This window comes from Oryza sativa, chromosome 3 (genome assembly GCF_034140825.1).
Source record: "Oryza sativa Japonica Group chromosome 3, ASM3414082v1".
NCBI classification, from domain to species: Eukaryota; Viridiplantae; Streptophyta; class Magnoliopsida; order Poales; family Poaceae; genus Oryza; species Oryza sativa.
The window spans coordinates 18,400,402-18,530,167 of NC_089037.1; the positions used below are offsets into that span (position 1 = coordinate 18,400,402).

General features: G+C 42.2%; 7 protein-coding genes and 1 long non-coding RNA gene across 15 annotated transcripts; all 8 read left to right on the forward strand.

Annotated features, from left to right (window-relative positions):
- Positions 1-5,794: 5,794 nt before the first annotated feature.
- On the forward strand, positions 5,795-6,644 carry LOC4333170 (cysteine proteinase inhibitor 8-like). The gene has a single exon (NM_001417852.1). The coding sequence runs from the start codon at positions 5,949-5,951 to the stop codon at positions 6,318-6,320; it is 372 nt and encodes a 123-aa protein (NP_001404781.1). The 5' UTR covers positions 5,795-5,948; the 3' UTR covers positions 6,321-6,644.
- A 35,444-nt stretch (positions 6,645-42,088) lies between these two features.
- On the forward strand, positions 42,089-55,024 carry LOC4333171 (xanthine dehydrogenase-like). Of its 2 annotated transcripts, none has more exons than NM_001417853.1 (14): positions 42,089-42,415; positions 43,543-43,642; positions 44,083-44,228; positions 44,869-46,371; positions 47,212-47,454; positions 47,565-47,879; positions 49,133-49,372; positions 49,709-49,993; positions 50,069-50,290; positions 50,839-51,000; positions 51,145-51,279; positions 53,186-53,422; positions 53,521-53,694; positions 54,426-55,024. In NM_001417853.1, the coding sequence occupies exons 3-14, from the start codon at positions 44,169-44,171 to the stop codon at positions 54,666-54,668; spliced, it is 3,819 nt and encodes a 1,272-aa protein (NP_001404782.1). In that variant the 5' UTR covers positions 42,089-42,415; positions 43,543-43,642; positions 44,083-44,168; the 3' UTR covers positions 54,669-55,024. The 2 variants fall into 2 exon arrangements, with proteins under 2 accessions (NP_001404782.1, NP_001404783.1); NM_001417854.1 differs by having other exon boundaries at positions 44,120-44,228.
- Positions 55,025-57,899: 2,875 nt separating this feature from the next.
- Positions 57,900-68,452, forward strand: LOC9266376 (uncharacterized). Of its 4 annotated transcripts, none has more exons than XR_010740234.1 (15): positions 57,900-58,615; positions 58,749-58,839; positions 58,953-59,104; positions 65,350-65,500; positions 65,592-65,865; positions 65,961-66,039; positions 66,193-66,329; positions 66,414-66,492; positions 66,597-66,717; positions 66,812-66,966; positions 67,053-67,605; positions 67,689-67,772; positions 67,837-67,916; positions 67,995-68,075; positions 68,150-68,452. XR_010740234.1 is itself a non-coding variant. In XM_026023861.2 (15 exons), the coding sequence occupies exons 4-10, from the start codon at positions 65,357-65,359 to the stop codon at positions 66,884-66,886; spliced, it is 909 nt and encodes a 302-aa protein (XP_025879646.1). In that variant the 5' UTR covers positions 57,900-58,648; positions 58,749-58,839; positions 58,953-59,104; positions 65,350-65,356; the 3' UTR covers positions 66,887-66,966; positions 67,053-67,605; positions 67,689-67,772; positions 67,837-67,916; positions 67,995-68,075; positions 68,150-68,452. The 4 variants fall into 4 exon arrangements, 2 of the variants coding, with proteins under 2 accessions (XP_025879646.1, XP_066164972.1); XR_010740235.1 differs by having other exon boundaries at positions 57,900-58,252; XM_026023861.2 differs by having other exon boundaries at positions 57,900-58,648.
- Positions 68,453-72,585: 4,133 nt separating this feature from the next.
- On the forward strand, positions 72,586-77,376 carry LOC4333173 (uncharacterized). Of its 2 annotated transcripts, none has more exons than XM_015772307.3 (10): positions 72,586-72,885; positions 72,964-73,177; positions 73,274-73,434; positions 73,545-73,690; positions 74,782-74,844; positions 74,933-75,025; positions 75,470-75,631; positions 75,732-75,838; positions 76,449-76,591; positions 76,674-77,376. In XM_015772307.3, exons 1-10 carry the CDS (start codon positions 72,783-72,785, stop codon positions 76,940-76,942), a joined length of 1,461 nt encoding a protein of 486 aa, XP_015627793.1. In that variant the 5' UTR covers positions 72,586-72,782; the 3' UTR covers positions 76,943-77,376. The 2 variants fall into 2 exon arrangements, with proteins under 2 accessions (XP_015627793.1, XP_015627794.1); XM_015772308.3 differs by having other exon boundaries at positions 76,449-76,585.
- Positions 77,377-83,265: 5,889 nt separating this feature from the next.
- On the forward strand, positions 83,266-98,127 carry LOC4333174 (lysine-specific demethylase JMJ27). 3 transcript variants are annotated; one of them, XM_015775811.3, is made up of 16 exons: positions 83,266-83,672; positions 84,368-84,544; positions 93,271-93,396; positions 93,490-93,620; positions 93,855-93,954; positions 94,068-94,200; positions 94,279-94,342; positions 94,426-95,203; positions 95,631-95,963; positions 96,161-96,368; positions 96,467-96,813; positions 96,902-96,974; positions 97,077-97,162; positions 97,331-97,450; positions 97,549-97,613; positions 97,708-98,127. In XM_015775811.3, the coding sequence occupies exons 1-16, from the start codon at positions 83,394-83,396 to the stop codon at positions 97,856-97,858; spliced, it is 3,171 nt and encodes a 1,056-aa protein (XP_015631297.1). In that variant the 5' UTR covers positions 83,266-83,393; the 3' UTR covers positions 97,859-98,127. The 3 variants fall into 3 exon arrangements, with proteins under 3 accessions (XP_015631297.1, XP_066164973.1, XP_015631306.1); XM_066308876.1 differs by lacking the exons at positions 83,266-83,672; positions 84,368-84,544 and adding exons at positions 88,276-88,639; positions 88,725-90,385; XM_015775820.2 differs by lacking the exons at positions 83,266-83,672; positions 84,368-84,544 and adding an exon at positions 88,683-90,385.
- On the forward strand, positions 88,555-88,927 carry LOC136355799 (uncharacterized). Its single transcript, XR_010740236.1, has 2 exons — positions 88,555-88,689; positions 88,757-88,927. It is a non-coding gene; the product is annotated as an uncharacterized lncRNA (long non-coding RNA).
- A 4,503-nt stretch (positions 98,128-102,630) lies between the features above and the next one.
- LOC136355647 (uncharacterized) lies at positions 102,631-103,653 on the forward strand (the record flags this gene model as incomplete). The annotated part of the gene is made up of 2 exons (XM_066308475.1): positions 102,631-102,782; positions 102,924-103,653. Coding segments are annotated over exons 1-2 (882 nt in total), but the record flags the coding sequence as incomplete, so codon positions are not given.
- Positions 103,654-109,613: 5,960 nt separating this feature from the next.
- On the forward strand, positions 109,614-112,082 carry LOC4333175 (subtilisin-like protease). The gene has a single exon (XM_015774635.3). The coding sequence runs from the start codon at positions 109,624-109,626 to the stop codon at positions 111,988-111,990; it is 2,367 nt and encodes a 788-aa protein (XP_015630121.1). The 5' UTR covers positions 109,614-109,623; the 3' UTR covers positions 111,991-112,082.
- The last annotated feature ends 17,684 nt before the right edge of the window (positions 112,083-129,766 follow it).

Below are 129,766 nucleotides of genomic sequence, written 5' to 3' on the forward strand. Positions count from 1 at the left end.
GATAAATTTGTCAGTGCAATCATTTGCTCTTTAGCTATCAATATATCCGTACCTTCCTTTTCTTTAAGAGGGAGAATTAGGGGTGGACATAATTAGACCGAACCGAAGAACCGAACCGAAAAGACCGAGACCGAGACCGAAAAATTCGGATAGCTATTCGGTCCCAGCTAGCGAAAGACCGAATTTATTTCGGGCATTTCAGTTATTGGGCTCGGTTAACCGAAATATCCGAGATGACCGAACTGGCCCAATAGTCCTAGGAGGCCCAACAGGCCCAGTAAAGAAAACCCTAGAATACTCCCTCACAGGCGCCGCCTCCTCCACTCACGGTCACAGGCGTCACCTCCTCCCTCACAGCCACAGGTGCCGCACTCCGCTCTCCGCCTCCTCCGCCTCCTGCCTCTACCGCGCTCGCCGCCTCTGCCCTCTACCTCCCCCGCGCCGGCGCCGCCTCCGCCCTCCGCCTCCTGCCTCCACCGCACTGCGCCGGCGCTGCCTCCTGCCTCTACCTGCCCTCCACTTCCTACCTCCACTGCGCTGTTGCCGCCTCCGCCTCCAGCACCGCGCCGGGCGACGGCGCCACCTCCGCCTTCTGCCTCCATGGCTCCACCAGCGTCTCCACCTCCTGTTGGGATACGTGTAGGCTACGATAGCATAAATCAAAATTTTCTATCGCGTAAACCAGGAACCATGCAAGTATTAGATCATAGATCGTTACCACTCGACGTGCTGCGCAGCGGAAGAAGACGCTGAGAAGTCAAAGGAACTCTCGCGAAGTAGCGCGCGTCGATGTAGAGAAAGTAGTCGATTGCACCGGCTCGACTTTCTCCTCCTCGTGCGTTCTCCTCGCCATACTCCCACGCCGATCAGCACCGCAAACCAGCGGCGCCTCTACCGGTATCCACACGTATAGGGACGGAACGCCACACGCAGATGTGCTAGCACCCGCGCGCGGCTAGGGTTTTGCTCGGGGAGGGAAGTGACGGCTAGGGTTTCTCATGCGATGCAATGCCTCTGCCGGTCACACCCCTCACGAATATATAGGATCCATCACTCGGGCCTCCAAGGCCAGTAGGACTCCTATTCGGATCCCTATCCAAATTGAGCTCATATTGGATCTCCATCCAATCCCCTTATTCCGGCCCATTAAGAGTGCGACCCTGTAGATTCATGTATACTCGGCTGTAACCCGAAAACTCCCTTTTGGTCCACGCATCAACAGCGGCCCCTAGCAGAACGTATTGACCCACCGGGCATACATAAAGATCATATCGGCTGAACCTCTAGTGTATATATGTATGAACCCCTTTGCCTCACGATATCGATTAAGCTCAAGGCTAGATATGTGCCATCCTCTAATAGCTCAATCATTCACTCGAACCTGTTGATAAATTATATAACTTGTGATTGACTCCTCAATCACCTTTGGCATGGCCATGCACTTCCATAATCTACAACATCGAGGGGCCCAGAGATATCTCTCCATAGGAGGGGCAAATCCCATCTTGATCATTCATATCCCACTACATGTTTCATAGCATACCCAAAAACTACTTTTATAACTATCCAATTACGGAGTAGCGTTTAGCAGTCCTTAAGTAAGTTACTACACATGTTGGGAACCATGATAATCTCAGGTCTAAGGATTCAACACCAACACTAAATGAGATCACTGATGACACAACACATATGGCTTTTGCAGTGTCTCTTGTTGGGTCTATCCAACAACATGTTCACTAACATGTGTCCACATTATTAATTTGGTATCTCTATACCATGATCCATGAGACATGATCATCAATTAATACATGTGTTGATCATCTAAACATATTTGTTCCACATATGATATTTGATTAGGGATCCTTTAGAAATAGCAACACACAACATAAAGAGTCTCATGAAAGAATCAGATATTCATTAACCAATAATGAGTTTATCTATTTTAAGGAACAAAGTCGGATAAATATGTAAACATAGTGTGTGATACAATCATCTCTATAATTGCCTCTAGGGCATATCACTAACACCTCCATCTCGCCGTGTGCCGCCTCCAACCCGCCCGCCTCCGTCTCCATTGCCGTGCGCCCGTGCGCTAGCATCCAGCCCACCGGCCTCCGCCTGCATCTCCGCGCGCCGCATCTACCGGGCTGGCTATATCCCGTAGGCTGAAGCTGAAGTGGCTGTGCAGTGTGCACCAGTTGTTGTTCGATTTGCCGATTTCTTTTCTAAATCGTGTTTGATTTGCTTCTATTTTTTTTGTCTAAATCGTGCTCGATTTACCGGTGACATCAATTTGAAGTGTGTTATCTATGGCCTAATTGCTTGATTCATCGATCTTGTATCAATTTTTTGCCGATTTAAACTTTTGTTAGTGTTAGTTCGGTCTATGACTGAGACCGAACCGAACTAACCGAAGACCGATTTTCTCGGTCTTGAGTTTTGTTGGGGACCGATCGGTCTTGAGATTCTAAAAACCGAATTTTCAAAAATACCGAGAAACCGAACCGAATTTGAATTTCTAGGTCTAACCAAATACCCACCCCTACGGAGAATGGTTATTGTTTCTAGGTACGAGAATGCAACGATTTTCTAGAAAAAAAATGTGTAGTTTTCTGAAAAAAAAGAAAAAAATATATTCTGAAAAACTAAAGTAAAAATTTTACTTACAGCGACGTGATAAATATTAGATATTCAATTTTTATTCTAATTTTAAGTTTTCATTGTGATTTTCGCCGTATATTTTTTCCGATTCCAGCGTAACAACATGTTACCTTGGGTATCTTTGATTTGACATACAACGAGAGATATTAGGGGCCTGTTTAGCATAGCTCTAATTGGACCTGTAGCTCAGTCAAACAATTTCAGCTCCACAAAAATGAAAGCAGGACTAGGTGGAGCTCTCTCACAAAATAAACTAGAGAGACGGAGCTAGGTTTAGACAGCTCCACGACTATACTCCAGACCCAACTGCTGAAGCTAAATTTAGGAGTTAGTTAGAGCTCTATAAACATGCCCTATCACTACTATTCTATTCCTAATTGACCTTAAACCTACGCCAGCTGGAACCAATAGCTATTTTAATTTGTAGCCAGCTGGAATTACTCCTATATATATCGAATTAAAGTAGCGTAGCATAAGTAGTAGGGATGGAATTTATTGAATCTGACGAAGACTACTTGGCCCATCCTTTACGGCCCAGTATCACTCGCTTTCCCTGGTCACAATCCGGCCGACTTGCTGTTTGTTTGCAACTATCAAATGGTTTTGGATCCTTAGTTCCTTACCCACGGTTCTTCTGCCGACGGTGTGCATATGCATAGGGCATATATCTGCGTCCCATAGACTGATATACCGACGTAGTCACACTATTTTGACCAGTTTTTTTCTTGAAAGGAGCATTCAATATGTACTCCTATATAGTCAAATTTTGATCCTAACGGAAAGTGGCTGGCGTGTGTCAAATTGGGCATAACCAAGATATATAGTACTTGAAAATTTTGCGCTGCTAATGAATAATAAACAAAAAAAATGCATGTGATGCACGCGGCTAATCTGGAACGGAAGATTTCTGTTGGCCACTTGGCCAGCGAGTAGAGAATAAGGAAATTGTCTACAACAATCCAATTACTCCCTCCAACCTAAAATTCAATCACTTTTTTAATGCATTATGGATCATAATATGAGATGTACGTAGCTGGGATTATTATGCTGATATAAGAGAGAAGAAAGGGGAGATAAACACCAAAATGCTATTTCGCAGGCGCCCACACGTCACGTGATCAACTCCTCCTCCTTTTTTTACTGCCTTTTCTTTTTATGACACCATGTGCTTTTCTCTTTTCTTTAAAAGTCTATACACTGAAATATTTGTATACCAAAATTTTATATGCAGATTTGGATTCAAATATTCTTTTTTCTTCTTTAAGCTTATTTTTATTTGTTTTGAAAAAACCATTCGACGGAAAAGTGAAGGGGTCTACAACCACGCATAGAGGTATGGGGGTGGGGGGAGAGGGGCGTAACAGAGCGCGGTGTGTATTATAAACACCCTTCCTCCTCTCCCTATGTATTATTTTACGGTTAACAATCTCTCAATAGTCTTTGTTGTCTCAACTATTGTAAGTGCATAGTTTCAAAATAAAGGGGTAGTATGTAAGATCTCATAACATAACTTGTCTTTGACCATGCTCTTATTGGCCAAATTGAAGTAATTCCAATACTACTTGAATCTGTTTTCTTATTATTAGATCAAGCACTTCTTTATTGACACTTAATATACATATCACAAGTTCGCATATTCTATAGACATAAACGGCCCATACCTAATACCACACAGGTTATCATTTCATAAGATACGATATTTGTATCAAAACATAAGGATTTGAATTGGAGAAGTCTTTTCCCTTAAGAGGATGTTTTCCCTCCTTTTTATTTTACATCATCGAAATAGTTATTATAACTTTTAAACAAACTTGATAAGATATATTAATACATGATATATTACTCCACAAACTTACGAATGAAAATTCTACCCATATAAGTTAATTATTAGAAAACAAATATAACTATAAACAGTTCATTTATTGTATTACTTAAGAGTTTTTTTCTTCTTTTTTTTACAGCTTGTACATTCGAAATTAAACATGTATGCATAATGACGTATTTCAAAAAAATGTTATGACGATTTAGATGTTATAAAAGATAGGAAACACCAGTGTTAGAGTTGTGGGTGCAGCGCACGACCAAAGGTTCAAATCTTGATGACTTATCCACACATGAGTGTGGTTTCTAAGTATAAGATTTTAGTGGGGCCAAGTTTGTGTTGCTGGTCTTTGTTATTTTAGTGTGCATTAGGGGTACACTTACTCACCCGTGTCGAGAGTATGGTTTGCATGCAAGGGGTGGGTGCGGCTGTATGTGTTAAGGGACACAGTTAAGGACATGTGACTGTGAGTATGATATACGTGTATGACTACATGCGTGCTTGGTGAAAAAAAATAGTAGATATCAGAAAAGGCAAGAGGACATTTTTCTTTTTTTTTTAATAATAAGATTAAATCCCGGCCTTTGCTTAAAGAGCTACAGCAAATTATTACACCAGTTCAACCAAACTCTATCTAAACAAAACAAAGACATAAAAACACACTCCTTATAAAACAGCAGCACACACAAATACTAAAAAAAACACACTCCTTTCAAAACAGGAGCACACACAAAAACTTAAAACGCCAACCTAAAATAACGCATGATTATTGATTTCTATTTGTGAATCTCCATCTAAAGTTGGTGAAAAGCTATATAACCGTTGACTCAAGATTACGAAATGCAGTTTTTACTAGCTTAATATCATCATCACACTTTAGTAATAGAAAATAACATATCCATTTATATTAACTACGAACAAATATGCATGTCACGATCGAGTTACTTCACTTACCCCCACTGATAAAAATAAGTTTATTTATGGATTTCCGTGTTCAACGTTTTACCTTCCATAACATTTGAATTATTTTAGTGATTTGTATTTTTATTTTAATGCGTGATTTTTTTATAATTTTTTAAATAAGATAGATGATCAAACGTTGGATAAAAAACTCATAAATAAAATTATTTTGAAACGGAGGATGTACTTGTTAAAGAGGAATAGATGAAGTGCAGGACAACGGGAGACAGCAAATTGGCACATATGCCCGTTTTTCCACGAAAACAAAACCGTTTACTTGTGCTTTGTCCTCTTGTCGCCACGTCCCACGCTACTCCTTTTTAAATGCCCCCATCCTTCACGTGCATCTGCATCTTCATCTTCTCTGCTTGCTCCTCCCACACGCCAAAGCAATTTTAGCCCGTACCCCCCTGCATCCCAAGCGCCCGAAACCGCCTCTCCCCTACACCAATACCACCACCGCTTCCTTTCCGATCCGATCCCTTCCCCTCGATCGACGGCGGCCATGGCGAGAATCCCGCTGCTGCTGGCCCTCCTGCTCGCCGTCTCCGCCGCCGCCGCCGCGCAGGTCGGGGGTAACCGCGGCCATGGCCCGCTGGTGGGCGGGTGGAGCCCGATCACGGACGTGGGCGACCCCCACATCCAGGAGCTCGGCGGGTGGGCGGTGGAGCGGCACGCCTCGCTCTCCAGCGACGGGCTGCGGTTCCGCCGCGTGACGAGCGGCGAGCAGCAGGTGGTCTCCGGGATGAACTACCGCCTCGTCGTCTCCGCGTCAGATCCCGCGGGGGCCACCGCGTCCTACGTCGCCGTCGTGTACGAGCAGTCGTGGACCAACACCCGCCAGCTCACCTCCTTCAAGCCCGCCGCCGCGCACTGATCCATCCCTCCCTCCAGATCTATCTTATCTATGTCTCTTCTGCTCCATCTCGATCAGCTGTTAAATTTTCCCTGCCTAATCTCTCTCTGTTAATCACACATCTCATGTAATTCTCATGTATGATGAGCACAAGCTAAGTACCTGTACTTGTTCGGTCTGAGTTGTGTCCCCGTGTGTGCGGTTCAATCTTTTGCATGTAAGACAGCGAGTCCACACTTGTAATGAATTAGCGAATAAAATGGTGGGATTGGAATAATGGTGCCCATCTTAATTCCGCTGTTGCATTTCCGTCATGGGGGAGAGGAACAGAGGATACTCCAGCTATCTTCCAGTTTTGCTATTTTGTCCATATATATTTGTGCTTATCTTACACTTCATTAACCGCGAAGCCGTGACATCTCGTGGCATCTCGTTTAATTAACTTGTGTATAATAAATAGTTACTGAAGGATATGTACAACATCCTAACGCCCACACATCTACTTATGCAGTATACATGGACGATTCGACAGATTGGCCACCAATATTGCTTATAAGGGTTAATTAGGTTGCGTTATTTTTCAACAATTTTAAACTGTAACTTTCTCATTTTCCATTTTCATGGTTCCTAAATTACTAAACAGTACGTTTTATATGAAAAGTTTTATAAAAATTTCTGAAAAAAATAAATAAATATCTATTTTTAAGGTTGTAAATAATACTTGATTAATTGTACGCCGGTGAGATGTCTTCTACTCCCTCCGTCCCTAAATATTTGATCTCCGTCCCTAAATATTTGATGCCGTTACTTTTTTAAACACGTTTGACCGTTCGTCTTATTCAAAAATTTTGTGAAATATTTAACACTATATGTATACATAAAAGTATATTTAACAATAAATCAAATTGATAGGAAAAGAATTAATAATTACTTAAATTTAAATTTTTTGAATAATACGAACGGACAAACATGTTTAGAAAAGTTAACGGTGTCAAATATTTAGAAACGGAGGGAATATTTTACATTTTGCTGCTAATATACTCTTCCAATATGGATGTTCAAACATATCCTAAATGTCGATGTAGAAGTTCTTTTCATTTTTTATTTAGGAAATAGAAGTTGAACTCATACCTTTGGAAGCTTGCTATGAATTATCCGTATCCTAGCTCGTGAGCTGGTTAGAACGCCCTCTAAGCAAATTAGTGTTTTTTAGCTGGTATTAGTAGTATCTGATGGTAATTCTACACATATCCATGCATTGTCAGATTATCTATCAACGGATAGAAATATGCCGTCAGTGTTTCATTAATTATTTGCAATCCAAAACCATAGAAACAATCAGGATAAAAACGACCGAATAATGGCAAAAATACGTGTAATAGAGTACTTTGCGTTGTAGACACGCTCCATTCTTTCCAGCTTATCAGTTGACCTAGTACGTCATTTCTTATTAACATATCTTATTAACATTTCTTGTAAAAATGGTGTAATTTTTATACATTTTTTAATAAAATCATTAAATTTATTTTTAAAATTTGTAATGAATATTTTCTCAGTCCTAAAATAAACCAATTTATATACTTTAAGCTTTGTCTCAAATAAATCAACTTCTATCATATATTACCTTCCATCGGTCTGCAATTTGAAAAATTTTATTTCTTAAATATCTCTCACCTACCTCTACCAATATAACTTTCATATTAATTAAGAGCATTTTGGTCATTTGCCATATTAGGAAGCTATGATTTGAATTTTTTTTGTCAAAAGTAATACTTAATTAATTATATGCTAATTAATATTTTATCTCGTTTTACATACAATCTAAAAGCTCAAGCTAACATCTCTTTCGAACTAATTAAGGGGCAATTTAGAAGCTATATATACTAAGTTTTTCATTATTTATCATACTTTCATGTTAGATTTGTCTAAGTTATGGCTAGCAAAAAAAAAGTGAACCACATATCAGATATCACTAATAAAACAGAATCGTGTCACACTTTTACGAGGTGATAACATGCCGTATCATAAGAGAGATAAGAGGGAATTTTATCACAGGTATGGCTATGACGAAAAAAAAAGACTAAATTAATTAATTAAACTTATCTAATGTAAGATGTGATAATCTTTGGAAAACTTTTGGATCGAACTGGAACAGCCCGTGAATCTACAAATTTCAGTACGAAGTCATGCATAGACTCGTGCACCAGTCGATGCAGGGTTGCTGCTAGTGAGGATTGACCAAATGACCACTATGTTTGGACTGATTCGGAATTCTTCGCGTCTCTGCTTGGCCGTACTGGTTGGACCCATTCATTCCAAGCCGTGTTGAAATTTTGGCATCCATCACTTCAAAAAATTTTTTTGGCTTCCAATCCTCGTTGCCACCTCGCTGCACTGCGGTGGTGTTGGAATCTCCTAAAGATAAAAGATATAGATAAAGATAAAGATTAAGTATTTCACATAAAACAAAGTGGCAATAACATATGATTAATTGAGTTTTAATTATTACAAACTTGAAAAATAGATTAATCTAATATTTTACAGCAACTTTCATATAGAAAGTTTTCACACGAAACATACAGTTTAATATTTTGAAAAACGTGTCACAAGTATGAAAAATTTTATCATCTAGACTGTGTTCTACGCTAAAATTAAAAGTTTGATTAAAATTGAAAGTTTGAAGAAAAAAATTTGAAGTTTATGTGTGTAGGAAAGTTCTGATGTGATGGAAAAGTTAAAAGTTTTAAGAAAAAGTTAGGAAATAACAAGGTGCTACTTGTAGAGGAAACGAACAGAGTCTGCGTCGTCCGCACGAAGCAGCTCTTGCTGGGCTGTTGCCAAGCAAAGATGCCGCCAAGGCTCTCCCCTGTGCTTGGGTCCCGTTATTTTCTCCAAAAGTTAGATAAAGATTAAGATTTTTGTGGCATATTTTTTAAATTGCTAAATGGTGTGTTTCGAACGAAAATTTTCTATATTAAAGTTGCTTTAAAATAGCATATTAATCTATTTTTCAAGTTTGTAATAATTAAAACTCAATAAATCATACGTTAATACCATCTCGTTTTACGTAAAAAAATTAGTCTTCATCTTCAGGAGAAAAAAACACCACCTTGAATACGAAAATCGATTTGTAGGATTGGTACATACGTATAGATTTGTTTGCGCTGGATGCACTGATAAGATACCTTTGACGTTTTCCTTACTCTTGTTCTCGTTTCCCCTTTCTTTTCAGACAAAATTTGCTACGAGATACTAAAGTTCACGATCTTTGCTGCAAGACATAAAAAAATACATATTTACTGTAGGACACCGCGAAAACATAATAATTAGTTGGTAGACACTGGATATTTTATTTTATTTTATCCAGTGCAAACGAAGAGAGAAACAGCGTGGAATGTACCAATTTACCCCTGTGTACACAGGGTGTAAGGTTATTGGGTCTGGTGCATACCTGACCTAGACCATTTCACTCCCCCCGATCCGGTCCATTGTCACTCCTCTAGTATGGGTCCAGTTCGACTTGGACCTGGTTGGGTTAAAAACAAACATGCCCCACAGACAAACTTGTCTTTTCTTGAAGTTTCTCCTCCATTTGTACCGAATATAATAAACTAATTTGTCCGGTGTCCAACAGCTAATATCTTGGATCAACGGTAATGTTGGTGGCGTTGAGACTTGAGACGTAAGAGCATCTGTAGTGTTGTATTTGGAGGGGTCCTAAGAGGAAAGAGAGAGCACTAGGATCGGTTCTATACACTACACTTATTTTCCTAACGGATCCTAGTACCCAACTTTATATGGAAAAGAAATAAAATGGACCCCTTGTTAGAGCGACAACCCAGATAGCGAGAGGAAAGTTATTAGGCCATTCACAGTGCGCTTATTTGGCGTTCGGCCCCAGCCTGCCACATCGGAGATTCGCTTCACATCTACATCTGCCGCTACCAACATGAAGAACGCGTAGCCAAAGTGTGACACCCGTTCTTCATCTGAGTTTTTCAGGTGTTTGTCAGGGCAGAATGAGGCACGGGTTGGGCGAGGGCGTGGCCTCGTGCGACGCCCCCACACCCCGTGTGAGGCAGCGGCGGTTGCCGGTGAGGCCACCACCCCGAGAAGAGAAGAGTAGAAGATGGCGGCGATGGAGGAAGAGGAGACGACTGATGTAGCTAACCTCGTTGTCATCGCTGTTTCACTGAGCCCGTCGTGCCCAATTCACGCTGCTGCTCGTTGCGGACCCATCGGCAGCACCAGATTCCTAGCCGCACTGCCGTTGCCGCCCAACTCCGTTGATCTCGTTCTTGCCCCCGCCACCATCAGATCCATTGGAGAGAGAGAGAGGAGAAGAGAGGTGCACGTAGCCCTAGAACTTGTCGTGGTGGTAGAGGCGCCCGCCGCCGCTGAGGTCACATCTTCTCCCAAGTCTCAAGCGGCGCCAGTGGAGTGGGGAAGTGTTGACGGTTGTTAGCAATCAGTTTCGACCGTCAATATTACCGAAATAGAGGAGAACTAGTTATGCTTGCAATTCATATCCATGTTAGAATAATAATATTCCACTACTATTTGGTTCACTAACCTTTTGTAGACAATAACCATAAAGTGGAGGAGAATCGACACCAACTCAGACGATAACTCAATCGGACGATGTCGAGAATCAGACTTATGCATGAATGGGCCAAAAACTCAGAATTGACACGATGAACTGCACCAAAAATCACAAGTCTGCGTATGAGAGCAAAGGAGGAGGCCACCTGACGATTTTGGGCCAGGCCGGCCCGACCCATGGTTCGGCCGAACCTCCCGTGGCGCCAATGGATGCAGGGTTTTGATGGACGGCTGGGATTGATCCCCAATGACTGTTGGAGGGTATTACCGACCTTTCCAACCGTTATAACCGTCATTACTTGCCTATAAAAGGAGCTCTCATCATTGAACACGTTGATGAAGCCTAGAGGGGGGGGGGAGTGAATAGGCTGTCCCTGAAAACTTAAAAACAAATCGTAGTGGTAAAATTCAAACAGACCCAAAACTTCCTGGTAAGGAACTCCGGAACTTCCGGTGTTCTAAGACATGAACTTTCGGGTAACAGAACAGAGATGAAATTCAAATTTCGAAACATGAGACTAAGCCAATCTTCACAAGAAGGTGCACAGGTATTCCAAGCAGAGGATAGATCACTGAATCATCCATAGAAACATCACAGAAAAAGACAAGAGCGATTTTTTCCCGAAGTTCGGATCTTGCGATCCTACTCTCCGTTGAGGAGCTCCGAGCTGGGTCTTGATTAACCCCTTGCCTCACTTGTGTAAAAACCCCAGAGGAAATCCACAGCCTTCAACCCTAAACACTCCTAGGCAAATTTCTAGAATTGAGTGACCACCAAGATCCAACTCAACCTACTTCTAGAAATCCGCCACAAGTGTAGGTTGCTCTACTTGGAAAACCTCTAGAATCTCAGCACAAGAACTTCATTAACTTACCTCGTTCCCTTTTGGAGGAGAGGAGATCCTTCACAAACTTACCCAGGACATCCACAATATGCAACGGATTCTCACGGACGACACCTAACCGTCTAGGAGATCATCTCCAAGAGTACTAAGCACCGAGATGGCAACCCACGAGATATTCCAAGTGCTCACCCAAGATCCTAGTCTTCACTCCTCTCCAAATCTTCTTCTGTCCCTCTCAATCTCTCTCTCTCTCACAAGAATTAGGCTCTAGATTGAGTGGAGAAGGCAAGAAACACTTAGGAGAGGCTAGCAACAGCTCTAGGTTTAAAAAGTGAAAGTAGAATAGCCAAGGAACGAGCTGGAAACGAGCTGTATATGTATAACGGCTAGGTGACGTCATCTAGCCGTTACTCACAATTTTGAACTGGAAACTAGACAGGAAGTTCCGGACCTGGAAGACAGGAACTTCTGGACTACACTTAGGAAAATCTTTTTCACAAGACTGGAACTTAAAGACCTGGAAGACGGGAAGTTCCGGACTTGCACTTTTGGACAGATAGAGTATTTGCAAAAATGACTCCTTAGGGAAACTTGACACTTGGTTCACACTAAGAGCACTTGACATATCTCAGAGCATCACCTGGAACCCCTCTTAATAGTACGGTTTTTCCTAAAAACTCGATTTCAAAAGATAAACTATCCTATGCACTTCTCGAGTTCCGGTCCGCTTTGATTTTGTACTTTCGGGGGGTCTCCAAGCATCCATCTTCCACACATTCTTAAGAGTAGAGGCCAAAGGACTGCCAGGTCCGGAACTTCCGGATAAACAGACAAAGCAGGCAGCAAGCAGCAAAAACAAAATTTTGACCCCCCCTCGATTGCAATTTTCTCCCCTTTGGCATCAAGGCACCAAAAAGAGACAAAATCACAAGGGAAGAAGAGGATCAAGCCTCATCATCATCGCCATCAAAAGGAATGATCTCGGTGTCGCCGGAGTGAGGAGAGTCGATGTCTTGCCCAGCGGCGTCCACTGCCTCATCTGGATCTGTAGGAACATTATCAGTAGGTGCATCGGACTACTCATCATCATTGCTCTCCTCGGAGTGGGAGGACTCCTCATTGAAGAAATGAGAAGTGCTAGAGGGACCCTCACCACTAGCAATGTCTCGAGCAGTCTCATAAGCAGCAAAAGGATCGACAAACTCCTCATGATCAGAAATATCAGAGACATCCTTGCCTGCTGTAATCCAATCTTCCTTCTGATGCCTCTCTAGCTTCTTTACCTTCTTAGCAGTCTTGGCACACATACAAAAGATAGCCCTGAGAGCCTTCTTTATGGGAGAAGAAGACTCAGAACGCTGTGGTGCAGCAGAGGAAGAAGGAGCAGCTGAGGTAGAGGCACGAGTCACCCTGGTAGAAGGAGTAGCTGAAGTGGTGGGAGCATGAGGACGGAAAGGCTTGTGTTGGTTGTCCGTGAAATAACAAATCCCAGTCTTGGCCTCAATCATCTTCATGATATAAGGAGCATAGATGCAGCCCCTCTTTGGCTCACACACTGTCTCATAGATCTCACTCCAGATAAGCTTCATGATGCTAAAATCTGGCTTGTTGTAGCGCATGCGACTGAGGAGGAGCACATGCCTACCTGGAAGGGATGTAGCATCTCCCACTTTGGGGAGCAAGGACCACCTGAAGATAGAGCAAAGCACTCTATAGTAAGGACGCAACCCACGAGTAGTCCCTAAACAATCCTTGGGAGCATCCTTCTCATACAAAAAAATAGTGCTAGTCGGTGACAAAGCATCCTCTACAAAGATATGTGGACGACTCAGGTCATCATCATCTAACCCCAAAGCTGCGGCAAACTGTGCCATAGAGACCCTATACTGCTGCCCCTGAATGGTCCACTTCACAAAATCAAGCCCCTTCTTGGTGGTGCCAAAGAAAGCAGTGGAGTAGAATTGTCCAATCACTTCCTCATTCCAGGAATACTACAAGGCCAACAAATCTGCCACGTGCTTGCGCTCACACACCTTGCGTACCTCATTGAAGACTAAGTTGTTCTTTGAGGACATGTACTGCCAGTCTAGCCACTTCATCTCTACCACTGGATGAGATCTTCCCATGATCACAAAGTTATACCAATCAACCTGCACCAAGGTCCTGAATCTGTCATCCTGAGAGTCAGCAGGCAGAGTATCAGGACTCACCATTCTGTCCTTTCCACACTTGAGCAGATTCTTCAGATAGTTCACTCTTGGCCATCTAGGATCAGGATCAACAGCCCTTGTCTTGTAAAGCCTCAAAGGATTGCTTTTAGAACCAGGCTCATCCTCATTGCCACCATCATCTGACTCAGATGCAGCTGGAGAGGGAGAGCGGGGAGCATCACGAATGACAATGCTACCAGCCCTCCTGGAATGGATCGGAATCTGACTCCCACTGAAAAAATCTCCAACTTTTTCTTTGCCCAATCTCCCCCTAGGAGCACGAACTGGGGGACTCGAGAAAGCAGGAACATCTTGTGAAAGCTTCTGTCTCTTCTCACGAGGCATACTGATCACTGCAACAAGAATCAACAAGGTTGGAGTGCAATGGTTAAAAGAAACAGTAGCAGAATCAAGGTTACTGGCTGGCTGGACAGAGACCGGAAGTTCCGGGCCAAGAACACCGGAACTTTTGGCCTGCAAAACTGAAGAATAGAGGATTCAAACATGCCAGTGCATGTGTCAAAATCCTATAGATCGGCAATCTGCAAGGTAGCAGGAACAATTCTATTCAAAAGGTTTTCTCCCTAGGTTCACATATTTAGAGATCGGGGCAAAAACATGATGAACCAAAAGAGAGGATCAAAAGTGCTACCTTGAGAGAGGAAGTCGCAAATCGATCGTGAAAAGAACCTCCTAGCCACCAATATGGTTGATTCCATGGAGAGGAATCAAATTTCCACGGTTGAAAGTGAAAATCACCAAGATGAGTATTGTAGCAGCGGCTAGGTTTGGGAATCGGGGAGGAGAAGAAGTGAGGAGAGAGATGGCAGGCTCAGGCTCCCCATGGGTATTTATACCCCCGATCCCCGGAAGTTTCGGACTGGGATGACCGGAACTTCCGGCCTGACAGAACAGAGGGCAGTCAGGCCCAAGTTCAAAGGAATAGATAAGAATACAACGAAAAGAAATAGAAACCTGTGGACATAGAGAGACTTATGATGCATATGACCAGCCAACAATCAACATTACATAACAATGGTCAATATACATCACAAGTAAGGGATAAAAACCAAATTTTCACTATAAAAGCACACACAAAAATTTTCGCAAATTTTCACAAAAGGTTTTTTGGATAAGAGAGGGAATGTTTGAGCTTTATTCCAGGTATCAAGACCATCTTCTACACAAGAAGTGATCGCAAGACACAAAAGCTCAATTTTTTTTAATTTACATTTTGGTGATACATGTTTGGCAATGAATTAGCCAACCACCCATCACCCATTGTTACGAGAGTCTAAGATATTGAGCTCACTCCTAAGCTCGCAAAATCTTTTCTCATCTAAAGGCTTAGTGAAAATGTCGGCTAATTGGGTTTCGGTTCTCACATGGGTAAGGCATATGTCTCCTTTAGTCTCATGATCTCTCAAAAAGTGGTGACGAATATCTATGTGCTTGGTTCTTGAATGTTGGACGGGATTGTTGGCTATTTTGATGGCACTCTCATTGTCACATAGGAGTGGGATCTTGGTGAAGTTGTAGCCAAAATCTTTTAGAGTTTATTTCATCCAAAGGAGTTGGGCACAACAAGAACCAGCGGTGACATATTCGGCTTCGGCGGTGGATAATGCAATGGAATTTTGCTTCTTGGAGGACCAAGAAACAAGGGGCCGCCCAAGAAATTGGCAAGTCCCGGTTGTGCTTTTTCTATGAACCTTACACCCAGCATAGTCCGAATCGGAATAACCCAAAAGCTCAAAGTCACAAAACCCTTAGGATACCACAAGCCAAGATTAGGAGTATGAACTAAATATCTTAGAATTCTCTTGACGGCAATCAAATGGCACTCTTTAGGCTCCGCTTGAAAATGGGCACACATACAAACACTAAGCATGATGTCGGGACGAGATGCACATAAGTAACACAAAGATCCTATCATGGAGCGATATACCTTTTGGTCCACACATTTACCTTTATCGTCGAGGTCTAGGTGGCCATTAGTAGGCATGGGCGTCTTGATAGGTTTGGCATCCTCCATCCAAAACTTCTTGAGTATGTTTTTCACGTACTTGTTTTGAGAGATGAAGGTGCCCTCTTGTGCTTGCTTCACTTATAGCCCGAGGAAGAAGGTCAACTCGCCCATCATAGACATCTCGAACCTTTTAGTCATGATACTACTAAATTCTTCACAAAAAGAGGCATTAGTAGAACCAAATGTTATGTCATCGACATAAATTTGGGAAATGAATAAATCACTCTTAAATTTTTTAGTGAAGAGAGTAGTATCCGCCTTTCCAATTTCAAAACCATTTTTCAATAGAAAATATCGGAGACATTCATACCAAGCTCTAGGGGCTTGTTTGAGCCCGTAGAGCGCCTTGTGGAGCTTGTACACATGGTTTGGCAACTTTGGATCCTCGAACCCCGGTGGTTGCTCCACATAGACCAACTTCGAGATAGGTCCATTGAGAAAGGCACTCTTGACATCCATTTGGAATAACCTGAAATCATGGTGAGCGGCATAGGCTAAAAGAATTCTAATTGACTCAAGGCGACCGACAGGTGCAAAGGTTTCACCAAAATCAAGACCCTCGACTTGGGTGAACCCTTGCGCAACTAACCGGGCTTTGTTCCTTACAACCACCCCATGTTCATCTTGCTTGTTGCGAAAGATCCACTTGGTGCCGATGACATTTTGCTTGGGTCTCTCCACCAAAGTCCATACTTGGTTGCGAGTGAAGTTATTTAACTCCTCTTGCATAGCCATCACCCAATCCGGATCACCAAGCGCATCTTCCGCCCTGGTTGGTTCCAAAGAAGAGACAAACGAGAAGTGTTGACAAAAACTTGCGACACGAGAGCGAGTAGTTACCCCTTTTCTTATGTTACCAAGTATGTTGTCGACGGGATGATCTCTTTGGACAGTGTGATGTATCCTTGGATGGTGCACTGGGGGGACCTGAGCCTGATCAGTATGATCTAAAGTGCCCGCAGCATCGATCCCATCCACTTGTGTCGTTGGCACGTCTTCACTGCCACTGGTCCGGAGGTTCCGGACTGTAGAACCCGGAACTTTCGGGCCTGGAGATGTCCGGAGGTTCCGGTCAATAGGACCCGGAACTTCCGGCTCAGCAGACACAGCACTTGTAGGGCTATTGGATGTCGATGACGGAGGTTGATCCCTATCTTCTTGGTCATCCTGCGTCTCGACTGGTCGTATGTCTCCAATAGCCTTAGTACCTATAGCTTGACTTGGATCCACATCACCTACAACATGTACAACAACTTGCTCTCCTTGGGAGCCATTAGATTCATCAAATGTCACATCCCTAGTGACTTCAACAATACCGGAGATTTTGTTGAAGACACGATAGGCATGTGCATTTGACTCATAGCCAAGTAAGAATCCCTCATCCACCTTAGGTGAGAACTTAGATGAGCGAGGCCTCTTACTTAAAATAAAACATTTGCTCCCAAAGACACGAAAATATGAAACATTAGGCTTCTTACCACTCAAGAGCTCATATGAAGTTTTTTTTAGGATCTTGTGGAGGTACAAGAAGTTGATGGCATGACATGCGGTACTCACGGCCTCCGCCCAAAAGACATCCGAAGTCTTGTACTCATCAAGCATTGGTCTTGCGGCTTCAATAAGAGTTCGGTTCTTCCTCTCAACAATGCCATTTTGAGGAGGATCATAGGGGGTGGAGAACTCGTGCTTGATTCCTTCTTTATTAAGAAATTCCTCCACTTGAGTGTTCTTGAATTCTCCTCCATTGTCGCTTCGCACCCTCTTGATAGTGAGATCATAGAGGTTTTGGGCTTGCTTTGCGAAGCGCTTGAAGACATCTTGAGCTTCGCTTTTGTCATGGAGAAAGTACACCCAAGTGAAGCGTGAAAAATCATCAACAATGACAAAACCATACTTGTTACCTCCAATGCTTATGTAGGCCACGGGCCCTAATAAGTCCATATGAAGAAGCTCGAGTGGTCTTGTTGTAGACATGATGTTTTTTATAGGATGCGGACTCCCAACTTGCTTCCCGGCTTGGCAAGTACTACACACACGATCCTTCTCAAAAGAAACATTAGATAGACCAAGAATGTGTTCCCCTTTTAGAAGAGATGCCAAATTCCTCATTCCAACATGGGCTAGCCTACGGTGCCATAGCCAACCCATAGAGGATTTAGCAATCAAGCATGCCTCCGGATTTACTCTATCCACGTCGAAATCAACGAGATAGAGATCACCCTTTAACACACCCTTGAATGCTATGGAAGAGTCATCTCACCTAAAAACGGTCACATCCTCATCGGTAAACAAGCAATTAAATCCTAACTTACACAATTGAGACACAGATAATAAATTTTAGCTTAATGAATTGACAAGGAGGACATTGGATAGAGATTGATTCTTGGAAATGGCAATCTTACCGAGACCCATTACCTTTCCTTTAACATCATCTCCAAAGACAATATTCTCACGACTTCCACCCTCCTCATCAAAACTTGTAAACATACTCCTCTCTCCCGTCATATGATTGGTGCTGCCACTGTCCACAACCCAACTTGAGCCACCGGAGGAGTATGCCTACAAAAAAAATCAAGCTTGGGATTTAGGAACCCAAACTTGTCTAAGTTTGGGTCCCTTGATGTTAGTCACCAAAGCCTTTGGCACCCACACACAAGTGCGGTACTCATCATTGTAATTCCCATTAAAATAAGCAAACACTTTGCCCTCTGATTTTTTGGAAATTACATATGAATCATAGTAAAGACCCTCTGGCCGGAACTTCCTGGCATTATACCCAGAACTTCCAGTCAGCCCTTCGGCCTATCAGAAGCACGGAACTTCCTGATAAAATGTCCGGAACTTCCTGTCTTACAGGGCAGGAACTTCCGGTCATTTTGCCCGGAACTTCCGGGTGTCTAACCAGTGAAGGGACAAGTCACTTCACTTGCTTGTGGAGCTTTACCTTCTCTCACAAACATCAAGCATTCTTTCCCATTTACCATCACACACTTAGACACAAGACTTCCACCAGAAAACCCAAGCCCGTGTCCATCCTTGTTAGGATTAGCGGTGATGGTCTTGTAAAGGGCATCTTTTGAATGGTATGTCTTCATGCATCCATATTTCACCAATGTGCCCAACCTCTCATTCTCTTTCTTAAGAGCTTGCATAGCATCAACATTAGTAGCATAAGAGTTCAAATCAATATTGTAACACCTAGCACAACCATTGCTAGTAGATGGATTGGAAGAATTAGAAACCACATTTGGTTGAGAAGTGCTATTCCAAAGAGTGTCAAATTGAACTTCAAGATCTTTATGACTTTTGTCTAAATTAGCAAATTTCTCTTGAAGAGTTTCATTGACATCCCTAAGGCTAGCTAGAGAACCATTAGCCAAATTAAGCTCATTAGCTAGTTGTTCATTTTTAGCACATTCTTTAGCTAGGCTCTCCTCTAAGGCAAGGTTTCTTTTCTTCTCAAGAATAAGCTATTCTTCTTGCCTTTCGAGTGATTGTTCTTTACTATCCAAAGCTCTCATTATCTTAGCCAAATGTTGCATAGCGGGTTTGCTAAAACTCTTAAGCACATCATCTAATTCATTATCACTTTCCTCATCACTAGAATCAACATCAAGAGAGGTGTGAGAGGGCTTTTGAGTCATCACCTTGCGGCCTTGGGCCATGAAGCATGAGTAGTGGTAGGAGTCATCGTCGTCATCACTCAAGTTGTTGAAGAGACGCTCCTTGCTTGAAGAGGATGACTTGAAGGCAACGGTAGCAACACCACCTTCTCCTTCAACCGTGTCTTTTGGCTTAGGCTTGGGCTTGACCTCGGGATCTTCTTCATCTCCGGAGTACCACACCTCCGCCATGTGTGCCTCCACCACATGAGCATGCTCCGGCTTCTTCTTGCCTCCGTTAGCCTTAGATTCATTTGACTTGGGACAATCGGCAATGAAGTGGCCATATTCGCCACAATTGAAGCAAGCTCTCTTTGATTGCCTCTTTCCCTTGTCATCATCCTTTCTCCCTTTGCCATAGCCACTCTTGCGAAGAAAGTGCTTGAATCTCTTGACAATAAAAGTCATCTCTTTATCTTCACTTTCTTCACAACTTGACTCTTCATCTTGTTTTGCCTTCAAAGCAACTTCTTGATTTTTGATCATAGCGGCATTCTTCACCATTTGCCTCACTTCACGAGCTTCCTCTTCTTGCATCTCATGAGACACAATTCTTCCAAGAATGTCACTTGGGGTGAGTCTCTTGAAGTCTTTCCTTTCTCGTATCATTGATACAAGAGTGGGATTTCTTGGACTAAAAGTACGGAGAAGTCTCTTGACCACAAAGTGATTTGTCATGTCCTCACTCCCAAGTCCTTTAATCTTTGTTGACAAGGATCATCATCCTATCATACATCTCTTGTGGTGTCTCCTTGTCATCCATCACAAATATTCCAAGCCTTCCTTCCAATAATTCAATCTTGGCCTCACGAACGGCGGGTGATCCCTCATGAGCCAATTGCAAAGTATCACATATCTCCTTGGCCTCCTCAAGTCCATCAACCTTGTTGAACTCCTCCGGACTCAAGGCGGAGAGAATTGCATTTGAAGCTTGAGCATTGCGGTGGATGAGTTGCTCTTACTCCGAAGTGAGCTCCATGTCATCATGGGGTACATCAACACCTGTACAATCAACTTTCCAAATACTTGGATGCAAAGAGATTAGATGCAACTTCATCTTGTGCCTCCAAGCGGCGTAATGTGTCCCATCAGATTGAGGAGCACGCCCGGAAGGCACGGAGACGAAGTTATGGGGGGGAATGGTAAGTTTGCTGTAATCAAAAGGTATAGTAGCTCCCTTGGGTGGTGGAGTTCCCTTGCTGCTCGCTCCATCTTCATTTCCATTTTCCCCGTTCTTTCCCCCTAAGTCCGACGTCGTGGATCGCTCAAAGCGGTGAAGCTAGAATCAAGAGCACAAGGCTCTGATACAAATTGAACGCGTTGATGAAGCCTAGAGGGGGGGTGAATAGACTGTCCCTGAAAACTTAAAAACAAATCGCAGCGATAAAATTCAAATAGACCCGGAACTTCCTGGTAAGGAACTCCGGAACTTCCGGCCTGCCAGGCCCGGAACTTCCGGTGTTCTAGGATAGGAACTTCCGGGTAACAGAACAGAGATGAAATTCAAATTTTGAAACATGAGACTAAGCCAATCTTCACAAGAAGGTGCACAGGTATTCTAAGCAGAGGATAGATCACAGAATCATCCACAGAAACATCACAGAAAAAGACAAGAGCGATTTTTTCCCGAAGTTCGGATCTTGCGATCTTACTCTCCGTTGAGGAGCTCCAAAGAGCTGGGTCTCGATTAACCCCTTGCCTCACTTGTGCAAAAACCCCAGAGGAAATCCACAGCCTTCAATCCCAAACACTCCTAGGCAAATTTCTAGAATTGAGTGACCACCAAGATCCAACTCAACCTACTTCTAGAAATCCGCCACAAGTGTAGGTTGCTCTACTTGGAAAACCTCTAGAATCTCAGCACAAGAACTTCATTAACTTACCTCATTCCCTTTCGGAGGAGAGGAGATCCTTCACAAACTTACCCGGGACATCCACAATATACAACGGATTCTCGCGGGCGACACCTAACCGTCTAGGAGATCATCTCCAAGAGTACTAAGCACCGATATGGCAACCCACGAGATATTCCAAGTGCTCACCCAAGATCCTAGTCTTCACTCCTCTCCAAATCTTCTTCTCTCCCTCTCAATCTCTCTCTCTCACAAGAATTAGGCTCTAGATTGAGTGGAGAAGGCAAGAAACACTTAGGAGAGGCTAGCAACAGCTCTAGGTTTAAAAAGTGAAAGTAGAATAGCCAAGGAACGAGCTGGAAATGAGCTGTATATGTATAATGGCTAGGTGACGTCATCTAGCCGTTACTCACAATTTTGAACTGGAAACTAGACAGGAAGTTCCGGACCTAGAAGACAGGAACTTCCGGACTACACTTAGGAAAATCTTTTTCATAAGACCGGAACTTCCGGACCTGGAAGACATTAAGTTCCGGACTTGCACTTTTGGACAGATAGAGTATTTGCAAAAATGACTCCATAGGGAAACTTGACACTTGGTTCACACTAAGAGCACTTGACATATCTTAGAGCATCACCTGGAACCCCTCTTAATAGTACGGTTTTTCCTAAAAACTCGATTTCAAAAGATAAACTATCCTCTGCACTTCTCGAGTTCCGGTCCGCTTTGATTTTGTATTTTGGGGGGGTCTCCAAGCATCCATCTGCCACACATTTGGACTAATGCACCTGAAAGTTACTCAATGAACTCATTAGTCCCTTAACCACATTTGTCATTAATCACCAAAACCCACTAGGGGGATTAATGCACTTTCAATCCTCACTTCACTGACACACCTCAAGCAAGAGCTTTCTCATAGTCTCTCAAGTTAGTTTAGTGTTCTCAAGCTAGTGGAATAGGAATAGAGTAGAAATCGGAGTCTGGAAGCCTTCGAAGAGTTCGGGTATAGCTCTAGTAGCTCTTCTCTTCTCTTTTGTAAGCTTTGTACTTTTATTAGAATACTCTTCCATATACATTTATGGTATTGGAATACTTTCCGAGTATATGAATGCCAACTTTACATGATGTTCATGTTATACTGAATATACCGCTAGCTTATCTGGGAGATGAATTGGTACGTGTGTAGTGTTTGCTTATGCAATTACTCTATGTCATGACGATGATATTAGAGTAGTATCTGGTAGTTTAGGCGTGGTGTCTAGATTACGGGACATCATTATTTGGGGTTATATGCTGCGGACGAGAGGTGGGCCGCTGATGGTGACAGCTCAATACGGGTATTTCTCCGCGCGTGTATATAGTCCTAAGTTAATTTCCTGGGGAAGGTACTCCTCCGTATTTAGCCCCGGTTGTATGGTCATGACGGGCTATCGTAAGGAACTCGGCAGTCAGGGGTGGCTTCTTGTAGTACTAGGAGGGCATCGGATAGAGGGTATTAGCTAGTATGTCAGATAACTAGGATGTATGTATACTATGTATACTAGAAGTATAAGAATAGATTCTCTTTCTATTTTCTTTCCACTTAGCTTAGATAATTTAGTATGAGAATGAGTAGCTCCCTGCTTGTGTGTCACCCTACCCTTGGATTATCTTAACCCCTGCTTAGACTATGATTATTATAAGTAACATATAAATTATTAGTCAGGTTCTCTCTACTATGATCTTCCCACGGGATTAAATAAATACGATATCCTTGGAATACTCTCGGGTGAAATGCTATAATGGTATATCTGTGTGCTTGCGGATGAACTATGTAACCATAATATACCAGGAGTATTTATGCGTCATTGCTGGGAATTATATTTCTAGTAATGTCGTTGAGAAATATCAACAAGAAGGTAGAGCGGCGCCAGCGTTAGTGGGAAAGGTGTCGATGGATGGGGGAAGGAAGAGCAGCTCCGACGGTGGGGTGAGCCACGCCATCTTGGGGAAGGGAGAGTGGTGCCAAGGAGACGGGGAGGAAAGCGGCGACGGAGGAGAGGGTGGAGAAACCAACGTGATTTGAGGCGGAGAAAAGAGAAACAACTGTCTAGTGGGGTAGGGTTTCTTTTGTATGCATCTTAGAGCTAGTAGGGTATCCTATGTAAAATAAATGATTAAAATATAATTTGAAGACTTCAATGAAAAAATATATTGGGATTTGCATATAGCACCGTGGGTCCATTAGGCCATCAGCAATGGGTGCCTTCGACCCATCCCCTCGCAAACAGCCGTTTCCCTCCCGTCCCCTTTTCAGCGTGAGCCGTCTCCCCAGCTAGGAACGCGTCTACTCCGTGGGAGACGTGGCTCTACGCTAGGAGCACCAGCTTTTCGCAGAGAGTCGGGCCTCGCTCCTGCGAGGAGACCCGCTGCATGCTCCCGTCTCCTCGCCGCTCCCCCCAAATCCCCCTCCAATCCTCGCCCCCTCGCCTCTCTCCCACGGAGCTACCCGCTCGTCGATCCGCTCCACCAGCCGCCATCGACCGGCGTTCTTGAAGAGGAGGGCGAGCCAGTCGTTGGCGAGACGGAGGACGAGGCAGCGCTGGGCGAGGGTGCCGGAGTCGTTGGAGTCATCGGAGTCGATGGGGGAGAAGAGGGCGTGGGAGATGGCGATGTGGACGAGGAAGAGAAGGGAGAGCAGGAGGACGAAGGCGGTTTTCTTGGTTGGGCTTTTCAACCCTCTATGAGAAGGATGTGTTTGGTTAGGCTTTTCAACCTGCTTTTGCTTTTGCAAAAGCCAAAAGCCAACCAAAGGACCCAAAAGCCACAACTGCTTTTACCCAGAGCCAGCTTTTGGTGTAGTACAAATCAAAAGCAGCCCTCTCCCATGCTTTCAGCTGCTTTTGGGAGAAAAAATTACCCACCACTGCCATTACACAAAAAACTATTCGTGTGTTCTTTTTATTTTCTCCCGTCGGCATCGCTCCTCCTCCTCACTTCGTCGTCACCGCCGCTCCTCCTCGCCGAGACGCCGCCACTGCCACTCCTCCTCAACGAGCCGCCGCCGCCCCTCTCGTCCCGCGCTGGCCCAAATCCGCCGACGAGGAGGTGGGGGAGGAGGAAGAGGAGTACGAAGGGGAGGAGGAGGAGATGGAGGGCGAGGTACCGGTGTCCCCGCCGCCCGCCGTCAAGGCCGACTCCGCCGACTCCACTGTCGCCCGCCTCTACCTCCCCTCCGGTGCCACCCGATGCCGTCCCCGCCCATCCCCAACCGACGCCGGCCAACCCGACGCCGGCGCCGCTCCTGCCCTTCCCCGACCGGTGTCGCCGCCCCTTCGTTCGCCGGCCGTGGAGGAGGAGGCGATCCTCCTCTCCGCCGCTCCTCCCCAGTACGCGTCCTCCTTGCCGAACCGCCGCCGCCGCTCCTCCTCGCCGAGCTGCCTCCCTGCCGCCACCGCTCGTCCCCGCCACGCGTCCTCCTCCTCGCCGAACTACCGCCTTCGCTCTCCTCGCCGAGCCGCCTCCCCGCCGCCCCCGCCCGAGGCCGACGGCAATGGCCATGGCCATCTCCTCCATCTCTTTCTTTTTTTTTAACGTGCATGACATGTGGGGCCCGCTTGTTAGCAGGACTGTTATTCGAAAAGCCATAGTTGTTGAACCAAACAAGCTTTCCCAAAAGCCACAGCCATATTTCACAGCTACTTTTTAAAAAACCACAGCCCACAGCTACTTTTTCAAAAGCCACAGCTCAACCAAACACACCCTAAGGACACCGTGCATTGTAGAAGTAGTACCTAACAAAACTCCCCATCTACGTGACTCTTACTTTTTACTTTTGGTCACGCTACGAGGATGTGACGTAATGTGAATGGCCTTAAGGTAATTTTATCATATGGACCCTACCGTACCACATGCGTAGCTTCGTATACACTGTAAGCAGCTTTCAACGGAGTGCTATTCCCATGTGGACCCCACTCTTAGGAACCCTTTCAACGGTGTCGTCGCAAGTATAAATTCACTAACAATAATTATCTAACCAAATGTAAATTATGTTCGTGTCTTTCAGCTGGTTTCATTGTTGATCCTTGATCCTTTTATAGGAAGACCATGATAGTATACGTCATGGAGTACTCGACAGCCATGGGTCTTGTGTTTCATTTGGGATGACATAGTTCCTATAGAATATCATTATAAATTTTACATGTCTTTTATTCAATGTTTTTATCCCATATTTCAATTGGGTATCATCAGAATGAAGATGGGGATTTGTCCCATGACCTCAAGATCTTTGTTTATCTTTTTTTAACTTCCATTAGCATAGGCTAGAGATGTAAAGCCATTCTCATTATTTAAAAAAATGGATTTGTATGAAAATGAGGTCTCGAGCGACTTACGATTTGTATGGTATCCTATCCTATATCCTATCTTACTATAAAGTTATCCCCACTAACTCCTTAAGTTTAACATACAAAAATGCCACATCATCATCCACTAACAAGATACCACATCATCATCCACTAATCCACTAATTAACAAGATATCACATCATCATCCATTAACAATCATCACATTTAAACATCATGCAAACATATTATATTATCTATAATTTTATAGTTTTTATAATTTAAGAGCTTTTAAAATACAAGCATGTTAAATTATCATCCCACATTGATGTGACCATAGCTACTATGGATACAACCATTGCTCACATCATGGATGAACAAGATGCTATCAAGATCAAGTCCTCCAAGTGCTGGAATCCGATTCGGCCACCTGCTACACTGCTGACTTCAAACGGCCGCCGAATATTCATACGACATCCGTTTTTGACCCGTGATTACTTGATGGAAAGCTCTCGGAGTCGTCTTTCCAATAGATCTAGCCACATTGCCAAATTCCTTCACAGTCATGCGCAATTGATGGAATAAGGTGCTGCGTCACCTGTAATAGGCCTATGGGCTTGTAACTTCGTTTGGGACCCTGGCCCAAGTGGGGCCCATGTGGGGTGTGCCCCAACCAGGTGGAGGACGACCTAGAGGTCCTCCCACCTCCTTAAATTGTTAGGTACCCCTTCAGGGTTTCTTGGGTTTTGTTTAGATTAAAGTTTAGCTTTGCTACTTTGCCGTGTAATCCCGTGATTGGTTAGATCACCGGTTTGCTCGTTACGGAACCCCAAACTTATCATTTGTACTCAATTCTTATTTGCAATTCAGATTGCTTTTATCTTGTTCTTGCTTGTTTCTTCGATTTGCTTGCAGGAATAAGGTTGGTCTGCATCAGCAAGATCAACAACCCACAGCGAGGTGTATCGATCACTAAGACGCAACACAACAACGTCTAGTATGGTTGTAGTCGGGTCATTAACGTTTCTCCCAAATCGTAGTTATCATCAACTCACCGAAAAATCGGGCCAACAACAGTCTTGAGTGTCTCGAGTAGAGCTCAGGGTTCATCAAGTGGTATCAGAGCTTTTGTTGCTTGGTGAGTTTTTATCTTCCTATAACCAGAAAATTGCAATATAAAAAAATATTATATCTTGTACCTAGCCATACTTGTGCTATTGCATTGTCCATTTTAGTTTTTGCTTTGTTGAGTTTTCTGTTGCATAGTCGAGTCGTAGTTGCTGGTCTTAGCGTCTAGTTCGTTTAGAGTTTCGAGTTCTAGTCACGTTTTATACCATAGTCATCGTCGCCTCCGTGTCTCTATTGTCGTCGGGACCTACGAAAACGGAATCGGCTTGCTGCCACGGTTCTATTTTTGTAGTTTTCAGAAGTTTCTGTCGGTTAGGTTTTGAGTTTTTGAGTTGCATAGCTTCTGGTCGGTGGGTGTGCCGTGATGGTGTGTGCCGTGATGGTGCGCCTGTGATGTGATGTTGCGCGTGAGGAAGAAGAGACAAAGGGGATAGTAGATCGGTTTTTGGATGAAGTGCTACAATTTGTAGATTGGTTTTTATTTGGAGGGCCACGCAGAACTACTAAAAAGGAAGTGCCAAATCTGTTTCTGTTTATTACATGGTGCCTTTCCAAACCGAGGTCGAGTCTCTTCCCTTCCAATCTCGCGTCCCGGAGTCCGACTCCCTCCCTCCCTCACGACTCCGTTGTCTACGTGTGTCAAACACTGGTAAAATTTTCTTTTGGTGTCGGATTCAATATCCATTTGCAAAAACGGAACCTGTAGGACGAGAGCATTCCATTTTTGTATAATTTTAATTTTGAGTTTGGACTTTTACATTTGAGTCCCTATAAATTTTATATTTATGTTTGAGTCCCTGTAACCTTACATTGAGGTCCTTGAATCTGTTTTTGTAAAAAAAATCAAAAAAAAACGAAAGGAAAAAAGGCAGAAAGGTGCATAAAAAAAGAAAAGAAAAGCCGCACCCAAAAAAAAAGAAAAGGAAAGGAAAGGAAAGAAAAAAAAGAAAGAAGAAAGAAAGAAAAGAGAAAATATTGTTATGTTTGAGCTGAACTTCATATATCAGAGTTGTGCTTGAGTTGTTCCTAATGCTATCTTGTGGTATCGTTTATGTCTAGGCTCGCATCTCTAGTACGTTCTAGCCTAGGACCAGCACGGTACTGGCTTTGAACAATCATTCAACTTTGCATTATCTGATTTGAGCACTTGCTAGTCCTTTGCTACATATTTAAGCCTACCCAGAGCTCCACAGATCTGATTGCAGTCGTACAACAAGTGTTTGCCAAGGCATCGATACATCCAACCTCCATTGGGGTGCTTGGTTGAGTCGGTGTATGTCACCTTTCCGCTTGCATTGGTAAGATCTTGTAAGAGCTTGGTTAAAAGCTTGAGTGTGTGTGATTTTTGAGCTTCCACTACCTAGTAGTTAATAGGAACGCGCATATTTTTTGTGTATGTTTCTTCTTTTATACTAACCATGGCAGGATTGCGCAAGGAGAAACAAGATGGTCATGCTCAACATCGACTTCTTCATCATCAACGAGATATAGCGACTTCTTCAAGCATTGCATCTAAGGTACATGATAATGATCTTGCAAGGGTAGAATCTAATTTGCCAGTTTTTGATGGTAAATATGATTCCGCCGCTTATGTTAATTGGGAGCTAGCAGTAGACAAACAATTTGATGAATATGATTTCTCTAATGCTCAAATGATTAAGGCTGCTAGTAATAAGTGTACCGGTTCTGCATCCTTTTGGTGGTATACTGTTGGCAATAAGCTTGAAACTTGGGATGAATGCAAAACAATGATGAGGAAAAACTTTGTGTTTTCATATTATAAACGTACTCTCCTTGAGAAATTAGAGCATCTAAAACAAGGTGACAAAACCGTGCGGGAGTACTTTCATAACTTTAAAATTTGTATCACTTATAGTGGTTTAAAAGAAAGCAATGAGAACACAATGACTAGATTTTTTAGAGGGCTTAATTATGATATTCAAGCTGGGCTTATTAACGTGACATATAATCATATAGGCCACTTGTTCATGCTTGCTTGCAGTGTTGAGAGCAATATTTTAAAGAACCCAAGGGAGAAACGAGCTATGCTTGTGCCTCCTATTACTGACATTTTGCAGGGAGCTCAGAATATTCACCATGAGGAAAAGAGCAATATGCTCGAGATGTCATCTCCATCGCTCACGAAGGAAGAAGAGAAGACTGAAGCACCTATATTATCTGAAGAGGGCATAAAAGGCAAATTAAATGGTGCTGATATTACTCAAGGTGAGTGTGCTTCTGATGAGTCACATTTGTCCACTATCCATGCTAATCTAGAGCAAATTTTGGTGGAAACTACTTCTGATTTGACTTTGTCACAAGTTGATTTACTTGCTGTTCCTTGTGATAAATAAGAGTTGTGTGATAATGCTTCACCTATATCCCTGCCACAACTAGTGAATGAACATGCTATTTCTAGTGTTTCATTGTGTGCTGATTTTAAGCATGTTATTCACATTGTTAATGAAGTAGAGGAACGTGAATTGACATCTTCTTTAAATATTTTGGGCTATGTTCAGTGTGACGATTTTTTTGAGCTCGATAGTTTGAAGGAGAAATTATTTGATAAATATGATTTGCCATGTCCAACTAATGTCATTTTTCATATCTTTGGCGAATATAATGATAGACAGATATACTTGGTGCATAGAATTTATATATGTTTGGATTTACAACCTCCTATAGATGTGGATAAAACATGCAAGCTAGAGAGACCTATTATTGCTAATCATATTATCTCGAGTTTGTCTTGTTTTGATTGGAAGAAAAAGGTTGTTCTAAATGGACCATGTGACGAGCACCATATGGAAAAACCGAGGACGGTTTTCCGTGAAGAAGGGGAGGATGATGTGACCATAGCTACTACGGATACAACCGTTGCTCACATCATGGATGAACAAGATGCTATCAAGATCAAAGTCCTCCAACTGCTGGAATCCGATTCGGCCACCTGCTACACTGTTGACTTCAAACGGCCACCGAATATTCATACGACATCCGTTTTTGACCCGTGAGTACTTGATGGAAAGCTCTCCAACGGATCCAGCCTCACTGCCAAATTCCTTCACAGTCATGCGCAATTGATGGAACAAGTTGCTGCGTCACCTGTAATAGGCCTATGGGCTTGTAACTTCGTTTGGGACCCTGGCCCAAGTGGGGCTCATGTGGGGTGCACCCCAACCAGGTGGAGGACGACCTAGAGGTCCTCCCACCTCCTTAAATAGTTAGGTACCCCTTCAGGGTATCTTAGGTTTTGTTTAGATTAAAGTTTAACTTTGCTACTTTGCCGTGTAATCCCGTGATCGGTTAGATCGTCGGTTTGCTCGTTACGGAACCCCAAACTTATCATTTGTACTCAATTCCTATTTGCAATTCAGATTGCTTTTATCTTGTTATTGCTTGTTTCTTCGATTTACTTGCAGGAATAAGGTTGGTCTGCACCGACAAGATCAACAACCCACGGAGAGGTGTAACGATCGCTAAGGCGCAACACAACAACGTCTAGTACGGTTGTAGTCGGGTCGTCAATGTTTCTCCCAAATCGTAGTTATCATCAACTCACCGAAAGATCGGGCCAACAACAGCCTTGAGTGTCTCGAGTAGAGCTCAGGGTTCATCAGGTGGTATCAGAGCTTTCATTGCTCGGTGAGTTTTTAACTTCCTATAACCAGAAAATTTCAATACAAAAAAAAAATTATATCCTGTACCTAGCCATACTTGTGCCATTGCATTGTCCATTTCAGTTTTTGCTTTGTTGAGTTTTCTGTTGCATCGTCGAGTCGTAGTTGCTGGTCTTAGTGTCTAGTTCGTTTAGAGTTTCGAGTTCTGGTCACGTTTTATACCACAGTCGTCATCGCCTCCATGTCTCTGTTGTCGTTGGGACCTACGAAAACGGAATCGGCTTGCTGCCACGGTTCTATTTTTGTAGTTTTCAGAAGTTTCTGTCGGTTAGTTTTTGAGTTTTTGAGTTGCATAGCTTCTTGTCGGTGGGTGTGCCATGATGGTACCCCTGTGATGTTGCGCGTGAGGAAGAAGAGACAAAGGGGATAGTAGATCGGTTTTTGGATGAAGTGCTACAATTTGTAGATTGGTTTTTATTTGGAGGGCCACGCAGAACTACTAAAAAGGAAGTTCAGGGTTCATCACACATAATTCACATAATGTTTCAATGTATATCTTTACTATGGTTTATAATATCCTACATACTTATATAGCTCATCCTCACTTAGTTAGTGCTTACATGATTAATCTATAGTCCATATTATCTTTCTCCTTTTTTCCTCTAATTAAGTCATATCACATCAATTGTTTTTAGCCTCTAGATGATTAATCTAGGGTCCAAACTATCTCTCTACTTTTTTTCTTCCATAAAATCATACCACCTTACTTTTTACGTTTGAATCACCATTCTACATACTATTTAAATTTAAATTATCATAAACCACATTAATTTATTTAATCCGATGTTATCTAACTATCTTACACGTTATTTTTTTATTGTTATCATACTTAAATTCCCGCAGTAATACGCGGGGTTTCACCTAGTTCATATGCAATTCATCCCCACTAACTACAATCAATTCTAATTTCCTCTTCCCTGGTGCAGCCACGTCATTTGAAAGCTTTTAGCCATTGAATCAACTTTGTTTGTCCTAGATTTCATTTACCGCCCCTGCAAATTTAGCAGCCCAATCAACGAAGAGCAATCCAACAAGACCAGCCTTTATTTGCCATCCCTCACCTTCGGTAGCTAAGCAGGCCAGCTTATTGTCTTTTAATCTTCCATATAAGTGAAAACTGATGAGAAGGTGTTTAGTCGGCTATTTATATCCGCCATTCACTTTAATTGCTATTAATTTCTCTATGTAGAACTTTTACATCAAGTACTTATAATTTACATCTTCCACCATTGCCGATGATCACTGTCAAGCTTATTTGTCCATCTGCGGAGCTAATGGATTCATCAATTCTCCAGGTTATATTCTATGATGGCATCCTCAGTTCAGTACCAACGGTGCAGTTTGTCTCTCATTAATTTGCATTAGCATGTTTTTGCGTATCAAATTCATAATTATTTTGTTATAAATTGCTCCTAATATCGTACTCCCTCCGTTTTAAGTTTTAGGTTATAAAACTTTATAGCATTGCCTATATTTATATACTCCCTCCGTTTTACAATGTAAGTCATCTAGTATTTACCACATTTATATTGATGTTAATGAATCTAGACATATATATCTATCTAGATTCATTAACATCAATATAAACGTGGAAAATGCTAGAATGACTTATATTGTGAAACAGAGGAAGTAGATGTTAATGAATCTAGGCACACATATATGTCTAGATTTATTAATATATATATATATATATATGAATGTGGGCAATGCTAGAAAGTCTTATAATATGAAAGGGAGGTAGTATAATTTGATGATTATCTTTCTATTGTTTCTTTGCATAATCATTACAGTTTTGCCGCCTTGGACTATTGTGATGCAGGATATTATTTTGGTCTGGCACCACTCATGCATTGTTGTGATTTATTTCTGACGAATACTCACTGTCAAGGTTCATATGTTCATCATTGTTCCATCTTCAGTGCCCAAGATGGTGAAGCTGCAAAAAATCATCAACAGTGCCCCCTTGCGCTTACAGATTTTATTTTTCAATGTGATATTCTTCCTTTTGTTTCTTTGGAAGTGCTTTGATTTGAAAATATTGCTGAGGTCAAGTTAATTTAACTATTATTATATTCATGAGTGTCCCACAATATATCTCTTTCCTCTGTTGTTTTTTCGAACGACTCCCTCTGTTGTCCGATTGCACCAAAATTGGATGTGTCTTATGCTTAAGCAGATTCCTGTTTAATCCCATTGAGTCATTGACATACGTACTTCCTTTTTCCTCTCACCTATCAGTTTTGATTCTCTTAATTTATTAAATGGGAAATAAAGGGGAACATTATCCAACGTCCGAAATGGAGCCTCTATTGCCAATTTGTCACAAGTTATTACTACATATTTTCATGATTCGAAGTCTCTATTGCCAATCTGCCATTACAACAAGTATTATTTTTGTTCATAAACATCCATGCTAATTGTTTATAAGTTATCTACAATAAATCTACTTGCTATAAGTTTCCGCAGCAACGTGGCGGAGTACCATCTAGTTACTCTAAAATCAGCGCGGAAACAATTTTAGAGTTGATCGGGTAATTCAATTTTCCAATAGAACGCTTGGCCCAGCCCAATAAATAGATGCTGAGGCACACAGTCGCAGCATCAGCCGCTGAAAAATGGGTGCCGTCGGGTGCTGCGCGGCAGCGCCTCGCTCAACGGAGTCACAAAAAATGGGGGCTGCTCCGCTGCTGCGTCTAGCTCGCCACCGCCGAGGGCCCGGCCATGGCTGCGGTGCTCGGGGAATTCGAACATGGCGGCGGTGGTTCGGTGGCTTGGCGGCGTGGGGAAATGGGTCTGCGAGCACCAGGGAAGTGTGGCAGTCGGGCTTGAGGCAGCCGGGAACGGCGGCACGACGTGCGTCCACCGCGTGGTCGAAGCAGCGCAGGAGAAGAGGACCGGCGGCAAGGGGTCGCGCTCGCACCAGCGAGCTCCGGTGGCGATCCTGCAAGGAAAGGGAAAGGAAGGGGGGCTTTTGGTGAGTTTGGGACGGCGAGCTCGACGTCGACGTGCCCCTCGATTGGAGAAGGTGGTGAGCGACGGCGACGTATTTGAGGAATTGAAGTCAGCAGCCTGAACTTGGATTTCGGCCTCTTTTGCTTCAGCGGGCGGTAGCTGAGTGCAGGGGGTACTAGAAAGAGAGATAGAGGCAGAGGCAAAAGCGGCAGTGGCGTCGGGCGGTCGAGCTCGAGTTTCAATTTCATCTCTTCGGCTTGGCTTTGCTGCCTTGCTGGTGCTGCGAGCATGATGGACGGGACGCGTGGGCGTCGACTCAGCTTGCGTAGCTGTATGGCCGAGCAAGGAGTTTGGGAGGTAGGCTGGGCTGGGCCAGAGGGGGAGAAGGAAGAAAGGAAAATAAATCCAATTTGACTCCCTCAAACAGTAGTTGGATCGGATCTAATTCGTATCTCTCGATCATAAAATCGGGTATATTGATCCCTTCAACTATCAAAATCGTGCAAAGACTCACTCCCTTGCTACTCCCTTGCTGTTTTAAGGGTAGTTTTCGCTGATGTATGGACTGACAAGTGGGCCCATGACTTTTTATGTTTACCATTGGCATTTATATGTGGCCCTAGCTACTTTTATTTTAATTATCCTTGGATGACATGGTTGCCACGTTAGCACAGGTGGACCAAGTCTACGTGCCACGTCGGCGAAAACCACCATCAAAATGGGAGTTTTTTTTTTGGCACGATTTTAGTAGTTGGAGGGGTCGAAATACTCGGTTTTACGGTTGAGCAATACGAATTAAATTGGACCACTAGTTAAGAGATTTAAATTGAACTTTATCAAAATGAGAAAGAGGAAGGGATGGAAAGGCTCATGGGTTAAGAGGCAGAATGAGCCAGCGATGCAAGTGGGGGAAAGGAGGAAAAGAGATAGGTCAGGCTGAGGCGTAAAATGGGCTGGTAAAAAGGAAGTTGCCGAGGCTCAAATTTGGATTGATTTAGGTTGGCTGGATTCTTGAAGGAAGAAATGTGGGTTGTGGATAAGAAAATGGGTTGTGCACGTGAAGAGTTAAATTGGAATTAATCAACATTGTTTTAGGAGGGAGACGGATCATAGAATTTATAAAGTGTGTACAGCTAGATATATGATTGGGTTGGTCCAGTGGAAGGTGGGACAAAATTAGGGATTTAGAGGAAGGTTGTAGCCATAGAAAAGGGCATATCGAACGTGGGTCTTCTTCTCTATTGAGTTGACATCGATGGTATAACCCATTGACTAAGTCATTAACATAGGAAAGGGTTCAAAATAATTAAATCCCGTTCTTTTCCTACGAAGATATAGATTTCACGTTGGTTTCCATTGGCACGCTTTTTAAATTAATAAACGGTATATTTCGTGCGAAAACTTTCTATCCAGAAGTCGATTTAAATATATCCATTTGTCAAGTTTATAATAATTAAAACTTAATTAATCATATCTTAATATTTTTTTGTTTTACGTGCTCTAAATTAATCATTATCTTCTTGAGTTTCAAACACTGCCTTAATGTCTCGTTTGAACCACAGTAGCGGATGAAGATTAAATACGACGCGTAAAACGAGAAAGTCATTAATATATGATTAATTAAGTTTTAATTATTTTGAACTTATAAAAATAACATAGATTTATCTGATATTTTAAAGCAACTTCTATACATAGAATTTAGTAGTTTGAAAACGTGCTAATGAAAATCGAGGTAAAATATGTATTTAAATCATAAAAGAACATGTCATAATTGATGATATATTGATATTAGTTGAGTGGGATATGGTTTGTACGCGTACATGTTATATGTGGGGTGATGATGTAGCTTTGTGCTAACGTGGAGGTAGGGGTGAAAACGATATAGAAACGGACGGAAATCATCTTTATCGTTTTCATTTTCATATTTTTTTCGGAATCGGAAACCCCGGATACAAAAACGGAATCGAATATTATCGAAACCGAAAACAGAGCGAAAACGAACCAGCGCGAATACGGTAACGAAAATTTATCGGAATAAAAAAAAACCCCTTAAACTGATAAACCTAATTCTCAAGTCTCAACGGTCAACAATTCATCATAAAACGCAATCATACAAGTCCAATTGGTAAGTATCAGCAGTACATCACAAAACACAATCTATGGAACAAATTAGTAATGCTGTTGATAAATCCCAATGCAAGAAAAAAATATTCTTATGTAATTTTAGATTTGCATAATAAATATTTTTTAAAAAAATAATAGCCAAACACTATGGTATTAACTATTCAGTGCTTAAAAAAAGAATCCAGGGTATTTTGTGATTTCTGGAAGTTCAGAGAAAAAATTCCGGAAATTCCGAGAAAATTTTCGGAAAGTTTCCGACGGATTCCGAGTTCCGACGGAAACTGCCCTTATCATTTTCAATTCCGTTTCTGAGAAAATATTTCCGAATCCGTTTCCGTTTCCAAAAAATTCCAAAAGAATTCCGACCGACAGATTCCATTTCTGAAAATAGGTCCGGAATCCGGAAAGTTTCTGTACCGTTTTCACCCCTACGTGGAGGGTGAAAACGCTATGGAAATTTTCTCAACATGCCGATACCGTTTTCGCAAACTAATATAATGATAATATTTCTATCGACTATTACCGTGTCTAAAGTTTAGTTTTCTGAATTTTGTCAATGTTTCATTGGAGTTGACAGTAAATATTTAAATTCATAAATATAAAAATTTCCCGACTGTTACCATAAGAATAACAAAATAATGACATTGCTCCCGACCATTTCCGACTACTTCATCCCTATGTGAATGTGAAGCACTGCTAAACTTTAGAAGGTACTATTTGACTAATTGGTTTTAGGATGTTGGATGAATAAGAGCATGGCTGAGCATTATTGAGTAGAAGTTGGTTTTAAGGAAATTATCAAAAGATTAGGATTTTGAGGGCACTTAAAAAAAACAAAAGAGAAAACACAAAAAAAATTAAATAAGCGATGAACTCAACGTTTAGATTTTAGGAATCTGAAAGTGAAAATAAAACGGTTTCACAATGTTATCAATTTAAGAGATTTTACAATACGCATGGGTAAACAATTTATTAGGGAATAAAAATTAATGTATAGGTAAAACTTTTATATATTTGTTTGTAGTGACTTAAAAGTTAATTTAAAAATTATGTTAGAAATATTTTAAAATCAAGTTCGAAAATTCATTTTTGTTTTTGCTTTGGCTTATTAGGCTGTTAACAGTGAAATTTGGTAAGCCCGGAGTAATCATCGGCTTAGAGTCAGCATCGGCTTCAGAGTCTTGGAATCGGCCGATGGGAATCGTCAAGTCGCCAGCAGTTGTATTCTTAACGAAGTCGGATCAATTAAAGGAAATTTATCTAGAAGAGTCCGAGTTCAAGGAGGATACGGCATGACAAGTTATCTATTAATTAGGAATAGTTTGTTAGTTTTCTTTTATCTTTAGGAAAGTGTGTTTAGTGTCCGATAAGGACTTTATCTTTTCCTTTTATCTTTAGTTTCTTTCTTATCCGACAAGGACTAGTATCTCCCTATGGGTATAAATATGTACACCCGGGGTCATTGTAATCTATCAATATATCGATCAATACAATTACTCTTGGCGCATCGCCACCCTCTTTACCGAGGTTTTTACTTATCATCCGACGGAATTTGGCACCTGACGCGGGGCTGCATCGGCTTTCAATCTCCGGTGAAGGGGTAAGTCCTACGTTCCGCTGGCCCTAGTGAATCTATCGGCTACATTGGTGTTGTTCAAGGCTGCAACGCTTCGATCTCTTGGATTGCTCTGGTTTGGTTGATATATTTGCCTACCTGATATCTCAATTCTATCTCTAGTTGCATTGTGTTTAGAGACACATCGGTTTAGTTGGGACTGTCTCGGTTAGGCCCGATCTTCTGTCTTAACCGATATATCTCTACAATCACAATGTTGTTATAAATAGATTTGTTATATCCATCACATTAGACAGATCTATCGGCTCATCGAGTATTAGATTATCATATACAATCTCGTGCCGCATCGGTTAGGTTCGACCTACTATATTGTTGTTGATAATATAAATCTTGTTAAGCCGATAGGTTCATGTTAATGTTTTATCGGGGTGCTAGCCAATAAGTTATTTGGACGTTGCATCGGTTTGTAAGGATTGCATATACATATAAGTTAGATTTAGCCGATGGCAACAAAGGTTTCACTGTTTAATCTAGTCTTGTGGATTTTATGACATCGGACCTTCAGCCGATGTATGCTTTAACCGTCGGATCAGTGCTTATTCTATCATATCATTGCTAGCCGATTGGTTTCTATTGGATTATGTTATTGTTATATTTTATTATCATCACCCGATTGTCTTTATATCATTATCTACATTGGATATATAGCCGATTGCTTAAACCTAATCGACATCGGCTAGAATTGGCATCGGCTATTATCGGCTATCGGCTGGAATTACTCCATCGGCTTGTCAGCCGATCGGCTCATTGATCTGCTATTTGCATATCTTGTCAGTTGCAGGATCAAACTGACTGGCACGTCCGCATCTCACCAAACTTTGAACCTGCACTGGAGCTAAGCAGATCTCCTAGGCCAGTGTGTGTTTTTCGCGTCAACACAGGCCAACCTATGGGGCTGTTTATCAATGAGGTTTGGACTGTTTATTTTTAATTTCACCCCAAAAAAAATCCATCGAATATGGTCTTATTAGCTATAGTTTATTTCTAAGCTTGAAAAAAAACTCTTCTCTAAAAATCCCACGATAATAAACTTAAAATTAACTCTAAGCCCTATCCATTTTGGAGAAATTTCAACACATATAGGAATAGAAAAGGTGAAAGAATAGAAATACATGTACACTTCAATCCATAAGGATTTTTCCAAGAGGTTTGATGGATGAAAAATTCCTATGTTTTCTCTCCTATCGACAACTTACAGGAAGAAAAAATCATTTGATTTTCGTTATCAACCGAGTGATACTTATAAGAATTAATAGATAGAAATCCAAATGCTTTGGTTTTTCTCTAAACCGAACAAACCCTGAAATTTACCTTTTAGTAAATTGCACCCACGGTGCATCAACTTAGCAGGTGGGTGTAATTTGGTGCAAAACTTAAGAAATGAGCGTTCTAGTGCAACAATTTAGCAAGTATGTGTAACTTATTATAAGAACTTTATAAGTGATCATATAAATGCAACAACTTGCAAGGTAGGTACGATTTTGATATAATAAATTAAGAAGTTATGCTGCAACTTAATTATTTGGAGCATATTTATGTTCTTATCCTAATAACTAACAAATGAAAGTCAATTAAACTATATGTAGAAATTATTATATTTGATTGATATTTGAGAAGGTGAAGAAAACAAAAAATTTCTTAAAAGGTAATTGGATGTAAATTGTATGTTCCGTATGATTCTTAAAGATTAAATTCAATATTATAAGGTAATATTCGTAGGATTACTATGTAACGGCATATTGATATCGTGAAAAAAAATTCACCTAGCATATGCTTAGCCAAGTTGATGCACCAAAATACTAAATTGTCAAGTTCTTGTACTAGAACGTACCAACTTGTCAAGTTGTTGTACTCGAACGTTCAATTCTTAAGTTATTGCACTATATCGCACCGACCTGCCAAGTTGTTGTATCATAGGTGCAATTTACTCTTTAAAATATTAAAGAGTTAGATCTCAAATGAGCCACATGATGGGCCGGTTCTCACCAGGCCCAAACCAACCCAAGGAAGAGGATTAAAAAGAAGGAAAAAGTAGACCGAAGGTCCCTCAACTTGTCATCGAGTTACAAAATCGTCCCCAACCGTAAAACCAAATATATGACATCTCTCAACTTATAAAACCGTTCACTTTAGGTCCTTCGGTGGTTTTGACCCGGTTTGGCTAGAAGTAGCAGCTGAGTCAGCGTGGGACCCTGGGCCCCACATGTCAGGGTGACCACGTCATCGCCCTCTCTCTCTCCCCTCTTCTCTCCCTTCCTCCTCTCACTCTCTCACTTTGCTCCTCATCTGGTGGCTAGTGACGGGCGATGGTGGCAGCGACTTGGTGCGGCGCCGACGAGGATGGGGTTGGCATCGAGCCCGGACGTGGACCAGGGCGAGACAACGGCTACGCGGGTCGACCAGCTTGGGGAAAAGAGCGGCGCGCGAGGCGGCACGGCATCACCGGGATGGGGGAGAAGAGCCGCAGCGAGGCAGGAGCAGGCTAGGGAGAAGAGAGGCGGCGAGGCGGCACGGCATCACCGGCATGGGGGAGAAGAGCCGCAGCGAGGCGGGAGCAGGCTGGGGAGAAGAGCAGCGGCAAAGCGGCACGGCATCACCGGCATGGGGAGAAGAGCAACGGTGAGGCGGGAGCAGGTTGGGGAGAAGAGCGGCGGTGGCCAGGAGAGAGTGGGAGGCGCACGATGCGACTGGCGGCTGATAGGGGAGAAGAGCCATGGCGGCGCTTGCTCGCTGGCGAAGACGGGCGGCAGCCGGGGGAGACCAGAGGAGTGCGGCGCGGCCGGCGCCCGACAGGGGGGAGTGGTGATGGAGCATGTCCTATCCCCTCTCTTGTCTTCCTCCTACCGACGTTTGCCTCCATCAACGCCGCCATCGAAGATGCTGGCCACCCCCGCGGCAGGCTATGATGGCTCCCGCCGGCCACCACTACCCATCTCCACTCTGGCCACCCGTGGCCCTCCATCGCTCCGGCCCTCCCCATGCTTCTCCTTCGCTCTCCCCTCGTGTTCCTGACGCCAACGTCTCCCCTTCAACCGCGTCGCCGCCGCCGCCTCCTGCTCTCGCTGCGCTGCCATGTACTCCTCCCACGGGCCATTGTCTCCTCCTCGCGCTCTTCCGCCGCGCCATCCTCCTATCCTCTGTCCTAGTCTCCTCCTCCTCCTCCGCCACCACCCTCGCCGCCGTTGGACCTCCTCCGCTCCCCTCCCTCCCCTGGCAGCGTGCGGTGGAGGAAGCCGCCGCCGGCGACTCCGCTCAGCGAAAAGAGGCGAAGAAAAAGGCCGCCACAGCGGCGGCAACAAAGATACGGACCTCCTCCTCTCCCCTTCCCCACCAGCGGTCTTCCCCACCTGTTGGCCGCCCTGCCGCCTGCCCAGATGAGCACAGTGAGAGAAAGATGATGAAGGGAGAGGAGGGGAAATAAGAGAGAGGTGATGATATGGCATCCTGACATGTGGGGCCCACGTGGGTCCCATGCTGACTCAGCCGCCACGTCGGACAAAACCGGAGTCAAAACCATCGAAGGACCTAAAGTGAATGGTTTTGTTAAGTTGAGGGATGTCATATATCTAGTCTTGTGGTTGGGGAACGATTTTGTAACTCGATAACAAGTTGAGGGACCTTCGATGTACTTTTTCCTAAAAAGAACCAATAGCTAATAATGCTCATCATCCATCGAACATATTAATTCGGCAGCGGCAATGACCTGGGCAGCCGGTGGTCACCCTTATCGACCTAGCTCCTTCCTATCTCCCTCCAACCTCCAACCTCCAGCTCTCAACCTTAGTTTCTAAAACCTTTTAGACTTGTATCCCTATATTCTTCTTCAATTCCACCGTCCAAACATTTGAAAGATGTACCGAATATACTGTGTTTGAAATTGGAGCAAAAGGCTGTTGACATAAACTTGAGCCGTAGTTTATAAGCCAAAACAATTGACTAAATTTGTGTATGTCCAATGTTTCTTGTTCTTTTTCTTTTGAGTACAATGCACCAACGGTACTTAAACTTGTCAGGAGGTTTCACTTAGGTCCACGAATTTGCAAAGCGCACATTGAGGTCCCTAAACTTGATTTATTGTATCATCCCGGTCCAAAGCCGCGTTTGGCTGTGTTCTTGTCTACGTAGCACGCCACGTGGACAATGACATGGAATTTTTTTTATTTTTTTCTCCCTTCTTCCTTCTTTTTTCTGTTTCTTCCTTCTTTTTTCTCGGTGGTGAGAGATGGCACGAGGGGAGGGATTGTCGCAGTGGTGAAAAAAGAAGGAAGAAGGGAGAAAAAAATAATAAAAAATCCATGTCATCGTTCACGTGGCGTGTTACGTAGGCAAGACCACGGTCAAACGCGGCTTTGGACCGGGATGATACAATAAGTTTAGGGACCTCGATGTGCGCTTTGCAAGTTCGTGAACCTAAGTAAAACCTTCCGACAAGTTTAAGTACCGACTGTGCATTTTACTCTTTTCTTTTTTTTCTTTCTATAATTGAAAACGGGAGACTATTGGTGCTGCCGTAGAACCAAATTTGTTTTAAAATGATCTTTTATCCGCTGATCTAGAAGCTACCAACCGAGAAAGATCGCCAAAAAGGATTCCTCCTGATCCGTCATCCGTGTCGTGTGTGTGTCGTGTCGTCCCTTCCCTCCCAAACTCGCACCAACCCCACGCGCCTCGCACATGGGACCTCTCACCTCTCTCTCTGCCTCATCCTGCGAAAATAAGAAGGAAAGAAAAAAAAATTCCGCACCGCACGTCACCCACCCCACCCCGCTTCCAAATACTCCCAGAGTCCCGCGGCCGCAGCGCACTACTACTACTACTTCTGCTTCACTCTCTCTCTCTCCCCGATCCCAATCTCGGAGAGAGAGACGTCCTCATCCATCCATCCCATCCACTCGAGTTGATCGATCGCCCGGACGCCGCCGCAGGGGCCATGGGGTCGCTCACCAGGGCGGAGGAGGAGGAGACGGCGGCGGCCGAGGAGTGGTCGGGCGAGGCGGTCGTCTACGTCAACGGCGTCCGCCGCGTGCTCCCCGACGGCCTCGCTCACCTCACCCTGCTCCAATACCTCAGAGGTCCCTCTCTCTATCTCCTCAATCCCTTCTCATTCTGCATGCGCCGGGATTGGCACGCAAATCCGATGGACTTCCCTGCATTTTTAGTATATATATATATATAGTTTCCTTTTGGAGCTTCGGCGATGGATGTTTGGGGGATTGATTGGTCGATGCACGTTGAGGCGGTGTTGCTTTTCCAGAGTAGTGTTCATCTATAACAGCGTTTTCTACTACATCAGAATAAGAATATTCTCTTTTTTTGCGCGGACAGAATCAGAATAAGAATATTTGATGCACTAGCTTAACGCAGCACTCTGAACCCAAGGTTCGACAATAATTAAATTCATGGGTGGAGACACCATTGACAGTTTCTTCTTGTACACCCCTGCTGGTATTTGGATATTTGTCTATTCGAAAGATTTAAAAAACCAACATGTTACATCTATAAGGGGCTAAAGGCCAAAGGAAAATAAGCTGAAAATTCCCTAAAGAAAGATCTAACACGAACTAAAGACACTATAATTAGCGCATAGCGAGTCCCAAGCAGATCATGCAAATCTTCATACAAGTATGTGGTAGAGTGTTTCTTGATGATTTCCATCACATATATTAACTTGCAGTGGTAGACTAGTAGTCTTTGAAGTGGGACTCCTTCTCTGTAGGTTCCTTGTTCTGTACTTTTGCATTTATGGCACAGAATATTTTTAAGCAATCCAATTAAATGCCATTGGAGGTCTCCCCATGATCTTCTAAGCTCAGTGAGAGGATTGGATAGCATAAATCTAAACATAGAGCAATCAGTCATCTTCAGAGGTTACCTGCACTTCGGCAATAATGGTTGAATGCTTATGATGGTTAAAATGCTCATGATAGTTCGCTCTTGCTTTTCTCTGAGTTTTGAACTTAGCAGCCTTTCTGAGATCTTCTCTTATCCTCAACTCTTTTATACCTATGATCCAAGGTCAAGCTACATTTAATATTGTATTCCAGTTTCTTTTACTGTTCCAATCTGTTCAGAACAAAGGGCTGTATTTGCCAGCTTCATAATATATATATTATAAGTTTATAACCATGTTATATTTGCATCATTCATATTTGGCTCTTTGGATTTTCATTTCTAACTTTTCTCTACAACTATATTATAGACATTGGTCTTCCTGGAACAAAGCTTGGATGTGGTGAAGGTGGCTGTGGAGCCTGCACTGTGATGGTCTCATGCTATGATCAAACTACAAAGAAGACACAGTGAGAACTACATCCCTTCAACAAACCATGTTATGCAGTTTTTATCCAACTACAATGAAATCACTGTATCATGCAGTATTAGAATGAATATTGCACCACCCTCACCCTTTATTCAGTTTTTCTTATACCTTGTTTTAAACAACCTTGAACTAGCAATAATTCGAGATACATTTGCAAGCTGCAGCTTGCTTGCATTTCTTGACCTTCCACATTGAACAGGTGTTTTCTTATACCTTGTTTGAAACTATCTTGCAGTAGCTGTAAAGCGAGATACATTTGCATGCTGCAGCTTTCTTACATTTCTTAACCTTCCATGTTTAACTAGTGTTTTGTGCTAGTATGCTATTCTTAGATTTGAACGTAAGATCCTTAATATTGAACATCACATTTGTGGTTGTATACTTGTATCACGTACCTGATATGTAATGGTCTGATTTTAGGATTTGAGCTTTACTTTGGTTAAAAAAACTTCATCAGGCATTTTGCAATCAACGCATGCTTGGCTCCGCTTTATTCTGTGGAAGGAATGCACATAATCACAGTAGAGGGAATTGGGAATCGTCAGCGAGGTTTGCACCCAATCCAGGTGATGCTCTAAACTAGAAATCATTATTTTTTCTTTTTTATTAATGGTGTTTTTGAAAATATTGAAGCTGTGTGGAACTATTTATGTGATGAGGTAGTTACTTGTTGGCTAAAGACCTTGAGAAAGGTAAAGATTCCTAAGCAGTAAAGCTGTGCCTGGATCAAGTACCTACTCCATTAGATCCGGTGGGTTTTTAGATCTGTTCTGATGTGGACTCATTGAGCTGGACAGTAACACAACAACAGTGTTAAAAAAGGATTAAATATGTGTAGAAAACAGCGCAACACAATATGACAGGCAAAAAGAACATAGCTTGCTTAGCACAGCTAAAGCAACCAAAATTGACATGATATGAATAGTAAATGGGTTTCACAAGTTGTCATGTAGGCCAATCAAAACCCAACCCATTCAAACGCAACATGCTCTCATTGTTTTGAAAAACGCATATATGTGAAATGCATCTCATACCCGTTGTGGTTGTATATTTTTGACAGCAGTACTATGTGGTGATTAAGAACAACTTAAATGTTGACAAACAAGATGTCATCAGTTTCTGAATCCTGTATTTTCACTTTCATCCTTTCCTACCAATAGGATTTGCTCTTGATCATGATGTTCAGATGGTCTGCTTTCCTTACAGGAACGTTTAGCCATGGCCCACGGTTCACAATGTGGATTTTGCACCCCTGGTTTTGTGATGTCGATGTATGCATTGCTGAGATCAAGTGAACAGCCTCCTACTGAAGAGCAGATTGAAGATAGCCTTGCAGGAAATTTATGTCGCTGTACTGGCTACAGACCAATAATAGACGCCTTCCGTGTTTTCTCGAAAAGAGATGATCTTTTGTACAACAATTCATCTCTGAAAAATGCAGATGGCCGACCTATCTGCCCTTCAACAGGAAAACCATGTTCCTGCGGAGATCAGAAAGACATCAATGGTAGTGAATCTTCATTATTGACACCTACGAAAAGCTACTCACCTTGTTCATACAATGAGATTGATGGAAATGCGTACAGTGAGAAAGAACTCATTTTCCCCCCAGAACTTCAGTTGAGAAAAGTTACGTCACTTAAATTGAATGGGTTTAATGGGATTCGGTGGTATAGACCTCTTAAACTAAAGCAAGTATTGCATTTGAAAGCATGCTACCCAAATGCAAAACTAATCATTGGTAACTCTGAAGTAGGAGTTGAAACAAAGTTCAAGAATGCCCAGTATAAGGTCTTGATCTCAGTTACTCATGTTCCAGAGCTTCATACCCTTAAAGTGAAAGAGGATGGTATACATATTGGTTCTTCTGTAAGACTTGCACAGCTCCAAAATTTCCTCAGAAAGGTTATTTTAGAGCGTGATTCACATGAAATTTCATCCTGTGAGGCAATACTGCGGCAATTAAAATGGTTTGCTGGGACACAAATCAGGAATGTTGCTTCTGTTGGAGGTAACATTTGTACTGCTAGTCCAATATCAGATCTAAATCCACTTTGGATGGCTACAGGTGCAACGTTTGAGATAATTGATGTGAACAATAATATTAGGACCATTCCTGCAAAAGATTTTTTTCTGGGTTATCGTAAAGTTGACTTAAAACCTGATGAGATATTGCTCTCTGTTATACTGCCATGGACAAGGCCATTTGAATTTGTCAAAGAATTCAAGCAGGCACATAGAAGGGAGGATGACATTGCGTTGGTGAATGCTGGAATGCGTGTCTATATAAGAAAAGTTGAAGGTGATTGGATAATTTCGGATGTTTCAATTATCTATGGAGGGGTAGCTGCAGTTTCACACCGTGCTTCAAAAACTGAAACCTTTCTCACTGGAAAAAAATGGGACTATGGATTGTTGGATAAGACTTTTGATCTGTTGAAAGAAGACGTAGTTCTGGCTGAAAATGCACCTGGTGGAATGGTTGAATTTCGCAGTTCACTTACTTTGAGTTTCTTTTTCAAATTTTTCCTTCATGTTACTCATGAAATGAATATAAAAGGATTTTGGAAGGATGGATTACATGCAACCAATCTTTCAGCCATACAGTCTTTCACTAGACCTGTCGGTGTTGGAACTCAATGTTATGAATTGGTTAGACAAGGAACTGCAGTTGGCCAACCTGTGGTTCACACATCAGCTATGCTTCAGGTATTGTTTCTCTAATAATTGTTTCGTTTTGTTATTCTGGCTGTTCCAGATGAGATTTTGGGAGCTGGAGCCCAGCCAAACTCTCCTTTTAAGAAAAGTACCAGGATAATATATATTCTTTGTTGCAAGACAACATGTCACAGTTCACCAATACAGATTTAGGGCATACTAGTTAAACTTCAAGATCAAATTAATCTAATTGTGAAGTACCAAAAAGCTCTGTTTTATATTTTGGTGCGCCTTCATATTTTGCTCTTCGCCCTTGTTCGATGGTCACAAACTGCATGTTGCTTTTTTAATATTATCTAGCAACACAAAGGTTGATATTTCCTGTGCTGTTGCGAATGTTATGGACAAACACACTGATTGAGAATTTTGTCTATCTACTAATCATTTGGTGAACTATCAATCAAGAAATATAACTTATTTTATATAATAATTCTCTTGAAAGTTTGATATGCATTTAATATCGGATTCATGTGGCTCATCAGTCTCTTTGTGGACATATCTTACTCTACTGAGATCTTTTGGCTTTAGGCAAATTTAAATTTCTCATTGATTAGTTTTTTGTACTTAGCAGATCCAACTTGTTGATGCTTCCAGTTTCATAACAGCTTGCCATCTACAAGTATTTTATTTTTCTTTTTTGTGTGATGCTGGGCCAATGTTTTGAAAACTGAAAACCGAGAAGGCCAAAACCAGCTTTTGATTGTATACCACGGCTGGTCTAAGTTCTCTTAATATTTTATTTTTCATGAAGCAATTACATTCCTTCTTTAATGAAGCGATAATTCCCATGTCATGTGGGCTATATCCTTGCAATAACTTCTGATATGCTAGGTTACTGGTGAAGCGGAATATACTGATGACACACCGACACCCCCCAATACCTTGCATGCTGCTCTGGTGCTGAGTACGAAAGCTCACGCACGCATATTATCTATTGATGCTTCACTTGCCAAATCTTCCCCTGGGTTTGCGGGTCTCTTCCTTTCAAAAGACGTGCCTGGCGCTAACCATACTGGGCCTGTTATCCATGACGAGGAGGTTTTTGCATCTGATGTTGTTACATGTGTTGGCCAGGTATCTGCTTGTTCTGGTATCTAGATACACAGGCTTCAATTTTGACACTAGGGATCGGTGAAGTTGATTTTGTTAGTCTGTTTATCACTTCCTTTTCATCCCTTTGGCAGATTGTTGGACTTGTTGTGGCAGATACCCGTGATAATGCAAAAGCTGCTGCAAATAAAGTCAATATTGAGTATTCTGAACTTCCAGCAATTTTATCCATAGAGGAAGCTGTGAAAGCTGGTAGCTTTCATCCAAATAGCAAGAGATGCCTAGTAAAAGGTAATGTTGAACAATGTTTTCTGTCGGGTGCATGCGATAGAATTATAGAAGGAAAAGTACAAGTTGGAGGTCAAGAGCACTTCTACATGGAGCCTCAGAGCACTCTTGTATGGCCAGTTGATTCTGGAAATGAAATTCATATGATTTCATCTACCCAGGTATGCTATTCTTTAGATTTTTAAGTCTACTACTTGTTGCATTTGCATGGAGCCATGGAATATTGATATGGTAGACATACTATGCAACTAATATTTACTTCAAGATTGATTAGAAATTATACGGAAGCAATTATTGGATAAACTACTTTAGATAGGAAAATGGTTATATAGAAGAAGGGCTTACAATAAAGCTTTCATGTCAAATGGCAGGGGATTATTTTGCGAACAGTATTACATTATACTAGAGTTGATATAGTATGATTGGTTTGCTTAAGTGGTATGTTAGATGTGAGACTATGTATTCGGAGTATGAAAGAGGGTTCTTCAATGTATTAGGAAGATCCACAAAGTTTGGTGGAAAAAACAAAGCCGGACATGCTTTTTTGTATGCAATATATCAGAAGCTTGTCTCTTTTTTTTTGTAGAAGGTACATAGTAACGAATTTATCAGAAGCTTGCCCAGAATAGTGATTTTTTAATATAATCTAGGAGAAAAGAATGTCAAAACCAATCCCCTACCTCAAGATATTGTATTAACATCCTAAAGGACTGCAGTATGCTGATCAGCTGTGGCAGACACATGGTACAACTGCCACAGGTGGTGGGACCATTTTCATGCTAGATTTAACTTATTTAATTTTTATATTCATTGTCCCTAATCAACGGATGGTCTGCACAGTCCCAATAGTTGCAAGCTTAATGTCTCTATAACTTCCATCACTTTCTTTAATAAAAGAGAGGTATAAGCCATATGGAGTATCAGACCTTGAAGGGCCAACTTGATGTTCTACCATAATTAGACCCACCTCCTTCCATGCTGCTGTGTAGCTGTCATCGAATTTTGAAACTGCCACATGGTGATGTTCAGAGTTGACCACACTAAGGTTATGTGGAAGTTTTGTCCCGTCTTTATGGTGGTGATAGTAAATTTTGCAAAATCTCTAAGATAGGGTATTTTTGAAAATTTGTTCTTAGTTTTCTTCTAAATTACAGTCTTAAGGAAGTACTTTGAGTTGCAATATGTATTAACGTGAACATGGAATATAAATACAAAACATGAGAGCCACGTTATTTAATATGATGAATTTAGGTACTAGAATAACTATTTAGCACTAACCAAATTGAAGCAAAGCATTTCTGTTTACCATTTTTTATTTTGTGGGGTGTCTTGCTACCAGTTACTTTTGTCCATGTTTGTTTTCTGGCACTGAATGTGCAACAGTGTTGTTTGACCAAATGTTATTTGTCTTAAGGCTCCCCAGAAGCACCAAAAGTATGTTGCTAATGTTCTTGGTCTTCCACAATCAAGAGTTGTTTGCAAGACTAAGCGTATTGGTGGTGGATTTGGTGGAAAAGAAACCAGATCAGCAATATTTGCTGCAGCAGCATCTGTAGCTGCTTATTGTTTAAGGCAGCCTGTAAAGCTTGTTTTGGACAGGGATATTGACATGATGACAACTGGACAGAGGCACAGTTTCCTAGGGAAGTACAAGGTAAGTGGTTTCAAAGAGTATGCTTTTTCAATCTCGCTGCTTTGACATCTGTTTTCCAGTCTATTTTGACAATTGTCTCTGATGAGTGATGACTGGAGTTTGATTAGCTCAGAGCAAATAAGTTGATTTGTTCTGGACAGTTGAAAGGCCTGTACTTGCAACAGCCATGCATTGTTAAAGATAAATTTGAATGCTATGTGCTAACTGGTCAATATTTTGCACTACTGTCATGTAACGTGGATATAAACTGTGGAGGCTTGGCCTGTCTATAGCGAACACTAAACTTTCTCTGGCCAAATACTTTGAAATTTACCTGACTTGCTATTAAACTTTCAGGTGGGATTTACCGATGATGGGAAGATATTGGCCTTAGACCTTGATGTTTATAACAATGGTGGTCATTCACATGATTTGTCCCTTCCAGTCCTGGAGCGTGCTATGTTTCATTCAGACAATGTCTATGATATACCAAATGTCAGAGTCAATGGGCAAGTATGTTTCACAAATTTCCCAAGCAATACTGCTTTCAGAGGTTTTGGTGGTCCACAAGCTATGCTGATTGCAGAGAATTGGATTCAGCACATGGCTACAGAACTCAAGCGAAGTCCTGAGGAGATAAAAGTAAGTATAACCAGTTTTTGCGGTGGTCCTGTTCTGCTTATACTATTGTGGGGTTAATTCATTGATTGTTTTCAGGAACTTAATTTTCAAAGTGAGGGATCTGTGCTTCATTATGGCCAGTTGCTTCAAAATTGTACAATACATTCAGTATGGGATGAACTAAAGGTTTCTTGTAATTTTATGGAAGCTCGCAAAGCTGTAATTGATTTTAACAATAATAACCGTTGGAGAAAGCGTGGCATTGCTATGGTTCCCACCAAGTTTGGGATATCCTTCACTACAAAATTCATGAATCAGGTGAATAGGGTCCCAAACTCTATCCAGAAAGTTCTGATAGTTTAAGACTCACAGGAGTTTGCTTTGTTAGGTGTGAACTTCACAATGCATGAATTTCATGAATGTGTTGTGTTTCCTGCTATTTCTGCCAGAATATGCACCCATATACCATGAAAATATTCTGAATCCTTATTGAAACAATAGAAGTTCCACTAAAAATTAGTATCAAACAGGTAGTAAGTCGGCCATGGTTCCCCGCCAAAAGAAAAGGCTGGCCATGTCTTGCATTACTGTGTTGTTATGTTCTGCTGCAGTTGCATTATTATTATTTTTCTCTCGAACGCACAGATAGCTGCATGTCATTCCATTAAGAAGAATATATACAAAGGGAAGGGTGTTAGGGGTTAAAAGCCCCTTTCCAAACCCCAAACACACCCCACGCACATACCCTGGGAAACTAAACACAAATGTGCCACAAACAAAAAGACTGGTGCTATTATGTTTTGCTACAGTTGCATTGTTATTCATTATTCAATCTAACGGAGGTTCTGATGGATGAACAATTGCAGGCTGGTGCTTTAGTGCAAGTTTACACTGATGGAACTGTCCTTGTAACGCATGGTGGGGTTGAAATGGGGCAGGGTTTACACACAAAGGTAGCCCAAGTTGCGGCTTCATCATTCAATATCCCTCTTAGCTCTATATTTATCTCAGAAACAAGCACTGATAAGGTGAGTTTTGGCATATGGACTTGCTACATTTGATTTGCATGGTCTATCAATGTATTCAATGAAGATGTTATTCTTATATGTTACTACTTTATTTCCAATGATGGGTTAATCAGTAATCACACATGTGCTCATCTCAATACTTAGGTACCAAATGCAACACCAACAGCAGCCTCTGCTAGTTCAGATTTATATGGTGCTGCAGTTTTGGATGCTTGTCAGCAAATTATGGCTCGGATGGAACCTGTTGCTTCAAGAGGAAACCACAAGTCCTTTGCTGAGGTAAAGTCATCAATATCCTATCTTGAGTAATTCTGTAATTGGATAATATTATTGATTCTGTTATGAAGGATCAATATCCTACAGTCTTTAGTAACTGGTCACCTTATTATACAATTGATTTCCGTTAGCAGTGGTTGAGTTATAGACTTGTATTAAGAGCAAAGATGGAGGTACCAGTAAAGATACTATAACTAACAATTGGGTTCATGAATCGTCGAGTTAGTATAATTGAGGGCTTGTTTCAATTTAGGCATAAGGAGTTGTGATATGATGGGATGTGATTTGGCCAAATCTTTATCCTCTATCTTCCCTCATTCCCCTCCACTGTCCATCCTAACCATCCGTTTATACCTCAATTCCAATCCCACTCAATCCATCCGTAAATCCAAACACCCCTTGATTGTAAAACTTTTACATGAAGTTCTTTGTAGCTGCCAAATTAGAGATACCCAACAACTGGCAAATGATTAGCTTCTGGAGTATACCACTTGTGATTATCAGGTTCTTAGTATCAGCAGGTCCAGCAAAGGGCTGTTACATAATCTGATTTATATGCAAACTATATTCTACTACATCAATTCACTTCAGATCATCCGTACATGAATCCCACAACCCGAAAATCAGCCATATTTAAAGGTATGGTCAGTCCTGGAGAAAACTGTGCGGTTCCTTGTGTACTTCAACTTTTTCCTTTTTAAAATAAACAACTTGCTACATGATTGCCACCTCTGAAGGGAAAAGGGTTATATACAATGCCCTTTCTGAAATATGTCAGCACGTTCACTTCTTTGAAATGAGTAAGCACACCCCCTTCTTTTAAATGTGTGAGCATGTTCACTCCTTTACAGATGGGTCGTACGGCATTGAAAATGCCAATATCATCAACACCAGCAAGCTGTAAACTTAAACCTTGTCGAAAAAATATTACACTACTAATATAATAAATAAATTATGAAACTTATATAACATTTTGGTTAACACATCCATAAGTTGGGTGTAGCAGAGATGAGCATGCTGTGGTGGATCTGAGGACATACAAGGAACGATTGGATCCAAAATGATGATATATGGATAGGATAGGGTGACACTGATTAAGGAGAAGCTTGTTTAACTTTGACATGGCTTGAGGTGATTTGGGTACTATCCGATGGAGGCCTGTTGAAGCACAACTGCGTGGCATCCTAACTCTTGTCGAAGGTACAAGGAGTGGCATGGTCCAACCAAAACTGACATGGGAGGAAGCAGTTAAAAGAGATTTGAAAGCATGGAATGTATGCAAAGATTTGGCTTTGGATAGGAGTAATTTGTCCATGTTCTAAAACATGAGCTAAAAATTGCATTCCTTCAACTATATTCCTACTCATTTTCAGTAATTATTTCCTTTTGGTTTCATGTGGTTTGAGTTGGGTTTCATCTCTAGCCTACATTGTTGTTGTTGGTTGTTAAGTTAGAACATAGTCATTTATTTTCAAATATCAATTTAAAACATGAGAAAGGAAATGCTGTGCAAAGTGGACAAAAGAAAAGGAACTAAAAAGGTAAGGTGTCACCAACTATTTCCTCATGTTCACTAGATAGGCAATCAAAAGAAATCAGTGTAGAATACATCTATATTCCAGTACTCAATTACTCCATCTGAGAAAATGGCATTGATATCATTTTTCCTCTGGTCTCCCAAATTCTTGACAACTTACAAATGCTCACATATTGGTCTCCCATCTTTCCTCTGGCCCACATAAATAGTATATTTTCTATTGCATTTGCTGACTTAATTGCTCTAGGTGGCCTGATAACATTTCCTGTTCTTCATATCTAAATGACAATATATATTTCCCACTGTATTGCATACAATTAAAGATAAAGAAATTAGCTGTTAATTAAATTTTTGTGTGACTTATTTTGACAGTTGGTTCTAGCATGCTACCTGGAAAGGATAGATCTCTCTGCTCATGGATTTTATATCACTCCTGATGTTGGGTTTGACTGGGTGTCTGGCAAGGGAACTCCATTCTACTATTTCACATACGGAGCAGCATTTGCAGAAGTTGAAATTGATACCCTAACTGGGGATTTCCACACAAGGACAGTAGATATTGTTATGGATCTTGGCTGTTCAATTAATCCGGCTATTGATATTGGCCAGGTATGATGGAAATGTTTGGCTGCCCAGAATAAGATGGACCTGTTTCTCCCATTTATTTACTTCTTCCTGTCTTCTTTAACTTCAATGGCTTGTTTCAGATTGAAGGAGGTTTTATCCAAGGATTAGGTTGGGCGGCCCTGGAAGAACTAAAATGGGGGGATGATAACCACAAGTGGATTCGACCTGGACATCTTTTCACTTGTGGGCCTGGCTCTTACAAAATACCCTCTGTAAATGATATACCTCTAAACTTCAAGGTCTCACTTTTGAAGGTAAACTTCATTTTTACTTGGAAAACAGGACTTTCTTGAATTTAATTCAGATTAGTAAAATGTGTTTATGACATTTTTTACATTATAACTGAGTTTCTCTGCAAGGTTACAAAGGTAGTTAAAATAAGGTATGCAATCTTGTATTAGTAATTCTAAAACATCAGCGGTACAAGTTTCAGAAAAAGTTCTGCTGCAGGTGGTATAACTTTACCAGTGAACTACCGAGAAATCCAATTTGAGACTAAACTATATTGTCCATCCCCAATTCAAACATTTCTTTTAATTCTGTTAACTTGTTAAGTTATACCACTCCACTGCTTGGTCATTGCATTTGGCTCCTGCCTGCTCAGAATTCAGATGTAGTTTTGCACTGAAATATGCTGGAGAACGATATCAGTGTAACATGTAAATAGCACCAGAAAGGAACTAATAGTGTTTGTTAAATAAGCAAAATTAAAAATTTGCGAAAGTTAAAAGAGTATAGATGTTCTCCGCAGTGTTTACTTGTTACATAATTTTGAAGTAAATAGCCAATATTATTTTGAAGCAAGTACATCTAAATACTTATTATGCATGAAAACCTCAATGTGGAATTTCCTCATTTGCTTGAATAAAAAAAGTAACTGGAGGGTCATCTAAAAATTAATTTACCAGAAACGCTCCTGAATTGTTTCAATGACATTTATCTATCCTACATCTCGATTCACAGTTGTTTTTTCTTTTCGTTACAGGGCGTTTTGAATCCAAAGGTCATTCACTCATCCAAGGCTGTAGGAGAGCCACCGTTTTTCCTCGGTTCAGCCGTCTTGTTTGCCATAAAGGATGCGATATCTGCCGCAAGAGCTGAGGAGGGTCACTTCGACTGGTTCCCACTCGACAGCCCAGCAACACCGGAAAGAATAAGAATGGCATGCGTGGATTCCATCACAAAGAAATTTGCTAGCGTATATTACCGTCCCAAGCTTAGTGTATAGTGGCTACTGCCAAAGTACAAGGGTCATTAAAGGTTTATGCTTGTCGTACGTATATTTGTACAGTCCCAAGCTACTGTGTAAACATAAATATAGGCGACAGTTTAGGGGATAAAAAGTTACCTTTTCCTCTTCTTTTTTACCCCCCAGGAAGAAAACACTAGAAATAAAAGCAATGTTCACATCGACTTGCTGTCTAGCTGTGTACTGGAATAGAAGTGCAGGGCTCAGCCCAATGGCGTGTTCTCAGATGCTGTCTACTCCCTGTGTTTAAAACTATATAGTAATTTTCAGGGTTCAAAATTTATATTGAAATATAACAACTTCTCAACCTATTCGGTTACTCTATCGTTTCAATCAATTATAACTATATCTTGTTTCAATTCTCTACTTATTTCCTAATTCTAATTCTCTTCTTAATTCATCCATGTAAGAAATTTCTTGCGTGAAGTGCCATCTAAAGGCATTATGGGCTTGGTGATATCTAACCATGGTGCTATAAAGATAATGCTATATCAGTTAGTGTATGGGATGTTTTACCCATTAAGGTGAATCTGGTGCTCTTAGATTGGAAAACAAAAGGCTTGTTTGATTTACTACCCTAACAATTCATTCGTAGTGTTAAAATTTATGTAAATTTTGGTACTACCACTTCTAATAGGGTAGAGTTTATATCATATATTTTTGGTATGCTATCAATATAATTGCTATAGTGAAGGAAGTTCTGAAGTGTTGCCAAATTTTGTATGGGCATTACAAATGCTTTAGGTCTAATCCAAATCAATCACACTACTATTTAAGTTGCCAAATAATTGGTAGGGCATATTTTGTCATCAATCCGAAAATTGTCCAAAATGACATATCTCGTCTCGTCAACCGTAGATAGTGATGACCAAAATAACTTATCTTGTCAACCATATATCCCAATATATAGGAACATATTACTACGGATTTGAACATGTGTCTAATATAGTATTATGTCTAATATAGTATTAAGTTGCATTCGTTTGCAGTTGATTGAGAGAAGAAATCCCTCATTCTCCACACGCACGCTTCCTGAATTACTAAACAGTACGTATTTTGCAAAAAAAAAAGTTGCTTTAAAAATTATATTAATTTATTTTTCAAATCTAAAATAATCAATAATCAATTAATCATACCATAATGGTTCACCTTATTTTGTATATTTTCTCAATTTTCTTATTTCCTCTCCTCTCAAACACATCTTTAGAATTCTATATTTTGAGACAAAGGGAGTATATGACCTCCGAAAGATAGGCCAGAAAAAATAACATGTCAGCCATAAATTATTATAATTTAATAACGAATTATATTGATGACAAATGGAAGATTGGAAAATCGGGTTTGCTAAAAATATGGAGCCACATTTTTCACTTACTTTCAATCAATTTTTTCTATATGATTGCTCTCTCTCCTATATAAAAATAAAATATGATTCTCTTATTCTTTTTCCCTATAGATGATCGCTAAAAATATGCTTCTATCTCCCCCTCTTCCAAGTAGATAATAAATTACTTTAATCTTAATTCTAAAAAAATACAATCTATATATCAAAACTTATAAGATAACTACAGTGTACAGTGTAATTATAATGTAACTGTAAGTGTAAAAATAATGAGTGCTTTTTTTTTTAAAAAAAAGATACTACGCCATAAATATAGCTATTCCCAACGTTCATTTGTTTGACACCAACAATTCTGTTTTCGAGGCATGCCTTTTACGATTGAATGAAAACGTTCATATGTGTTCTTGCAATATCAGGGTTACAATTATGGCAAGTGGTGAATGATCTTTGTCATGAATTATTTGAAGTTTTATGGAGATTCAAATTTGTTTAAGAATATAAGGTCATCCCATCTATTTGCTTATCTCGCAATTTAAATACTTCAAACCAGCTGGGATTAGCGGCTCGAAATGGCTTTTGCCCTGGCGTGGCCCTCGCTGGGTGCCGACACGTCATCCGGCGCTGGATTTTGGCTGGGTTTCGAGTCATGTGGTTGCTTGGTTCATACACCGTTCGATCATCATCGTGTGGCTCTGGCAATCATCGATACGGGCACCGCAATGGACCAATGGCAGACAGACTCAGCAAGGCCCACCTTGGCAGGCGGATGGTTGACGAAAGAGCACGCAAGCAGGCGACAAAAAACACAAGCAGCTAATACTAAGTTGTTGCTTTGTTTTTGGGTGGGCGTGGTGTATGGCTCTCTCTCGCTGTTGCCGTGTACAGCCAGCCAGTGTTTGATGCACACAGTGGTAGAATATGTCTATGCCGTTCCCTTGTCCTTGTGTGACAGCTTTTTTTTTGTTTATGGGTGGATTTTAATGGGTGCTTCGAAGACCACGTCTTTAGTGGGAGCACTGTGCGCCCACTCCACTACTGCAAGAGTATGCAAGATGCTATTGGCTGGATTACTCCTGGTCTCCTCGGTCATATTGTTCCTATATGGTGGACATTGCCTATACATCCTTCATCTCTGTATTGTGGGCCCGAGCTGTGTTCTACTCCATTGGTGTTGGTCTAGGGATGATATATGCTACAGTGTATGTTATCGATTTTATTCGGTGCTACAGTTGAGTAGACACAGCTGTTTGGCTGATTAGTGGGCCAGTCTGCCATTGGACGCTTAGGTGCTTGTTGCTTATTGGTGGGTGTAAATTTGTAGGGTCTGAATTAATTTTTTTCCCCTTGCTCCACAGCACTACAAAATTGTTGCTTTGCTTTTCATTTTTTTTCCTTCCCTTTCGCTTTTCCAGCCTCATCAGTTTCTTCACATTTGCTATTCTCCGTTTATTTCCTGCCAAAGCTCTATCCATTTTGCCTCTACTCAATCGTCCATCCATCATGGCAAGGTAAAAGTTGGTTCAATGTGTATTCTTTCATTCTTGCACATATGCATCACCAAAAGTTTTTCTAAATTCCATCCAAAAAAACTAATCTTGGGAATCCTAAATGAAATTTAATGTGTAAAATTTTTTATTCCTCCAAGAGATTAGGTAAAATTAAATCCCTAAAACCAAAAAGTGAGTCCGATGTAAAGCTACCAAAAGAAATCAACTTATTTGTCCTGCTGCGTGCCGACGATGTTGTTGACGTGTAGAGGTCCATGAGAGTGAGACCATGGGTGACTTAATTCTCTCTGAGCAAGAAAAAAAATGATACAGTACCAATACTTTGATATATGTCCAACGCATAGGAGGTTCCAAGCTAGCATAACCACACAAACAGGTCAACCCCTTCTCAGTTCTCACCCTGCTAGGCTGCTAGACCCTCTCTTCCTCATCATTCCTACCAGATAAACAGAGAAAGAAAAGGTCTCATAGCATAGGAACCAACGAGGCAGGACGGCAGGAGGCCTGTTCGCTTGAGGTGTCTAGCCTGGAGTGCTTGCCACTAGGAGTGAGGCAGCGAAGGGGACATGGTTGCTGGCGGCGGAGTCAATTTGATGGTGACGACTGTATGCGGTGGGTCTCGACCAGTAGCGACGGGAAAGAAGGCGTGTTCCCCGGCCGACGGCGAGGAGGCGCCGTCCCCTCGGCGGCGGGGTGAAGGCCTGCAGATGAAGGTAGTAGCAGCCCAGGCGGCGGTGAAAATCAAGAGACGAGGCGGAGGAGGCTAGCGTGACGTTAGGGAAAAAGGCGGGTCCAGATCGGCGCAGGCCCAGTGGACATGGAAGAGAGGGCCGACGAGATGAGGCTCCATGCTAGTAGTGGAGACCTGGACGGAGGGCGCTCGATCTGACCAGATCGAGTCAGCGGCGGTGGTTGGAGACGCCTTGATGTAGCCACGCGAAAAAGATGATTTTTCGCTCCTCGTAGGCTGAGAAGACGCGGGAGCGTAGGATTGGGAATGGGAGAGGAGCCCTCACTCAGCCTCAGTATTGAGAGCGAATATTACGGGATAGAAACTCCACAAGTTTAGCATCCGAGTAGGAAATCTATTGGAGCATATTTTTTTTAAAGTAAAATCCTCAAAAATTAAGATTCATTGCTGCTCTTCCTTTCGATGGTGTTCAATCTTGATTGCTTATTGATTTGCTTTGATCTTTCCTATTTTGTTAGGGGAGAAGATCTGCATGGGTTGCATCGGAGCTTCAAAGGTTCTTAATTACTTTTAGTCAGACGTGCAAGAGCTGCTGGAAATACTTGGCAGGTAATTTCAGTTCATCCTTCTGTTCAGTCTGGCATTTCTTTGAGGAGTTCTTCTACTGTTACGCGTTAGATTTAAACTTGTTAGTGTCTAACCATGATGTTTGTACCATGCAGCTCTGGTTGTTTATTCGCTCAAGATAGTGTTGGTTCTCTTTCCTTGCTGCGAAGCTTGCTGTTTCAGTCTATTGTTTAATTAGGGGTTGATATTGCTCTGGTTTCCCTGCCTTTTCCCCTTCCTGTCAGTTCGGTCTGCCTTTGTGCTGAAGGTATTTTCTTCTTCTTTATTGTTATGCATTACTATATTTCTCTAGTAGTTTAATTCTTTGCATGATATTATATGGTATATGTGTGCCCCTGTAAGTGTAAGTTTATGTGTGTGCAACTGCAGTTCCTCCCTAGCTTTGTCATTTTTTTTATATAATTAGATGGTTCTATGCTGTGTGCATATAGTGAAAGTGTTCTTCCCCCTATAGTTTTGGGTATTAGTAGCAAAAGAGAGACGCTACAAGTTACAATTGTCACAATTGTTATAACGACCAATTTGTTCCTTTTACTATCTGTTAAGTCGATGGGTGTACATAGCTTTCTTCTCGACTTTATCTTGCGATGATAGTATGTCGCCTTCTTATATATACATACTTCTTACCTTCTCCTCAGTATTTCATCATTAGATATATGGTCAAAGCTTATGTTTCCAACTTTCCATGGCCATCTTTCTTCCTTTGTAGTTAGCCATAGATGTCTCTCATGTTTCCCTACTGAATATTGCTGTACGATAGCTGATGCTTCTGACCCCTTCTTTTCTTTGGGAATTTCATTATGATGATAGGTTGCTTGCAGCCATAGAACTACTTGTTCCATCCATTGTTGTCCAAGTTGAGTTGTAGCCATTATTTTTTTCGGTGAAACGACAGATCTCATTGAAACTACGCACGAGCCTGTAGCTACTGACTATATGATTTTGTAGTGCACGATTATAGTTTTCAGTCAATGGTAGTGCACAGAAAGTTAGGATGATATGCCCTTTAATTTGCTTTTAGGTTGTATTTGACGGTTTAAATCATGCCGATCATACAGACAATCACTTTCTAACGATATCACTTGCGCATGTTGTTCAATATAGTTAGTTATTTTATTGACAATAGTAAGCTCGGATTCATATCATCGTAGTTTTTTTATTGTTCCTATGTGTGCGTACTTTAAATCCATATAGGCCCTTCTGCAAGACTGCAGCTATGCTTAACTTAATATCATGTAATATGGAATAACGGACCATGTGTTGTTTTATCTCTTGATTTAAGTTGGGGCCTGTAATTTTTTTCCCTCAATTCCTTCGATCTGTATGCGTGAAATGTTTTCACAGATGAATGAAGAAAGTATCAATAGAGTACGCAGAGTTCGTGCTAGCCGGCAAAGACGAGTTGCAAATATTCTTTCTCGGCAACCTGCGATGCATATAGAACATGCTATAATCATACCAAATCAAGCGAGTGAACAAAGTGACCGTAAGAGATCACTCATGGATTTTGCACCTGAATTGACTAAATTAAATAGACAAAGGCGTTGCTTCTTGCGTTCAAAAATACCTCCGTCGCCTACTGAAGGCCGTAGACATGGTATGCTATTTCAATTTTCTTAGATGTGGACCGTATTATTCTTCGTATCTGGGTTCATCATTTCCCCTATTTTTGTACACTGCAGCTATCAACACTAAGAGCATCGGTAGTTCATCACGGGCCGATAAAGAATATATTCAATCACTAAAGGGTTTACACACTATACTAAATACAAACTATACTATTTTTGTTCCGAAAAAAAACTTTCTGACATTCTTCAATACACGCATTGCAGCATTGTACCCAGACAGATCATACTACGGTCCTCCAACATATGAATGCCCATATTGTGGTGCCATGTTTTGGTACCAAGAAAGAGTCAAAAGCACTTCTGCTATCACAAAAAGAAAAATAGTTTACAATCTATGTTGCAAAGGTGGTCAAATACAATTACCTAAGTTACGTCCTCCTGAACCACTTGCAACATTATTAAACTTGCAACATTATTAAACTTTAATGGTGATGCACGATCAAAAATATTTTTGAGACAAATACGATCATATAACTCAATGTTTGCTTTCACTTCAATGGGTGCTATTGTTGACAAATCGATTAATACTGGGAATGCACCTTATGTTTTCAAGATCAATGAAGTTGTGCACCACCGAATTGGTACTCTTGTGCCATCTCGTGGTTCACCTCCAAAATTCGCTCAATTATACATCTATGATGCAGAAAATGAAATACAAAACAGGCTAAATATATTTGAAAATGATGGTGATAATGTAGATAAAGCAGATCCTGAAATACTTGCTGCCCTGTCATCGATGTTTGATGCTGAGAATGCCCTTGTCCAAAACTTTAGATATGCTAAAGAACGTCTTTCTGAACATGGTGATCAGCAAATAACCCTTCGCCTTTTAGGCTGCAACGCAAAAGACGATGTTCAGTATAACCTACCAACAAGTGGTGAAATTGCTGGAATAATAGTGGGTGAATTTTCTGCAAAAGAATACAAATTTGATGTGCTTGTGTATGATAAAAACCATGGACTGCACCAGATTTCTCCATTGCACCCATCTTATATGGCCTTGCAGTACCCTTTGTTATTCCCATATGGTGAACGCGGATTCCATCTTGGCATTAAATATAATAATTATGACGGAGTTGGAAGAAAATATGTCACAATGCCAGAATATTATAGATATATGATGCACTATAGACTAAATGAACCAAATCCTTTGACATGTTATGGTCGATTAAGTGATCAAATTGATGTTGATATATTTTCTACAATTGAAGCTAATAGATTACAATTTTTCATTGACCATCGAAAAGAGTTACGTGGTGAGTCTGTAGATGGGATCGTAGATGCGATTGATAAAGGTGTCACTGATGGTGATTCAATTGGAAAGCGTGTCATACTTCCTGCCAGTTTCATTGGAGGGAGAAGGTATATGGTGATGAACTATCAAGATGCAATGGCAATATGCCATGTTTATGGATCACCTGACCTCTTTGTGACATATACATGTAATTCAAAATGGCAAGATATTGCTGAAGCGATTCGATTTGAGCCTGGTCAACAACCATCTGATAGAGCCGATATCATTGTTCGTGTATTTAATATGAAGGTTAATGAATTCATAACTGATATTAGAGAGGGCAGAACTTTTGGTAAAGTTCTTGCAGGTATTCTTATACCCTCTTGGTCCATAGAATATATTGAATTAAGGATAGCACACTCATAGTATTCTCTCTTAAATTATTACAGTCCTCTACACTGTTGAGTTCTAGAAACGTGGGCTTCCGCACATACATTGCTTGGTTTGGCTCGCAGCTCCCACTACTGACGTGTCAGCATCTATCATAGATGGCTTCATTTGTACTGAAATACCCGATTATGACACTGATCGACTAGGATATGAATTGGTTAGCGAGTTCATGATGCATGGTCCCTGTGGTGATGCAAACAAAAGTTGTCCTTGCATGAAAAACGATAAATGCTCAAAAAACTACCCTAAAGATTTTCAAGATGAAACCATTATTGATGAAGCTGCTTTTACAATTTATAGACAGAGAAATGATGGACGATGTATTATAAAAAATGGAATTCCCTTGGATAATAGATCTGTTGTCCCCTATAACATGAAATTGCTTAAAAAATACGAGGCACACATAAATGTTGAGTGGTGTAACAAATCAAATTTGATAAAATATTTATTTAAATATATCACGAAAGGCCAAGACCGAGCTAAAATCTACTTCGAAACAACAGCTAAGACAACAAATGCATCACCGAATCATGACCTTGCTCCACGTGATGAAATATTAGAATACATGGATGCAAGATTTCTTTCGACCTGTGAGGCACTTCATCGATTGTTTGAATTTGATATACACTATAGAGTACCTCTTGTTGAACGATTGGTTGTCCACTTACCTGGGAAAAACTATGTTAGATATGAGAAAGGATCGGACTTACGAGCAGTGCTTGAAAGTCCTGCTGCGAAGCGTTCAATGTTAACTGAATGGTTTGAAGCTAACAAAAAATATTCTAAAGCCCATTCATTAACATACTGTGAATTTCCGAAAGAGTGGTCATGGGAGTCATCATCTAGAGTATGGCGCCAGCGAACACCTGCTGCAAAAATTGGTAGAATATATTATGTGCATCCAACTGCTGGTGAACTTTACTACCTACGCATGTTGTTAATGATTGTTAAAGGCGCTCAAAGTTATGTTGATGTGCGTACATTTAATAATATTGTCTATGCCACATTTAGAGAAGCATGTGAGGCACGAGGGCTCCTTGAGGGGGACAATGAATGGTATCTACTTTTCGATGAAGCAATAGTCTCTGCATCTTCACAGCAGCTTAGACAACTTTTTGTGACTATACTTCTTTACTGCTCTGTTAATGATGTGCGATCATTGTTTGACAAGTATTGGTTATATATGACAGATGATATACATAGCAAACTAAAAAAAGCATTGGATAACCCGAATTGTATCATTCCACCTGACCATTTGCTTAATCTTCTTCTCCACGAACTTGCTAATGTGTTTGCGAATAGTGGTGGTAATATAAAGGATTTTAACCTGCCACATCCATCGTCTGTACCACATATTCCTGGTAATAATAGATTGATTGAAGAAGAATTTGCACTTGATCCACTTATGTTAAGCATGCATGCAAATTCTTTGATACACCAATTGAACAATGATCAAAAAAAACATTTTCGACATCATAACTTCTCGTGTTGCTGCGAATCAACCTGGTTTTTTCTTTGTGTGTGGCCATGGTGGAACTGGAAAAACATTCCTGTGGAATGCTATTATTGCAAAACTTAGATCACATAATAAAATTGTTCTTGCCGTCGCTTCATCGGGCGTAGCGTCACTGCTATTACCTAGAGACAGAACAGCTCATTCTCGATTTAAAATACCAATTGACATTGATGAAACAAGTATTTGCAATGTAAAACGAGGAACTATGCTTGCTGAGCTTTTAATTGAGATTGCATTAATCATATGGGATGAAGCTCTAATGACACATAGGCGATGCTTTGAAGCACTAGACCGCACATTACGTGATATACTTTCTGAGACATGCCCTTTGAATTCTATTATACCTTTTGGAGGAAAACCTGTTGTCCTGGGTGGTGACTTCAGACAAATATTGCCAGTTGTTCCTAAAGGCTCCCGTAGTGCTATAATCAATGCATCGGTCACAAACTCAGACTTATGGAAACATGTGACAATATTAACTATGAATATAAACATGAGATTACTTAATCCAATGCTACCTGAAAATGAAAAAAAGGACATGGATGATTTTAGCCAGTGGGTTTTCGCTGTTGGTGATGGAACTTTACCTATGATAGCAAAGGAAGGTGAAAGCTATCCTACATGGATCACAATTCCTGATGATTTACTCATCATAACTGATGGTGATAAATAAATGCCATTGTCAGCGAAGTATACCCTGATTTCCTTGCATCATACAAAAATCCTGAATACCTAGCTTCACGTGCAATTGTTTGCCCTAATAATACAACAGTTGATGAAATAAATAACTATATTATTGGTTTGCTTCCTGGAGATGCAAAAATATACTCAAGTTGTGATACAATATCAAAATGCTCTGAACAAATACCAGATTTTGACTTGCTATATCCACCTGAGTTTCTTAACTCAATAGACGCCACTAACTTTCCTACACATAGACTTATTCTTAAAGAAGCTGTTGTGGTCATGCTACTTCAAAATCTGAATCAATCAATTGGGCTATGTAATTCTTCAATGTATCATACTTACTGGATCAAACATCGGTGAAACTGTTTACATACCTCGGATAACACTGAGTACTACCAAAATGAAATGGCCTTTTACATTACAAAGAAGACAATTCCCTGTTCGTGTTTGTTATTCAATGACTATCAATAAAAGCCAAGGTCAAACACTTCAACGAGTAGGTGTATTTATCAGAAAACCTGTTTTCACACATGGGCAATTGTACGTTGCTATTTCAAGAGCAACAAGCCGATCAGGTTTAAAAATATTAATTGAGAATGACGATGGATCATGTGGTACACAAACAAGAAATATTGTTTACACCGAAGTGTTTAGCGCTACATTGCCAGCGGTGCTTTTCAACACACTGTTCCATATATCATGTTTATGTGTTCTCTTAAATTATCAATAATAATTGAAATACCTTTCTGTTGCAGGCTTTGCCGCTCCATGCTTAACCTCTTTTACCCTAAAAAAGAAGCAATTTTGTACATATATTTTGGAATAAATATACCTCCTTCACATGTACCATATACTATATACATAGTATATGATTTGTCCGCTGCAGTTATATGTACTGTTCTTCTTAGTAACATTTTCTTGTACATATATAGTAGTGTTGTTTCGTCTATACTAAAAGTATTTTGTGCTTATTGCAGATTCCATATGGCGCATGTACTGATTTCACAGCTATCGTTTGGAGATTCAAACAAAAGAATCCTTGCAAGGGTCTCCAGGCTATGGAACTTTACTGATCTCAACAATCATACAAAAATTTTCCACACTGATCTTGTCTTACTCGATGAAATGGTAATAATTTATGTGCCAAATCCATTTTCTATATTTGCCTTACTATATCAATAATTCTCTTGATAACATGATTTGTATTTATAATCTGTAGGGGACTAGCATACATGCCCAAATTTACCCCCCTATAACAGAAAAGATGAAACCTCTCCTTAAGGAAGAAAAGGTTTACTACATTGACTCATTCACTGTTAGGGCTGCAAACAGAACATACAGGCCAGTTGCAAACAACCTAATGATCCTCTTCAGTAAATGGACAACACTTGAAGAACACATTAATGTCCCTCCTCATTTCCCTGGTATTACATTTTCACTGACACCATTCGAAGATGTTCCTTCCCTTGTCGAGAAAAATTCATTCTACGTTGGTAATAACATACTTTTATTGTGTTACAATTATTGTTATATACATCTTCTGCAATGCCATATCATTTTATTAAACTTATATGCCATATCACTGAAGTTGGTGCAGTCACTACTATACGTCCTAAGTCCAGAAACGCTGAGAGCTTAAAAAGGACATTACAGATCCGCGATGCAAGGTTAGTTTAGTACAACTAAATATTTACATGTTCATTATTTACTTAATCTTTTTCGCTAGCATTCACACAAACTATCTCACATATTCTTAACACTAAGTCATCTCTTCCAATTACAATTAAATCACTTTTTCCCCTCCAAATCTACAAAACTAGCAATTCAACTCTTCCTGTCACACTCTGGGGAGAAAGAGCAACCTCTTTTGATGCTAATGACATATACAATGCTGGTCAAACTCAAGCTCAAGTTGTTGTGTTTGTTGGAACACTTGTGAAAGATTACAGAGGATTAGGTACATTTCTTTCTAAACTTTCAATTACTGTAGTATTGACTACATGCAACTAACAATATCTAATAATTTCCTCCACATATATAGGCCTTACACTAACTGGAAGCTCACCATGCAAATGGTATATTAATCTAAATATTCCTGAAGTAGCAGAACTAAATGAGAGGTAATTTAATTTATTTAACGTTATTCTTACAATCTATGTGCACCACTGTATTCTTCAAGGTTTTCGCAGTATCCATTAATCTAAGATACAATTCTTCTATGTAGCTTTAGCACAAACTTTCAGCCAATCAAGTGGGTTGATGAGCCTGCTACAGGATACAACCAGGATGTACCAGAAGAAAAGAGTATTGCAGAAATCCTTAATATCAACCCTCACAAACACAAGGTTGACACTATCTCCAGAACACATCTTAACTACATCTATCCACTTTTTGATGATAAAATTACCAATATGATATTTTCATTGTCTTCTTATGCAGGGAACATGTTTTATAGTAAATGTGACTGTCAGAAGGATATGTAATGAATATTCTTGGTGGTACAATTCATGTTGAATGTGCTACAAAACTTCAAAACCATATGGCTCTAGCTACAGATGCTCCAGCTATTCTAACATCGGAATACCAGATCCAAGGTTCATAACAGAACACGCTCTGTCCTCTTACATCTTTAGCAATTATCATCCACACATTGCTATAGCCATATCCATTTTTCATGCAGGTACAAAGTAGTATTAATTTCCGGCGATGATGATGCTAATGCTACATTTATCCTTTTCGGAAGGATCGCACAACGGCTACTACGCAGGCCCATAGAATCTCTCATTGAAGAAAATCCACCAAACAGTGAATACATTCCAAGTGAAATCACGTCACTTATTGGCAGCAATTTTCCATGGAATGTTAGCTTTACACGGGATACTGTTATGAGAAGTCAAGAGTGCCTACAAGTTAATAGCATTATATCCGCTGGTGCTTCAAACCAACCACTACTCCTTATGTCCCCAGATGCTTCACAAGTGACATCAGCTATTGTCTCAGCAAGCTCAAGCAGCTCTGTCCAAACAGCACCAACACCAAATGAAACAAGCAATGAATCACAGCAGCCCATTCAACCAAGACAAACCATCTCAACACCAACCAAGTTCACTATCGCTCAGGGAACACAGGACACCCCAACTAGCAAATCAAGTTCTTCAACACCTACCAAGAAAAGCATTGTCTCAGTGTCTCACATGCAGTCTAGCAAGACCAAACCTAAAACTGATGATAAGGTAACCACTTTATAGCCACCCTTAAACTTGTTGTCACTCATACTGAATTACATCCACTCTCACTTCTTTCCTAATTTTGCAAGCCCAAAACTGACACAAAAGCTGAAGAAAACATCTCACATGATAAATCTTCAATTGTTGTCCTGCCTGATACTGCTGAAAATATGGTACTACTACATCTCTTTCCTTTCATCTCATTCATTAAGACTTAACCGCCACTTCTTTTACAAGGGAAAGGGACTACCAGAAACTGCTGAAGAAGCCAAACAAGCAACCCCATCCTTCCCTACATATACCCCAGCCAAAAAAAGGTGCTTTGATCACTCCTAGGTGCATTCCAATAATAAAGATTTCTTCCATTGTAACTAATACATCGTTTCAATAAACAGAGGAAGGCCTACACCTACAGCAACACCTCCGGTTGCTAAGAAATTGTTCAAGGATGGTGCCAAGCAAAAAGGCAATGACAGGTTACTCCTCAAACACAAACTCACCTATCTACACATAACAAATTAGCAATTTAAAGGCATTCCTAATCTCACAGCTCTTAATTCATCTACACAATGAATGAGTTGTCGACGTGCAATCCATCTCAAGACTTTTGCTTATATATATGTACAAAGCTATGTCCCAGCTAGAAGACAGATGGCAGTTGTGAAATTACCCAGGACTAAAGAACCAAGATCTTTTGTTCATGGCTTTTTGTCATGATTATCATTGTATATAAGTGTTGCCTTATCTACCTTCCTTAGCATTGTATGATCTAAGATGCTACTGCATCTGCTACCAATGCTGTAGAACATAGTATGTATATGCATGCAGTCTAGCTGAATGACATGCCTTTATACTATCTAAGTAGTTCGAGTAAAATGCCTGCCGTTACAGTAATAAGCTATCCATCTTGATACCCTTATTCACAAATGCTTACAATTCAATGCTTCAAACTAATTCATTCTTTTTCACCACCTAAAACAGGAAAAAAACACAGCCAATTTTCCAAAAAAGGAAAAGCACAGCTAATTTCCCAAAAAAGAACAAACGCAAAGCGCGCTCCCGCTCTAGTTATTTTATAAGAGAACTACACAACGGTGTATACCGTTGGTCCATCAGAACACTTCAAATGATAACATCATATGCTAACGTAAACACGATAACTTGATACCAAATCTAGGCTAGTATTAGGGGTAGGGTAGAGTATAGATACTATACTTACGTCAGAACGACACCATAGAAAAATATATGGTACCGAGGTACTATATATGGTACCTATACACAGATAAAACTTGATAACATGTTGATGTTATGATGATGTCAATACACATTAACTATTTTATTGGAATGGTATATATTATTAATTTGCTTATATTTCAAAATCTATATCTCAACTACTTAAAAATTCGCAACTTTCTATTCGTCACATTCCGATTCATCCGTTTTTTGCGTACGTCCGTGTCGTGCGAGCGTCTTCCCCCGTCTTCCTTGTGTAGTCATTTTCCGATTCCTACTCGACGATATCATATGAGGGGACCAAAATCCACCGGATTTCGTTAGGCTTAACTAAAATTGGTTGAGGAGAAATGGAGAGGAGATCGAGGGGATTCCGTTTTCGCATCCAATTTGAAAGGAGAAGCGGTAGAGAAGCTCGATTTGAGAAGGGGATCGACTTCTACACTATGCGACAACAGAATTCGGTCTCGTCCGGAGGAAGACGACCAAGCTGGCCCAGTGAGCCCGATGTGCCAGTCAGAGAAAGGGAGGAAACCTAGGCTAGCTTGATGGGCCGAACATCTGTTGGGCCGAGGAGGAGAAGGAAGAGGTGGCCCAAATGGATGGGGAAAAGAGAGGAGGGAAGTGGGCTTGCACATGAAAAAAATTGGATCAGAAATATCCAAATCTTAGTAAGTCTATTTCGCCTTCCTTATCTTTTGCTCTTGGTCATAGGAGATGGGGAAGACAACAGGGCAGGGAACCTCACATCTTTAGCTTGAGGGATGTAGATCCTATGCAATGCTGCTGCTGCAGTAGCAGTGGTTGACATGTGGTGCCAGGCACACAATGACATGTGGGGCCGGACACACACATAGGCTTTTCCAAATCTTAGTAAGTCTATTTCGCCTTCCTTATCTTTTCGCACGACAACTGGCGGAAGAGCCGAGGCGTCGGTGACCTTGTTTTATTCCGAGCAGTGATGAGGTACAGTCCTGCCTTAACATTGGCCATTCGATTTGTTATGGACGCAGCGGATCACGCGACTACCAAAGTTGCAGTTGACGTAACGATGAGATGAGGTGCAGGTCGCTGACATGTGGGTCCACTGCCACGTCACTAGAAATCACTTTCCAAACCAACGAAGGAGAAAATTTGCACCTGTTTTTGAAGTTGGAAGGCATTATACCCGATTTTACGGTTGAGGGATGCGTTATAAATTTCACGCCATCATAAATTTTATGGTTTAGAAAAATACCATTACTATTCACCTATTTGGTACTATTCCATTATAATTTCATATGTATTGGAAATATACCACTATATACCTTTTCACAACATTTTTTGTTTTTTTAAGACCAAATTACCCTCCTCTTCTTCCTTCTTCCTTCCCCTCTCTCCTCTCTTCCTTCCAGCCGACGAACTCCTATGAGCTCATCAGCTCATGTCACAGGCTGCCGCCGGCTGTAGCGTTGGAAGAGCCGCCGCGCAGGACACCACTGCCGATTGAGCTAGAGGAGAGTGTGATAATAATCCGGCCCAGGCGGTGTTGGCCGAGGCCCAACAAATTAAAGTTGCCTGGACCCTAACAGTTCTTAGGCACACCTACTCGGGGAAAGGCCTAATCTCCCTAAAAGACTAGTCCAATAGGGGAAGGGTGGCTCTCCCTTTTAAGGTGGCTTCTTCCTCCCAAACGGCCCAATCTCCCTAAAAGACTAGTCCAATAGGGAAGGGTGGCTCTCCCTTTTAAGGTGGCTTCCTCCTCCCAAGCTAAGCAAGGTGGAATTATTCAGAGGCTCACACGGTCGCCGCCCGACTTTTGCGTCTTTGCCAACGGGTAATAGTGGAGGATGTCCTCATCATTCCCACCCCCTTAACAAGGACCCAGCTCTGATACCAGATGATAACAATCCGGTACAGGTGGGGTTGGCCGAGGCCCAACAAATTATAGTTGCCCGGACCCCAACAGTTCTTAGGCACACCCACTCGGGGAAATGCCCAATCTCCCTAAAAGACTAGTCCAATAGGGGAAGGGTGGCTCTCCCTTTTAAGGTGGCTTCCTCTTCCCAAGCTAAGAAAGATGGAATTATTCAGAGACTCACACGGTCGCCGCCCGACTTTTGTGTCTTTGCCAGCGGGTAATAGTGGAGGATGTCCTCATCAGAGTGTCACACAGTTGTGAGAGCTTGCTTGCACTCATTTAAGCTAGGATTCAGTAATGTGGGGCAGAAACGTACAAAATACGTTGGCCTATGTAGTGTGTAATTGTGTTTATGCAGAGACATACGGATATGCATTTGCTGCTTGTATTCAGGGGGGTGTTTAGATTAAGGAGTGTAATGTTTTAGCATGTCACATCGGATATTATATAGGGTGTCGTATGGGGTGTTCGAACACTAATAAAAAATTAATTACAGAATCCGTCAGTAAACAGCGAGATAAATTTATTAAGAATAATTAATCCGTCGTTAGCAAATGTTTACTATAGCACCACATTATCAAATCATGGAGCAATTAGGCTTAAAAAATTCTTCTCACAAATTAGTCGTAACCTGTACAATTAGTTATTTTTTAGCCTATATTTAATACTTTATACAGGTGTTCAAACGTTCGATGTGACAGGGTGTAAATTTTTTGTGTGGATCTAAACAGGGCCTCAGTGACTGAACCATGCCAGGTTGGTAGGAGTGTATGTGTATACAGGCTAGTTCGTATATGCTGTGTCGTATGGTAGGGCACAACACCTCAACCGGCCCACGCCTCCAACAATGTGGCAAACGCTCTTGTCGTCGACAACAGCCTTTCCAGCACACCGTCGTCGACGTGAACGGACCAACCGCTGCCGGCGGCTTCTCTGAACTTTGCCGAGACTGCAATCCTCACCGTGCAGTCCAGCGCCGTGGCCGGCTACATAATTTTGTCGGAGTTTGTCAAGCTGGAGGACGGGAGATTGGGGAAAAAGAAATTGATGAAGGTAGAAGAAAGGGACAATTTGGTCCTAAGACCTTAAAAAATGCTGTGAAAGGATATATAGTGGCATATCTCCAACACTTGTAAAATTGTAATGGCATGATTTTAAATAGATGAATAGTAATAGTATATTTCCAAACTGTGAAATTTACAGTGGTATAGATCCGATTAACCCTTTTGAATAAAGGGCAAAAGATGAGGGATGTATAATGAACTTATTTCTCAAATCTTAGGTTCCATGTTCCTATTCTCACGACGCGTGACAATATCTAACCAAAGATCCTTCAAGAAGCCGGGGGTTATGTGGCTTGTATTAATCTTCATCGCAGTTGTGGTTGGCACATCTCCCATGTTGCTTATCAAACTAGAGTAGATGACATGGTTTGGGGTGTGTCAAGCAGTAAGGCATAGAGATGACGATGACTAAATTTTCATCACCTTAGGATGTGTTTAGTTCAGCACAAAGTTTGAATTTTGGTTGAAATTGGAGATGATGTGACTGAAAAGTTGTATGTGTATGACAGGTTGATGTGATGAAAAAGACTGAAGTTTGGATCCAAACTTTAGATCTAAACACAGCCTTAATTTTCTATAAAACCAGTGAAAATGGAACAACTAAATAGTGAGAAATATGTTCCGCAAGACGTCGTAGAAATAAGATCGGGAAAGCAACAGGGACATCAACGGACATAATCTAATAAAATTTAAAAATTATCTTACCCTTGCACGTGCCATTTTTTTTAGTATTAAGAAAAAAAAGAAAACATTATCTGTTCATCGAAGACTCCTGTTCGTAGGGGGTTCGTACTCGCAAAATCCTTCGCGACCAAGGTACCTAATGTTGCTGCTACTGCCGTACCGCCATCCTGCGCTACCACCGACCACGGCGTTGTTTCAAAGCTAAACCACCCTTTCCCTCCTCCTCCTCCTCCTCCCTCCCTCCCCCGTCTTCTCCTACCATCGCCCCGAAACAAATCCCCAATCCCTCAATCGCCGCCGCGATGCCACCACTCCACCGCCGCCTCGTTCTCTGCTTCCTCATCCTCGCCGCCGCCGCCGCCGCTACCACCGCTGCCTCCATCTCCACCCCCGCCGAGCTCGCGGGTAAGTATTTACTTTCTCCCCTCCCAAACCCCACCAAACCCTAACCCTAACTGTTTTTTAACATCCTTCTCCTCGCAGTCGCGTCGCACCCTCTGTCCCCCCTCCGTCTCCCGCCGGCCGCGCCCTTCGCCGGCGGCGGGGAGGGCGGCGGCGGTGGCGGTGGCCCCTTCTGCACACGCGTGCATATCCGCGGTCGCCCGTCCCGCCTCCGCGACCCGTCGCGCTTCTTCCACGCCCTCAGGGTCCGCGCCAACGCTACCCGCCCCAGCGGACTTGAGCTCTGCTTTCACCGGTAAGTGGGAATGCGGACATAAACCCTAGCGCTTCCTTGCTATGTCTGCGCGTTTCGCCTGATTTTTCTTTTGGTTGGCCCGGCTGGTGTTTGTAGGAATGCCACAGTGGGTCCATGCAAGTGCGCGGCGTCACAGTGCCATAAGATGGCCAAGAGCGGCCTATGGGTGCAAGCCATCTCCCCGTACGACACCCGGGTCCTCGATTTCCGGATGCCATCGGACCCTTCGAGGTCTATCATAGTGTCGACGGAGGAAGGTACTGTTTTCTTTCTCCTTGTTTCAGTAGTTGTGTTCTGTTTGCTGGCATCGTTTGCGTGTATATTGATGTGGGAGTGCTTTGGGGGCTTTCTGTGGTTGTGTTTGCAGAGTTCTTGCTTCACAGGGTGGTGTTCTTGTTGCTGGGAATGGTGCTGATGGCAGTGGCGCACACTCTTAGCGAGTCTGTGGTATTCTACTATGGCGGAGCAATGACGATTGGAATTTTCCTTGTAATTCTGATTATACTCTTCCAGGTGAGTTTACCCATCTTCACTAAGTTCTATATATATGGCAATTGATATTGTTTGAAGTTTTGTATGGTGGGTGTTGCCATCATTGTAATAGTTTGGGAAGTTATATTTACATCATGCTTAGCATTGACAGTTAGAAGAATTATTGGCATAGGCGGGTGGCATATATGGAATTACCAAAGTTATTTTCTCATCTGGACAACATAATTTAAACTGTAAACTTTCTTTACTAGAGGGTTTTCTCTGTTACCTTTGTTTCAATTAGTAATATCACGTTTTGTTATCATGTTTAAACTGTAAACTCCACGCAACGACATTCCACTATTCCTATTTCATCTTATCATGTTTATCAAAGTAATCTGCATTCCCACGTTTTCTATTCTGGTGTATAATTTAAAAATATTATTCTGTTACATTTGTTTCCAGTTACCAACACTGCATTGGTGATTAATAAAGCTCTAACTGATTAGATACCTGTTATCATGCTTAGCAAGTCATATTCTGTAAAAAGGAATCAAGAATTGAGAATTTAGGTGTTTGTTATGTTTTGCTGGCAATTTTGTCTTGTATGTAAAACATGCCATTTCATTCAGTGCTTCAGCTTAATGGACACTCGCCCTCCTTTTCTGATGTGCTTATAATAAAATGTGTGTTTCCATTTTTTTTCCCTCGTGTTCTGTTAGGCGAGAAAGTCTCCTGCTTCTATATTGGAACCCTTTTCCAAATTCACTTTGGTGATCCTAAGCTTTTACCATGGAAAGGAAGGGTCGTGGGATGTAAACAAAGAAATGGGGCAAAACACTAACATAATAAGAAAGAAAATGATCGAGACAAATAACCTCATAGTGTTTGCATTTTTAACAGTTTTTTATTGATGACTTATCCTTCTCCTTTTTATCAATGAGCATAAGTTGATTCTTATGAACCAATCTGTCTAGCTTATTGAATTTTCAGTACCAAATGCTTAAACTGAGGTACGATTGTCTGTAGTCCCTCCAAGTATTTTATGTGACAACCAGTTACCTTAGGAGTGTTTTTTTAGTTCTTTTCTTAGCTTACTGTCTGATTTTTTCTATTTTTATCTTCTTTTTCAGGGAATGAAGCTTTTACCCACTGGTAGAAAGAGTTCTCTTGCAATTTTTGTGTACTCTTCACTTGTGAGTATTCATACAATTTGACTTGTTTCTGCTTTGATTGCAATGCCATATCCTTGGAACACTGATTCATGACGTTTTCTCAAAACAGGTTGGCATGACCACATATTTTTTGCACTATTTGTCGGGACTTTTACGTTCTGTGCTTGTGGAAATTGGGATTGCCGAAGACATGCATAATCCTGTATGTAAGTTCTCCTTGTAGGTTACTTATGGTTCATTTGCTACTTCTGTTTCCACCTTCAATTACATGTGCCATATGGAAGAAAGAGCTTTACCTTTTATGGAGGTACAAGTGTATAATATTTTCAACTTTGCAGTTTGCTGCTTGTGTTTTGTAAGTTCGTTTTCATAGATTACTGTGATGTATAAATTTGATAATATCTCATATTCTCTTCAAATATTTACTTATGCTTGTCTCTGCCAGTTCTTGTTGATAAATAGTCTGGTTATAATAGTCCCATAAAGAGATAGTCCATGATTTATCATTAGTATTCCCTTCAAGTTTATATGCTGCTGTCAAATTATCCCATAAATATATTGCTAATGCTTTCAAAAGCATCATTCGTTCAAGGTCCATTTTCTCTTTTCCCTGTGACATACCAACATCCAATATATGTTATTGCAGCTAGGTGTATTCCTTCTCGTAAGTGTGATCTTAGCTGGAGCCTGGTTTGGTTACTGGGGTGTCCGTAAGCTTGTGCTAACAGAAGAAGGATCTGTTGATGCTGGTGTGGCTTATTTTGTTGAGTGGGCTATCTTGATTATTTCTGCAGTTATGATCCTGCAGGTAAGTTGTTATAGTGACCTGTTATTTACTGACAATCCTAATAATTTGCTTATCTGTTAACTGACATACAAGCTTTTGCTTGTTCTTTTTTTCCGTGTAGAGTTCTTTGGACTATCTCTTTGCATTTTCAGCATTATTATTTTGCACAGCCATCAAAGCAGTTTCTAGGATTGAGGGAAAGTCAAGAGTTCTACGGTGCCTATCAAGGTAAGATGCAATATATTCGTATATCTTATTATCAGGGAAGTCACCTCATACTTTCGCATTGATCATAACCCTTGTCAATTGTCATCAAGGAGAATTTGACTTGATTGTAACTATGTAAGAGCAGGGTTCCTCATATTCTATTGTTTATGGTTGGGTTCCTAACTTTTATAGATTTAGCCAGTGCACTTTGTTATTTGTATCTGCTGATTATTCTTGGCCAGTGCACACACAGCTAAGTCCAATAGATGTTTTCTCCTATGTGTGTAGTATGTTGTGCAACATCAGAGTAATTACTTTAGATGTGAATAGAAAGTGGAACACTGACAGGAATTGGGTATGCTGGGAAATAATTCATGTCTTAGTCCTTGTATCTTTCTAAATGTATTATCTTGTAGATGTGATGGTGAATGTATGCAACTTTGTCAAAAACCTTTTGGTTACATTTATAACACTATGTTTCGTAGAGATGACGCTGAATAATGTCTTTGTGGATAATAGTTTCTCCAAATGAATGGGTCCCTTTGCCTTAAGAATGCATTTCATTTTGTTACCACCAAATCTTTTGATAACATGGTTAACACATCAATGACCTGATTGTATCTCTTGGCAGGGCATTTTCGAACATTGTTCCCACTGGCTATGAAGGTTTTGGTGAGGAGTACTCCAGCATGAATGGATCTCACCAAGATGGATTTAGCAAGCTTCATGGTGAATACATGAGGAGTACACCAAAAAGAAATTCACTTCGTACGGGTTTGTCATTTCTTTTACCTGTATGATGTCATAGTTCGGTATTATTGTTTGGTGAATGACCTAAAATCTTTTGCTTTTACAGGATCAAGGAAGACATTGTCTCAAGACCTTGCTACGGATAGCTACTATTCTACCTTCCACACTAACCCTGAGCGGAAAAAGTTTTCAGAGGAGGAATATGCAGCATTCACTAGAGAAGAGACACATAAAGCTATGAAACAACTGGTCTCATCGCCTGATTTCAACAGGTGGGCACTAGCAAACGTGGACAGGATATCTGTGACTCCTCCACAAAGAACACCCCAAAATAGCATGAGCCAGCAGCGGAAACGTTTGTTCGGACTGTTTTAAGCTGTGTGTGATATCTTCCATCTAGTAATCTGGTTTCAATTGCCAATCAATAGATTTGAGCTGTATATCAGTTTTTCTTCCTGGTAGTGGTATCTTCAGTGTGCTTGCAGCGGTAGGTATTCAATGTATATGAATTGAGTGGTAGCTAGCAGCTGTAACAATGGTGTATTTGCTTGTGGAAGCGAATCTGTAGTAGCTGTAACGATGGCGTATTTACTTTTGTGGAAGCAAATTTTGTAGGATACCCTGTTAGGTTTCTTGTTGGGTTGAAACATCTGGAGTATAGTACTAACTTCTAGGTGCTACGGTGAGTCTCAAGCTGATTATATTGTACAACCGCACTTCATCGCTGAGGCTGCTTATGTAAACCGGAGGATGCCAGCTGCCCGATACAGTTGTAGTTGTGGAGCTTCTATGATACATTCTTTTGTGAAGTTCAGGGCTGTTATGTTTTGCCACGTCAAACCTTAGATATGGTGTACAATTTTTAGTCTAACCTTTGGTTGGTTACTATGGGGTTGTTTGGTTGCATGCCACAACTTGCTATGCCTAAAGTGAGTCATGCCACAGTTTTTTAGTCATTTGTTTAGTTGATGACTCAATTATGGCTAGCCACACCTTTTCTCTATATGGCCCCACATGTCTGTATGTTTGGCTAACTTTGGCTAAATTGTGGCTAGCATGCTAGCCACACATTTTGTGGCAGCCACACCTTACCTAATATGTGATTTGGCAAAGTTAGTAAGCAACCAAACATCCCCATATTTATGTCTTGCCACACTTACATAGTTCTTGGGTCTACACCAACAATTGTGTGGTTCTATCAAAAAAAAAACAATTGTGTGGTCTGTGGTATGCCACACTTCTAGCAATGTGAGATGTGATAAATTTATGATTATCCTTAGGCTGTGTTTGATGGTGGGTGTTGGGAACCCATCTCCCATGTATGGAAAACGGAGCGGTTTATTAGCGCGTGATTAATTAAGTATTAGCTGATTTTTTTAAAAAAAGGATCAATGTGATTTTTTTAAGCAACTTTTGTATAGAAACTTTTTGTAAAAAAACGCACCGTTTAGCAGTTTGAAAAGCGTGAGCGCTGAAAACAAGAGGTGAGAGTTTTGGACAAAAAAAAAAGGGTCTCATTCTGGGGCTGCCAAATTATGAGCTCATGACTGGTTTTACATTACTTAGGGTAGCTATGGGCTTTTCTTTTAAAAGCAGAATTTCATTTTAGGGTTTATCTATTTGAGAAAACCCCCCTCCAAATCTTATAAATTTGGACCTTTGGATTGCTTTTAAGATTTGTGTGGACTCCCCTAACCCTAGCCCCTCCCTCTTATCCTTCTCCTTCCTTGCCACCACGAACATTCCCTCGCCTTCTCCCCCCCAAAAAAAAAATATATTCCCTCGCCTTCTGCTCCAATGTTGCCCAGCCTCATCAGCTAGCCGGAAAGCACGATCGGCACTGGCGAGGTCCCTCCTAGCCCGCCTCCTCCTCCTCCTCCTCCATTCTCCCCTTCCCCTGCTCTAGCTATAGTGAGGATTGTTAGTAGTAACAGACACTTATGTGTGTGTCCGGCCCCACATGTCATTGTGTGTCTGGCACCACATGTCAGCCACTGCTACTGTAGCAGCAGCAGCAGCACTGCATAGGATCTACATCCCTCAAGCTAAAGATGTGAGGTTCCCCTGCCCTGTTGTCTTCCCCATCTCCTATGGCTCCCGCCAATGGATCCGCCACCACCAATCACCTCCTCCTAACCACAAGCTTCGGTTTCCCCCTTGCCACCAATGCCGGCCCACCCTACCGCCCTCCTCTATCACTATGGCTTTGGCACCGCCGACGCCTTACCGCTCGCCCATGTCCACCGCCTCCCATAGCCATTCCCTTAAGCCCGACGATCTCCTCCCTCTCCCCCTTCCTCCACCATCCCATCCCCAAACCCAACCCAGGACCTTAAACCTTAACTCCACTGTCTTCATCGGGGGTGTCGGAGCTGGAGAAGAAGGTGTCACTGGAGAAAAAGAGCATGAATTGTGAAGCAAATCCCTCAGTGGTAATTTGTAAGATTTTAGCCTTAATAATCTATCGAATGCCATTTAGTAATTCCGTTCCTTCCGTGGTTACCTCGGAGAAGTGTACACCCTACCCTGCATGTATACACTACATGCTTATGGTCCTAGTGAAGGAAGAAGTCCATTTGGTGAAAAGCATCGATATTTCAGAGATCAAAGATAAGGTGGACTTGATGCGGGTGTGCATTTTGTTTTTCGAAACTCCGGGTACACATTTTGGTTTAAGTATTGTAGTGTTCTTTTCCTCTTTAAAATGTTGCCATTTGTACTTAATTCCTCAATATAAGGGTTATTCCTATGTAAGGCGTCTTTGGTACTTAGTCATTCGGAATCTTCAATTTGGCTTGTGCACATTTAAACTTTGCAAGAACTGTGAACATTTGAACTTTGCAACAATTTATACTCTTCCCTTTCAAGATTTATGAGCAATTTGAGAATTATACAGTGAGTCAATCAAACCAATTACATAGTAAATTTTAGGGCTTCTTTCACTTCAAGTTTTCAGTATTTATATTAGAAAGTCTAGGGTATGCTGTCTATAGTGTTTTTGAAGTTGGATTTGGTTGTATTTTATCTTTCGTTTCACTTTGTCTACTGTTAATTCGATCACAGAGGTATCAACAAAGAAAGTCTTCTCTGTTGGGTTCCGATGGTTCAGTGGACAACATGAGTTTTAGGGTCTGGATCACCGATCACCAATTTATATGATGACACCACTTTGAGGATTTGCCAGAAGAATGAAGATGATGGTCGATGCTCGTTCATATACTTTTATGTTTGGCAGAGTTTGTTAGCATTGTTGGTTGTAATCATAATTTTAATTTCCCTTTAATTTAATATAATATGCCTAGTTTCAAAAAAAAAACATAATACAGCGGACCAAAAGACATATTCTTCTTGGAAACATTGAGCCAGGCAACCGGCGACAGTGGACCTGAAGAAGGAATAATTGCGTCTGTTGGATGCAGATGGAAGATGGACTGCACTGCACTCCTGTCCGCCGCGTGATTACGCCTTGATAACCCAGTTTGGGTAAGTGTGTGCACGTTCTGCTACAATATCTTTTTTTTTTCAAGTAAGTTTATACAAACGAAAAATTATACACCAAAATTTACACACGAAAATTTATATGTATAAACTTTTCTAAGTATAGAGGTTTATGCATATTTTTCTCGGATGGTCTGAATTGTCTGAAATCTTCTCCCGAGAGACGACGGAATCCATGCAAGAGGGGAAGAGGTCACCGGATCTGCCCCTCCCGTCGCTGTCGATGGATGGATACGCGGCCCACGAGAGGGAGGCGGAGATCCGACGGGATCCAGTCGCCGGCGGTGGATCCACGTGAGCAGCAACGACGGCTTGGAGCCGGTGGTCGATCTGGTCATCGACAACTGGGGTGGAGAAGGGAGAGAGATGAAAGATTGGATCACCGCTGTCCTCTCTCTCGTGTCGCCGGAGATTGGATCGGGGAGAGTAGGGGAGAAAGGGGATTAGGTTTATGGTTTTCAGACCCCTCCCCCCTCCGGCCGGCAATTTCATCGGCGTGTAACCAATCCGAGCCGTCCATCAAATCGGACGAAACAGATCGGACGACTCGGATTGGTCCCGCGTCAGGTCGCCACCGCTGTTGGGCCACGCGGTCTTTGGGCCGCAGAAGATAACTGGGCCATGCACCCTTCGCCACGCTCAGTGCGCCCGCGTCTGGCCGTTGCCGGTAAATGGGCTGTTCGCTGTGCAATCAGCCCGCGCACTCGCGGTAAACGGGCCAGGCCGATTTTTTGGGCCGGTTAGGGAAGTAATGGGCCAAAATAAGATTTTATTTAATTCCGCCGATTTAATTCATTTAGTCATTTGTAGAATTTTCTTTGGCATTATTTTGAGCAATTTAAAATTGTTGGAAAATTATGATCGATTACTTGATCACTCAGAAAATCTATATCTATATATATACCTAATAAAAAAGCTTCCTGTTTATTTTGGTCCATTGTTTTTTTTCCATCCGGTTTATTTTGTTGTTGTTTTCATTTTCAAATCCGAACTATTTTTTGCACTGTGCGCCTCCCGCCGCCGCTCGGGTTGAATCCTAGCTCAGTGCCGCAGCCATATCGATCGTGCATTTCCTCCTCCGTTATCATTTTCTTCATGATTTTCCTTTTGATTTGGCTTTAATTCGCCAGATTTAATCTCCGTTGATAACCGATCGGTGATTTTCCCGTTCCTTTTTATCTCGAGTTTTACGCTCTGATTTTAGAAAAAAAACATAAAGAAGGGAACAAGTGGATCAAAAGCTCTCGATCAATTTTGAGATATCAAGAAAATTCGTCCGGATTTGATGGGGAAGATCTGCTCTGGCATCGTATGGGCACGATCCTATCTTCGGAGGTTGAAGACGGAGTCGGCTATGAGCTTGGGCTGTCGCTCCACTTGTGGAATGGGCCGAATGGAGGCAGACCGAGTGTAAGGAGGTAGCAGACTAGCCTAGGGCTAAAAAAGAAAGAATGAATGGGCTTTTGGTCTAAAACCAATAAAAAATTTTAATTAACTTTTTAATTATGGTGTACAGTGATCCCAATGTTAGAATTTTCATTAACCTTTTTCAATCGTAATGTATAGCGAGAGATATAACCCTATCTGACTAGGCAACCCATATTTTTTTTAAAAAAAACTACAATTATAGTAGACTTGTTAATTGCAGTTAATTTTCTAGATTTTGCTAATCCATCGAATTGATTTCTGCTAAAAAATAATTGTTAAGGTACACGTACATACTTCATAGACGAGTGATATTTTTTTTTAGTTTTTTTCAATTGTTGACATCGTAATCACCGAAACTTTCACTCTAATATTTGTTTTAGATAAAAATTTTCACGAGACATGACATATTAGGGTCTACGCGCTATATATATCATCCACGTGTCACGATTAGTCTCCACACAAGTCCACTTATGATTTTGAAAACGAGATCGCACGCTTGCAATATGAGAGTTGATAGATTGAGAAAGCACACATCACCCCTATAAGACTATGAGTAAATATTGAGTAAATATGTAAAAGTATTTTTATCCGTCCTGATTATTAAACTTACCTTATTTTAAATACATATTTTTGTTTGTTAATCACACATTTTCGTCCATCTACTCTTGCATGAAAGTGATCGAAGGCCTTCACCGTTTGTTGCTCCTATGATACAATCATTATGATACGCGTTAGGAATATAGTTCATACCATACACGGACACGTGGAATAATTGTTCAAATAAAAAGAAAACCTTTGTGATTATTTTTTGTCATACTAGACTGCTTAGAAAATCGTTCAGTTAAACTTTATCCAACACGACATTACAACGCATGGACATTTTGCTAGTATTATCAAATATATATAAAAATGTATTATGAATCCACCATCAGTCAGCAACTATCTTATTAGTGCAAGCTCATAGGTAATATTACACAAATTTTTTTCTCTGTTTTTAACACTAATTTACTCCTTAGATTTAGTATGGCATAAATAGATATTCGTTCGATTCTAGTAAGAAAAAAAGTGGGATCAGTGATATGTTATCGGGGATTATTTTTATCGGTTTTGATTATATCAGGGATTATTTATATCGGTTTTGAATTTGATGGGAAAATATATACTCCCTTCTTCCTAAATTGATCATATAAGTTTATGCACCAAGACCAAGAATAATTTAAATCACATCAATCAACATACCATGCACATATTCTCCCATAGTGCATGCATCGATTAAAACATCATACCAATTACATCTTAGCATGCACATATTCTCCCATACTGCATTACGCATTACATGTATTATGATGAATTCCATATCCATGCGGTTATATGATGATCAATTTAAGAAATTTTAAATTCTATTATATGATGATCAATTTGGGAACTATGGGCCTGTTCACTTTGATACCATTTTCAACCTTACCAAATTTTGGTAAAGTTGCCAAAAAAGTGGCTACATTTAGTTTGCTGCTAAATTTTGGTAACTATATAAGAAATCATGCCAAAATTCCAAAATTTTGGCAAGTTGCCAAAATTTTGGTAACCAATGCCAAAATCTGGTAATTTTTTTTTGTAACAAAGTAAACATGCCCTATGTTAGATATACAAATTACCATAACCCGCCCGATTTTGCCCCTACCTCCTGTTCCGACGACCGGTTCGACTTCCGCGCTCACTGGACCCAGCGCCGACGCCTCATTAAATTGGGCGCCTTTCCATTCGATCCGCCTGAGGTCCCCTATTCAAAATCCAAACCAAACAAAAAAAAAAAATCCCCTCCCCTCTCCCCTCGCACGCACGACTCAACACCAGCTTCCGCCCTAGCCTTGCTGCCTGCGTGCACGGGCTCTCGACTCGCATGGAGATGGAGGAGGCGGTAGACGGCAAGCACCCGAAGCGTGGGAGGGGCAGGCCGAGGGGACGACGGGGCAGGGGCAGGGGCAGGGGGAGGGGCGGCCGCTCCCTCGCGTCGCCGGCGGCGGGGCCCGGAGACCAAGGGCCGCGGCGGCGGCGCGGGGTCGTCCCGGCGGCGGCGGCGGCGGCGGGGGGAAGGGCGCTGAGGGAGAGGAGGCCGGCGCCTGGTGCCTACCGCGAGAGCGGAGCTGATAATGACGATGATGGCGGCGGCGACGATGAGGTGGGGGAATCATCCCCTTTTTTGTTCTTTGGCTCTTTCATTCCTCTCTCCGTTTGTTCCTTTCTTTTAATCTGTTTCTCTCTCCGTTCTCTGCATTCTGTTTTTTTTCTGCGATTGAACTGTATCTTGTGAATTTGCACGCATAATAAGTTAGATCTTTGTATGCTCCTCTACTGTTTGTTATTCCCGCTGTCGTTTTTTTTTCCTTTTGGCATCCTCCGCTTTTTTTTTCTTTTTTCTTTTTAAAAAAAATTTGGGGGAAAGCAGCAGGAGCCCGTAAAGTCGGGTACGCTCTTCGGCGCGAGACTGGGTTGGTTTGGAGTAAAAAAATCGGGTATATACTCATAAGATTTTCTGTTGATTTGAGGATGGGACTATCTATCCTACCGGTGCGCGATAAAATTATTAGGCAATTTATGTACCAAGATAATAAGGAAAGTTGCGGTTTTTGTGACAAATTGAGCATTGCTTGACTAATTAATTAATGGCTTGGCGAGCTAAATTCGTGCAATTTCTCCACGTATTTTTGTTGCACTCCAATAGTTGCGAGATCTGAAATCTTCTAATTTCATCCCGAATTCGTCGTCGTTACCATCGCTGTATCAGTGTTTCTTTTACGTTGTACCGATGTCTGGTGCGTCTTTTTTTTGGGTTGACTTGAAGCTTCAATTGACTGATTGCTATTTTGCTAATAGCACGACGAGCAGAATGATGATGGTGCTGAAAAATCGGATAATCAAGTTGTGGATTCTCTTAATGAACCCAACAGAAGTAATACAGGGAAGAAGCGGGGAAGACCAAAGAAAGTGAAAGCAGAGCAGGAGGACAGTAACCAACTCTCCAACGGGAAACACCTTGGCGAAAACAATGGGGTAATTACTCAGCCTTCAGTGTGTTCTTTGAGTGGTTTTGAGCATGTACTGGATCATGCCTGATACAAATTTTTAGTCCTGTATTAGCTATTGACAATAAATATGAGATACCTTGTCACCAGTTAAAGTCATGATGCTAGCAGAGTCAAAACTACACAACATTTAGTAATTATGATTCAGTTTTTTGTAAATCTAATTTTCATCGGTGACTAGTGAAGGTGCAGTGTTAGCAATGTTTTTCACTTCAGTGATTAGTCAACATTAGGGGTGAAAACCGTCAGGGAACCAGAATCTGTAGAGCAGAAATTAAAACGTTATCGGAACTATCAGAATATCAGAAGAGGAACTATAGGAGAGGAAACATGACGGTATTGATAGGAAACGAACAATTCATGTCGGAAACACCGAAAAATAGTATTGTAGAATGTAGATTGATGTATTCGTAGGGAGCAGCATAGTGAGGGGAAACTACACAATGCACATGTATGCCTAACGTTCCTACTATGCACAATTTCCCACTAATCTAGATGTAGCTTTGAAATTTGAACCCAGCAACCAAGGATCGATTCTCGATATTTGTACAATTTTTTTACATTTATTTGGATACTATGGGCCTTTTTTCTTGGTGGAAAGGAGAAATTTGGCCTTACAAAGCCCTCTTTGTTCTTTTCTTTGCCCTTTTGGGCATTGACATTCTTCGACGCACAAGTTCTACAGCTGCTTTTATACCATATATTTTTGAAAAATATAACTATATGAAATATGGATCTACTAATGTGATTTTAACACATGAATTGCCAATATTTTTTCAATAAGAATATATCTTTTGATATACTGGTGACTTCAGATTTTGATGTTTGACCACACATTCTAAAGCGTCTTATCTATTCGAGAATGAAGTGAGTATATTTTATTGAGTTAAGCTTTCGATATCTTGCTATTTGGGATTGGAGGGAGTATGTTTTGCTATGTTGAAATTTTATTGCCATGTGTATTCGCTTTGGTTGTTTTGAAAGGAACTTTTTTAAAAGACACCCATTCTATTTTTGAGTCTCATAATATGGATATGTGAAATGCATATATTATATGGCCTTGGACCCAAAGAGTGGCCATGTTGACAATTGGTGGTTGCACAATGGCATGGATAGAGGAAACTATAAGCTCTTGTTATATTATTCTGCTTGTTGTGATTAATAATTGTTGTTTAAGCATATCAACCATCATAATCGAGGCCCATTTAGCCCTTTGCTGATAAGGGTCTACTTAGTATATATTGTTATGCCCTCCATCCCAAAGTATAGCTACCTTTGTTACTCAATATATTATTGAATTAGAAAGGTAGCTATATTTTAGGAAGGGAAAAGTCCAATTTGCACCCTCGAACTCTTATGTTTGTCCAAAATACACCCCATAACTACAAAACCGGGTATAATACACCCTTTAACTATCAATACCAGATATTTTACCCCCCTAAGCGGTATTACACTAGTTTTGATACAGTTGAACACTACATCAGCATGGAGTCCCACCAGTCAGTCCATATATTCTTCTTCTTCTCCCTTCCTCTTTGGATAATCTCGCTGAGAGGCGAAAGCAACCGGCAAGCTCCCTCTCTTCGTCCTAGGCCTTCCTCCCTCCACTCCTGCCAAGTTCTCTCCCACTATAGATCGGCCATCCTCCACGGCATTTGGTGGCACAGAACTGGCATAACCATTGTAGGTGTTGCGGTCGACAAGCTGACGGCGTAGGCTAGGCCCGAGCGGCGTTGGCATTGAGGGTGCTTGCATCGGCATCGATGTCCATACCGACGTGCGAGGCGCATGCGGAAGCGCGGTGGAGAAGCTGAGGCGAGTGACGGCGTTGGATTTGACGGGTCGAGCGGCCGCGCAATATCTGGGGGCTACGGTCGCCGGTCGGCCCTCCTCCCTTTTTCTCATGGCCCGTCGGCATCTCCGCCAATGACAATGCCGAAAGCCCCGTGCTCCGCCGCCGACGCCGCCAGTCGAGGGGCGACAGAGCTTGACTTAGGCGGCGAGAAGGGAGCTTGAGTTCGACCTCACCTGTTGACCTCGGGGAGCTCGGGGAGGCCACTGGTGTTGCGGTTGAGCTGAGGCCCGTGTTAATGTCTCTCTCCTTGGGGAGCTCGGGAAGGCCGCCACCGCCGCTCTCCTCGCGGATCGAGCTCAGGTGTGGAGGATGGAAGAAGGATGGAGAGAGAAAAGGAGAGAAAGGGGATAAGAGATGGAGGTAGAAGAATAGGTTAATAGGCTCTGACATGTGAACCTGTATTTTTTTTTTGTATTTTTTTGTTTGTTGACTAGACCACCACATCAGCGCCACGTAGCCAAAACATATTGGAAGCTCGGGGGTGTTAAATATCTGGTTTTGAATTTTGAGGGTGTGTTTTACACAAAGTGAATAGTTCAGGGGTGTAAAATGGACTTATCTCTTTTAGGAATTAGGATAGAGGGAGTATATCACAAATTTAATGGTTATTTGGGGCCTGTTTGGCACTGCTCCAGCTCCAGCTCCACCCCTCTTGGAGCTGGAGCTCAGCCAAACAGTTTCAGCTCCACCAAAACTGGGAGTGGAGCTGGGTGGAGCTCTCTCACAAAATGAACTAGAGTTGTGGAGTTGGGTTTAGGCAGCTCCACAACTCCACTTCAGACTCAACTCCTAGAGTTAAATTTAGGAGTTGGAGCTGTACCAAACAGGCCTTTGGTCAAATCTCTTGTAAGTTGTAGTTAAGGTAGCAATATTGTTACATGGATTTTCTCGCATCCTCTATCTAACTTTGTTGCACATTCGTTGGCCATCGCGTGCTTGCTGGCTTAGTTGCGGCCGGAGCCCGTTGCCCTCGTCATGGCTGTTGTTTGTCATAGATGGTTGTGGCCTCTTCATCGTGGATGTTTGTCGCTTCTCCCTCATGGCTGTCGCATGTAATTGTTCCTTGATGTCTTTGTTCATCATGTAGTCATGGCTGTCGCCTTCTTTGTTGCGCTTGCCATCTATTGTGGCTATCGTACACCTTTTGCTCATCAAGACTGTTGTCACCTGGGGGGTTCGTGTATATTTGCATCTACATTGTTGTTGAGGCTCTACCTCTATCGAGTCTAGCTTTCATTATAAGAGGTGCAAACTTGGAAAACACTTGCAACTTCCATATATCCATCTAATGTTTCCTATTCTATTAGACCTAATCTTATACATTCAAATGTATGGGTCTTGTACCTTCTTGCAAAGGGTGGTCTTAAATATTATGTCATTTCTATCAATGAAAATTCTCGCTATATTTTAATAGAGTTTACTACACCGTAATACTTTTTTGGTCCTATTCTAGTGGTCATTATTTATTTCTTGTCTTCTGTCAGTTTTTGGCCACTAAAGGTACTCTTGGTGCTCATGCTGCGGAACGCCATCATCGTCATCTCATGGAGATTGCTCGAACACTTCGGATTTCCTCTTTTGTTCCTTCTCATTTCTAGGTGAAGTTGTTCCTATTACAGTTTATCTTATTAGTAGACAATCATCCTCCAAATTGTCTGTCCAATTTTGGTGTATCTTTGGGTTTTTGGATGCACATGTTTGTTCTCCTTGCACCATATGAGCGGACTAAGTTGGCCTTCCAATTAGTTGAATATGTTTCCTTGGGTATCGTCCTCTCGTTGCATACTTGCTTATTCATCCATTCTTTTATAATCCCTCCACTCAAACCTCATAGACCCTAACAGAGTTTGTACCTTCCTCCTATTTCATCTAGTGATGATGTCTCTACAACCCTTAATCCTGGTACTTCTATTTCCATCACACCCACTTCTTCTGAGCACCCTCTACCCACTTCCGCTCCACCACCACCATCTCATACACCTTTTAGTACAATTATACACTCATTATGCAACACCTCCCACAACACCTGCCTAGTCCTAATGCTCCTATTTTTGATGATTCCAACAATATTGATGGGTCACAAGGTCACGTGCAAGAATATTTCGGGGCAAAAGGAGATAGATTAGATTACAGGAGGAGGAAGTAACAGGAATGGCTCTGGACCTCAACGATGCGACGGAGCAAGATCATGTCATGCTGAGAAGGCAGGTTGGTGGGGGCACTAAGATAAATCTTAATATAATGTCTTTCTAACTCAGGTTAGTTTCTCTTCTAACTTGCTCTATCTTAACAGACTTTATCCATTGACCTACGTATGTCGTGCAGGGGTTTGGGCCCAAGACTCCCATCCCAATGTCCATCACATTGCTCCCTTCTTTTTTAGTAGCTCGTCCTCGAGCTGTAGCACACCCTTCTAGACTCAAACGACAGACTCTTTTTACATCTCGACTTGTTATATAGATTATTTTTAAAGAAACCTAAGATTATTGCGGACAATGTCACCACATTAAGGCCATGTTTGGTTTGGTGGGGATTAAAGGGGATTCGACGGAATTGAGGATGGATAATTCCACACCACAATAGGTGTACAATAAATCCCCTCCAATCCCCTTCCTTAGGCCTTGTTCGGTTAATCCCCATGAGGGAGGGATTGGAGGGGATTTATTCCACACCTACTGTGGTGTGGAATTATTCCTTCTCAATCCCCTCTAATCCTCTTCAATCCCCTCTAATCCTCTTCAATCCCCTCCAAACCGAATAAGGCCCTAATGGGATTAAGCGATTATGATCTAATGGGGGTGGCGGTACCAGGGACGGGTGTTGGTGGACCCCATCCTGAAGCCCTTAAAGAAAGGTAAGTTGTACCCAATATCCAGAGCTTTACATGTTGTTGCTTGCTGTAGTATGCCAAACCCACGGAAGTAGATCCTGGTCTTGAAGCTTATCGAAAACAAATATACCAAATTGGCCCATTTGGATGACCTAGCTGAGGGAAAAGAGATCTTATCTCCTCGTGTAGATGGCGCCACCCCAAACAACTTGCATTGTCTGCGAGAAGCATGGTAAAAGAATAGGACTAGCCATTGAACCGCTCGTGGTCCGGTTCATCGGCTCACCGGTTGGATAGACTGGGTTGATTGCTGAACTGGCCAAAGCTATTTAGCATACAACATGATTTTAAACAATGTGGCCACCCTACCAACCTATGTTTGACTCCCTACCGCTCCATCTTTTTTCCTCATTTTCTTTAATAAATCAAATTGGGCCTTAAGATGCAGGGTGGTCCTTCCTAGGTGGGCCCATCTGTTGGCTGAACCGCTGGTTCATAATACCCCAGTTCAGCCATTTTCCTCAAAATCTACCTAGTTCACCTGGATCATGCTAGTCAAATTGCATTGGTGGTCCTCGAAGCAAACTAACACGGTGAATAGGGGTAGGCAGAATAGGACCAAACCGAAAACACCGATACCGAGAAATTCTGTTAGTAGTTCGGTCTCAACTGTCGAAAGACCGATTTTTTTTCAGGCAATTCGGTCATTGGCTTCAGTTAACCGAGAAAACCGATTTGTGGCTCAATAGGCCTAGGAGGCCCAATAAGCCTAGTGAAACACAAAACCCTAGAGGGCAGCACCAGCAGGGAGTAAGTCAGCCACTCCCACTCAGCCTCACCAGCGCTGCCTCCAATCCATCTCTACCCTATCCGTCGAGCGCCATCGCGCGGTCACGCCTCCGCCTCCGCCTCCATCGACCATCCCGCCACCTCCGCCCTTCACCTCCATCGCGCCGCGGGCATCCATCGCGCCGCCTCCTCGTCTCCACTCCACTCCACTCTCAAGCTACCCCGCCTCCAGCTCGGTGCCTCCATCCTGCCGGCCGCATCCGTCTGCATCGGGGAGGCAGCAAGCCAACGGCTGTGAATCCGTTACGATGGCTACATCTGTTGATTCTTGCGATGTAAGTATTATGATTATTTTTTGATCTACTCCTTTGATTTGAATCCAGTGCATAATAATGACTTTTATTTGCAAGTAATGTACTCATCAACCTTGAACTTTTATTTGTGACTTGTGAGTTGTACTGTGACTGTGAAGTTTAGACTTGAGACCTATGCTATTTAATCTTCCTATCTTGTGATATATTATTTGGTGTATGATGTTGCCTATTATCTTGTATTTTTGTGATATATAACTATGAAAAAATGCCTGAAAAGAGGGGAAGTGCTGTCAAATTTTTTCATTCCAAACTTATCTCCTGAAACTGTCCAAATTCAGTCAGACCAAGACCGAGACCGAATTTGCTGGCCCCGAGTTTTTTTGGGGTGAAATTCGGTCCTGAGTTTTCAAAGACCAAAATGACCGAAAGACTGAAGACCGAGACCGAATTTTTCGGTCAGACCGAATGCCCACCCCTACTAGTGAGTGCTGGTTTCTATTTTTTTTGGTTTGACATGGTTCGGTTTTTTGTACCATGGTGAGAAGAGAAACTGGTCCTCACCAGAAAATCGCCCCAAAATCTCATTCAAAGACCTTGCCCACCTGCGGCGCTTGCAGTTTGTGTCGTGCGCATGTCGCTTGGAGGCCCCATTGCGCAAGCCATGCTCGATGTACTTTGCTTCACCTATATGTGGATGATATGTTGATTAGGGGGGATGGCGTTGGCCACATTTCCATGTGGAAAAGCACCTTGAGCAATTTCAGAAGACTGATTTTAGGCCTTAGTTCTTTCTTAGGAATTGAGGTTTTGCATTCTCTACAACCACCCCTATGGATCTTCACTTGTAGCTACGACCCTTATGGATCTTCACTTCTAGCTAGGGATGAAAACAACTTGGGAATGGACGGAAACTAGCTATACCTTTTCCACTTTCATATTTTTTTCAGTATTGGAATTGAAATCGAAACCCCAAATACAAAATCGGGATAGAACATTATTGAATATGAAAACAAAGCGAATACCAACCAGAGCGATTACGGTAACAAATATTTGTAGGAATATGAAAACAACTCCAAATGAGCTTCTCATATTAATGAAGAGATGTAGTTCAATATTTTTGAAAACAGTAAATTGACATTTCTATTTTTTATCAATTAATAATAATACAATTAATTGCACACTTCACTTTTCATGAGAATTATAATATTTAAGAACTATATTCATCTATATGTAAGTAGTATGGAAAAATTGATATAAAGCAGCAGACTAGAAAAAAAATCTCCATTCAACTAATTACCTCAATACTCGGTACAATTCTAAACATCTAGAGTAGAGAAGGCTAAAGCTAATCTGCTGTATGGGAAAAGTAATTTGTTTCCGATGCTGAGAAAGAAGTCCGAAAACATTCTCCGACTGATTCCTGTTTCCGACGGATAGTGGCCTTACCGAATTCGTTTCCGTCTCTGAGAAAAAAAATTCCTAATTTGTTTCCGAATCTGAAACATTTTGAAAAAAATCCAACCGACTTTTTGTTTCTGAAAACACATCCGAAAACTGGATACTTTCTGAACCGTTTTCATCCCTTCTTGTAGCTGCATTCTACTGATGGTACACCTATTGAGGATCCCTCTTGATATCACCACATTGTGGGTAGTCTTGTTTATCTCACTGTCACTAGACCTGATATTGCTAATGCTGTTCATATTTTTGGTCAGTTTATGAGTACTACTACTTTGTCCATTCTGGTCATTTGTTTCGTGTGCTGACATCCTTATGCTCTGTTAGGGAGAGCATTTTAGTTGGGCCAATATGCCGCACACAAAACGAGATGGGTAATCAGTGTGTGATTAATTAGGTATTAACTGTTATAAATTTGGAAAATGGATTTATTTGATTTTTCAAGAACTTGTAAATAGAAATTTAGTCCACATTATTTAGTAGTTTGGAAAGTGTGCTCATAGAAAACAAGGATGTTGTCGATCCAAGTAGCTGTTTAGAACTCAGCCTGGTTATTCCACTCTTCTCTTGCATCGAAGTCCAAGCAGTAGGCAGCTGTATCTCGGTCTAGTGCAAAGTTAAAACTCCAAGCACTTGCCACTACTACAACAGATATTATGTCTTCGATGGCGTGCATGGATAGAGGTGAACATCTATAGATTCAACTAGCAATAGTTCAACTCAACTAACACTAAAAAATTGGAGACACAGTACTGCAGGATGTCCCTATTGGGCACAGCTGTTGCTTGTTGCTATCATTGTCACATCCACTGTTGTCACTACTCCCTACCACTGTTGCTTGTTGTGACATCCACTGCTGTCACTACTATTTTAGAGAGGGGAAGGAGGTTTCTAGGGTTTATGGTTTGAAAGAAAGTAGATTGGAGAAATGGGCCTAGTTGGCTGGGCAGGCCATTTCTCCTTTATTGTTGTAGCATGGCAGAACACATTCAGTCTTTGATTAATCTGAATTAATTCCTGCACCTGAGAAAGGGCAAAGTACTTTGAATCCTGCTTTCCTTGCCAGGAAGAATACTCTGCCAATGAGTTGGTCTGCTGACCAAGTGAGCATTTCCCAATTTTTTAGATCTTGAATATTAGTTGGCTCGTTGGTGCTCTGATGTCTTGTCTGGCTTTGATAAGCAGTAGTTTTAGCTCCAATATTTTTTTCCCCGGAATTGTAACTGTGCTTCTATTCTGAGTCCTGTGCTGTAAACCTTACATCATTGGTATGTGTAAAACCTTTAATAGGATGCTTTGTAACCTCTGGGAGGTGTATACTTTAGCTCAGAGAAATCGAAAATTTAATGAACTTCTGGTGAGTGTTGGTCGCTAGGTATTGCTAATAAAAATCTGCCTCCTAAGTCTTAACCATATTTTTCAGTACTTACAATTTCTTTCCTTGACAGAATGATGAAGCGATAATGATGAAGCCTTCAAAAGAATCGAAGAAAAGAGGTGCAGGAAAGAAACAAGAGGAAGAAGAGAATAATACCATATCCATTGAGGATGAAATGTGTGATGCGAACAATAAGGTAATGCTCAGATTTCATTATATGTTCTGTATGGAAACTCCACAGTTTTTTTATGAGTGCATTGAAAATTATTGTGTGGTTTTGATCATATAGAAGGGGAAGAAGATGCTCACTGGGGAAAATGCTTTGATGTGCCACCAGTGTCAAAGAAATGACAAAGGGAGGGTGATTTGGTGTAAATCATGCAACAATAAGCGCTTCTGTGAGCCATGCATGAAACGATGGTATGCCAAGTTGTCTCAATCTTGTCATCTACTAATTGGACTACCCATATCCATTGTATCATGCCACTGTTCAGAAATGTTATTATAGTTTTATACTTCAATTATTTTCTTTTGATGACTGTGCTACTCCAATTTTGATGTTCCTTTTAATACCTTTTTTGTTGGCCATTGATCTATGGCTGTAATACATTGATCTTGTGCATTGCACTACACTAAAACTTTTTTGATAAATAGGTACCCAGGTTTGTCAGAAGTTGATTTTGCTGCAAAATGCCCATATTGTAGAAAGAACTGTAATTGCAAGGCATGCCTAAGAATGATAGGAGTTGAAAAGGTATGTACTTGGTATCCCTCCCTAGTGTTTCCATATTTTCTACAGATTTGTTTGTGCTCAAAAGATTGCTTTACAGTCTGGCATTAATAACTTGCCCTGTCATATTGAATCAGCCCCCTGAAAAGAAGATTTCTGAGGAAAATCAACGACGTTATGCTTTTCGTATTGTAGACTTGTTGCTTCCTTGGTTGAAAGAACTTCAACAGGAGCAGATGAAGGAGAAGGAATTAGAGGGTAGATTACAAGGTATGCTGTTCTGGTGTTCCTTCATGCATTCAGGTATTGGAGGATTTTCTAACTGCCTATTTACATTTTTATTTGCAGGTGTTTCTATGGATGAAGTAAAGTTGGAACAAGCTGATTGTGATATGGATGAGCGTGTTTATTGGTTAAACATTTTCCCTGTTTACATTTTGCCATAAATATTGTGGCACTGAGCATTTGATCAGCCTTTTTATTCTTTTATTGTAGTGATAGGTGCAAAACTTCGATAGTTGATTTTCATAGAAGCTGCAAGGCTTGTTCGTATGACTTGTGCCTTGCATGCTGCTGGGAGCTTCGCAAAGGTGAGATTCCAGGAGGAGAAGAGGCAAAGAGTGTGCAGTGGGAAGAGAGAGGTCAGAAGTATGTTTTTGGTAATATTTCCAAGGATGAGAAGAAAAGGGTATCTTCGAAGAGGCACATGGAGACCCCCAGTACTGAAACTTGCAATGACATGGCTGTTGCTGGGGACCCAAATAACCCTTTGTTACTGTGGAAAGCTAATAGTGATGGCAGTATACCTTGTCCACCAAAGGAAATAGGGGGCTGCGGTGCTTCATCTTTGGTACTCAGATGCTTATTACCAGAAATTATGCTTTCTGAGTTAGAACACAGGGCTAACAAAGTTATTAAGAGAGAAGCATTTGATAAAGCAATAAACGAAACAAGTGATCAGTGCCCTTGCTTTTATCACACAAGCAAGATAAGAACAAATGCTACTCGAGAGGCAGCAAACAGAAAGGGCTCAAGTGATAACTACTTGTACTGTCCAGATGCCAATAATATCCAGGAGGATGACCTGTCGCACTTTCAGATGCATTGGTCAAAAGGTGAACCGGTTATTGTTTCTGATGCTCTTCGGTTAACATCTGGTCTGAGCTGGGAGCCATTGGTTATGTGGCGGGCATTGCGAGAGAAGAAAACCAATGGTGATGTTGAAGATGAGCACTTTGCTGTTAAGGCAGTGGATTGCCTTGATTGGAATGAGGTTTGGAACTCTTAATTTCCTTGTTGCTGAGTGTTCCGTCTTGATTTTATAGGCCGTACAACTTTGACTATCCTTTTAGAATAACATTATCCCTAATATAGAACATTACTATATTTTTCTTAGGCATAGAAGTGGACGGTCCTTCCTTACTTGTACTATTTTTCTTAGGCATAGAAGTGGTTGGTTCTTCCTGTGTTTTATGTGAGTTGGCAGCACTGTGTCTTCTTATCCCCTCTGTTCTATTCTTGCGAGCCTTATTGTTTACAGTTGGTTTAGACAAATAAGATTTGGCAGCTCCTGCCCTGATATCTGGTTTCTGTTTATGGAAACTTTGTTAATTTATCTATGGATAACTTGAAACTTCAATTTTAAAAATATGATATCCGTGCCTGTTTTTATTTAGACAGACCTTTGTTTGATACTGCAGGTGGAAATTAACATACACATGTTCTTTATGGGGTATATGAGAGGTAGAAGACATCCGATGACCTTTTGGCCTGAGATGCTTAAGCTAAAAGATTGGCCACCATCTAGTATGTTTGACCAGAGGTTACCTCGCCATGGTGCTGAGTTTATAACTGCATTGCCATTTCCCGAGTATACTGATCCACGATATGGCCCGCTAAATCTTGCTGTCAGGCTTCCTGCTGGTGTACTGAAGCCTGATCTTGGGCCAAAAACTTATATTGCTTATGGATGTTATGAAGAGTTAGGCAGGGGTGACTCTGTGACCAAGCTTCATTGCGACATGTCTGATGCGGTATGTTATTCTATAATTGGCATGATGATATTTTTTTCCCCAGATTGTTATAGCTTTTACATCCTGTCCAGAATAAAAATTGCATTGCCAGGCCTGCTTACCATAAATTATTTGTTCTTCCCCATTATATATTGATTGGGTTTCACTGGCTTCTCATGGTATAAAGGTTAATTACAAAAGGTGTTTGGTTTGACCAGGTAAATATCTTGATGCACACAGCTGAAGTGTCCTATGACACTGAACAGCTTGACAAGATAGCAAAAATTAAAATGAAAATGAGAGAACAAGATCTTCATGAACTGTTTGGGGTTTCAGAATCAGGCGCCAAGGGTAAAGCTGATGATGAAGCATCGAAAATCTCATGTAACATGGAAAACAAACACACCTCTAACCAAAGTACTAAGGGTAAATAATAAAACTTTACTTGTTAAAATCAAGAGCTGGCAAGAAATTGAATTGTTTGTCTGGTTATGGTTTACTAATTTCTTTTCTGAGTCATGCAGGTTTGGACATTAATGCTTTACCACCTGATGATTCTGGAAGTGATATTGGGGATAAACCATCATTTTGTCAATCTGAGGTAGAAAGTGAATTAACACAATGTTCAAAACACAATCACGAGGTTAATAGTTCTGTCAAGATGCATGCTGGAGCTCATTGTACTTCAGACAACCAAGGATACATTGACAGGAGTGGATTCAAACGCAAAGATTCAGACTGTTCAGACCAACAGAAAACTGGTGGCGCTTTGTGGGATATTTTCCGAAGAGAAGATTCTGAGAAGTTACAAGATTATCTTCGGAAGCATGCCTCAGAATTTCGGCACATACACTGCAATCCAGTGAAAAATGTACCCTTTTTTTTGTCCAATCACATTATATAGGAATCCTATATGTTTTATTTTCTTATTCTGAGCAATAGCTCTGTACAATGTGCAGGTTTCTCACCCAATTCATGACCAGACTTTCTATTTAACTGTGGAGCATAAGAGAAAGCTCAAGGAAGAACACGGTTAGATAACATTCTATTTTGAAGCTGTCATCTCTCTTCCAAAGCTGTTTATAACACTGATATAATGTTGTTTTTCTTGTCTGTTGGCATGCATAATTTTAGGTGTTGAACCATGGACATTCGAGCAGAAGCTAGGCGATGCAGTTTTCATTCCTGCTGGATGTCCACACCAAGTGAGAAATTTAAAGGTGCAGCTGAATACTTCCCTCTGTCTCCCCCATCCTGTGGTATTTGTTGAAAATATAAAGTTTTGGTGGTATTTATTGATACCACTTTTCCCATTAAATATTTATGAATGCGGCATCAAGAATCTGGGCTCAGAACCAGAAAACTAAGACCCATTCTGATTTGTGCAGTCTTGCATCAAGGTTGCTCTAGACTTTGTTTCCCCTGAAAATGTTGGTGAGTGTGTTAAGCTGACCGGAGAGTTTAGACGTCTTCCATCTGATCACAGGGCTAAAGAAGATAAACTAGAGGTTAGAGCGCATGTATTCAGCTATCTGGTTTGCTCATGCGGTGTAATGTTCTGTGATAACTACCCTTATGCTGATTGTGTTTTTTTAACAAATTGTAGATTAAGAAGATTGCTCTCAATGCTCTTAAAGAAGTCGTAAATTTCTTAGATCCTTTACCAAAAGGGTAAGAAAGACTAACAGATGATCTTGTTTTTTTGAAGTTTGTGGATTTAGCATTAGCTAAAGTATTTGGGCTACTGTTTTGTGTGATTGATCAGGTCAAAGAACAGGGATGAAGTGGTAGAAGTGACCAAACCAAAAAGGAAATACGGTAACCGAAGAGGTGACCTGAAGAGTGGGGAAGACCAACCCATTGATGAATCCATAGAAGAAAGGAAGCCTAAAAAGCGAGGGAGATCTAAACGGTGATCTGAAGATTGAAGATCCTGTCCAACAATGAACCAGTAGATGACTAGATGAGAAGCCTAAAAAACAATTAATGCTCTTTTGATTATTCAGAGGCCCAAATGATTGGGCTGATATCGCTCTGGGATAGACTTAAGTTTCGACAGTTCAAGAATCACCTCAGACATCACCATGGTGTCGATTTTGTTCATATGTGGGGTGATTGCCTTCACTAAAATGATGTGATTGTTTGTTGCTGATAGTGGCAATTGACTTGGAATAGCTTTGATGAAGTTATGGCTCATTCTGATGCTTGTTAATTTTGAACTGCCAGTGATTTTGAAATAGTTATACCTTCTTGGTCGGTCTGTTGTACCGTGGCATGAATGTATTCACTAGATCAGCGTGCCATAGCTCAAACCGAAGTCATATTTTGTCGGTTTAATCGACGCGCTATAACTCAAAAGTTGCTCGAAATTGTATTTCTGTGTACTTTTACATCACTCAACTGTATATTTTGGTCCGTTTGTCTCAACATCTAATACGAGTATAGGCGTAGCAAGATAAATAACACGAGTAACTGTTAAACTATGCTGACACTTTATTCACCTAAATTAACCGGCCAACATAGGTAAAATAAAATCTGGACGAACCGAGACCTAGGTTGTGAAACAACTGGGCAACATATCCTATGCACATAGGCCCTCACGTGTACACACGTGCACACCAATTAAAAAATGTCACCAAAAAATCTAGAAAAAATCATACACATACTTTCAATTGTATTACACCTAGGGTTAAAATGTTAACGTCAAATTCATTATATTTTAGCCGTAACAAAAAAACAAAAAATCTGACAGTTTTAAGGTTGCAATTTTGTCAAAATTTTATCTTTTTTGTTATTCTCTATGTAGAATGAATTTGAAGATACGACTTTGCACGTAGATGTAATACGACATGTATGAGTTTTCCTATAATTTTTTGTGATAATTTTTAGTTGGTGTACACGGTGTGTACACGCAAGGGCCTGTGTGCATAGGATACGCTCCCAAACAACTGGCAACATATCCTATGTACATAGGCCCTCACGTGTACACACGTGCACACCAACTAAAAAATATCACAAAAAAATCTAGAAAAAATCATACACATACTTTCAATTGTATTACACCTAGGGTTAAAATCTTAACGTCAAATTCATTATATTTTAGCCGTAACAAAAAAAAACAAAAAATCTGACAGTTTTAAGGTTGCAATTTTATCAGAATTTTATCTTTTTTGTTATTCTCTATGTAGAATGAATTCGAAGATGCGACTTTGCACGTAGATGTAATACTATTGAAAGTACATGAATGAATTTTCCTAGAATTTTTTGTGATAATTTTTAGTTGGTGTACACGGTGTGTACACGCGAGGGCCTGTGTGCATAGGATACGCTCCCAAACAACTGGCAACATATCCTATGCACACAGGCCCTCACGTGTACACACGTGTACACCAACTAAGAAATGTCACCAAAAAATCTAGAAAAAATCATACACATACTTTCAATTGTATTACACCTATGTTAAAATCTTAATGTCAAATTCACCTTACTTCGCTAGCCTTTGTGCAACCATGTGAGTCGAACGACGAACCTATACTAACTTCATAGCCTGCCAAAAAAAAAAAAACTCAAGCTAGATTTCAAATCTTGGATTTCCATGGCCGGCTAATTCCTTTTAACACCCACCACCTTTACCACCTCTATAAAATCTATTTCAACCATGACCTTCCATCGTAGCATTGCCAAATATAAGAATAATGCTGAGAGAATTGCCATGAACACACCTCTGTCATTTCTCATCACCGCACCAACACCATCTCTCTTCTCCTGTTAGAAAACCTCCATTTGCATTTATTTTGACACAGCCACTCGAAGGCTTCTTCCGTTAATGTAAATTGACCCATTCCACCGGCTTTTGCTAATTGGCGCGCGCGCCGGATCCGTATCTGGCGCGCGCACCCTCCACACGCCGCCTTTTAGCGAATATTTTCCATGCGTTTTTCCTTGTTTTCACGATTTTTTTCTTTTCTTTTTGCTCTTTTTTCTGATTATTCTTTTAAAAATTTTCAGCACAAGTGCTTTCAAATTTTTTGTGTTATAAGTTTTTAAATCATGACTTGAAAATTTTTAAATCTTAATTTAAAAAAAATTTAAATTTGGAATTGAAAGTTTTCAAACCTCGAGTTAAAAGTTTTTAAATCTGGGTTGAAAGTTTTCAAAGTTGAGTTGAAAGTTTTTGAAATTTGAGATGAAAGTTTTCAAATTTGAGTTGAAAGTTTTCAAAATTGAGTTGAAAGTTTTCAAATTTAAGATGAAAAGTTGAAAGTTTTCAAAATTTGACTTAAAAATTTAAAATTTCGAGTTGAAAGTTTTCAAATCTGGTTTAAAATTTTGAAAATTTGACTTCAGATATAGATTTTCTTTTCAATTTGTTAGTTAAAATAAATCTCGCAGAAAAAGAAAACCTTATCTACTACCGTCATTATCTTAAACTGACGTTAGCTAAGACTAATATATTAGTTTAACTACCTAATCCCAATAGAAATGTGTGCCGGCGACGCGTATTCAAAAACTAGCGATCTCTATTCCACCCGTTGGTAGGCATTTCTTTTTTCAACATTAATGTCTCCGATTGTTGACAACTAATAACCTATACTATATTCCCTTTGTTTCCATTGTTCTTGATTATTTGTACAATGATATGGTCTTCAAATATATATAAAAATAAATATTTAATTTTATTTAAAATATTTTTTAAGACTAATCTATAATCGTTTTCTAATGTCTACAAACTAAATATTTTTGAAAGTTATTGATAGTTAATGTTATGTTAACCTTATCCACAATGTAAAGAATTTTAGGAGTTAATTATACGTGCCAAAAATGTTAGAATACTGTTGGTATTTTAATCAATACAAATTTTTTACGTTTCTAAAGGGGAACATAATTAACTACTACTTCCCTATTTAAATATGATGTTATTGACTTTATGCGAGTCTAACATTACAATTTTAGTACAACCTGTGGGGGTTCCATTGGCTTCATTTTCAATTTGGGAATCAGAACTATGATTTCTATTGAACGGACGATGATCAATTCCAAGGAATATGTTTATGGATATTCCCTTGTGGCTTATTGGAAAATATGGAACAATCACAATGGTTTGTTTCTTGAGAATGTTCATCCCTCGGGGCCTATTTAGATAATGGGATATGAGGGATTGGGATTGGAACATAAGGGTAGGATGAAATGAATCTGGAAGAATGGATGGATAGGTTGTAGGATTAAAAGTTACCCCTCGGTGAGTGGGAAATTATTTCCAGTTCACATTATCCAAATGAGGTCTCATTAGCAATGTGGGAAGACCTCCAAAGAAGATACTCCTCTGCATCTATACTGGGTAAATGGAGGCTGCACGAAAGAATTAACACAGTGGCTTTTGTTACACGATCCCTGATTCCTTTGTATTTTTCTTCGATTTATTACTGAAAATTATTACAATATGGGCCTCCCCTGCTGTTCTTTGGTCAAAACAAATTATTATTCGATTCAATTTGTCTTTGCAGGATTCATAAAACGATTGGTTTTCGTGAAACCGCTAGGTATCGGTTCCAGTCGATATCAGCCAATTTCCGTATGACATTGGCATGAGTCATTGGTTTTATTGGTTTCCGGTAAACCGGAGAGAGCGGTCACTTTAAAAACGAAAAGGCAAACTCTGTAATGTTGTCATCACTTCTATTCATGTATCTATAAATGCTCATCCATCTACCAGAGTTTGAATCACGATATTCCTACATTTAAACACAAGTTGTGTCTTAGTAGTAGGAACTGTTAGATTAATTGGGCTAGGCCCGATTTATTCTATTAAATGTCAAAGGCTCATAATAAATGTTAAGGATAATAATACCACCTCATGAATTAAACGAGAAGTATCTCAACTTAAATAGAGAGTTATTGGAGGCTCCCTGTTGACCGGTTGAGGTGGGAATCGGAAAGCCACACGCGCGTGCCGAGCCGGCGAGGCGTGTGTCGCGTCTACCCTTTTTGCAACCACGATCCCATGATCCCACGATTGCCTCCGTAACAGCGCGTGCGGCAACTCACGATTGCCTCCGTAACGGCGCGTGCGGCAACTGGCGGATATCACTCCTGCTATATAAGGAGGCCGCTAATCCGATTAGAACTCTCGCTTGCTTTCTCTCGCTGGTGTTCTTCCTCCTCCGCGCAACTGGCGGATATCACTCCTGCTATATAAGGAGGCCGCTAATCCGATTAGAACTCTCGCTTGCTTTCTCTCGCTGGTGTTCTTCCTCCTCCGCGCGCCTGTGCTGCCTCCCCGCTTAACCACGATCCCACGATTGCCTCCGTAATGGCGCGTGCACGATCCCACGATTGCCTCCGTAACGGCACTTAACCACGATCCCACGATTGCCTCTGTAATGGCGCGTGCACGATCCCACGATTGCCTCCGTAACGGCGCGTGCGGCAACTGGCGGATATCACTCCTGCTATATAAGGAGGCCGCTAATCCGATCAGAACTCTCTCGCTTGCTTTCTCTCGCTGGTGTTCTTCCTCCTCCGCGCGCCTGTGCTGCCTCTGTTCTGCCTCCCCGCTTCTGATCGCTTGCGCGCACCGGAACCACACCTTTGCCTGAGATCTGCACCGGGTAGGCGGGTGATCAGGTTTTTGGGGAGTGCTTCTGTATGACTGCTTTCGACTTCTGCTCTGTTCATTGTCGTCTCCACCATGTCTGCACTTGTAGCCGCTGCCGCCTCACCTAGAGCCGGCGCCGCTGCCACCGTCCCTGGAGATGGCATGCCGGGAGCCGGAGCCGCTGTGAACGACAACGTCAACGGAGGCAGTTCTGCCTCACAATCCAGTGGAGGGACATTCTCGGGGTATATCTTTCTCCTACTGTTAACTCATTCTTTAATACCTCTGTTTGTCCTGTTAGTCACAATTCTATTGCGTTCTTGGTATGTTCATGATGCTTATTATACTTTAAGCATGCTCCTGGTTATGTTACATTTTATCATTAGATCACCCCACATTGTTCATGTCATGATTATTGTCTTAATATTTTGGATTAAAATATGCCGATATATGACCATATTTCCAACAATCCAAAAACCTGATAGGTCATTTTCGGTAGTTGGCTTTGCTCTGAAACCACATGCATTTGATGGTTCTAACTATAAGAGGTGGAAAGCACGTGCACTATTGTGGTTGACAGCGATGCAATGCTTCTATGTTTCACGGGGTAAACGAAGTGAACCACCTCTCTCTCCTGAAGAAGAGGTTAAGTTCGAGGCTTCGGATTGCCTGTTCCGTGGAGCATTGATCAGTATACTCGCTGACAACATAGTGGACGTGTACATGCACATGCCTTCCGGGAAGGACATGTGGGATGCACTTGAGGCCAAGTTCGGAGTTTCCGACGCCGGCAGTGAGCTGTATGTCATGGAGCAGTTCTATGACTACAAGATGGTCGATGACCGTTCTGTAGTAGAACAAGCTCATGAGATTCAGATGCTGGCTAAGGAACTTGAGAACAACAACTGTGAGTTGTCGGACAAGTTTGTGGCGGGTGGCATTATTGCCAAGTTGCCACCTTCTTGGTCGGACTTTGCCACTTCTCTAAAGCACAAGAGACAAGAGTTCAGTGTTTCTGATCTCATTGGCTCTTTGGGTGTTGAGGAGAAGGCGAGGGCAAAGGACAACCGGCACAAAAAGGTTGAGGGAGGTTCTAGTGCCAATATGGTACAGAAGAAGAACCCTCATGCATCCCACAACAACAAGAAAGTCAAGCCTGATGGCAAACCCAAGGCTACAACCAATTTTAAGAAGAAAGGCAAGGGAAAGGCAAATGGAGACTGCTTTGTGTGTGGCAAGTCTGGGCATTGGGCCAAGGACTGTCCTAAGCGCAAAGACAGGAAGTCTGCCAATATGGTCATTAGCAAGGGCGGAGAAACATCGGGGTACGGTAAATTATTACCTACAGTTCTCTCTGTTTTTCATTCATCTGATTGGTGGGTTGATACTGGTGCTAATATTCATGTATGTGCTGACATTTCTCTATTTTCTTCTTATCAGGTCGGGAGAGGTTCCTCCTTGTCGATGGGAAACGGGTCGCTTGCGGCTGTTCATGGTGTTGGTATGGTCGATTTGAAGTTAACTTCGGGAAAGACCGTGCAGCTGAAGAACGTGCAGCATGTCCTTTCAATAAAGAAGAATCTTGTTAGCGGCTCTCTATTGTGTAGAGAAGGTTTTAGACTTGTGTTTGAATCCAATAAATGTGTCGTATCTAAATATGGAACTTTTGTTGGAAAAGGTTATGACAGAGGAGGCTTGTTCCGCTTTTCTTTGGATGACATGTGTAATAATCATAATGTTGTGAACCATATTAGCGAGAATGGTGAGTCTAATGTGTGGCATTCGCGACTCTGTCATGTGAATTTCGGTTGTATGACGCGCTTAGCTAATATGAGTTTAATTCCAAAATTCACTTTGGTCAAAGGTTCTAAGTGCCATACTTGTGTTCAATCGAAACAATCTCGCAAGCCTCATAAGGCATCTGAGGCGAGGAATTTGGCACCTCTAGAACTTGTTCATTTCGATTTGTGTGAAATGAACGGCGTGTTGACTAAAGGGGGAAAGAAATATTTCATGACATTGATAGATGATTGCACTAGATTTTGTTATGTATATCTATTGAAAACAAAGGAAAGCATTGCATTACTTTAAGACCTATAAAGCTGAGGTAGAAAACCAACTTGAAAGGAAAATCAAACGGTTGAGGTCTGATAGAGGTGGGGAGTATTTTTCCAATGAGTTTGCATCCTTTTGCGAAGAGTTTGGAATTATTCATGAGAGGACGCCTCTCTATTCACCCCAATCAAATGGGGTGGCCGAAAGAAAGAACCGTACTCTAACTGAGATGGTGAATGCCATGTTAGACACTACGGGGCTTTCCAAGGAATGGTGGGGTGAGGCAGTTTTGACTGCGTGTCATGTCCTGAATAAAATTCTAATGAAGCATAAGGATGTGACACCATTCGAGGAATGGGAAAGGAAGAAATTAAATCTCTCATACCTACGAACATGGGGCTGTTTGGCCAAGGTAAGTGTACCTATAGCTAAAAAGCGAAAACTTGGACCAAATACTGTTGATTGTGTGTTCATTGGTTGTGCTATTCACAGTGTGGGTTATAGATTCTTAATAGTAAACTCTGGAGTACCCGACATGCGTGTTGGTACAATTATTGAGTCTAGGGATGCTACATTCTTTGAGAATGAATTTCCCATGAAACATACACCTCGCACTTCTAGTCAAGAAACTGTTATACCCCATGAGCACTTTGCACCGATAGAACACAATGATCAAACGCCTGAGGGAAATCCTGAGGAGGACAACATTGTAGATACTCGTAAGAGTAAGCGACAAAGGGTTGCAAAATCCTTTGGAGATGACTACATTGTATACCTCGTGGATGACACCCCAAGAACCATAGAAGAGGCATATTCATCTCCTGACGCTTACTACTGGAAGGAAGCAGTACGCAGTGAGATGGACTCGATTATGTCTAATGGTACTTGGGAAGTCGTTGAGCATCCATATGGGTGCAAGCCTGTAGGATGCAAATGAGTTTTCAAGAAAAAGCTTAGGACTGATGGTACAATTGAAAAGTACAAGGCAAGGCTTGTGACCAAGGGTTATACCCAAAAGGAAGGCGAGGATTTTTTCGACACATACTCACCAGGTTCTCGCTTGACCACGATTCGAGTACTACTTGCTCTGGCAGCCTCTCATGGTCTTCTCGTCCATCAGATGGATGTTAAGACAGCTTTCCTAAACGGAGAGCTGGAGGAGGAGATCTATATGGATCAACCAGACGAGTATGTACTAGAAGGTCAGGAGGGAATGGGTTGTAAACTGTTGAAATCCTTGTATGGCCTTAAGCAAGCACCTAAGCAATGGCATGAGAAGTTTGACACCACACTTATATCTGTTGGCTTTGTTGTGAACGAAGCTGACAAATGTGTGTACTATCGCTATGGTGGGGGAGAAGGAGTGATCTTGTGCTTATATGTCGATGACATATTGATCTTTGGGACCAGCCTCAATGTGATTGAGGAGGTCAAGGACTTTCTGTCCAAGAGTTTTGAAATGAAGGATTTGGGAGTGGCTGATGTTATTATTAACATTAAGCTACTAAGAGGAGATGAGGGTGGGATTACACTTGTGCAATCCCACTATGTGGACAAGGTTTTGAGTCGCTTTGGATATAGTGACTGCATGCCAGCTCCTACTCCTTATGATCCCAGCGTGCTATTAAGGAAAAACCGAAGAATAGCAAGGGATCAACTGAGATACTCTCAAATCATTGGTTCATTGATGTACTTGGCTAGTGCAACGAGGCCTGACATCTCATTTGCTGTAAGCAAGCTGAGCCGGTTTGTCTCAAATCCGGGAGATGATCATTGGCAGGCTCTGGAAAGAGTTATGCGCTATCTAAAGGGCACTATGAGCTATGGAATTCACTATACCAGGTATCCAAAATTACTAGAAGGGTATAGTGACTCAAACTGGATATCTGATGCTGATGAGATAAAAGCCGCAAGTGAATATGTGTTCACACTTGGAGGTGGCGTTGTTTCCTGGAAGTCTTGCAAGCAGACCATCTTAACGAGGTCAACAATGGAAGCAGAACTTACAGCACTAGATACTGCGACAGTTGAGGCCGAGTGCCTTCGTGAACTCCTGATGGATTTGCCGATGGTTGAAAAACCAGTGCCAGCTATCCTAATGAACTATGATAATCAAACAATGATTATTAAAGTGAACAGTTCAAAGGACAACATGAAGTCATCTAGGCATATCAAGAGAAGACTGAAATCTGTTAGAAAGCATAAAAACTCCGGAGTGATAGCATTCGACTATGTCCAAACAGCTAGAAATCTGGCAGATCAGTTTACCAAGGGGCTACCACGTAATGTGATAGACAGTGCATCGAGGGAAATGGGCTTGATACCCACCTAAGGTTGCACAATAGTGGAAACCTGTCTATTGTGATCGGAGATCCCGTGAATTTGGATGGCGAAACAAACTATTGTGTGACTGAGAGAAGAGACCCTTGAAAAGGGCTCATTTTCATGATGTACTTCTCTTCTTTTCTGCATGGTAGGATGGCTCATGCCTTAATGTGATCCGAGTGGCTTTTCTAAGCAGAGATGTTGACCTGCAGAACATCTCAGAAGGAACACACCTATATGAGTTTGACTGCTAGTCAAAGTCTATGAGATTTGGGTGATCTCTAGATACTCATGAAAAGGCCTGGAGTTTGACTTATATGCTCCAAACATAGGGGATGCGAACGGGAGCCCAGTACCAGTCAAGGGTTTGAGTGAAACCTGATCACACAAGACTGACAATTCAAGGCATAGTCCATTGTTCAGTTGTGGTCTGATGTAGCTCATTTCCTATGTGGAAGTTCAACTTAACAGTCTCCACCAAAACACTGGTATATCAAACAGGCACAACCTTGAGAATATTTCTTATGAGCCTTGAAATTTGGTGGGGATTGTTAGAATAATTGGACTAGGCCCGATTTATTCTATTAAATCTCAAAGGCCCATAATAAATGTTAAGGATAATAATACCACCTCAGGAATTAAACGAGGAGTATCTCAACTTAAATAGGGAGTTATTGGAGGCTCCCTGTTGACCGGTTGAGGTGGGAATCGGAAAGCCACACGCGCGCGCGCCGAGCCGGCCGGGCCGGGGCGAGGGCGTGGGAATGGCGTGGCGGGCGTGCGTTGCGCCTGCCTCTACCCTTTTTGCAACCACGATCCCACGATCCCACGATTGCCTCCGTAACGGCGCGTGCACGATCCCACGATCCCACGATTGCCTCCATAATGGCGTGTGCGGCAACTGGCGGAATCACTCGTGCTATATAAGGAGGCCGCTAATCCGATCAGAACTCTCTCGCTTGCTTTCTCTTGCTGGTGTTCTTCCTCCTCCGCGCGCTTGTGCTGCCTCTGTTCTGCCTCCCCGCTTCTGATCGCTTGCGTGCACGAGAGATCGGAACGAGCAGGGCCTCCGGAACCATACCTTCGCCTGAGATCTGTACCAGGTAGGCGGGTGATCAAGTTTTTGGGGAGTGCTTCCGCACGACTGCTCTCGACTTCTGCTCTGTTCGTCGTCGTCTCCACCATGTCTGCACCTGGAGCCGGCGCAGCTACCGCCGTCCCTGGAGATGGCGCGCCGGGAGCCGGAGCCGCTGCGAACGTCAACGTCAACGGAGGCAGTTCTGCCTCACAATCCAGCGGAGAGACATTCTCGGGGTATATCTTTCTGCTACTGTTAACTCATTCTTTGATACCTCTGTTAGAATTGCGTTCTTGGTATGTTCATGATGCTTATTATACTTTAAGCATGCTCTGGTTATGTTACATTTTATCATTAGATCACCCCACATTGTTCATGCCATGATTATTGTCATAATATTTTGAATTAAAATATGCCGATATATGACCATATTTCTAACAGGAACTATGCTAAACTACTCAATTTGAGAAAATCATAAAATATATTCATACTAACTGAAGAAGGCCCTCATAGAAGCACTTCCACGGAAATTTCAGGAGGCCAAAGGCCAGGAATTCACATATTAATCGGGAAAGCTAAAATTTCTCACATTAATAATAAAACAAATTCTCAAATCAATAAAGAGCCAAAATGCTAATAAACTAAACAGTTTTGGTAAAATTATGGCACCACCTTTTCGGTTGATTTCAATCAATTTTTTCATCATGTGATGCAAACTAAAGTTTTGTCGTTGTCCTTTTGCTTATATGATTTAAGCAGATAATAACAGTATCCTGAATATAAGAAAAAATTACAGCAAATTTTACTGTGTAAGAAAACTACGCTATACATATATAAAATTTACAATGTAATATATGGAATTTATAGTGTAAATACTGTTGAAAGATTTGAACTTTTTTTATATAATATGACGTCATAAGTATAGCCAGGTCATAAGGTACTCCCTCCATACTCATAAAGGAAGTGGTCTAGGACAATGTTTAAGTCAAATCTTAGGAATATAAATCATAAATAACTCTCAAGTTGTTGAGTTTGAAAATGTAAAAATTATATGAATCGATTTGTCTTGAAAAATACTTTCACAAAAGTATACATATATCACTTTTCAATAAATATTTTTATAAAAACAAGAAATCAAAGTTGTGTTTTGGAGACCGTGTCGCTGTCCTAAATAACTTTCTTTATGAGTATGGAGGGAGTATATGCATCAAGTTGGGCATTTAATACAGAGACTTATGTCTTAATGGCAAAGATTTTCTGACATATAACTTTCATATCTTTAACAATACATACCCTTTGTTTTGGTTTGATTTTCAAATCTACATTTATACCAAATTGTATACTGATATAGATATGCATCCCTCCCTGCATATTAAATATTTTTTTGTCTTGGAAAGGTGGAGGGAGAAAATTAATCCAAGCCTTTAATACATAAACCATCCTATGCTCAATTGATTATTTGATCACACGAAAATAAATGCAAGCCCCATCTACAACGATTCAGAGAAACGAGAATGCAATTAATCCTGCTGAGATATGTAGTGTGCTTCATTTTGCCTTCATGATTGATATCTATATGTATATATAAAGATGAAGCTTGGCTTGCTAGCTTAATTGCATTCCCATCAATGTCATCCTTTACAAATCTCATGATCAATCTTCTTGTGTTACTGGCTCTAGCCTCCTTGCTCTCTCCTGCACCTGCACTCTGCTATATCCATGCAGGTGAAGCAGGCAGCGTCGTCCGTACTCCGAATGGCACGCCGCCGCCGCCAGCCGACGCCTACCGGACTTACATCGTGCTCGTCGACCCGCCGCCGCACGGCGCGGCCACGGACGACGACGGGCACCGCCGGTGGCACGAGTCTTTCTTGCCGGGAGGCCGGCGCATGGACGACGGCGCCGATCAGGCACGGATCATCCGCTCCTACACCGAGGTGTTCGAGGGCTTCGCCGCGAGGCTCACCGCCGCCGAGCTCGCCGGCGTGGTGTCCAAGAAGCCCGGGTTCGTGCGCGCGTTCCCGGGGCGCCGGACGCTGCGCCTCATGACGACGCACACGCCGGAGTTCCTCGGGCTGACGAGAGGCGCCGGGTTCTGGAGGGACGTCGCCGGCTACGGGAAGGGCGTCGTCGTCGGGCTGCTCGACACCGGCGTCCACGCCGCGCACCCTTCCTTCGACGACCGCGGCGTCCCGCCGCCGCCGGCGAGGTGGAGGGGCTCCTGCGCCGTCGCCGCCACGCGGCGGTGCAACAACAAGCTCGTCGGCGTCAAGTCCTTCGTTGACGGCGGCGGCGGCGGCGACGACGACGTCGGCCACGGGACACACACCGCGTCCACGGCCGCCGGGAACTTCGTCGCCGGCGGCGCGTCGGACCGCGGCCTGGGCGCGGGAACGGCGGCCGGGATCGCGCCCGGCGCGCACGTCGCCATGTACAAGGTGTGCAACGGCTCAGGCTGCGATGACGACGCCGTGCTAGCCGGGTTCGACGAGGCCATGAAGGACGGAGTCGACGTCCTCTCGGTGTCGCTCGGGAGGTGGTCGAGTCCCCCCTTCGATGAGGACCCCATCGCCATCGCCGCCTTCAGCGCAGTGGCGCGAGGCATCACCGTGGTGTGCGCGGCCGGCAATGGCGGCCCCGAGCCGTCGACGGTCTCGAACGACGCGCCGTGGCTGCTCACGGTCGCCGCAGGCTCGGTCGGCCGGAGCTTCTCCACCACCGTGCTGCTCGGCAACGGCGAGCTCGTCGACGGCCAGGCGCTCGCCCAGCAGCCCAACTCCTCGACCTCGTACTACCCACTCCACTTCTCGGAGAAGCAACCGAAATGTAACGAGCTCGCCGGAATCGTCGGAGATGGCGTCGCCGGCCACCTCGTGGTCTGCCAGTCCGATCCGGTCGAGGACGAGTCCGTCGTGAGCGCCATGATGGCCACCGGCGCCGGCGGCGTGGTGCTGATCAACACCGAGAGCGAAGGCTACACGACCGTCCTCGAGGACTACGGCCCGGGCATGGTGCAGGTGACCGTCGCCGGTGGCCACAACATCACGGAGTACGCTAGGTCGTCGTCATCATCAGCCGGCGGCTGCAAACCCAACGCCACCGTGGTGTTCGACAACACGTTGCTCAGCGTCCACCCGGCGCCCACCGTCGCCTCCTTCTCGTCCCGGGGACCGAGCAAGGTCGCCCCGGGCGTGCTCAAGCCGGACGTCCTGGCGCCGGGGCTCAACATCCTCGCCGCATGGCCGCCGCACCTCCAGCACGGCGGCGGCGGCGGAGGCGGCGGGCTCTTCAAGGTCATATCCGGGACGTCCATGGCGACCCCGCACGCGAGCGGCGTGGCGGCGCTCGTCAAGAGCCGCCACCCGGACTGGTTGCCGGCCGCCATCAAGTCAGCCATCCTGACGACGTCCGACGCCGTCGACGGCGCCGGCAACCCGATCCTGGACGAACACCACGAGAGGGCGACCGCGTTCCTCACCGGCGCCGGCCACATCAACCCGGCGAGGGCCGCCGACCCAGGCCTAGTGTACGACATCGCCGTCGCTGACTACGCCGGCTACATCTGCGCGCTGCTCGGAGACGCCGGGCTGGGGACGATCGTGCGCAACGAGAGCTTGAGCTGCGGGAAGCTGGACAAGAACAAGATACCGGAGGCGCAGCTCAACTACCCGACCATCACGGTGCCGCTGCCGCGGTCGTCGTCGTCGGCGGCGCCGCCGCCGTTCACGGTGAACCGGACGGTGACGAACGTCGGGCCGGCCAGGTCGACCTACACGATGAAGCTGGAGATACCCAGGTCGCTGACGATGCGTGTGTCGCCGGAGAAGCTGGTGTTCTCCGGTGTCGGCGAGAAGAAGGGCTTCAGCGTGACGGTGAGTGGCGGCGGCGGCGGCGGCGAGGTGGTGGAGGGAAGCTTGAGTTGGGTGTCTGGGAAACATGTCATGCGCAGTCCGATTGTCGCCGTTCCCCAACCGTACCTGAAGTTAGGAAGCTAGCGGTCGTTAATGACATGATTCTCTTGTTTTAAGTCACCTCCAGGTGTTTTAACCATTAATAATGTTCAGTATCTGCCATACAATACAATTAATTTGGACAAAACCCTCCAATTAATGGTACAGAAAAAAAGTTCTTGACTATGGAAGGAAATCTAACATATAAGATCCTAAAAATCGTGGTCGATAAAACAGGAAAAGGAATTCGAGCCGTAGAAAATCTTTTATCAAATTGCAAGGTATTGCTAAATTTAAGACACCTGAGAAAACTTCGAGACAACTAAAAAACTGAGTGAAACTTTATTGTACGGTTATAATATACTACCTCTACTATAATTATTATATAACTATCTATCTATTATATTATTAAAGGAATAGAAAAATGAGCCTCCACGTTCGCTCTCATGGCCTAGAAATTCTCACATTAATCGGAGAAAAAGAAAAAACAGAGTCCATATAGAAATACAATTTAGAAATAGCTGAAATTCTAAATTAAAAATAAGGAATATTAGAAGAGGAGACTAGAGTCCATATAGAAATACAATTAGGAAATAGCTGAAATTTAGAATTAAAAAATAAGGAATATTAGAAGAGGAGACTAGAGTCCATATAGAAATACAATTAGGAAATAACTGAAATTCGGAATTAAAAATAAGGAATATTAGAAGAGGAGACTAGAGTCCATATAGAAATACAATTAGGAAATAACTGAAATTCAGAATTAAAAAATAAGGAATATTAGAAGAGGAGACTAGAGTCCATATAGAAATACAATTAGGAAATAACTTAAATTCGGAATTAAAAATAAGGAATAATAGAAGTAGAGTATAGAGTCCATATAGAAATACAATTAGGAAATAACTGAAATTCGGAATTAAAAATAAGGAATATTAGAAGTAGAGTATAGAGTCCATATAGAAATACAATTAGGAAATAATAGAAATTTGGAATTAAAAAGGGTGAATAGCTAATATGGTCCCTAAAGTTTCGCTTCAGGCTCAGTTTAGTCAGGTTTCAAATCGTCTAGACATGTCCTCCAAATTAATTATTTAGGTTAATATAGTCCTTATACCAAAAAAAATGGTACATGAGTATGCCAAGTCATCCTCGCATGCAGCGATATGAATGAAATGACTATTCTACCCCTATATACTATATAGAAAAGAAATAAAAGACAAAAAAAACAAGCTAACCTAGGCCCAACATTGTTGCGGAGGGTGGCCGACAAAGGAATTTATACGATTAGGCTGCAGCAATCGTAAGTGACAATTCTAAAATGTCCATACATGTGTGAAATATTTGTTTTCTTTTTTATATGGTATATAAGGGTAGAATGTTCATTTCATTCATACCGCTACATGCGAGGATGACTTGACATGCTCACGTGGCACTTTTTGTGGGTCCAAGGACTATATTAACCCAAATAATTAATTTGTGGCACTTTTTTGGGTCCAAGGACTATATTAACCCAAATGATTAATTTAGAGGACTTGTTTGGACGATTTAAAACATCAAGGACTAAACTGAGCCCGAAGTGAAACTTCAGGGAGCATATTAGCTATTCACCCAATTTAAAATAAGGAATATTAGAAGTAGAGTATAGAATCCATATAGAAATACAATTAAGAAAAAAGTAGAAATTCAGAATTAAAAAAATAAGGAATATTAGAAGTAGAGTATAGAGTCCATATAGGAATTCAAAACTAACTAAAATTTGGAATAAATATAATAAAATTAAAAGTAGAGTTTAGAGTATGTATAAAAATACAATTTACAAATAACTAAAATTCGAAATTCGAGATTAAGAATAACATGGGAAGAAGAGTTTAAGGTCAATATAGGAATACAAATATAGAAATACAATTTAGAAGTAACTGAAATTCGAAATTAAAATTAAAGAATATTGAAAGATAAGTTTAGAGTCCACATATAAATGCAATTAGTAATAATAACAATTCAGAAATAAAAATAAATAATATTGAAAGAAGAGCAAACAGTCTATATAGAAATACAATTTACAGAAAATTCAGAATTAAAAAAAAGAAGTATTAAAAGACGAGTCTAGAGTACATATAGGAATATATATAATTTACAAATAACTAAAATTTGACATTAAAAATAATTAATAACTAACACGTATATAAAATATAATATGAAAATTCAGAAATAAAAATAAATAATATTAGAAGAAGAGCATAGAGTCTATATAGAAATACAATTTACAGAAAATTCGGAATTAAAAAAAATTAAAAGACAAGTCTAGAGTACATATAGGAATATATATAATTTACAAATAACTAAAATTTGATATTAAAAATAATTAATAACTAACACGTATATAAAATATAATATGAATATTACACATTAGTAGTTTTGTAAAGTTATTGCAAAATTTAAAATTATGTTTTCATTTTAATATATTTGAATAATATAATGAGAAAACATATATGCTATTATATGAGAGAAAATATAATGATGCTAGCCACGCAATCTGCGCGGGCCACCATGCTAGTTATATTAACTTGTATGTATGTAAAGAAATATGTATTATACCTAAGTTATATAGATATTACAATGTAAATGTAACTATAATGTAACTTTAGTGTAACTCTACAACTATTATATTTGAAAGTTCTTTAAAAAAAATTTAAGATATTTTTTTAGTGATTCCTAAAATTTTAGCCACCTAAAATTATATATAACAAAGCCTAGCATTTAGATGGTATGATTGTAATATTATAGTTAACATATTTTTAATTGCAATTTTATTGTTATATATGGTTTTAATTTATTTTTATCTAAGTATATAAATATTTTTTGCATGTAATTTTTGTAATTTTTTATGAATATTATGTTTATTTCTTGTAATTTTGTATGTTCAAATATATTGTTGAACCTTTAATACTAGTAACTTGTCCGTGCTAACGCTACGGTAAAATTAAACCAAAGACTGTCATATGTTAGCACAATAAAAAATATAATTAGATAAATTTAAAATTCACGTAAAGATTGAACGATAGAATTGTTATATTTTAAAGACAACCATGTGCGCAAAATTGCATCGTAACTTTTATATCTTCACTCAAAACCATCTGATTGTTGATGCACTAAGAAATTCTTTTATGTACATAAATACTATTTGCTCATGATGCGCAAAATAACTACAAGCAACTCTAATTGAAATTTTTTCCATGATAATTTACTGACATGTTAGTCATGGATCCACATGCCAATGAGAGAATGGAGGTCAACTTTAGGAGTCAAATAAGGATTTTATCCCACAATTTTTGGATAACTAAATTATCAAAATTACATTATCATTCATAAATAAAATGAGTTGGGTAAAAGGAAACGAGAATACCAAACACCCATCCATCCAGGTGTGACTTCAAGAGTTCAAGACCAACCGAAAAATACATTCTCAAGCTCAAACCAGAAAGATAAAGAGAAACATAGAATGCAATCTAATGATCCATCGCCTGCTAGGCTATAAGTTATCTATTCACCTCTTGAGGGGGCGTATAGCGGACCTTTTCCTCTCGTGTCGTCTCCTCTCGGGCGGCACGGGAGGCGCCCAGGCCGCCGTCGCCCGCCCTCCCTCCCTCCTCCTCCGCCTCGCCGCCGCCCGAGTGGCCGCCGGCAAAGCCGCGTGGCGGCAAGGACGGCGGCGGCTGGGCTTCGCTTCGTCTCGCCGCACAAGGGCAGGGGGAGGTCTGCCGGCGTCGGGAGGCAGAAACCGCCCAGATCCACGCCGGCCAGCCAGAGTTCTCGTTGAGTTAAGCCGGCGGCGGGGCAGTGTGCTCGGGAGCGGCCTTTGGCGGGGATGGCGGCGGAGGTTTGGAGGCGCTGGCGGCGGTGGAAGAGGCCGCCAGATCTGACGCGAATCTGGCGGGGAGGTTTCCGACGGTGCCCGGTGGGGGTCTGGCGCCGGCGGAGGAGGTCGGCGTCCTCAGGGCGACGGCGACGGCGGTGCCGATGCCACAGCGGCCGGAACTGGCGGCGGTGGAGCCAGACGACGACTGCTGAGGAGGCGGCCGGATCCGGCGTCGACGGGCGTGACGGCGCGGAGACGCTGGAGACGGAGGTGCGGTGGCTACGACGGCGGTCGAGGGGTGGCCGGGTTTGGTGGTCGGCTGGCGACAACAGCAGCGGCGGCATCGGCTGGTGACGACGGCGGAGGGCATGGCGGCGGCGTCGGGGCGTTGCTGGCTCCTTGGTGGCGGAGAGCGACGGTGCAGCAGCGGTCTGCGGAGGTGGTGACTGGCGCTGGTGGCAGCGGCGACGGCGGCCGTGACTGTGGAGGCGGTGGTGACGTCGGCGGCGGGGAAGGAGTCGGGTGTGAGTGGCTGGGCGTTCGACAGCAGCGGCTGTGGTGGTGGTGACCGCGACTGCGGTCACCGGAGGCATGACGGCCTCGGACGGCTAGCCGAGGGCGTGGGAGACGGCTGCTTCTAGCCGGCGCGGCATCGTTCGGTGGAGGGGTCGGAGACCGGCTTGGCGCAGAGAGGCGCAGCCGATGGCAGCGGAGGCCGGTTCGGCGTGAGAGGCGCGGGCGGCGGAGATGGAGGCCGGCTTGGCACGAGAGGCGCGGCCGATGGAGGGAGGCCGGATTGGCGCGAGAGGCGCGTCCGGTGGAGGAAGCCGGCTTGACGCGAGAGGCGCGGCCGGCAGTGGAGGAGGCGACCTAGGTGTGAGGAGGAGTTGCCGGTGGATGTGGCGTGGTCTTCGGCGCACGAAGGCTGGCCGGCGGGGGACGCCGGTGCAGGGGTCCCACATGTTGGCAGAGTTTGTGTGGTGGTGGAGCATCGGTGCGTCAGCCGTGGATTCGCAGCCGGTGAGCGGCGGGTGAAAACCCAGTCCGGCCTTGGCCGGACCGACAACGATCCTCCTATGGGCGTTGTCGTGCTGTCTCACCCCTCAAGGGTGATTGCTGGGTGAAAGCCCAGTCTTGGCTGAGTCCCGACGGACGGCGGCGGCAGTTTTTCCGTTGCTTCTCTTCTTGGAGACGTCGTTTTGGCATCCCCTAGGGGGCGATCTTGTTTGTGTCCCTTTGTTGGTGTAGTGGCGGTCGGTCACGCTTAGCGGCAGCCGCTCTGGTGCTAGCCTTCTCCTGGGCTTGTTCGTTGGCAATGTCGGTGTGTGGGTGGTGGTATCCTTTTTTCTTTTTCCTGGTTACGATCCTCCAGGGTTGTAATCTTGTAATTTTTTCCTGCTCTATCAATAGAACTTCGCACCGTCTCGTGCGAGTCATTAAAAAAATTCATCTCTTCACTTCTCTTTCAGCAATCATACTTATATGGTGAAGAAATGAGACGGCGGAGTTATAGATTCAGCAGGAAAAAAAGGATTCAAGAGACAACATTGCTCATAATTTCCATAATAGGAGGGTCTTGTTTTAGCCACGACGTGCATCATACTCTGCTTCGTCTTCACTCCACTTTCACTATCCTCACCAGGCTATTTGTTCATCCACCACAGCAGAACATACCTTTGATCTTTCAGTTTTGAAAATAATGTTATTCATGCATATAAAGTAAGTGGATGAGTATTTTTTTAGATAATGGAAATGGATTACATCTCGGCTTCTGTCATAAGACACACAGCCATAAGTTTAATACTAATAAAAAGGTAAGATAAAAATAAATCAAAATGAGAAATAAGGTGATGGGACAAATCCCCAACTCCCCTTTATTATTGACTAGCGTTAAACCACATAAAATTTTTTAGCTAGCAATTCTTATGGAACTACGCCACCCATAGTGGAATAAGAGACGCTTGGCTACCGATTTCAAGAGTGTAGCACCATTACGCATAGTATCCTGCTCCTCCTGTGGTAGCATTGTAGACCAAAAGTGGAGCCAGTAGGAAGACATAAAGATAACCTGCATAGGGTTAGATAATTGTTTACCATTAAAAACTTTATCATTGCGACAACACCAAATTGACCAACATACAACACTAGCTCCAATTAGAATCATCTTATTGATGGACCTAGATACCCCTCTAAGCCATTTACCGAAAATGTTTTTGGCGTTACAGGGTGGGAGATATTAAAAGCAAAAAACACACATCTCCAAACAAACTGAGCGACAGGACACTCAAAGAAAAGATGTTGGATTGTCTCTTGTGTATAGCAGAAAGAACAATGTTTGTCTCCCCCCCCATTTTCATTTAGCCAGGTTATCTTTCATTAGAATTACTTTCTTGTGAAGAAACCAAATAAAGACCTTGATCTTTAGTGGAATTTTCAAGTCCCACAGAATTCTCTTTTTATCCGAACATTACAGTTCATGATCGTGGCATACATAGATTTGACGGAAAATTGACCATTCTTATGGAGCGACCATACAAAGAAGTCCTTTTCATTTAACAGAGCTATATTAGTTAGCCTGAGGATCAAATCGTTCCACTTGATTAGCTTTTGGCCAACAATAGCTCTTCTAAAAGAGATATTTAGCGGCGTTGTGCTCATGACCTTTGCCACAGTGGACTGCTTCTTTCGAGCCAGATTATATAATGTAGGGTATTGATCTTTGAAAGCACGCGATCCCAACCACGTGTCTTCCCAAAATCTTATGTTTGGATGAGTATGGATGCTTACACTGGAAATTTGAAGGACTGCATGCTTGTCGTGGTATTATCTGACTGGATGTAGATGTTGCCAATATGACCCGAGGTCCACACTTGATTGCCCATGATGTAGGCCTAAGAGAGCACGGCGGACTGATGAAATGATCATTACCTGAAATGAAAGAAACTATCTGCACTTAAGAGGAGGCACAATTCACACTGACTGAGTAAAGTTGTTAATCAGATGAGTTTTGTTCCAAATTAGAATGATTCTGGTACTCACAGACATTACAAAATTTTGCAACTATCTCTGATATCATGTTAGGACTCTGTCTCAGGTCAAAAAACAATTATACTACTTACAGATTTTGTACAAAATTTAGCCCTGACTTAGAGTTAATACTCCAATTGTGCCAAATTAAACTCTAAATCAAATGATCATTACCTAAAAAAAAGAAATTATTTGCATAAAGAGGAGACATAATTCAAACCTGACTGATCAAAGTTTCCAACCAGAGGAGTGTGCTTGAATTTAAAACAATATCTATCGGTGATATGGGCCTGGGGTCTCAAGACTAGAGGGAGGAGGCTGCCCCCCAATGTCACGTGGCCCTCCCCCGAGGGGAGTCAGGCCCGAGGTGGGGCGGCGGCCACTCCTTCCCAGCGACCAGACGGAGGAGGCTGCCCCCCAATGCCACGTGGCCCTCCTCCGAGGGGAGTCAGGCCCGAGGTGGGACGGCGGCCACTCCGTCCCAGCGACCAGACGGAGGAGGCTGCCCCCCAATGCCACGTGGCCCTCCCCCGAGGGGAGTCAGGCCTGAGGTGGGGCGGTGGTCACTCCGTCCCAGCGACTAGACGGAGGAGGCTGCCCTCCAATGCCACGTGGCCCTCCCCCGAGGGGAGTCAGGCCCGAGGTGGGGCGGCGGCCACTCCTTCCCAGCGACTAGACGGAGGAGGCTGCCCCCCAATATCACGTAGCCCTCCCCCGAGGGGGGCCGGGCCGGAGGCAAGGCGGCAGCCACTCCCTCATGTGACTAGGGGTCGGGCTCCCCAGACCGCCTCCGCGGGTCGCCACGTGCGGTGGGTTAGGTGGCCACCTTCGAGCGCTCACCTACCCGTATTAATGGTGACCTGAGCAGGCGCGCCACGCCGTATTTAATGTGGCATGCAGCGCGCCTAAATTGGCCTGTGACCGGTCGAATGACCGACGGGACCCGGGGTGTTAGGTGCACTATCGCATGTGTCAGGGGGCGTACATCAGGGTGTTAGGTGCACTATCGCATGTGTCAGGGGGCGTACATCCCGTCCTGTCCCATCGGTCATGATGAGCCTCTCATCCTGGCCAGAGTCGGTCCATCCGCCCTGGTCAATTGGGGTTCCCATTTGCTGGTGCAAACAGGAGCCCAGAAGTTTTCACCCATTAATAGCAGCTGACATGGGCGCCCCCCGTGTCAGGCAGCAGGATTTGACAGGCCCCATCATCAAGATGACGTGCGCTTGCTTCCCAAATCAAGAGACATGACAGGCATTTAATGCAAAATACTTCTCCACCGGAGCTAGATTTTTTTGCCCATGTGGTAACCCCTTGAGGTATAAAAGGAGAACCAAGCCTAGTAAAAGGGAGGGGAGCTTCTGCCCCTGAGGATCAACTCGATCTACTCCAACAAGGAGATCTTGTAATTTCTCATAAGATCAGCTAAGCACAGGAGTAGGGTATTACGCTTCTTATTGGCCCGAACCTATATAAACTCCTTTTGTCTCATCGTCTTTGAGGGGGCTGACCCCTTAATGTCACACAACTTTGCTCACCAAGCCCTCAAATCTCACCCGCTGCCCCCGGCCGAACCAAAAAAGAGGGCCTCATGGTTCCCCGATGGAGGAGTTCACCCTCCGACAATACCGGTACTAACTTAGTGATCATGCTCTAAACCAAAGGTCTCTGTTTCAAATCAGAACAATTCCATTACTCACAGATTTTGTACAAAAATTTAGCCCTAATCAGGAAGTCCCATAGCAAACAGGAGAGGTTCGCTGCTTTCCTTGAAAGTCCGATAGCAAATTTGGAAGTGCCATAGCAAACCTGTTACATTTATATATTCTGAATTTCTCAAAGGAATTTTGAAAGCAAGCTGCCAGCATGCTCCATATTAACAAATTCAGGTTACTTTAAATGCTTACCATTATACAATTCAAATTTTTATAAAACATAGAAAACTCCCAGTTTCCATTGTACAATTCAAAAACTATTAACTATTTAGTAATAAATTCACTTAATCACTCATATAAGAAGCAAAGTCAAGGGACAATAACAATGTATATTTCAGTGTTCTGAATTTCAGACAGCCCAATGTATATTAAAAACAACAATGCCATTTTTCTATTTCCATTTCAGCACAGAAATATATACTTGAATATAGGAATACATAGATATACATAATTAGACATGGCAGGTAAAACATGTAGAAATGCACTCCTAACTGCATTGGGGATGCTGCTGGGGAAGTCAACCAAGCATCAACTATGGACCTTGCTAAGTTCTTCCGAACAAAAGATGCTTCGTCTGTACGACCATAACCGTCAAACACCTGTAAAATACCCCCAAAAATTTGAAACAATTAACCATCTGCAATGAAAACTCGTACTGAACAAAAAAAAATGATGAACTTAACATCTCACATATGAATGTTACTTCAGAAATTTACTGCTGGTGATGTTGGGTCCCGGTTTGAGCAAAGTAATTTATTCCCAAATGTTTTATTGCCTAGTTTCAAGTGCTCTAAACTCACAGATTGTTTACATGCATCAACATAATTTGAGTTGGAAATTGTCAGTGTGAACCAAAAAAAAACTAACCTTTTGATTGACTGGAAATGTAACTCTTGTGAGTCTCTATTTCCCTCAATTTATTGCTTCTGATTAACTGGAAACAGAACTCTAGTGAGTGTTTTATTCCCTTAATTCATTGTACCACTCAGGAAGACTATCTGCCTACATGCAGTTTGATTCCCAAATCTGATTGTAGACAGCACTATGTTCAGAACCATACAAAGACCTAACCCATCAATCCTGCCAAGTTTTTCCAATTTCCCACAAGCCCTGTATTGCATCTGCACGCCATCTCATCTAATCTCACACCCTCTCACAAAATAACAGCAAAATAGTCCGGGCAATAGCTGCTGCTGCGGCTGCTTTTGTTGTGGGCACTAAAACCAAAGATAGTCTTTGAGCCGCTTTCTCGCCCCCGCTGCCGGCGCCGCCTGTGTCAGCCGCCACAACGCCAGCCCAGACCGTCGAAGAACCACTGCCGCCGTCGTCGTCTTCACGAGCTGTCGCACCTGATTGAATCAAACACATTTAGCCACACCACACACATGACGTTCGTTTCAGCTGGCGGGCAGAGCCAGTCAGTGACGGCCGCGGAGGAGATCGTCGCTGGCTCGGGGGTCTTTTTTTTTTTTTGACTGAAAAAGGTAGAGAGGCTCTACCTTATAACCATTTTATTAATGGTAGCCAAGGTGTTATAGCAGAAGTACAAAGATCGGAAAGAAACTGAAAAGAAACAACAGTAGACAGAGGAAGGAAGAAGAAAGAAGGGAGAGAGAAAGAGAAAAAAGAAAAAAGAAAACAGAAAACAACATGAAGAACATAAAAAGAGTAGGGAGATATAGCTGCTATGCTAGCAAGGCAGCCCAACTGCGCAAGCCCAACTGCGCATTAGAGTCCGGCATTGTCGCTTGACGCGGTTCTACCACAAGTGCAGACATTCTCTGATTTAATTGCGTGCTTTCCATAAACTGTGTGAACAAGCAGCGAAGCAAATAGACCATCCAGGTTTTAGATGCACCGGTGTAACCAACAGTCCCTCCTCAACGAACTGGAGTATATCTGTGTCGAAACAAGATTTCGGCAATACTAAAAGGGGGTGGCTATCAAGCTGGAAAAGTGAATGGGTTGAGAGACAAGGAATTTTATACAGGTTCAGGCCTTCTTAATCAAGAAGTAATACCCTACTCCTGTCCGGAGATTGATTCGCTGAGTGTATTATTGATCATATGATCTGGGAGAAAATCGTGCCCCCAAAGGCACCCGGACCCCTCCTTATATAGGGGAAGGAGTCCGTATTACAAATTATAGTCCATATCCCTAACGGAATAGGTAGTTACAGATAATATACAATCATAACCGACTAGGATCCCGGGTATTTCCTTTACATATAAGTTTGGAATTTAACCCAAGTCCCTTTAAAGATATCTTATCTATACATGGCACCCCATACCTAGTCGGACTATACATACCATGTAGGTATGGGGTATTCATAATCTCCATAGTAGCCCCTGAGACCTTTACAGTCGACAAAATAGTTTTCTCTCGTAACCCAAAACGATAATCCGAGTGCTCCAACTTCTTCTGCCTTGGCCTCCTGAGTAGTAAGATCAAAGACTGTGAAGGGCTCAAAATAGAAAAAAAATCAGGTGCATCGATTAGATGCACCTAATTAGGTGTAGCCCCCGACTATGTGATTAGTTAAAAACTAAACATATAGTCAAGGCGCAAAAATCCAACCGAGTGGTTTTACAACCGGATCATCCATGGTATCACACAGCTAAGCATATGCTACGTTTAATAAAACATCCAGCCGACTGCTTTAGCTTTGAGATACCAGAAAAGAAGATATAAAAAACTCCGAGGGAGAAACACACTGAAGGTCTATAAACCAACACATATGATAAGAATCCGAGTAAAAACTCTCAAAAAAGATCCATCAAATGTGGTATAAATCATGACAATAAGTGAGTCTAAATTGCCTAAGCTATGACTCACACCATATCAAAATAAGCATATAACATGCCGAGAGAATGACTATTCAAAAACCAGTCATCTCAACAAAACCCGAACAGCTAGCCTAAAAAGGCCTACAAAATTAGTATAACACTTTTCTATTGGGCACCATTTTATTTGCGTCGTAGTAATTCCAAAGAATTATCTAACTGCGTCAAAAAGGATTTTAACAGCATTGGACTATACTGTTGTGAGCAAGTGTCACCGAAGCAAAATGCCTAAGTCCCTAAGAATCACAACTTAGCCACGCTGATAGCAAAATTGGGCTGAAGTACTGTTTAGGCCCAGGCCCATTAGTACTCCCGATACCCTAATAAAATAACACTAGAAGCAAAGCGTCGGTTCGTCTTCCCCGCCGAAACTCTCGCCACTTTCCCCATTCTCTGCTATAGTGCAAAACCACACCGGCGAAGCTAGGGTTCACAGATTCACACAAATCCAGCCTCCAAAGCCCCACGAAAATCTCCCACGCAACCACCACATCAATCTCCCATCCATTCCCAGCCACACTTCGAACCAAATCACATCATCCAGTTCGCATCCATGGCGGAAGAGAGAGAAAGCTTTGAGGGTCAGTGGGCGCCCTCCGATGTAACGGAGGAAAACCTGAAGGAGATGGTGGCGCACGGCGTTCTTCTGGCAAAGGAGATCATCGGGTGGCGTCTAGCGTGCGGTGAAACATTTCCGACCCCCGACACACACGAGGTGGTGGTGTTTTCCCATTTCTTTTATGGCGGATTTTCTCTTCCAACCTCAAGTTTCTTCCGGGGGATTTTGGATTTCTATGGGATCAGTTTGCATCACCTAAACCCCAATTCCATAGTCCACATCACCAATTTTATCCACGCTTGCGAGGCTTTCCTGGGTGTAAGACCGCATTTTGCCCTGTTCTGTCGCATCTTCTTCCTCAAGCCCCAGCCAAACAAGAGCAAACCATGTGTTGTTGGGGGAGCCGGTTTCCAACTAAGGGGAACCTTGAGCCAAAAGTACTTTTCCATGCCCTTCAAAACCTCAAACAAGGGTTGGCATGCGAATTGGTTTTATGTGCAAAATCCTGAATCAGCTCTTCCCGAGTACTCCTGCCTTCCTCCAGTGTATCAAGATACTTGGAACTCGCTTCCAATGGGAGATGAGGCTGCTCAAGCACTCGCCCTGGTTGACCGTATGTTGAAGCTAAAGGAACAGGGTCTGCAAGGGGAACAGATCACCCGGCATTTTATCAAGAGCCGGCTGGCCCCAATCAAGGAAAGATCTCGTACGGCCTTTGAATTTGATGGCAAGCATGACCCTAACCGTGAAGATCCATAATCTCTTGAATTCAAAATTATGAAGGAGAGAATGTATAAAATCTTCTCAAATGCAATCGTAGTCAGCTATTCGCACTTGCTGCCAGTGGTGCCGTACAATGCTTTCAACCCTCCTCCACTAGCATGTATTAAACATCTCAGCCTCTCTCAAAAGCATGCTTTTATCATCTGCAAGGTTGATTGAAAACTTGGAACATCATGCACAGGAGTTTGCCTTGATGACATCAGATCCTCCGATTGCCCAACGCCGCTCACCCCGTCGGCAGACTGGCCAGGCTAGTGGAGGGCCAAAAATCCGGTCCGACGCTCAACCTCACACCTCACAGCCGACTAACCAGCCTGACTCTCGTAAGAGGAAATTGGTTCTGAGCCACGACGAAGATGATAATGCTGAAAAGACTGGCAGCAAAGGGATGACTGGGAAACAGCCAAAACAAGCCAACCCGAAGAATAAAACAGCCAGTCGTCCCATACCAAAAATCAGGAAGTCCTCCAGGTACAAATCATTTGGTCATTTTCCATGTTTCACTGGTCACTTACTATCGAAGTAGCACTAATAGCATATCTTAAATTTGTAGGAAGCCATCTGACATAGATCTTTCTGATAAAGACCCTGAGCCGACTGGCACGGAGACTGGTCCTTCAAAAGAAACCGGGCCGACTGCCGAAGATCGCCCGAGTGATGACCAACCAGCAACCGACAATGTAGCGACCAGCAATAAGCCCCCGACTGGAAACCAGTCGGCCGACACTGGAGTCAGTGCTGATCAGGAGCCCCCGACTGGAAACCAGTCGGGTACAGAGCAAAATAAAGATATCCCAGAAGTGGAGGCTCAAACCAATAGCCCTCCCAAGACGGACGCTGGCGCTGACTCTGGAACTAACTCTCCTGTTAGGGTGCAAGGACCTGCTCGTCCTCGACCGGAAATCATAACAGGTAATCAAAACCTCCAAATCAGTTTTGATCCGACAGACTTTCTTCAATTGTTTCACCATTATTCATGAATGTATAAGGCCCAATGATCGGCGACGAAGAAGAGGTCCTCCGGATACAATCGGCTGAAGATTCTCGCCCACCCATATAAGTCAAGTGGTGGGATGATGAAATGCAACCACAGGGAATCATGATAAATAAACAGAAGAAAGACGAGGAAGTGTGTCTGCTGAAAAAGACACTTAGTCAAGCCACTCGTCTTGTAAATGTAAGTCTCCCTACACACAGCTTCAATCATCCTGTCGACCACTTTGCTTAAACAAAGACAAATTTGTGGTGCAGAGAATCCATCTTAGGAATGAAGCGAAGACCGCAACCCTCGAAAAATTAGTTCCCCACCTTGGAACCCTTGAAGCAACCAGAGACCAACTGCGTGAAGCCAAAGAACTTGCCAGGAAGACCGAGCATGACCTCAGAGATCGAATCGCCGAGTTTCAAGACTCCAACTTTGAGCTGAGCGGTTCATCAAAAGGTAACTCTCATCCCTGTCTGACTTGTTTCGTGCTGCTATCCATATGCAACTAACCAATGAGAGGCAATACAGTGCAAGCTACCAAGATATCCGAGCTGGAAAAGCGAATCAAAGCTCTAGAAAAACATAAGGGCGAACTGACGAAGCAGAGGGACTCGGCTTTGAAAGATGTCGAAGGTACTTGTAGCGGGAACTTCAAAAAACCACTCTTATCTTCGTGCCCACTCCTATGAAGATTGCAAAATCAAATCCTAGGCACAATTCGACGTCTTGGTTAACAAAATCAAGAGGCTTGAGGAAGCTAGAGATGAAGTCACCAATGCTGCTACACCACTTGTCCAAGCCATGTTTTTTAATAACAATGGTCCGAGTTCATTTGACGCTTCCGAAATCTTCGACAAGTTGAGAATTGCTCCGGATACATATTTTAAGAACATCAAGGAAGCTGGAAGTATGGGAGCAAGTTTGGCGTTGGCGATGACCAAGTCCTTGTACCCGAAGATCGACATTGATGCTGTTGATGGCTTTGCAGACGGGACAAGTGAAGAAGCTGCCCTTGACCTCATCAATGATGCGCAAAAAGCTGCTGACAAGATAGCCGTTGATGTAGTTGAGAGGTTCCAGGACAACTACCTTAGGCCGACCGGGTTTGGTAACTCTGATGATGAAAAAACTGAAACTGATTGAATTTGTATTTTGATAATGATGATGGAGGCACAATTTGTACAATACTGATGAATTTATGCTGTGCCTGATGATTTAAACTTAGGTCCTGATTTCTTAAAAGTTTTTGTCAAACCTTATTGAGCCTAGAACCCGCAAAAGTTGTTAAAAAACTTTCAGTCCTCATTGACTAAGCCAAAAAATCAAACAAGGCAATGATAAATCAAGTAAGCAAATTGAATTGATAAAAATCACACTCCATTGTTATTATAGTAGCTCCCGACTGATAACTCAAGGAGGAACTTGATGTTAACAGTCAAAGAGGAAGATACAAAATGTAATGCCTAAGCATAAAAACGACGAAGATGTTCGATATTCCAAGAGTTGTCGACTTGAGTACCGTCTTCACGTTTGAGTCGGTAAGAGCCTAGCCGAGTAACTTCAGAAATTATGAACGGTCCTTCCCATAAGGGAGATAACTTGTGCCGATCTTGTGTAGTTTGAATTTTCCTCAGAACCAGGTCTCCGACAAAGAAAGCTCGTGATCGAACATTGCGATTGTGACAATGGCGCATCCCTTGCAAATACCGAGCCGACTGAATTAGGGTTGCTTCACGGGCTTCCTCTAGTCGGTTGAGATCATCTACTCGGTCTTACCCATAGTGCTCCTCGCTGAAGTTACAAAATCGCAAAGATTCGAATTCTACCTCGCTCGGCAACATTGCTTCCGCACCATAGACTAGGAAAAATGATGACTGGCCCGTGGCCCGACTAGGTGTGGTGCGCAGGGACCAAAGTACGGACGGTAGCTGTTCTACCCATTTGGCAGCATAGGGATGCAGTCGGTCAAAAACTCGTGCTTTTATTCCTTGAAGTACCATACCATTGGCGCGTTCAACTTGTCCATTACTCATAGGATGGGCTACGGAGGCATAACAAATTTTGATGCCGAAGTCTTCACAAAAATCTTTAAATACTCCGCCAGTGAATTGAGTACCGTTATTAGTGATGATCCGATTGGGTACCCCAAACCAAAGCACAATGTTGATGAAAAAATCTCTAGCCTTGTCTGCCGTGATTGTGGCGACCGGTTTGGCTTCGATCCACTTGGAGAATTTGTCAATAGCTACAAAGAGATGAGTATAACCACTGATAGCCTTTTTAAACGGGCCGATCATGTCGAGCCCCCATACCGCAAACGGCCAAGATAGCGGGATGGTTTGCAACTCCTGAGCCGGTAGATGAGTCTGTCGGGCCAAGAACTGACAACCCTCACATGTTCGCATGATTTTGTCAGCATCGGACACAGCTGTGGGCCAGAAAAAACCCTGCCGATAGGCCTTGCCAACAACAGTTCGTGCGGCAGCATGATTGCCACAGATGCCTGAATGTATATCTCTTAGCAATTGTCATCCTTCCTCCAAAGACACAGCATTGCAGAATCCCTGATTGACTTTTCTTGTACAGCTCAGTCTCATGTATGACAAAGTTTGCTGCGCCTAGAGATCCGCTCGGCTTCGTCTTTATCTTGAGGGAGTTCTTGCTTGGTTAAAAATTTGATGAGGGGCTCTCTCTAGTCGGCTTCGATCATGCTTACTTCTTGAGTGTCCGTAGCCTCGACTATTTCTTTCCTCGGTACAGTTGGTTCGTAGAGATGTTCGACAAACACATCGGAAGGAGCTGCTTCTCGTTTTGAACCAAAATTGGCCAGTCTGTCGGCTGCCTCATTGTTATGTCGAAGAACATGGGTTAGCTCAAGGCCGTCAAATTTATCTTCTAACTTGCGTACCTCATGCCGATAAGCAGTCATATTATCATCAAGACAGGACCACTCTTTCATGACTTGATTAACCACCAACTGAGAATCTCCACGAACAATCAGACGCCGAATTCCCAAAGAAATCGCAATCTTTAATCCACGAAGAAGCGCCTCATATTCCGCCACGTTATGGGACGCAGAAAAATGTATCCACAATACGTAGCTCAGCCTCTCTCCAGTCGGGGAAATTAGAACAACCCCTGCTCCGGTGCCTGAAAGCCTCTTTGACCCGTCAAAATGCATAGTCCAATACTCCATCTTCTCAGCAGGCGTGTCCTCTTGGAACTCGGTCCACTCGGCGACGAAGTCAGCTAAAGCTTGGGACTTGATAGAAGTTCGCGGCTTGAAGGATATATCCAAAGACATCAACTCTAAGGCCCACTTTGCGATCCGCCCATTTGCTTCGTGATTATGAAGTATATCCCCGGGTGGAAACAATGTGACCACCGTGACCGAGTGACCTTGAAAGTAGTGGGATAATTTCCTAACGGTAATTAAAACACCATATAACAGCTTCTGAACCTGAGGATATCTTGTCTTGGAGTCGGCCAAAACCTCGCTAACGAAGTAGATTGGTCGTTGGACTTTTTGAACATGGCCTTCTTCTTCACGCTCAACAACCAGGACTGTGCTTACAACCTGGAAAGTTGCCGACACGTATAACAATAGCGGCTCTTGCAGATGTGGCGAAGCTAAGACTGGTGGAGTAGTAAGAAGTTTCTTGAAGTCTTCAAAGGCTTTTTGTGCTTCGGGACCCCACTGGAAATTATCAGTTTTCTTTAGCAGCTTGAAAAAAGGCATCCCCCGCTCGCTGAGTCGTGAAACGAACCGGCTGAGTGCCGCCATGCAGCCAGTTAACTTTTGAACATCTTTCTGGGAGCTCGGTGGTTTCATGTTGAGGATGGCGTTGATTTTCTCCGGGTTGGCTTGTATGCCTCTATGGGACACCATAAAACCAAGCAGCTTCCCTGACGGTACTCCGAAGATGCACTTTTTAGGGTTTAATTTCATCCTAAAAGTGCGGATGCTTGCAAAGGTCTCTTCTAGATCCGTAATCAAATCATCCTTCTGCTTGGTTTTGACAACTATGTCATCCACATAAGCTTCAACGTTGC

Excerpts from the sequence above, each read along its gene's own strand:
- LOC4333170 (NM_001417852.1), top strand. The coding sequence starts at position 5,949 with ATGGCGAGAATCCCGCTGCTGCTGGCCCTCCTGCTCGCCGTCTCCGCC.
- LOC4333171 (NM_001417854.1), top strand. The coding sequence starts at position 42,274 with ATGGGGTCGCTCACCAGGGCGGAGGAGGAGGAGACGGCGGCGGCCGAG. Across the intron at positions 47,880-49,132 it reads ATATGATTTCATCTACCCAG|GCTCCCCAGAAGCACCAAAA; the intron begins GTATGCTATTCT and ends ATTTGTCTTAAG. Across the intron at positions 53,423-53,520 it reads CGGCTATTGATATTGGCCAG|ATTGAAGGAGGTTTTATCCA; the intron begins GTATGATGGAAA and ends GGCTTGTTTCAG.
- LOC9266376 (XM_026023861.2), top strand. The coding sequence starts at position 65,357 with ATGGCGCATGTACTGATTTCACAGCTATCGTTTGGAGATTCAAACAAA. Across the intron at positions 66,040-66,192 it reads TTACAGATCCGCGATGCAAG|CAATTCAACTCTTCCTGTCA; the intron begins GTTAGTTTAGTA and ends CTACAAAACTAG. Across the intron at positions 66,330-66,413 it reads GAAAGATTACAGAGGATTAG|GCCTTACACTAACTGGAAGC; the intron begins GTACATTTCTTT and ends CCACATATATAG.
- LOC4333173 (XM_015772307.3), top strand. The coding sequence starts at position 72,783 with ATGCCACCACTCCACCGCCGCCTCGTTCTCTGCTTCCTCATCCTCGCC. Across the intron at positions 75,839-76,448 it reads GTTCTACGGTGCCTATCAAG|GGCATTTTCGAACATTGTTC; the intron begins GTAAGATGCAAT and ends ATCTCTTGGCAG. Across the intron at positions 76,592-76,673 it reads AAGAAATTCACTTCGTACGG|GATCAAGGAAGACATTGTCT; the intron begins GTTTGTCATTTC and ends TTGCTTTTACAG.
- LOC4333174 (XM_015775811.3), top strand. The coding sequence starts at position 83,394 with ATGGAGATGGAGGAGGCGGTAGACGGCAAGCACCCGAAGCGTGGGAGG. Across the intron at positions 93,397-93,489 it reads TGTGTGATGCGAACAATAAG|AAGGGGAAGAAGATGCTCAC; the intron begins GTAATGCTCAGA and ends TTGATCATATAG. Across the intron at positions 97,451-97,548 it reads CTAAAGAAGATAAACTAGAG|ATTAAGAAGATTGCTCTCAA; the intron begins GTTAGAGCGCAT and ends AACAAATTGTAG.
- LOC4333175 (XM_015774635.3), top strand. The coding sequence starts at position 109,624 with ATGTCATCCTTTACAAATCTCATGATCAATCTTCTTGTGTTACTGGCT.